The 121,896-nt window shown below is 47.4% G+C and overlaps 2 protein-coding genes and 1 non-coding gene across 3 annotated transcripts; 2 read left to right on the forward strand and 1 right to left on the reverse strand.

The window, feature by feature from the left end:
* Positions 1 to 12,219: 12,219 nt before the first annotated feature.
* On the reverse strand, positions 12,220 to 12,410 carry LOC119929063. The gene has a single exon (XR_005451207.1). It is a non-coding gene; the product is annotated as a U2 spliceosomal RNA (small nuclear RNA).
* A 10,189-nt stretch (positions 12,411 to 22,599) lies between these two features.
* Positions 22,600 to 58,798, forward strand: SLC25A33 (solute carrier family 25 member 33). Its single transcript, XM_038747109.1, has 7 exons — positions 22,600 to 22,774; positions 44,095 to 44,274; positions 51,993 to 52,070; positions 53,230 to 53,330; positions 54,348 to 54,414; positions 55,547 to 55,833; positions 57,842 to 58,798. The coding sequence occupies exons 1-7, from the start codon at positions 22,719 to 22,721 to the stop codon at positions 58,042 to 58,044; spliced, it is 972 nt and encodes a 323-aa protein (XP_038603037.1). The 5' UTR covers positions 22,600 to 22,718; the 3' UTR covers positions 58,045 to 58,798.
* Positions 58,799 to 72,297: 13,499 nt separating this feature from the next.
* TMEM201 (transmembrane protein 201) lies at positions 72,298 to 116,971 on the forward strand. Its single transcript, XM_038746473.1, has 11 exons — positions 72,298 to 72,413; positions 89,955 to 90,075; positions 90,454 to 90,663; positions 96,324 to 96,500; positions 97,305 to 97,669; positions 99,233 to 99,436; positions 105,856 to 106,073; positions 113,224 to 113,295; positions 114,744 to 115,037; positions 115,691 to 115,828; positions 116,798 to 116,971. The coding sequence occupies exons 1-11, from the start codon at positions 72,298 to 72,300 to the stop codon at positions 116,893 to 116,895; spliced, it is 2,013 nt and encodes a 670-aa protein (XP_038602401.1). The 3' UTR covers positions 116,896 to 116,971.
* The last annotated feature ends 4,925 nt before the right edge of the window (positions 116,972 to 121,896 follow it).

The raw sequence follows: 121,896 nt of genomic DNA on the forward strand, positions 1-121,896 counted from the left end.
CCAGTAGCCCCATATCACTTACACACATTTCCCTAAATTTATTTATATTAATATCTCTCTCCCCCTCTAGAATGTAAGCTTGTTGTGGTCAGGGAACATGTCAACCAACTCTGTTTTATTGTACTCTCCCAACCGCTCAGTAGAGTCCTCTGTACACAGTGTTCCGCACATAAATCTCCTCCTGCCTCCTGCCTTCAGGACATCTCCATCTGGATGTCTGCCCGCCATCTAAAACTTAACATGTCCAAGACTGAACTCCTTATCTTCCCCCCCAAACCCTGCCCTCTCCCTGACTTTCCCACCACTGTTGATGGCACTACCATCCTTCCCGTCTCACAAGCCCGCAACCTTGGTGTCATCCTCGACTCTACTCTCTCGTTCACCCCTCACATCCAAGCCGTCACCAAAACCTGCTGGTCTCACCTCCGCAACATTGCCAAGATCCGCCCTTTCCTCTTCATCCAAACCGCTACCCTGCTCGTTCAAGCTCTCATCCTATCCTGTCTGGACTACTGCATCAGCCTTCTCTCTGATCTCCCATCCTCCTGTCTCTCCCCACTTCAATCCATACTTCACACTGCTGCCCAGATCGTCTTTGTGCAGAAACGCTCTGGGCATGCTATTCCCCTCCTCAAAAATCTCCAGTGGCTACCAATCAACCTACGCATCAGGCAAAAACTCCTCACCCTCAGCTTCAAGGCTGTCCATCACCTCGCCCCCTGCTACCTCACTTCCCTTCCTCCTTCTCCAGCCCAGCCCGCACCCTCCACTCCTCTGCCGCTAATCTCCTCACTGTGCCTCGTTCTCGCCTGTCCCGCCGTCGACCCCCGGTCCACATCCTCCCCCTGGCCTGGAATGCCCTCCCTCCGCACATCTGCCAAGCTAGCTCTTTTACTCCCTTCAAAGCCGTACTGAGAGCTCACCTCCTCCAGGAGGCCTTCCGAGACTGAGCCCCCTCCTTCCTCTTCCCCTACTCCCCCTCCTCATCCCCCCCACCTTACCTCCTTCCCCTCCCCACAGCATATGTATATATGTTTGTACATATTTATTACTCTATTTATTTATTTATTTTACTTGTACATATTTATTCTATTTATTTGATTTATATGTTTAGTTTTGTTGTCTGTCTCCCCCTTCTAGACTGTGAGCCCGCTGTTGGGTAGGGACTGTCTCTATATGTTGCAAACTTGTACTTCCCAAGCGCTTAGTACAGTGCACTGCACACAGTAAGCACTCAATAAATATTATTGAATGAATGAATAAATAAATATGATTGACTGATTAAGAGCAGGAGTCTTAGCCACACTGGCTTGGCAAATGAATGAAGTGTAAGGGACAGAGAAGAAAAGGTAACTAATAACCCATTGATACTAAGGGGAAGAATTCTGCCAGCGATGAGGGTTCCAGAATGCTAAATCAGGCAAAACAATCCTGGCACATCTCTTATTACCATCTCTCCTCTCCCTGCCTTGCTTCTCTGGTATCACATTTTAGGTTATTGAGGCCTTCACAAAGAAGTAGGACTCTAAGCTTGTTGTGGGCAGGGAATTCATCTGCTTATTGTTGTATTGTACTCTCCCAATCGCTTAATACAGTGCTCTGCACATAGTAAGTGCTCAATAAATAGGATTGAATGAATGAAGTAGGACACGTAAAAAAACGAAATACAGAATTACCTGGTGGAAAGAGGGTAGGCCTGGGAATTCATTCAATCGCATTTATTGAGCACTTACTGTGTGCAGAGCACTGTACTAAGTGCTTGGAAAGTACAATTCAGCAACAAATAGAGACAATCCCTACCCAACAACGGGCTCACAGTCTCCTCAGCATGGCCCACACAAGAGTTGACTTTCTGTCTCTTTCTGGGCCTTGGGGTGGGGGAATGCCTCAGCCACCTCACTTTTTTTAAAATGGCATTTATTAAGCACTTACTATGTGCCAAACTCTGTTCTGAGCACTGGGGTAAGTACAACTTAATTACGTCGGCACAATCCCTGCCCCACGTGGGACCCGCGGTCTAAGTAGCAAGGAGTCAGGCCTGGGAATTAGGCCTGGGAATCAGGGGACCAGAGTTCTAATCTCAGCTCTCCCACTTGCCAACTGAGTGACCTTGAGCAAGCAAATCATGTAACTTCTCTGTGCCTCAGTTTTCTCATTTATAAAATGAGAATGTAATACCTGCTCTTCTTCCTATGAAGACTGCAAGCTCTCATGCGGGACAGGGATTGTGTGTGACTTAATGATCTTGTCCCCAGCTCCCCACCCCGACCCACCCAGTGATTAGTACAGTGTTTGTCCTGTAGTAAGCACTTAAAAAATATCACTGTTGTTGTTGCTATTATTACTATTAATTAATAACAAGGGTGAGTGACTTTCTTTTGAGTACAGATGTATTTGTACTGATTCCTGTTTTATCCTTATTCTTCCTTCTGTTTTCACTTTCTGCAAATTATTTTTGGTCTGCCTCTTCCATTAGATTGCAAGCTCATTGAGGGCAGAGAATGTGTCTTGATATTACTGTACTCATCCAGGTGCTTATTACAGAGCCTAGCACTCATTAGCTGCTCAATAGATATCACTGCTTGCTGGCTTGATTGATTGATGGAGTTTGTAAGCATTCATTTTGGGCCCGAGCCACTGAGAGAAGATGACTGTCTGAAAGTAAACTATTCCCTCAAATGACATCATCATCATCATCAATCGTATTTATTGAGCACTTACTATGTGCAGAGCACTGTACTAAGCGCTTGGGAAGTACAAATTGGCAACATATAGAGACAGTCCCTACCCAACGGTGGGCTCACAGTCTAAAAGGGGGAAGACATGAATGATTTCTTCTAGGCCATCATTAAGAATTAGGTAAAAGAACTCTTTCTGCTTTCTGAAGGCCATGCTAACTGTCGTTACCCTAGGGTTCTAGCTAAAAAACACTGAATTCAATTGTGCAACTGCAGGGCACTGAATAGTTCTCTGAACAATCAACAGTGGAGCTCTTGCAGGGTTAATGCCTCTTGAAGTGAAAAGACATCTGAGAAAGCCCCTGGAGGTTTAGACAGTTTTTACTGAGCCAGGATGGCAATTTAAGAACTTTGCTCTGTTTAAAAGCCAGGGTCTGTTTGCCATCCAACAGAGTTGCCTTGCAGAAAACTATAGGCTGCTGCTTTTTTATTAGTAGTATTTGTATTAGTATTATCTTAGGCACAATTAGGAGGATGATGTTACTCCAAGAAAAATATGTCATGTTTGCACAGATCTGTAAAAGGCTCTGCTCCCGTTTCTTACACCCTACCCTCACCTGCAACGAGGCAGAAGCTGCAGGAGACCCAGCTGGAATTTCTGATCACATTACAGCCCAACTTTTCTGGCCATTTCTCCAGCTGAAAGTGGATTTAGATTAGCTTTTTGAAGAAACAAAATTAAACAAAACAATTTTGATAGAAGAAAACATTCTCCCTCCATCTTGATTCTAAATGTTTTAATGACTGCATTTTAACACTATTAGGAATAGCTATATTAGCAACAAGAATCATTCATTCAATCAATCGTATTTATTGAGAGCTTACTGTATGCAAAGCACTGTATTAAATGCTTGGGAAGTACGATTCAGCAACAGAGACAATCCCTGCCCACAACAGGCTCACAGTCTAGAAGGGGGGAGACAGACATCAAAACAAGTTAACAGGCATCAGTAGCATCATTATAAATAAATAGAATTATAAATATATACACATAATTAATAAAAATAAATAGAATTATACATATATACACAAGTGCTGTCGGAGCAATGGGGAGGAGAGGGGGAGCAGAGTCTCCTTACCAAGTGGGGTTAAACTTAAAACAGTTATCATCTAGATCATCAGTTTGAATGTGAAGGCAAGGCCACAGAGTACTACATACTACCCGAAAAAGCTACAGTTCCAGCACTCAAGGAATTTACATTGTAAGGAAGGTGATTATGTTCTAAGAAATTACAAGGAACATGTTGTGGGGGCAGGGACTGGGTAGTTACAGAAAAGCTGGTTTCATCCCTTTTGGGCATAATTGACTGTGAAACCCCACAGTGATAAAAAGCTCTTGCTGGAGTCCTGAGTAAACTTGGAGAGGAGAACAACACAGGCCTTCAGCGAGCGGCAGTGAAAACTTGGACTGAATATCCTCATTAGGAACAGAATCCTAAAAAAAGACTATCGGATGCAACATTTGCTAAAGAGAAACAAAATCGGGAAAGGGCTGGCATGCTAAAGAGACGTCCTCTGTGCTGCTATGAACAATAGCTCAACTGCAAGACTCTGCAGACAAACTCATTTGAATAAGGATCTTTACAGCAAGCACTGTGTTGTATTATTTAAGGTGCAGCCCCAGGCTACAGAAACCTACCTTTTAAATCTAAGGAAGCCACCGTGCTCTCCATTTGCCTTTTCCCTCAAATTCATTCATTCATTAATTCATGTGTATTTATTAAGCGCTTACTGTGTGCAGAGCATTGTACTAAGCGCTTGGGAAAGTACAATACAACAATAAACATTGACATTCCCTGCCCACAGCCTGCTACCAGTCTAGAAGGGAGGCGACAGACATTAATACAAATAAATAAAATTACATATATATATATATGTATGCATATATATATGTCTATATATATGAAAGTGCTTTGGGGCTGCGAGGAGGGGAGAGCAAAGCGAGCAAGTCAGGGTGATGCAGAAGGGAATGGGGGATGAGGAAAAGTGGGACTTGTTCTAGGAAGGCCTCTTGGAGGAGATGGCTCTTCAATAAGGCTTTGAAGGCTGGAAGAGTAATTGTCTGGTGGATTTGAAGACTGTGAGCCCGCTGTTGGGTAGGGACCATCTCTCTATATTGCAAACTTGTACTTCCCAAGCGCTTAGTACAGTGCTCTGCACACAGTAAGCGTTCAATAAATACGATTGAATGAATGAATGAATTTGAAGAGGGAGGGCATTCCAGGCCAGAGGCAGGACATGTGCCAGGGGTCAGCAGGAACATTTAAACCCTGAGCATTTGCGTGACCAATTTAATTCCCATGACTTGAATGTGCAGGAAGCTCTTACTGGAGCCTTGCAAAGAAACACTCAATCAATTAATTATTATCATTTTTGTAGTATTTGTTAATAACAATAATAATAATAATTGTATTTGTTAAGCACTTACTATGTGCAAAGCACTGTTCTAAGCGCTGGGGAGGTTACAAGGTGATCAGGTTGTCCCATGGGGGGCTCACAGTTTTAATCCCCATTTTACAGATGAGGTAACTGAGGCACAAAGAAATGACGTGACTTGCTCAAAGTTACACAGCTGACAGTTGGCGGAGCCGGGATTTGAACCCGTGACCTCTGACTACAAAGCCCGTGCTCTTTCCACTGTGTTGAGTGCTTACTATGTGCCAGGCACTGCACTAAGTGCTGGGGGAGATACAGGTTAATCAAGATTGGAAACAATCCCTGTCCCACATAGGGCTCAAGGTCTTAACCCCCATTTTACAGATAATGTAACTGAGGCCCAGAGAAGTTAAGAGACTTGCCCCAGATCACACAGTAGACAAGTGATGGAGTCAGAATTAGAACCCAGGTCCTTCTGACTCCCAGGCCTGTGCTCTATCCACCAGATCATGGTATGTATTGAGCACTTACTATGTGCAGAACACTGTACTAAGTGCTTGGAAGAGCACAATACAATAGAGTAGGTAGAAAAGAAAAGATAAAAACAATTCATTGATTATAGAAGTTTAATAGAGGAAAGAGAGGAAGCAGACAGAAAGAGCAGCCTCATGGAATTTTGTATGCGGTTGGGTGCAAAATTTGGAATCTGCGCATACCGCAAACATTTACATGACCAACATCCAGAGATTCTAATGTGAGTGTTTAGAACACCTGCCTAAGTTACTCAATTATTTCTGCTTTAGCACATGTTTCCATTAATCAATTTGGGAATAATTTGTTTTCCCACAATTCCAACCAGATTTGGGTGTTGCACGATCTTCAAATTGGAGCAAGTAGATTGGTGTGGGAATAAATGGTCGTACACATGAGCGTGGAGTCAGTCAAGGTGCTTTTTTTTTTATTGTACTTGTTAAGTGCTTACTAAATGCCAGGCACTGTAGTAGGCACTGGGGTAGATACAAGATAATCAGGTTGGACACAGTCCCTGTCCCACATGGGGCTCACTATCTTAATCCCCATTTTACAGAAGAGGTAACTGAGGCCCATAGAAGCTAAGTGACTTGCCCAAGGTCACACAGCAGAGAAAGGCAGAGCCAGGATTAGACCGAGGTCCCTCTGACTCCCAGGACCGTGGTCTATCCACTAGGCAAGGCTGCTTCTGTTGGCCTTGCTGTTCGGCAATGTGTAAAGCACTTTGTGTTCGTTTTTGCAATCTCACAGTGAATTGCAAAGGCATAAAGCATACTACAAGAAGTGGACTTAATATCGGAGTTTATATCAAAAAAATGTCAATCATGGTAGAATCTTCAAATGTGGCCTAGTGGAAAGAGACAGGCTCTGCTGGGTGAACTTGGGCAAGTAATTTCACTTTACTATGCCTCATTCCCTCATCTGCAAAATGGGGATTCAATACCTGTTCTCCCTCCTACTTAGACTGTGTGACCCAAATGGGATCTGATTATCTTGTATCTACCTCAGTACTTATTGCAGTGCTTGGCACTGTACAAATATTATTATTACTGAACAAATATTATTATTATTATTATTATTATTGACCCTGACCCACTAATTAACATTGAATGATCACTGTAATGCATTTTTTCCCTTAACATGAAGTTGTTCAAGAGTATAACTAGTCCATTTTAGCAGAAATGATCAGATAAATAGATTATAAAATCTACTGTATAGGTGTGTCTCTGTTTGGTGTAGTTGAACATTTGCCTAAATAGCTACATATTTTACTTGTTACATGAATATATATTTGTCATCTTCTTTTAGATTGCAAACTCCCCGAGGATAGGGACTGTGCTTTTCCATTCTTTATTTACCCTCCTTGAGATGCACCAAGCACAAGGATACAGTATTTGGAAATGAATGAATGGATGACTGAAATTCCTCAGGCCTCTGAGATTTATTCCAAAAAAAAAAAGAATATAAGTAAGTGCTGACCAAGCTGAAAAAAGTTTTGCAGGTGGAGGACAGAATCGGACCTTGAAGGAAGAGTTCCATTTTACCAGTTAAATGTTATGCTTGCTATTTAGATGAAGAAAATGCTCCAAATCTTAAAAAATTTCCTATTATTCCTGGTCTAGAAACTTTGTTTTTATCCTTAAAGGCAAGAACATTGATTTCCTAAACAAAGGAACCCGCCTAATCTCAGCAAAGTGCAGAATACCTATTTTTTTCTTTCATAAATCGTCCCTGAATTTTCACCACTTTCACATGGACTCTGACTTTACAAGTCTATTTTCATTGGGTGCATGTGAGTGAACTAATCTTTTAGTTCCAATTTTGGAAAGGTACAAAGGGTCAAACTTCCAAACACAGCTCAATATGGAGTGCCTGCCACATTTGTAGAAAGGAAGTCAGTCACATGTGCAGAGATACACAGACCTAAAACACTGTGTACACAGTCAACTAGATTTTAAGCCTGGGGAAAAAACTGTATTGACCTTTTTTTAACCTACTCACTAATCTATCTTTTGGGCCTGACATTTTCTAATGGGCAGTTCTCAAGCTTTTACCACTTATGGGAAATTTCAGCTCCTAGATTTAATTTAGAGTAATTGCCTAATTTTGCATTTTGGACACATACACATAGAGAAGCAGTGTGGCCTAGTGGAAAGAGTGCAGGCCTGAGAGTCAGAGGATCTGAGAGTCAGAGGATCTTAGTTCTAATCGCATCTCCCCCACTTGTCTGCTACGTGACCTTGGGCAAGTCACTTAACTTCTTTGTGCCTCAGTTTCCTTATCTGCCCAATGTAGATTAAATCCTATCCCCTCCTACCTAGACTGTGAGCCTCATGTGGGACAGGGACTGTGTCCAAATTGATAACCTTGTATCTATCCCCATGCTTAGAACAGTGATGGGCACATAGGAAGCACCAAACGAATACCATTTTTTAAAATGACAAACTCTGACTCCTAAGATTGTTTTTCATGAATTGCAAAAATAAATAATTCGAATTTGGATTGAATTGCTTCACAGCAGTACACATACAACTCCTTTCAGGTAAGCCAACGTTTGTTCACATGAGACTACTCTCTGGTTGGACTGGACCGTAAATCAATCAATCAATCGATGGTGTTATTTTGTGCTGAGTACTGTAGGATTTACTTGGGAGAGTACAATACAATAGAGTAGGTAGACATGTTCTCTTTTCACAAGGGACTTAGAGTCCGGTGGAGGAGACAGACATTAATATAAATAACTTACAGATACTGACCTAAGTGCTGTGGGACTGAGGGTGGGGTGAATATGTAGTGCTTAAAGGGGACAGATCCAAGTGCAAGGGTGACACAGAAGGGAGAGGAAGTAGGGGAAACGAGGGATTAGTTGGGAAAGGCTTCTTGGAGGAGATGTGTTGGTAAGACTTTGAAGGCAGGGGAGATTGGTGGTCTGTCATATAAGTGGGGGAGGGAGTTCCAGGCCAGGGGGAGGATGGGCAAAATAGATGAGAGTAAGGTTCAGTGACTAGGTTAGTATTAAAGGAGAAAAGTATGCAGGCCATATTGCAGTTCGAAATCAACAAGGTAAAGCCGGGTGGGGAGCTGAGTGGGGAGGACATGGATTGAACATTTTTTTAAAAAAATGATCCGGGCAGCAGAGTGAAAAATAATAATTGTGATATTTGTTAAGCGCTTACTATGTGCCAGGCACCGTACTAAGCACTGGGATAGATACAGGATAATAAATAGGGTTGGACACAGTCCCTGTCCCACATAGGGCTCATAGTCTTAATCCCCATTTTACAGATGAGGAAACTGAGGCTCAGAGAAATGCTCTGGGCATGTTATTCCCCTCCTCAAAAATCTCCAGTGGCTGCCTGTCAACCTACGAATCAAGCAAAAACTCCTCACTCTAAGCTTCAAGGCTCTTCATCATCTTGCCGCCTCCTACCTCACCTCCCTTCTACAGCCCAGCCCGCACCCTCCACTCCTCTGCCACTCACCTCCTCACTGTACCTCGTTCTCGCCTGTCCCGCTGTCGACCCCCGGCCCACTTTCTTCCCCTGGCCTGGAATGCCCTCCCTCCACACATCCGTCAAGCTAGCTCTCTTCCTCCCTTCAAAGCCCTATGGAGAGCTCACCTCCTCCAGGAGACCTTCCCAGACTGAGCCCCCTTTTTCCTCTCCTCCTCCCCATCCCCCCCACCCTACCTCCTTCCCCTCCCCACTGCACTTGTATATATTTGTACAGATTTATTACTCTATTTATTTTACTTATACATATTTACTATTCTGTTAATGATGTACATATAGCTTTAATTCTATTTGTTCTGACGATTTTGACACCTGTATACATGTTTTGTTTTGTTGTCTGTCTCCCCCTTCTAGACTGTGAGCCCACTGTTGGATAGGGACCGTCTCTATATGTTGCCGACTTGTACTTCCCAAGCACTTAGTACAGTGCTCTGCACACAGTAAGCGCTCAATAAATAGGATTGAATGAATGAATGAAATTAAGTGACTTGTCCAAGGTCACACAGCAGGCAAGTGGCAGAGCCAGGATGAGAACCCAGGTCCTCTGACTCCCAGACTCGTGTTCTTTTCACTAGATCATGCTGCTTCCCTATGGACTGTGAAGTAAGGACTGATGTGGGAAGAGACAGGAGACAGGGAGGTTTGTAAGGAGGTTAGTCAAGGCAGAATATGATAAGTGCTTGGATCAGTGTGGTAGCTATTTGGATGGAGAGGAAAGAGGATTTTAAAGATGTTGTGAAGGTAGAACCAACAGGATTTAGTGAAAGATTGAGTATGTGAGGTTAATGAAAAAGATGAGTCAAGATGACTTCCTGTGAAACAGTCAAGATAGCGGTGTTGTCTACAATGATGGGAAAGACAAATCGTTCCAGAAGCAGAATGGCTTATTGGATAGAGCACAGGTCTGGGAGTTAGAAGGACCTGGGTTCTAAACCCAGCTCTGCTACTTGTCTACTGTGTGACCGTAGACAAGTCATTTAACTTCTCCGTGCCTCAGTTAACCTCATCTGTAAAATGGGGATTAAGACTGTGAGTACCACGTGGGACCCCCGCAAAGTCAATCTGTGGGTGGAAGCCCAGCCCATCCCGCACACTCCGCTCCTCTGCCACTCACCTCCTCACTGTGCCTCATTCTTGCCTGTCCCATGGTCAACCCCTGGCCCACGTCCTACCTCTAGCCTGGAATGCCCTCCCTCCTCACATCCACCAAACTAGCTCTTTTCCCCCCTTCAAAGCCCTACTGAGAGCTCACCTCCTCCAGGAGGCCTTCCCAGATTGAGCCCCTCTTTTCCTCTGCTCCTCCTCCCCTCCTCATCACCCCCCACTCCCTCCCTCTGCTCTATCCCCTTCTCCACCCCAAAGCACTTGTGTATATTTGTACATATTTATTATTCTGTTTATTTTATTAATGATATATATATAATCTATAATTCTATTTATCTATTTTGATGTTATTGATGTTATTGTTTTGTTTTGTCTGTCTCCCCCTTCTAGACTGTGAGCCCGTTGTTGGGTAGGGATTGTCTTTATTGCCGAATTGTACTTTCCAAGCGCTTAGAACAGTGCTGTGCACGCAGTAAGCACTCTATAAATACGATTGAATGAATGAATGACATGGACTGTGTCCAGCCTGCTTAGCTAGTATCTACCCCAGTACTTAGGACAGTGCCTGGCACCTAGTAAATGCTTAACAAATACCATTTAAAGAAAAAAAAACCTGCTGGGGTAATGAGAGGAAGAGAAGGAATGTTCTGCACAGTTTCTAGGACATTAAACTTGCTTCATGTATTCAGATGCCAAGGCAATTTTAGTGTCAGCCTCCCCTGCAAGATTGTCAACTCTTTAATGGCAGGGTTCAAATCTGCTGATTAAACTGAACTCTCCTAAGTGCTTGATATAGTGCTCCACACTGATTAGCTGCTTAAAAGTACTGCTGATTGAACAAACATAACTGTCCATCTTAGAAATAGGTAGAGAACTGTTCATGTCGCTTTTATCAGCTACTCTCCCAAGCTCTCAGTACAGTGTTCAAGCACTCAATAAATATGATTGATCAATTGATTCCCCTCTTCACTCTGTTCCCTCTTGGGTTCTGCTGAGGAGCAGGAGGGAAAGCTTAGTTTTCTGTTTTGCACAGGCCACTATAGGCTCTTGTGTGTGAGCGCAGTGGCATGCATACTGGGCCATTTGGTACACACGTGCACCTAGCTCGGCAGTTTTCTCTCTCCAACTGCCAATGTGGCAGACATGCCCAAAATGCCTGTGACAAAAAGCATGAGGAGCTGGAGTTGGAATCGATCAGTCATATTTATTGAGCACTTACTGTATGCTGAGCACTGTGGCAAGCGCTTGGGAGAGCACAACTCACCAGAGTTGGTAGACACTCTCCCTGCCCACAGCGGGTTTACAGTCTAGAGGGAGAGATGAACCTTAATATAAATAAATTGATTTATTTATTTCCCTACGGGTCTGAGGGAAAGGTGAATAAATGCAAAGAATGAAAAGCGTCCCTGGGATTAGATGTTGGAGAACCTTTGGCTGTTGGAACAATATTATTCCCTCAGCATTTCCCCGGCTTGGCCTGTCTGGCTCTCGGCGTTAGGCCGACTCCTGAAAAGGCCTCTGTGGTCCCCGGGCCCCACACAAGCTCGGCACTAACACCGGTGCAGAACCACAGTGCTAAGCGCTTAGTACAGTGCTTCGCCCACACTAAGCACTGAATTACTGTGTGACTTAGTAGAAAGAGCGCGGGCTTGGGAGTCAGAAGCCGTGGGTTCTAATCCCGGCTCCGCCACTTGACTGCTGTGTGACCTGGGGCAAGCCACTTCACTTCTCTGTGCCTCAGTTACTCCATCTGTAAAATGGGGATTAAGACTGCGAGTCCTGATGACCTTGTATCTACCCCCGTGCTTAGAACATTGCTGGGCACATAGTAAGCGCTTAATAAATACCATCATCATCAATTAATGCAGCTGAATAATAATAATGATGGCATTTGTTAAGCGCTTACTATGTGCAAAGCACCATTCTAAGCGCTGAAAAAAAATATCAATTCCCCAACGGGGGAAGGCACCCATCCTGGTAGCACTGCAATACCAAGCCGATGCTTGGAGGGGATAGAGCAAGCTCCCAACCCACCTCCTTACTCCAAAAATCCGCTTAATACAGCATCTTCACATCGAAGACGTATCAGATATTAAACTGATACGGACAGACACAACACTTGATGTTAGCCAAAAGGCCGAGAATGTAGGAGGTAGCGCCACACCTTTGCCTTCGGCCCAGCCCCAAGTCTTGTCCGATTTGCCTCAGGTGTGCTCTCCTCTTCTCCCTCCGTTTCCCCCTCCCTCTTCGCTCCCCCTCTCTCCCCCTTCCTCTTTCCCTTCCCCTCTTTCTCTCTCTCCCCCTTCCTCTGTCCCCCTCCCCTATTTCTCTCTCTCCCCTTCCCCCCCTCCTCTGTCCCCCTCCCCTCTTTCTCTTTTCCCCTTCCTCTGTCCCCCTCCCCTTTCTCTCTCTCTTCCCCTTCCTCTGTCCCTCTCCCCTTTCTCTCTCTCTCCCCCCTCCTCTCTTCCCCTTCCCTTTCCCCTCCCTCCCCCTCCTCTCTCTCTCTTCCCCTTCTTCTGTCCCCCTCCCCTTTCTCTCTCCCCTTCCCCTGTCCCCCTCCCCTCTTTCTCTCTCCCCCTTCCTCTGTCCCCTCCCCTCTTTCTCTCCCCTCTCCCCTCGTCTCTTCCCCTCCCCTCTTTCTTCCCCTTCCTGTCCCCCTCCCCTCTTTCTCTCTCCCTTCCCCTCTCTCTCTTTCCCTTCCTCTGTCCCCCTCCCCCTTTCTCTGTTTCCCTTCCTCTGTCCCCCTCCCCTCTTTCTCTCTCTCCCCTCCTCTCTTCCCCTCTTTCTTCAATCAATCAATCGTGTTTATTGAGCGCTTACTGTGTGCAGACCACTGTACTAAGCGCTTGGGAAGTACAAGTTGACAACACATAGAGACGGTCCCTACCCAACAGTGGGCTCACAGTCTAGAAGGGGGAGATAGAGAACAAAACAAAACATATTAACAAAATAAAATAAATAGAATAGATATGTACAAGTAAACTAAATAAATAAATGGAGTAATAAATACATACAAGTATATATACAGATGCTGTGGGGTAGGGAAGGAGGTAATGTGGGGGGATGGAGGGGGGAGGAGGGGGAGAGGAAGGAGGGGGCTCAGTCTGGGAAGGCCTCCTGGAGGAGGTGAGCTCTCAGTAGGGCCTTGAAGGGAGGAAGAGAGCTAGCTTGGCGGATGTTGGGAGGGAGGGCATTCCAGGCCAGGGGGATGACGTGGGCCGGGGTCGACAGTAGGACAGGGGAGAATGAGGCACGGTGAGGAGATTAGCAGCAGAGGAGCGGAGGGAACGGGCTGGGCTGTAGAAGGAGAGAAGGGAGGTGAGGTAGGAGGGGTCGAGGTGATGGACAGCCTTGAAGCCCAGGGTAAGGAGTTTTTGCCTGATGCGTAGGTCGATTGGTAGCCACTGGAGATTTTTGAGGAGGGGAATAACATGCCCAGAGCGTTTCTGCACAAAGACGATCCAGGCAGCGGTGTGAAGTATGGATTGAAGTGGGGAGAGACAGGAGGATGGGAGATCGGAGAGGAGGCTGTTACAGTAGTCCAGACGGAATAGGATGAGAGCTTGAACAAGCAGGGTAGCGGTTTGGATGGAGAGGAAAGGGTGGATCTTGGCAATGTTGTGGAGCTGAGACTGGCAGGTTTCGGTGGCAGCTTGGATGTGAGGGGTGAACGAGAGAGTGGAGTCGAGGATGACACCAAGGTTGCAGGCTTGTGAGATGGGAAGGATGGTAGTGCCGTTAACAGTGATGGGAAAGTCCGGGAGAGGACAGGGTTTGGGAGGGAAGACAAGGAGTTCAGTCTTGGACATGTTGAGTTTTAGGTGGCAGGCAGACATCCAGATGGAGATGTCCTGAAGGCAGGAGGAGATGCGAGCCTGGAGGGAGGGGGAGAGAGCAGGGGCAGAGTTGTAGATTTGGGTGTCATCAGCATAGAGATAATAGTTGAAGCTGTGGGAGCGAATGAGGTCACCAAGGGAGTGAGTGTAGATCAATAACAGAAGGGGACCAAGAACTGAACCTTGAGGAACCCCACAGTAAGGAGATTGGAGGGGGAGGAGGAGACCACAAAGGAGACTGAGAATGAATGGCTGGAGAGATAAGAGGAGAACCAGGAGAGGACGGAGTCTGTGAAGCCAAGGTTGGAGAGCGTGTTGAGAAGGGGTTGGTCCACAGTGTCGAAGGCAGCTGAGAAGTCGAGGAGGAGTAGGATAGAGTATGAGCCTTTGGATTTGGTAAGCAGGAGGTCATTGGTGACCTTTGAGAGGGCAGTTTCCGTGGAATGTAGGGGATGGAAGCCAGACTGGAGGGGGTCGAGGTGTTGAGGAATTCGAGGCAGCACGTGTAGACGACTCATTCAAGGAGTTTGGAAAGGAATGGTAGGAGGGAGATGGGGTGATAACTAGAAGGTGAGGTGGGGTCAAGAGAGGGTTTCTGTCCCCCTCCCCTCTTTCTCCCTCTCCCCCCTCCTCTTTTCCCCTCCCCTCTTTCTCTCTTCCCCTTCCTCTGTCCCCCTTCTCTCTTTCTCTCTCCTTCTTCTGTCCCCCTCCCCTCTTTCTCTCTCCTCCTTCCTGTCCCCCCCTTCTCTCTCCCTCCCCCTCCTCTCTTTCTCTCTTCCCCTTCCTCTGTCCCCTCCCCTCTTTCTCTCTCTCCCCCTCCCCTCTTTCTCTCTCTCCCCCTCCCCTCTTTCTCTCCCTCAGTGTCTCTCTAGACAGTGGGCTCACAGTCTAGAATACGTTCATTCATTCATTCATTCAATCGTATTTATTGAGCGCTTACTGTGTGCAGAGCACTGTACTAAGCCCTTGGGAAGTACAAGTTGGCAACATATAGAGACGGACCCTACCCAACAGTGGGCTCACAGTCTAGAAAGGGGAGACAGAGAACAAAACAAAACATATTAACAAAATAAAATCAATAGAATCAATATGCACAAATAAAATAGAGTAATAAATACGTACAAACATATATACATTTATACAGGTGCTGTGGGGAGGGGAAGGAGGTAAGGCGGAGGGAATGGGGAGGGGGAGAGGAAGGAGGGGGCTCAGTCTGTATATATGTTTGTACATATTTATTACTCTATTTATTTTACTTGTACATATTTATTTTATTGTGTTAATATGTTTTGTTTTGTTGTCTGTCTCCCCCTTCTAGACGGTGAGCCCACTGCTGGGTAGGGACCGTCTCTCTATGTTGCCAACTCGTACTTCCCAAGCGCTTAGTCCAGCACTCTGCACACAGTAAGCACTCAATACATACGATTGAATGAATGAATGCTTCTTGTAACCTCCCCAGCACTTAGAACAGTGCTTTCCAGCACTTAGAACAGTGCTTTGCACATAGGAAGTGCATAATAAATGTCATTATTATTATTATTTGCACATAGTAAGTGCTTAATAAGTGCCATCACTATTATCATTATTATTATTCCCCATCCCCATCCCCCCCGCCTTATCTCTTTCCCCTCCGCATAGCACCTGTATACGTTTGTCCATATTTATTACTCTATTTATTTTACTTGTACATATTTATTCTATCTATTTTATCTTGTTAATATGTTTTGTTTTGTTGTCTGTCTCCCTCTTCTAGAAGGTGAGCCCGCTGTTGGGTAGGGACCATTTCTCTATGTTGCCAACTCGTACTTCCTAAGCGCTTAGTTCAGCACTCTGCACACAGTAAGCACTCAATAAATACGATTGAATGAATGAATGAATGCTTCTTGTAACCTCCCCAGTGCTTAGAACAATGCTTTGCACAGAGTAAGTGCTTAATAAATGCCATCACTATTATCATTATTATTATTCCCCCTCCCCATCCCCCCCACCTTATCTCTTTCCCCTCCCCACAGCACCTGTATATATGTTTGTACATATTTATTACTCTACTTATTTATTTTACTTGTACATATTTATTCTATTTATTTTTATCTTGTCAATATGTTTTGTTTTGTTTTCTGTCTCCCTTTTCTAGACGGTGAGCCCGCTGTTGGGTAGGGACCATCTCTATAGTCATTCATTCATTCAATCGTGTTGCCAACTCGTACTTTCCAAGCGCCGCACACAGTAAGCGCTCAATAAATACGATTGCATGAATGAATGTTCTCTTCCTCCCTTCAAAGCCCTACTGAGAGCTCACCTCCTCCAGGAGGCCTTCCCAGACTGAGCCCCCTCCTTCCTCTCCCCCTCCTCACCCCCGACCTTACCTCCTTCCCTTCCCCACAGCACCTGTATATGTGTATATACGTTTGTACGTATTTATTAATCCATTTATTTTTTTTACTTGTACATATTCTATTTATTTTATTTTGTTAATATGTTTTGCTTTGTTCTCCGTCTCCCCCTTCTAGACTGTGAGCCAGCTGTTGGGTAGCGACCGTCTCTCTATGTTGCCAACTCATACTTCCCAAGCGCTTAGTCCAGCGCTCTGCACACAGAAAGCGCTCAGTAAATACAATTGAATGAATAGGGACCATCTCTCTATGTTGCCAACTCGTACTTCCCAAGCGCTTAGTCCAGCACTCTGCACACAGTAAGCGCTCAGTGAATATGATTGAATGAATAGGGACCGTCTCTCTATGTTGCCAAGTCGTACTGCCCAAGCGCTTAGTCCAGCGCTCTGCACACAGTAAGCGCTCAATAAATACGATTGGATGAATAGGGGCCATCTCTCTATGTTGCCGACTCATACTTCCCAAGCGCTTAGTCCAATCAATCAATCAATCAATTGTATTTATTGAGCGCTTACTGTGTGCAGAGCACTGTACTAAGCGCTTGGGAAGTACACGTTGGCAACATATAGAGACGGTCCCTACCCAACAGTGGGCTCACAGTCTAGAAGGGGGAGACAGAGAACAAAACAAAACATATTAACAAAATAAAATGAATAGGATAAACATGTACAAACAAAATAGAGTAATAAATACGTACAAACATATATACATATATACAGGTGCTGTGGGGAGGGGAAGGAGGTAAGGCGCGGGGGATGGGGAGTGGGGCTCACAGTCTAGAAAGGGGAGATGGAAAACAAAACGTATTAACAAAATAAAATCAATAGGATAAATATGCACAAATAAAATAGAGTAATTAATTTGTGCAAACATATATAACATATATGTTGCCAACTCGTAACATATAGAGACGGTCCCCACCCAACAGTGGGTTCGCGGTCTAGACTATGTTGCCAACTCGTATTTCCCAAGCGCTTAGTCCAGTGCTCTGCACATGGTAAGCACTCAATAAATACATAAATAAATAATTAGAGAAGCAGTGTGGCTCAGTGGAAAGAGCCCAGGCTTTGGAGTCAGAGGTCATGGGTTCAAATCCCAGCTCCACCAATTGTCAGCTGTGTGACTTCAGGCAAGTCACTTCACTTCTCTGTACCTCAGTTCCCTCATCTGTAAAATGGGGATGAAGACTGTGAGCCCCCCGTGGGACAACCTGATCACCTTGTAACCTCCCCAGTGCTTAGAACAGTGCTTTGCACATAGTAAGCAGTTAATAAATGCCATTATTCCCGCCCTCCCAACATCTGCCAAGCTAGCTCTCTTCCTCCCTTCAAGGCCCTACTGAGAGCTCACCTCCTCCAGGAGGCCTTCCCAGACTGAGCCCCCTCCTTCCTCTCCCCCTCCTCATCCCCCCGCCTTACCTCCTTCCCTTCTCCACAGCACCTGTATATATGTATATATGTTTGTACGTATTTATTACGCTATTTATTTATTTATTTTACTTGTACATATCTATTCTATTTATTTTATTTTGTTAATATGTTTGGTTTTGTTCTCTATCTCCCCCTTCTAGACTGTGAGCCTGCTGTTGGGTAGGGACCATCCCTATATGTTGCCAACTTGTACTTCCCAAGCGCTTAGTCCAGTGCTCTGCACACAGTAAGTGCTCAATAAATACGATTGATGATGACGATGAATAAAAATGAATGAATGAATGAATAAATACGATTGACTGATTCTCTGGGCCTCCGTTCCCTCCTCTGTAAAATGGGGGTGAAGATTGGGAGCCCCGCGTGGGATCAAGCTGGTCATCTTGTAAATCCCCCAGTGCTCAGAACAGTGCTTTGCGCATAGTAAGCGCTTAATAAACGCCATCATGTTTGCACATATTTATTACTCTATTTATTTATTTTACTTGTACATATCTATTCTATTTATTTTATTTTGTTAGTATGTTTTTTTTTTTTCTCTGTCTCCACCTTTTAGACTGTGAGCCCAATGTTGGGTAGGGACTGTCTCTATATGTTGCCAATTTGTACTTCCCAAGCGCTTAGTACAGTGCTCTGCACATAGTAAGCGCTCAATAAATACGATTGATGATGATGATGATGATGTTGGGTAGGGACTGTCTCTATATGTTGCCAATTTGTACTTCCCAAGCGCTTAGTCCAGTGCTCTGCACACAGTAAGGGTTAATAAATAGGATTGATTGATTCCCAAGCGCTTAGTCCAGTGCCCTGCACACAGTAAGCGCTCAATAAATACGATTGACTGATTCTCTGGGCCTCCGTTCCCTCCTCTGTAAAATGGGGGTGAAGATTGGGAGCCCCACGTGGGATCAACCTGGTCACCTTGTAACCTCCCCAGCGCTCAGAACAGTGCTTTGCGCATAGTAAGCGCTTAATAAACGCCATCATCTGTTTGTACATATTTATTACTCTATTTATTTTACTTGTACATATCTATTCTATTTATTTTATTTTGTTAGTATGTTTTTTTTTTCCTCTGTCTCCCCCTTTTAGACTGTGAGCCCAATGTTGGGTAGGGACTGTCTCTATATGTTGCCAATTTGTACTTCCCAGTAAGCGCTCAATAAATACGATTGACCGTTTCTCTGGGCCTCCGTTCCCTCCTCTGTAAAATGGGGGTGAAGATTGGGAGCCCCACGTGGGATCAATCTGGTCACCTTGTAAATCCCCCAGTGCTCAGAACACTGCTTTGCGCATAGTAAGCGCTTAATAAATGCCATCATCTGTTTGTACATATTTATTACTCTATTTATTTATTTATTTTACTTGCACATATCGATTCTATTTATTTTATTTTGTTAGTATGTTTTTTTTTTCTCTGTCTCCCCCTTTCAGACTGTGAGCCCAATGTTGGGTAGGGACTGTCTCTATGTGTTGCCAATTTGTACTTCCCAAGCGCTTAGTACAGTGCTCTGCACATAGTAAGCGCTCAATAAATACGATTGATGATGATGATGAATAAAAATGAATGAATGAATGAATGAATAAATACGATTGACCGCTTCTCTGGGCCTCCGTTCCCTCCTCTGTAAAATGGGGGTGAAGATTGGGAGCCCCACGTGGGATCAACCTGGTCACCTTGTAACCTCCCCAGCGCTCAGAACAGTGCTTTGCGTATAGTAAGCGCTTAATAAACGCCATCATCTGTTTGTACATATTTATTACTCTATTTATTTTACTTGTACATATCTATTCTATTTATTTTATTTTGTTAGTATGTTTTTTTTTTTTCCTCTGTCTCCCCTTTTCAGACTGTGAGCCCAATGTTGGGTAGGGACTGTCTCATGTTGCCAATTTGTACTTCCCAAGCGCTTAGTACAGTGCTCTGCACACAGTAAGCGCTCAATAAATACGATTGATGATGAATAAAAATGAATGAATGAATGAATAAATACGATTGACTGATTCTCTGGGCCTCCGTTCCCTCCTCTGTAAAATGGGGGTGAAGATTGGGAGCCCCACGTGGGATCAACCTGGTCACCTTGTAAGTCCCCCAGCGCTCAGAACAGTGCTTTGCGCATAGTAAGCGCTTAATAAATGCCATCATCTGTTTGTACATATTTATTACTCTATTTATTGTACTTGTACATATCTATTCTATTTATTTTATTTTGTTAGCATGCTTTTTTTTTTCTCTGTCTCCCCCTTTTCGACTGTGAGCCCACTGTTGGGTAGGGACTGTCCCTATACGTTGCCAATTTGTACTTCCCAGTAAGCGCTCAATAAATACGATTGACCGTTTCTCTGGGCCTCCGTTCCCTCCTCTGTAAAATGGGGGTGAAGATTGGGAGCCCCACGTGGGATCAACCTGGTCACCTTGTAAATCCCCCAGCGCTCAGAACAGTGCTTTGCGCATAGTAAGCGCTTAATAAACGCCATCATCTGTTTGTACATATTTATTACTCTATTTATTTATTTATTTTATTTGTACCTATCTATTCTATTTATTTTATTTTGTTAGTATGTTTGGTTTCGTTCTCTGTCTCCCCCTTTTCGACTGTGAGCCCAATGTTGGGTAGGGACTGTCTCTATGTGTTGCCAATTTGTACTTCCCAAGCGCTTAGTACAGTGCTCTGCACATAGTAAGCGCTCAATAAATACGATTGATGATGATGATGAATAAAAATGAATGAATGAATGAATGAATAAATACGATTGACCGCTTCTCTGGGCCTCCGTTCCCTCCTCTGTAAAATGGGGGTGAAGATTGGGAGCCCCACGTGGGATCAACCTGGTCACCTTGTAAATCCCCCAGCGCTCAGAACAGTGCTTTGCGCATAGTAAGCGCTTAATAAACGCCATCATGTTTGCACATATTTATTACTCTATTTATTTATTTTACTTGTACCTATCTATTCTATTTATTTTATTTTGTTAGTATGTTTTTTTTTTTCTCTGTCTCCCCCTTTTAGACTGTGAGCCCACTGTTGGGTAGGGACTGTCTCTAGATGTTGCCAACTTGGACTTCCCAAGCGCTCGGTCCAGTGCTCTGCACATAGTAAGCGCTCAATAAATACGATTGATGATGATGATGATGATGTTGGGTAGGGACTGTCTCTATATGTTGCCAATTTGTACTTCCCAAGCGCTTAGTCCAGTGCTCTGCACACAGTAAGGGTTAATAAATAGGATTGATTGATTCCCAAGCGCTTAGTCCAGTGCCCTGCACACAGTAAGCGCTCAATAAATACGATTGACCGTTTCTCTGGGCCTCCGTTCCCTCCTCTGTAAAATGGGGGTGAAGATTGGGAGCCCCACGTGGGATCAACCTGGTCACCTTGTAAATCCCCCAGCGCTCAGAACAGTGCTTTGCGCACAGTAAGCGCTTAATAAACGCCATCATCTGTTTGTACATATTTATTACTCTATTTATTTATTTATTTTATTTGTACCTATCTATTCTATTTATTTTATTTTGTTAGTATGTTTGGTTTCGTTCTCTGTCTCCCCCTTTCAGACTGTGAGCCCACTGTTGGGTAGGGACTGTCTCTATGTGTTGCCAATTTGTACTTCCCAAGCGCTTAGTACAGTGCTCTGCACATAGTAAGCGCTCAATAAATACGATTGATGATGATGATGAATAAAAATGAATGAATGAATGAATGAATAAATACGATTGACCGCTTCTCTGGGCCTCCGTTCCCTCCTCTGTAAAATGGGGGTGAAGATTGGGAGCCCCACGTGGGATCAACCTGGTCACCTTGTAAATCCCCCAGCGCTCAGAACAGTGCTTTGCGCACAGTAAGCGCTTAATAAACGCCATCATCTGTTTGTACATATTTATTACTCTATTTATTTATTTATTTTATTTGTACCTATCTATTCTATTTATTTTATTTTGTTAGTATGTTTGGTTTCGTTCTCTGTCTCCCCCTTTCAGACTGTGAGCCCACTGTTGGGTAGGGACTGTCTCTATGTGTTGCCAATTTGTACTTCCCAAGCGCTTAGTACAGTGCTCTGCACATAGTAAGCGCTCAATAAATACGATTGATGATGAATAAAAATGAATGAATGAATGAATGAATAAATACGATTGACCGCTTCTCTGGGCCTCCGTTCCCTCCTCTGTAAAATGGGGGTGAAGATTGGGAGCCCCACGTGGGGTCAACCTGGTCACCTTGTAAATCCCCCAGCGCTCAGAACAGTGCTTTGCGCATAGTAAGCGCTTAATAAACGCCATCATGTTTGCACATATTTATTACTCTATTTATTTATTTTACTTGTACCTATCTATTCTATTTATTTTATTTTGTTAGTATGTTTTTTTTTTTCTCTGTCTCCCCCTTTTCGACTGTGAGCCCACTGTTGGGTAGGGACTGTCTCTAGATGTTGCCAACTTGTGCTTCCCAAGCGCTCGGTCCAGTGCTCTGCACATGGTAAGCGCTCAATAAATAGGATTGATTGATTGATCATCATGCTTATTATTAAGAAATAGGATGGAGGGGGTGCAGGATTTTTTGTGGTCCCGCCCCCTTCCCCCGACGTCATGGGGTCCCGGTGGATTCAGTCAATCCACGTGACGGTGGGTGAATTGGGGGGGCCGCGGACGGTCCCCCCCGCTCCCATGGGGCCCGCAACGGCGGCGGCCGAGGCCTGCGCGGGCAGGGCCGCGGCCTGACCCGCGGAAAGACTGACCCGCGGACGGACAGACCCGCGGAAAGACCGCCGACCAAACCGGCCGCGGCCCGGCCCGGCCCAGGCCATGGCGACGGCCGCCCAGCACAAGGAGAACACGCTGCTGCACCTCTTTGCCGGCGGGTGAGCCAGGGGGCCCGGCCCTTCCAATCTATCAATCAATCAATCCTATTTATTGACCCTTACTGTGTGCTGAGCGCTTGGGAATCAATCAGTCAGTCCTATTTGTTGACCCTTACTGTGTGCTGAGCACTGGGCTGAGCCCTTGGGAATCAATCAGTCAGTCCTATTTGTTGACCCTTACTGTGTGCAGAGCACTGGGCTGAGCCCTTGGGAATCAATCAATCCTATTTATTGACCCTTACTGAGCGCTTGGGAATCAGTCAATCAGTCCTATTTATTGACCCTTACTGTGTGCTGAGCGCTTGGGAATCAATCAGTCAGTCCTATTTGTTGACCCTTACTGTGTGCTGAGCACTGGGCTGAGCCCTTGGGAATCAATCAGTCAGTCCTATTTGTTGACCCTTACTGTGTGCAGAGCACTGGGCTGAGCCCTTGGGAATCAATCAATCCTATTTATTGACCCTTACTGAGCGCTTGGGAATCAGTCAATCAGTCCTATTTATTGACCCTTACTGTGTGCTGTGCGCTTGGGAATCAATCAGTCAGTCGTATTTGTTGACCCTTACTGTGTGCAGAGCGGTGGGCTGAGCGCTTGGGAATCAATCAATCCTATTTATTGACCCTTACTGTGTGCAGAGCACTGGGCTGAGCCCTTGGGAATCAATCAATCCTATTTATTGACCCTTACTGTGCGCGGAGCACTCGACTGAGCGCCTGGGAATCAATCAATCAATCCTGTTTATTGACCCTTACTGTGTGCTGAGCGCTTGGGAATCAATCAGTCAGTCCTATTTGTTGACCCTTACTGTGTGCAGAGCACTGGACTGAGCCCTTGGGAATCAATCAATCCTATTTATTGACCCTTACTGTGTGCCGAGCACTGGGCTGAGCCCTTGGGAATCAATCAGTCAGTCCTATTTGTTGACCCTTACTGTGTGCAGAGCACTGGGCTGAGCGCTTGGGAATCAGTCAGTCCTATTTATTGACCCTTACTGTGTGCAGAGCACTGGGCTGAGCGCTTGGGAATCAGTCAATCCTGTTTATTAACCCTTACTGTGTGCAGAGCACTGGGCTGAGCGCTTGGGAATCAATCCTATTTATTGACCCTTACTGTGTGCGGAGCACTCGACTGAGCGCTTGGGAATCAGTCAATCAGTCCTATTTATTTACCCTTACTGTGTGCTGAGCGCTTGGGAATCAATCAGTCAATCCTATTTGTTGACCCTTACTGTGTGCAGAGCGGTGGGCTGAGCGCTTGGGAATCAATCAATCCTATTTATTGACCCTTACTGTGTGCAGAGCACTGGGCTGAGCCCTTGGGAATCAATCAATCCTATTTATTGACCCTTACTGTGCGCGGAGCACTCGACTGAGCGCTTGGGAATCAATCAATCAATCCTGTTTATTGACCCTTACTGTGTGCTGAGCGCTTGGGAATCAATCAGTCAGTCCTATTTGTTGACCCTTACTGTGTGCAGAGCACTGGACTGAGCCCTTGGGAATCAATCAATCCTATTTATTGACCCTTACGGTGTGCAGAGCACTGGACTGAGCGCTTGGGAATCAATCAATCCTATTTATTAACCCTTACTGTGTGCAGAGCACTGGGCTGAGCGCTTGGGAATCAATCCTATTTATTGACCCTTACTGTGTGCAGAGCACTGGGCTGAGCGCTTGGGAATCAGTCAGTCCTATTTATTTACCCTTACTGTGTGCAGAGCACTGGCCTGAGCGCTTGGGAATCAGTCAATCCTATTTATTAACCTTTACTGTGTGCAGAGCACTGGCCTGAGCGCTTGGGAATCAGTCAATCCTATTTATTAACCTTTACTGTGTGCAGAGCACTGGGCTGAGCGCTTGGGAATCAATCAATCAGTTCTATTTATTTACCCTTACTGTGTGCAGAGCACTGGGCTGAGCGCTTGGGAATCAATCAATCAATCCTATTTATTTACCCTTACTGTGTGCAGAGCACTGGACTGAGCGCTTGGGAATCAGTCAATCAATCCTATTTATTTACCCTTACTGTGTGCAGAGCACTGGACTGAGCGCTTGGGAATCAGTCAATCAATCCTATTTATTTACCCTTACTGTGTGCAGAGCACTGGGCTGAGCGCTTGGGAATCAGTCAATCCTATTTATTAACCCTTACTGTGTGCAGAGCACTGGGCTGAGCCCTTGGGAATCAATCCTATTTATTTACCCTTACTGTGTGCAGAGCACTGGGCTGAGCGCTTGGGAATCAATCAATCCTATTTATTAACCCTTACTGTGTGCAGAGCACTGGGCTGAGCCCTTGGGAATCAATCCTATTTATTTACCCTTACTGTGTGCAGAGCACTGGGCTGAACGCTTGGGAATCAATCAGTCCTATTTATTGACCCTTACTGTGTGCGGAGCACTGGGCTGAGCGCTTGGGAATCAATCAATCCTATTTATTTACCCTTACTGTGTGCAGAGCACTGGGCTGAGCGCTTGGGAATCAATCAATCCTATTTATTAACCCTTACTGTGTGCAGAGCACTGGGCTGAGCCCTTGGGAATCAATCCTATTTATTTACCCTTACTGTGCGCAGAGCACTGGGCTGAGCGCTTGGGAATCAATCAGTCCTATTTATTGACCCTTACTGTGTGCAGAGCACTGGGCTGAGCGCTTGGGAATCAATCAATCCTATTTATTGACCCTTACTGTGTGCAGAGCACTGGGCTGAGCGCTTGGGAATCAATCAGTCCTATTTATTAACCCTTACTGTGTGCAGAGCACTGGGCTGAGCGCTTGGGAATCAGTCAATCCTATTTATTAACCCTTACTGTGTGCAGAGCACTGGGCTGAGCGCTTGGGAATCAGTCAGTCAATCCTATTTATTAACCCTTACTGTATGCAGAGCACTGGAGTAAGCGCTTGGGAAGTACAAGTTGGCAACATGGAGAGACGGTCCCTACCCAACAGCGGGCTCACAGTCTAGAAGGGGGAGACAGACAACAAAACAAAACATATTAAAAAAAAATATATATATATATATGTGTGTGTATATATATATATATACATATATGTGTGTGTGTATATATATGCAAAGAAATCAATCAATCAGTCGTATTTATTGAGCGCTTACTGTGTGCAGAGCACTGGACTAAGCGCTTGGGAATCAATCAATCAATCCTATTTATTAACCCTTACTGTGTGCAGAGCACTGGACTAAGCGCTTGGGAAGTACAAGGTGGCAACACATAGAGACGGTCCCTACCCAACAGTGGGCTCACAGTCTAGAAAGGGGAGACAGACAACAAAACAAAACATATTAAATATATATGTACATATATATATGTATATATATATATGTGTGTGTATATATATATATATATATATATATACATATATACACATGTATACGGGACTTCCTCCGCCCCGAGGAGCCCCCTCGGATACTAGACTGCGAGCCCACTGTTGGGTAGGGACCGTCTCCAGAGAATAATGATAAAGCGCTTACTGTGTGCAGAGCACTGGACTAAGCGCTTTAGGAAGCCCGAGTTGGCAACATCTAGAGACGGTCCCTACCCAACAGCGGGCTCACAGCCTAGAAGGGGGAGACAGACAACAAAACATATTAAGTATATATACATATATATATATATATATATGTGTGTGTGTGTGTGTATATATGCAGAGCAATCAATCAGTCGTATTTATTGAGCGCTTACTGTGTGCAGAGCACTGGACTAAGCGCTTGGGAATCAATCAATCAATCGTATTGAGTGCTTACTGTGTGCAGAGCACTGGCCTAAGTGATTGGGAAGTACAAGTTGGCAACATGGAGAGACGGTCCCTACCCAACAGTGGGCTCACAGTCTAGAAGGGGGAGACAGACAACAAACCAAAACATATTAAATATATATGTATATATACACATACATACATATATGTATATATATACATACATACATATGTATATGTATATCCAGAAACGCTCTGGGCATGTTACTCCCCTCCTCAAAAATCTCCAGTGGCTACCAATCAATCTGCGCATCAGGCAGAAACTCCTCACCCTGGGCTTCAAGGCTCTCCATCATCACCTCGCCCCCTCCTACCTCACCTCCCTTCTCTCCTTCTACAGCCCAGCCCGCACCCTCCGCTCCTCCGCCGCTAATCTCCTCACCGTACCTCGTTCTCGCCTGTCCCGCCATCGACACCCAGCCCACGTCATCCCCCGGGCCTGGAATGCCCTCCCTCTGCCCATCCACCAAGCTAGCTCTCTTCCTCCCTTCAAGGCCCTACTGAGAGCCTTCCTCCTCCAGGAGGCCTTCCCAGACTGAGCCCCTTCCTTCCTCTCCCCTTCATCCCCCTCTCCATCCCCCCCGTCTTACCTCCTTCCCTTCCCCACAGCACCTGTATATATGTATATATGTTTGTACGTATTTATTACTCTATTTATTTTACATATCTATTCTATTTATTTTATTTTGTTAATATGTTTGGTTTTGTTCTCTGTCTCCCCCTTCTAGACTGTGAGCCCACTGTTGGGTAGGGACCGTCTCTATATGTTGCCAACTTGGACTTCCCAAGCGCTTAGTACAGTGCTCTACACACAGTAAGCGCTCAATAAATACGATTGATTGATTGATAGTACAGTGCTCTGCACACAGTAAGTGCTCAATAAATACGATTGATTGATGTGCGGGATTCCTTGCCCTCCATGTGGATGCTCCCCTACTTCCGGCCCTTAACCTCTGCCCCCCCCTCCTTTACCTTTCATTCATTCATTCATTCATTCAGTCGTATTTATTGAGCACTTACTGTGTGCAGAGCACTGGACTGAGCGCTTGGGAAGTACAAGTTGGCAACATAGAGAGACGGTCCCTACCCAACAGTGGGCTCACAGTTTATTGAGAGCTTACTGTGTGCAGAGCACTGGACTGAGCTCTTGGGAAGTACAAGTTGGCAACATAGAGAGACGGTCCCTACCCAACAGTGGGCTCACAGTCTAGAAGGGGGAGACAGAGAACAAAACAAAACATATCAACAAAATAAAGTAAATAGAATAAATATGTACAAATAAAATATATAGAGTAAGTAATGCGCACAAACATATACAGGTGCTGTGGGGAGGGGAAGGAGGTAAGGCGGGGGCTCAATTGTATTTATTGAGCGCTTACTGTGTGCAGAGCACTGGGCTAAGCACTTGGGAAGTCCAAGTTAGCAACATATAGAGACGGTCCCTACCCACCAACGGGCTCCACCCCCCGACCTTCAGCCTTTCTCTCCCCACCCCTGACCAGTACCTTTCTTCTGCCCAGCTCCGACCCCCAGTTTCCCGCTGCTCACCTCCGACCCCCAGTTTCCCCCTGCCCACCTCCCACCCCCAGCTTCCCCCTGCCCACCTCCGACCCCCTGTTTCCCTCTGCCCACCTCCGACTCCGTTTCCCTCTGCCCACCTCCGACCCCTAGGTTCCCTCTGCCCACCTCCGACCCCCAGCTTCCCTCTGTCCACCTCCGACCCCCAGCTTCCCTCTGCCCACCTCTGACCCCCAGTTTCCCCCTGCCCACCCCCCGACCCCCAACTTTCCTCTCCCCTTCACCCATTTGTCCCAGACGGTTCCACACCCATGTTCCCTCTTCCCGCACGTGCGGGCCTTGCCTAACCTACCTCCTGCCCCTTTTCCGGCGCCTGGCCCCTTTTCCATCCCATTCATTCATGCAATCGCTTTTATTGAGCTCTTACTGTGTTCAGGGTACTGTACTAAGCGCTTGGGAGAATCCCGGCTCCGCCACTTGTCTGCTCTGAGGCCTTTGGGGAAGTCATTTCTGGCCCTCGGTTACCTCATCTATAAAATGGGGATTGAGACTGCGAGCCACACGTGGGACAGGGAATGCGTCCAACGAATTTGCTTTATCCGCCCCAGCGCTGAGTGCAGTGCTTAGCACAAAATAAGAACTTAACAAATACCACATTTTTTATTATTATTCTCCGGGCCTCAGTTACCTCGTCTGTCAATCGGGGATTGAGACTACAAGCCCCAAGTGGGACAGGGAATGCATCCAACCCAATTTGCTGTATCCGCCCCAGCGCTTAGTGCAGTGCTTAGCACAAAGTAAGCGCTTAACAAATACATTTATCATTATTATTATTATTCTCCGGGCCTCAGTTACCTCGTCTGTCAGTTGGGGATTGAGACTACAAGCCCCCCGTGGGACAGGGAATGTGTCCAACCCAATTTGCTGTATCCGCCCCAGCGCTTAGTACAGTGCCTGGTACATAGTAAGCGCTTAACAAATACCAGAATTATTATTACAACACAACAATAAACAGACACATTCCGGGCCCACAAAGAGCTGACATTTCCATGTCCTCCACCTCAGGCCCAGGTTATGTTTCCATCCCCAATGGTGTGCGTGGGACGCCCCCCCTTTAGTCCCCAGTCCCCTTGACCTTGCTCTTTAATAATAATAATGATAATAATGGCATTTGTTAAGCACTTACTATGTGCCACGAACAGTTCTAAGCACTGGAGGGGGATACAAGGTCATCAGGTTGTCCCACATGGGACTCACAGTCTTAATCCCCATTTTCCAGATGAGGTAACAGGCGCAGAGAAGTCAAGTGACTTGCCCAAAGTCACACAGCTGATAGAGAAGCAGCGTGGCTCAGTGGAAAGAGCCCGGGCTCGGGAGTCAGAGGTCATGGGTTCAAATTCCGGCCCTGCCAATTATCAGCTTTTCCCCTTGGAGTCTGTGCATGATTTGAGGGAATATGCCAAGAAAGGAGTGTAATATCCCTTCTCCCCCTGTCAGTTAGACCCGACTGATGTTTGCCCTCAAAACTTTTTGGTCCAGCTGGTACTGTTGCCTGGCATTGGGTTTTTATGCATCTTGCTCTCAGATCACCACTTTTTTATGGTATGGCGCTTACACCGTGCCAGGCAATGTACTAAGCATAGGTAGATACAAGAGAGTCAGGTTGGGCCCAGTCCATGACCCACATGGGGCTCACAGTCTTAACCCATATTCTGCAGGTGAGATTGAGGCCCAGAGAAGTGAAGCAACTTCCCCGAAGTCACCTAGCACACAAGTGGCAGAACTGGGATTAGAGGCCAACTCCTTCCAACTCCCAGGCCCCGTGCTCCATCCACGAATCCACTCTGCTTCCCGTTCTTGGCTTTCCAGACCGCTCCAGCTCCCCTGTGCTGGGGGATTTTCAGTCCTTCCTGCGATTTGTCACCCTGTATTGGAGTCCCAGAATGGTTATTTTCTTTAGCACTTAATTTGTCCAAGTCTTCTGTGAATGTCAGAGGTTTCTTGCTCTGTGGTAAAAGGACCCAGTAGCCATTCAAAAGGGGGTGGCCTTTAGCAGCTGTGAAAGCTTCAACATCACCACCGACCTCACCATCATGAGCTGAAAATTGAGTAGGCCATTCTTTTTATAAATAGCTGCTAAATAGGTGTGACCGAATGGGTGTGTGTCATGACTGGCATTGATATTTTAGGTAAATTCGAGTTGCTGTGGCTCATCTTCTTTACTGTAAACTGTAAGCTCCTTGTGGGCAGGGATCTTCTGCCAAGTCTGTTGGACTTTTCCAAGTGCTTAGTGCAGTATTGTGCACACAAGTAACACTCAGTAAATACCACTGATTGAGTGAAAGAGACAGCACTACTTTGGATTTGTGTGGGTTACAGGAATGATGATGATGATGGCATTTATTAAGCGCTTACTATGTGTAAAGCACTGGTCTAAGTGCTGGGGACGTTACAAGGTCACTTCCTCCAAGAGGCCTTCCCAGACTGAGCCCCCTTTTTCCTCTCCTCCTCCCCATCCCCCCGGCCCTACCTCCTTCCCCATCCCACAGCACTTGCATATATATTTGTACAGATTTATTACTCTATTTATTTTACTTGTACATATTTACTGTTCTATTTATTTTGTTAATGATGTGCACATAGCTTTAATTCTATTTGTTCTGACCACTTTGACACCTGTCTGCATGTTTTGTTTTGTTGTCTGTCTCTCCCTTCTAGACTGTGAGCCCGTTGTGGGTAGGGACCATCTCTATATGTTGCCAACTTGTACTTCCCAAGCGCTTAGTACAGTGCTCTGCACACAGTAAGTGCTCAATAAATACGATTGAATGAATGAAAAGGTGATTAGGTTGTACCACGGGGGGCTCACAGTCTTAATCCCCATTTTACAGATGAGGGAACTGAGGCCCAGAGAAGTGAAGTGACTTGCCCAAAGTCACACAGCTGACAATTGCTGGAGATGGGATTTGAACCCATGACCTCTGACTCCATAGCCCGGGCTCTTCCCACTGAGCTACACTGTTTCTCTTACAGGAATGTTCTGGGTCCCGACTGTTTTTACTGGGGCTATGCGTCTTGAGAGAAGTCTTTAATTTTTATGTGAATTCCTATCAGAGTCTTGCTTTTTTGTAACCTCATTCACTGTGGTTCCCCTGATTCAGTACTTGCAAAGTGACTCGAAGCAGCACCACCGTGTTAAGTGTCGACAGGAAGATAATTTACCGAGGCTTGTAAATTGGGACCATTATGAGAAGTAGCATGGCCTAGTGGAAAGAGCACGGGTTTGGGAGTCAGAGGTCATGGGTTCTAATCCCAGTTTCGCCACTTGTCAGCTGTGTGAGTTTGTGCAAGTCACTTCTCTGTGCCTTAGTTACCTCGTCTGTAAAATCGGGATTAAGATTATGAGCCCTACGTGAGACAACCTGATAACTGTGTATTTACCGCAGCGCTTCCAACAGGGCTTGGCACATAGTAAGCGCTTAGTACGGTGCTTTGCACACAGTAAGTGCCCAATAAATACAATTGAATGAGTGAATAGTAAGTGAATAGTAAGCGCTTAACAATTATTATTATTATTACAGTGCTAAAGCTTTTAAATATAATAAACCAAAAACATCTCACTGTGATCATTCAGGATTTCCTTTCCCTTATCTGCACCCTCCAAAAAAAGGATCCTCAAACACGTGACTTGCTACTTGTACCCTCCTAAGCGCTAAGTTCAGTGCCCAGCAGCCTGGTATTGAAGAAATGCCAGTGATTGATATGCTGATTCTGGCTTTGGGAGTTGTGCACCCCCAAGCACTTACTACAGTGCCTGGCCCACAGTAAGCCATCAATAAATAACACTGACTGATTAAAGTGGTGATTCTTCAGCCTTGTTCATCCCAGATAGTGGAACTGGGAGATTTGGACAGTTTGGGAGATGCGGAGTCACATTTAAAAACAAAGCTTCCCTCCACTGGTCTGTAGGAATTTGCTGTACTGTGACTGTTTACTAATTATGGTAGTCAGTAAATGTTTACTATATACTAAGCATTAAGGTAGATGGTGATGGACTTCCCTGTCATGAGCAGCAAATGAGGAATTGATTATTGTGATAGGGGGCATGGAATAGTTACAAGATCATTAGATCAGACATAGTCCCTGTCCCAGGATGCTCCACAATCTGGTAGGGAGACTGTGGTTGAGCACTTGCTGTATTTTGTACACCTCTTATCCTACGTTTACTCCCCAATGACCTTGAAATTTTACAGAAAGAGGATTACCTTCTGATTACGATTAGCAATAATGGAAACTAAATGGTGGCAGTTTCCACAGCAGTGCTTTAATCCAATCTGCAAAATAGGATATCCCCTTTTAGAAATAAGTCTAAAGCTTGCTTTGACACTATTCAATCATTTATGTGCATATTGAAAACAATTTGAATTTTTTTAAGTTTGATTAAAACTTGACATTATCGATATAAGTAGAAATTTAACAAATGAAGCAATAGCTCTTTTGATACATTTGAATATAAAGAAAAAAATCAAGTCTTTGAAACCACTTAATATTTCTAGTATGAAAATCAGGTGCTAAAGCAGGTTATGTAACTGACTGCAATAATAACCACCGGTAAATCTGAGGAAGTATTCCTTTACAGTGCCCTCTAGGTGCTGCTTTTTCTTTTAGGACACAACTCTTATTTTTGTTACAAAAAGCACCTTAGGTGTGTATAAATTGTTGAAATTTAAGAATTGCAGTTTAGGATAGAAAAAATACTTGAAAAATTTAATATGTTTATAGCTTACTGATCTCAGCTTATTGCCGGATACCCAAGTTACACATTCTGATTGTTAGGATTCTCAGCCAAAAATCAGTGGTGCCAAGCTTTGAAGGGCATTCGCGGTCAAAATGATTCACTCTGGTGCATCTCTCCAGGTCAAAGTTGGGACCATGAGGATAAATTTACAACGTTCTGTATTTTATATATACACAGAGCTTGAGTCTCCACTGTTGTCCATCTGGTATCTTTCCAAGGAACTAAAATTCACATGATTTACATAGCTAAAAGAAACTGAGCCACAGCATTTTAAAGATGCTTATCACATATGTCTTAAGTTTGAGGAATCTCTACTTTTGAACAGTTGTCTTTCTAGGTGATCTTCAGCATTGTGATCAATCACTTAGGAAGTATATTATGTTCAGGGCTTACAAGGTATCATGGTGTCTGCCACTCTAAGAGTTTAGGAGAGGAGGTAAAACACAGAAGTTAACTTGGAATAAAGTGGTAAGCTTAGAAGAATACAGTAATAAGTGAAGAAACTTGAAAATAGTGCTAAGGTACAACTGTTGAATTCAAGATTCAGCCTAGGGTACTTCTGAATGAAAATCTGTACATGATAAAGAGCTTCACCAGTGAACTCTCCCTGGGAGTTTTGGGGATTCAAAAAGAGGTTGATTCAAAAAGAGATGGATTGATTGATAATAATTACGGTATTTGTTAAGCCCTTACTATGTGCAGAGCACTGTCCTAAGAGATTGGGAGAGTACAATACAACAAGAAGCAGCGTGGCTTAGTGGAAAGAGCATGGGTTTGGGAGTCGGAGGTCATGGGTTCTAATCCCAGCTCCACCACTTGTCAGCTGTGTGGCTTTGGGTAAATCACTTAACTTCTCTGTGCCTCAGTTACCTCATCTATAAAATATTTGTACATATTTATTACTCTATTTTATTTGTACATATTTATTACTCTATTTTATTTGTACATATTTATTACTCTATTTTATTTGTACATATTTATTACTCTATTTTATTTGTACATATTTATTACTCTGTTTTATTAATGATGTGTATATAGCTATAATTCTATTTATTCTGATGGTATTGACACCTGTCTACTTGTTTTGTTGTCTGTCTCCCTCTTCTAGACTGTGAGCCTGTTATTGGGTAGGGACCATCTCTATAAGTTGCCTATTTGTACTTCCATGCGCTTAGTACAGTGTTCTGCACACAGTAAGTGCTCAATAAATACAATTGAATGAATGAATGAATAAAATGGGGATTAAGACTGAGCCCTATGTGGGACCATCTGATCACCTTGTATCCCCCCCAGTTAATAGAACAGTGCTTTGCACATAGTAAGTGCTTAAAAAATACCATCATTATTAACAAGCTTACAGTCTAGCGGGAAGAAGGAGGGAGAGGGAGCCCCAGGCACCATTGTTTATTTCTGATTAAATTGGTAGCGCAAATAAGGTGAAAGCTAAAGAAAGTTAGCAGTTATTATAGTAGGAGTAGTGATCGTTGTTGCCTCTATTGGCCAAACACTTGGGAAGTACAGACTGTGTAAGTGACAGGTTCTTTACCCACAAGGAGTTTACACTGTGAACAAGAGATAGCGGCATACAAATAGTTTCATTGAGAATGGTTAAAATTGAACAGGTATGGGGACATGAGTACTACATAGAGTGTAAATAAGCTCATAAATGTTAGGGTTGGTTGAAAGGGAAGATATATTTCAGGATGCTGGAAAATTAACGAGGCAAACAAACTTGTGGGAGGAGGTGGGATTTAAGAAAAGTGATAATTATAATAATGGCATTTATTAAGCACTTACTATGTGCAAAGCTCTGTTCTAAGCGCTGGGGAGGTTATAAGGTGATCAGGTTGTCCCACGGGGGCGCTTACAGAAGTAGCTTGGTCTAGTGGATAGAGCATGAGCCCAGGAGTTAGAAGGACCTGGGTTCTGTTTCTGGCTCCACCACTTATCTGCTGTGGGAACTTGGGCAAATCCCTTAATTTCTCTGTGCCTGTTACGTCATCTGAAAAATGGGGGTTAAGAGTGAGGTCTATGTGGGACATGGACTGTATCGATCAATTGTATTTATTGAGTGCTTACTCATTCATTCAGTTGTATTTATTGAGCACTTACTGTGTACAAAACACTGTACTAAGTGCTTGGGAGAGTTCAACAGATACATTCCCTGCCCACAATGAGCTCACAGTCTAGAGGGGGAGACACATTAATATACATACATACATAAATTACAGGTGTATACATGTGCTGTGGGGCTGGAAGGGAGGACTGTGAGCCCACTGTTGGGTAGGGACCATCTCTATATGTTGCCAACTTGTACTTCCCAAGTGCTTAGTACAGTGCTCTGCACACAGTAAGCACTCAATAAATACAATTGATTGATTGATGAATGAAGGGAGCAAGTCGGTGATGCAGAAGTGAGTGGGAGGAGAGGAGGGTTTAGGGAAGGCTTCTTAGAGGAGGTGTGCCTTCAATGAGGCTTTAAAGTGGGGGAGACCAATTATCTGTCTATGAGGAGGGAGGGCGTTCCAAGCCAGAGGAGGGATGTGGGCCCCACGTGGGACAACCTGATCGCCTTGTATGCCCCCAAGCGCTTAGAACAGTGCTTTGCACATAGTAAGCACTTAACAAATGCCATCATTATTATTATTATGTGGGCGAGAGGTCCGCGATGAGAGCAGTATATTAAGCGCTTGGGAGAGTACAATATAACAGAGTTGGAAAACGTGTTCTTTGCCCACAATAAGTTTACAGTCTGTAAACTGTAAACTGTGTGCAGTGTACAACCTGTGTATACAGTGTATACAACCTGATTAGCTTGTATCTATCCCAGCACTTAGTACAGTACCTGGTGCATAGTAAGTACTTAGTTAATAGAGAGAGAGACAGTGCATGTGCATGCATTTGCCAGTGGTCTGTTTGATGTGGAAAGGGAGTTCCAAGCCAGGGAGACCAGCAGAACAGTTGAGTGAAATTCAAGAGGGTAAAATATGAATTCTTCACAAGTATTTTCAGTTAGTAAGAACCTTGGAAATACATAGTTTTCTGAAACTGATCTCAGAACACCCAAATATTTCTGTTTTGTAAATTTATATGCTCCTTTCAAAGTGCCAAACTTCAGTTAGCTGATCATTATCATCATCATTACCATTAAATATCATCAGTTACCATTAAATATCATCAATGGTTTTTAATCAGAATTTACAATCTAGCAAAGCAGATGGACACTCAAATTACAGCTACAATGAACTAATAGAGTATAAAGATATGAACATAAGTCCTATGGGGTTGTGGGGCCTGAGGTGAGGCAGAAATGCTGAAGAGGCAGTTAGGGGGAAAGTAAAGAGGGGAGATTAGTAGACTAGGAATCAGTTGGGAAGATCTCCTGGGGGAGATGTAGTTTCAGAGGGTTTTTGAAGATGTAGAGATGATCTGATGAGCTAGAAACAGGAGGGGTTCTGGGCAGGAAGGAGGTATGTTGCCTATAGAGGGGAAATGCCTTGTTTAGGAGTCAACCATTACCTGGGTGGAATTTCGAAATTTTTTTTTTTTGGTAGTAGTCAACTTCTAAATGTCTCAAATTACTTAGAAATTCTTGACACGCAAAACTGAAAGTAGGGTGTGAACCTAAATTTTATTTTTGAGGAGTTTTTAACTTTCACTCATAGTTATCTTCGTAATGACTGGGGGATGTTTGGTGATATATATTCCTATAAACTACTCCTACCTCCTAACTAGTTTTCATATAGTGAATTCTCATGAGCACTTCCAAGCCACTTAAAATAGTAGTTTTTTTGTTTGTTTTTATGGTATTTGTTAAGCGTTTACTACACATCAAAAACTGTTCTAAGTGCTAGGGGGGTAGGTACAAGCCAGTTACATTGGACACAGTCCCTGTCCCTCATGGAGCTCACAAGAAGGAGCAGGTAGGATGGAGAACGGGTATTTAATCCCCATTTTACAGTTGAGGAAACTGAGGCACAGAGAAGGTAACTTGTCCAAGATCGCACAGCCATTAATTGTCAGAGCCAGGATTAGAACCTAGGTCCTCTGAGTCCCAGGCCCGTGCTCTTTCCACCAGGCCATGCTGCATCTGTTGATCCAAACATGAGCACTGCTGTAATTAACTGACTTTATCTGAAGCCGGTGAAAGACAAAAGCAGTCTTAATATTGTAAAATCAGAAAAACGGAGAGAGAAATAACTTGGATAAACTTCCGATTGGGATAGTGTTTAGCTTCTTGTGCATCTAGATTGGTTTTAGGATTGTTATAGTTACTCAGATTCACTGTGGGAAAATAAATAACTGCGTAAAATGCTATTGTTTTAGTACACACAACATTTGCTAAGTGATTCTTATTTTAACACTTTCTTTCGTCATTTGTTTTAAAAAGGTCAATTCTGACCAGTGTCCCCTGTGTGTTACTGTTGTGGCATGTGACTTGATGTAGAAAAACAACTTGAAACTTTCCATTGCAAATTAAACTTGGTCATTCCGGGTGTACAGGCAGTAACCACTGTTTTTTGAGATATGTTTTATATATCCTTTCCCAAGGAATGACTTTATGATGCCAGTGACAAGGGAGGGCTTGACTAAATGATAAATAGCATTCCCTGTTGATACACATTGTAGTCAGTTATTTCATTCATCTAACGGTATCAGATTTTAAGTTTGTGGGGTTTTTTTAAATCACTGAAAGGAAAGAGGCCTTATCCAAATGTTCCCAAGTTATTCCATATTAAAAGTCATTCTTTGGATTTTTTTACATCAGGAATGCTTCAAAATGGCTAGCCTGAAGAAGTGAAGGTTTAGAGGTAACAATTATGTCTTCAAGTATATTAAAGGTATTTATGAAAGCCAGTTCATTTCCAGGAAGGGCTTAAAATTTAGTTGTGCAAAATAAAAGCCACTTAACTCTGAAATCCCCCTAATCTGTCAGACCAATGCTTTCCCCACTTTCAAAGCTTTAATGTCTCCCCTCCCCCAACAAACCTTCCCCTATGAAACCTCAACACCCCAAATCATATCAACTCATCAGCCAACTCTATCACTTATTTATTAATACCATCCCTTATTACTTATGTATAGAAGTATTCTCAATTGTACAGTCAATGTATTTTGAACATCCTATTTGTAATTTGACTTTTATGTCTGTCTTTAACATTAGAGTGTAGATTCCTTGTGGGCAGGGATCATGTCTCCTGCTTTTGTCGTACTTTCCCAAGCACTCAGTGTAGTGCATTGCACCCAGGGAGTGCTCAGTAAATTCATTTACTACCACTACTAGAATAAACCACCAAGGAAAGTAGTAGAGTGTCTGTCCCTGGAGAGCTTTAATAAAAGAATAGTCAATCACCTGTCAATCAAGTGCATAAGTAATGCAGAAGGAAGGGGTAATAAAGTGGGAAAATGAGAGGTTCAAAGTCAAATTATAAATAGGATGTTGAGAATAAATTGACTGTACAATTGAGTATACATAAATAAGTGAAAAGGAGGGATGGCTGATGAGTTGATGTGATTTGGTGTGTTGGGATTTAATGGGGGAAGACAAGTATATATTAGGAGAAGCAGAGTGTCTTAGTGGAAAGAGCCCGGGCTTGGGAGTCAGAGGTCATGGGTTCTAATGCCCACTCTGCCACTTGTCTGCTGTGTGCCCTTGGGCAACCCACTTCACTTCTGTGTCTCAGTTGTCTCACTGTAAAAAGGAGGTTAAGACTGTGAGCCCTATGTGAGACAGGGACTGTGTCCAACCTGATTATCTTGTATCTGCCCCAGTACTTAATACAGTGCCTGGCACATAGTAAGCACTTAACAAATAGCAATTATAGGAACACTGCAACTGCGTCTGACAGACATGATTCAATTCCTCCACCCTTTAAGGTATTTGGCAATTTCTTCCTTCCCTTTCTTTTGCTGTCTTTATTACCCTGAAAAGACTACTGCACGTAAATTATCACCTTTTCAACTTTATTACTATTAATGTGCCATCAAGTCGTTTCCAATTCATAGTGACTTTCTCCAGAACGTCCTGTCCTCTGCCATAATCCTCAACCTTTCTAATGGTTCTTCCATTATCGTTGTTATAATTTCTATCCATCTAGCTGCTGGTCTGCCTCTTCCACGTTTTCCCTGGACTTTTCCTAGCATTAGTGTCTTCTCCAGAGAATTAGTCCTCCTAATTATGTGTCCAAAATATGCTAATCCAAGTCGAGCCATTTGGCCTTCCAAAGACCACTTTGGTTTAATTTGCTCCAAAATCCATTTGTTTGCTTTTTGGGCAGACTGCGGTATTCGCAAAAGCCTTTCCAACACCACATTTCGAAAGAATCAATTTTCTTTCTATCCTTTTTTTTTCCACTGTCCAGCTTTCTGATTCATACATTGTCACTGGAAACACCAGAGTTGACTATTTGTATTTTTGTGGCAATTGTTACATCAGCACATTTCATGAGTTTTTCCAGGCTTTTCATAGCACTTTACTTTTCTCAATTTTACTGGTCTTTTAAACCTCCACCTCAGTTCTGCATCCAAGAAACTAATTTTTCAAAAGAAATTTTAGATGGTCAGCCCATTAATTCTTCAATTTTGGGGGTTATGTTCCTGTTGAACCCTGGGTTAAGGAAAACTCAGATTACTAGTACCAGTGACTATAGGCACAACTATTTTTTTCTGACACTACATCATGTTCTCTCCACATTGGCACAGGTTGGGAGAGCATTCCCCAATTGTGCATTCTGTCTAAAATGTGTAGTGAAAACATACCCTAAATTAGAACTCCCTCTAGTAAATACATTTTAACATTAATTCATGCAAATGTTGCCAGACATTTATTGTTTGAAGTGAGACAGATGTTTTCATGGGTCAAGCAATTCTGTCCTTAACTACAACCCAAACACTAAATTAAAGCAATCGTACATTACATCCCGTTGAATCTGCTCATTTTCTTCCAGATGACACTTCCTGTGCCTTATCTCACTTGGGAATAGAGATGAAAATAGCTCACTGAATAAAGAAAATACTTTGCAGAACTCCCAGACCATTAAGAGAAGCAGCATCTGGGAAATAAAGGCAACTACACTTAGGAACATTAAAAAAAAAAAAACTATCAAGAGTCGAGGGCTTTGGAACATGTTTATCTGCTAGTTGGTATTCTGGAGGAAGGTTATTGTTTATGAAAATTAATTCAAGTACTAATGAAAAATGAAATTATTTTGTTATATGGAATTATGGAATACCTGGAAAACATGGATTACTACAGGTGACACCATAATAGGAGAACTTATAAAATTTCATAAGGTACTTGTTATAACAAGGTCTTTATAGCAAAGATAGGCACTGTTGTGATATTAGGGTATATAACTATTTCCTCTCAGTATGTAATACCAATTGAATTGAGGTTTCACCTAATATCTTAAATTTATATAAAGTATATTTTATGAGAAAAATGTTTATGTGGGATTAAAGGAAGAGATGGCCGGAGACATTAAATTATGTCTAAGATGGTTCAGTTGTAATTGTCCTCATTCCTTGGCAGGCAGACAAAAAGAAAAATGTTGATCATTGTTGGCTTTTTTGAATTATTAATAGAACCAGAGCTCACTGTGATGCAGTCTTTCATGTCTCTTGAATACATTTGATATTTCAGCCTCAAAGTGTGGTTTATTCTAATATTGGATTTATACAGAGTCCAAAACCCTGTTTGTTTTCCTAGTGAAGAGAAAAGAAAGTCTATTTCATCTGACCTAATGTACAGAAGAGAAGAAAATCTAATCATGACCATATTAATGTGCGTTAGCAAAAAGGTGGGAGAAGTAAAATGGAATATAATACTAATAACAGTTGTGTGATTTAAGAGCTTTCTGTGTGCCAAGCCCAGTAATAGGGCTGGGATAGATTTAGGATAATCAAGTTGGACACAGTTTAAGTAGGAGGGAAAATGGGCATTTAATTCCCATTTTGCAGATGAGAAAACTGAGGCACAGAGAAGTGAAGTGATTTGCCCAAGGATACAAGCAGTCAATCAGTCAATCGTATTTATTGAGCTCTAACTGTGTGCAGAGCACTGTACTAAGTACTTGGGAAGGACAAGTTGGCAACATATAGAGACAGTCCCTACCCAACAGTGGGCTCACAGTCTAAAAGGGGGAGACAGAGAACAAAACCAAACATACTAACAAAATAAAATAAATAGAATAGATATGTACAAGTAAAATAAATAAATAAATAAAGTAATAAATATGCACAAACATATATACATATATACAGTCAAGTGACAGAGCCGGGATTAGAACCCAGGTGTTCTTTCCCTTATACATCACCTTTGCTCTAGGATGTATACCCTTTATTCCCACCACTATCAGCCCCGTACTACTTACATACATATCTGTAATTTATTTTATGTTTCTCCCCCTCTAGACCATACGCTCTTTGTCTGCTCCTCCTTCCCTCCCCATCACCCCTACTCCCTCCCTCTGCTCTACCCCTCTCCCTGCCCCACAGCACTTGTGTATATATGTACATATTTATTATTCTATTTAGTTAATGATATGTATATATGTATGATTCTGTTTATATTGATGCAATTGATGCCTGTCCACTTGCTTTGTTTTGTTGTCTGTCTCCCCCCTTATAGACTGTGAGCCCATTGGATAGGGATTGTCTCTATTTGTTGCCAAATTGTACGTTCCAAGTGCTTAGTACAGTGCTCTGCACAAAGTAAGCACTCAGTAAATACAATTGAAAGAATGAATGAATAGGGAACGTGTCTACCAAATGTTGTACTCTCATAGGCTTAGTACAGTGATCTGTACACAACGCTCAATAAATATGATTGATTGGTTGCTTGTATTTGTAAAGTTGTTTGACTCAGAATAAGCAATTTGTAACTATTTTGTTAGTTGCCCCTACAAATGTGGAACTACTAGAAGTATTGAGCATTGACTGCTCAAGAAATTCTTCCATAAGAATAAAATTTTAAGTTATTTTAATAGTATTTATGTTGTAGTAGATCACTTGGTAATTTTGTTAGTTGCCCCGACAAATGTGGAACTGCTAGAATTTTTTTCTTTCTGAAAAAGTTTTCCCAATTTCATGGTGCTACCTTTTTATTCATGGTACATACCATAATAACCAAAATTTTTCCAGTGAAGAATAAAATCTCTCCCCACTTCAGTCTATACTTCACTCTGCTGCCCCGATTATCTTTCTGCAGAAACGCTTGGGCGTGTCACCCCCCCTCTTCAAAAATCTCCAGTGGTTGCCTATCAACCTTAGTATCATGTAAAAACTCCTCACTGTTGGCTTCAAAGCTCTCCATCACCTTGGCCCCTCTTACTTCACCTCCCTTCTCTCCTTCTAAAACCCAGCCCGCACCCTCCGCTCCTCTGCCGCTAACCTCCTCACTGTGCCTTGTTCTTGCCTTTCCTGCCATCAGTCCCTGGCCCAAGTCCTACCTCTGGCCTGGAAAGCCCTCCCTCCTGACATCCGCCAAACTAGCACACTTCCCCCACCTCAAAGCCTTGCTTAAGGCTAGCTCACCTCCTCCTGGAGGCCTTCCCAGACTGAGCCCACCCTTTTCTTCTGCTCCTCCTCCCTTCCCCATTGCCCCTACTCCCTCCCTCTGCTCTACTCCCCTCCCTGCCCCATAACACTTGTGTATATATGTACATATTCTATTTATTTCATTAATGATGTGTATATATAATTCTATTTATTTATATTGATGCTGTTGATGCCTGTCTACTTGTTTTGTTGTCTGTCTCCCCCTTTCCAGACTGTGGCCCGTTGTTGGGTCGGGACTGTCTCTGTTGCCGAATTGTACTTTCCAAGCGCTTAGTACAGTGTTCTGCACACAGTAAGCGCTCAATAAATATGATTGAATGAAAGTCATCAGGCGTTATCTTTAATTGGACAGCTGGGTCTCTGAAATTCTAAATTTCACCTCATGGCATAATTTACTATCTAGGTTAGTCATTCAGGGCTCAACAGTAAATCAATCAATCGTATTTATTGAGCACTTACTGTGTGCAGAGCACTTTACTAAGCGCTTGGGAAGTACAAGTTGGCAACATATAGAGACAGTCCCTACCCAACAGTGGGCTCACAGTCTAAAAGGGGGAGACAGAGAACAAAACGAAACATACTAACAAAATAAAATAAATAGAATAGATATGTACAAGTAAAATAAATAGAGTAATAAATATGTACAAACATATATACATATATACAGGTGCTGTCATTAAGTGCAGGGCAGTCCAGTAAAGTGCAGTAGTTCAGTGCTATGGAGATTACAAAGGAAATGGCAGACACGGTTAGATAAGGCATGATTGAGTCGACAAGAAAATTGATTTGTAATTGACCAAAAGCTACTTCTCTTATAATCTTTGAATAATGTAGTTAGAAATTGATTAACAAAGTTATCCTTAAAGGGAAACCTAGGTTGCCCCATTATCTGTTTTCCTTCTTTTGCCAAGTAATTATTTCAGTGATGATGTCTTGCAGTTCGATTATCTGCAACATATAGTCTAGCGATTTAAGTCATAATTGGGGAATTCTGTTCTCTGCTGCTTGAACCTGGCTTATAGAGGGACATTTCATGTTTCCTGGTGCTTGAACCTGATTTAAAGGGGGGACATTTCATGTTTTCTTTCTGATACACCGAGCTAATTAATTATTTTAGACTAAGGATAAAATTAGTATAAAACCCGAAGTCTTCTTTCTAGTGAAAATTTTGTCCTGAAATTTGAAAACTCAGTAACAAAATCCAGTTCTGAGTAGGATCCTTTTGTTGGTTCTGTATATATCAACACAGAGAGTGGAATATAGGAAAATAATGCATTCATTTAGTACTAGAACACTTACGTGTAGGTCTGTAATTTATTTATATTCAGTCCGTCTCTCCTTCAACGTGGGCATGGAATGTGTCTACCTACTCTGATATACTGTACTCTCCCAAGCGCCTAGTACAATGCTCTACACCTAGTAAGCACTCAATAAATACCACTAATGATAATGATGAGTGATTGACCAGTGCTTAGTACAGTTCTGTGCCCGCAGTAAGGGCTCAATAAGGAATTTCCTATTTTTCCAGAGCTTTTGGAGCAGATGCCAATCTATAACCTGTAAACCTATGAGGAAAATGCCCCACAACACAGCCATGCTTTTGAGGAATGTGGCTGTAATGTGCAGTTGGTCTGTATTGCATTTTTTCTAATATTGTTGAATTTTGCCTTACAGGTGTGGGGGCACCGTGGGTGCTATTTTCACCTGTCCTCTAGAAGTCATTAAGACAAGGCTTCAGTCCTCAAGATTAGCCCTCCGAACTGTCTACTACCCTCAAGTCCAACTAGGGACCATCAGTGGAGCAGGAATGGTCAGACCAACATCTGTAACACCTGGACTTTTACAAGTTCTGAAGTGAGTACAGATATTTTATTCTTCTTTGTGGTTCAGAGAGTCTCTAAAGCAATAAAATGAAATTTGGGGCTTGGGTGGTTTTGATCCAACATTCAGTATAAGCGTTTTAACACTGCCATCTCAGTCCTTGATCAGAATACAACATAGTCACTTCTAGGAAGTGAGTAAGCAGCAGAAAGTCAGGAAAGATGAAATATAGTTGAATAAGGGAAGAATTATCTGAATGTTTGTGAACCAGAAATTGTAGGAAAAATATTTTAAATGTATTCATGTAAAGCTTCTCAGCCCAGTTCTTTTGGTGCCTAAAGTTACTTTCTCTAAATTGGATACTTTGGGAAGAAACTCTTTCAAGCCATTGATAGATTTGGAGCGTGAGTCGGCCAATTAAGATAAAAAATTTAGAAGGCAAACAAAACTATACATAGGTGAAATTAATAGTTAATCGAATTTGAGTTCTTTCTGTGCGCAGAGCACTGTTTTAAGCATTTAATAGAGCACTGTAAAGTACAAACGATCCCTACCCTCAGGTAATTTATAATATGGTGGGAGAGACAGACATTAAAATAAATTATCTTTCGTCAACCAAGTATAAAGATATATATGAAAGTGCCGTGGCAGAGTTGGGGGTAAGTATATTTGCATGGAGGTAGGGACTTAAGTGCCTAGGTAATAATAATAATAATTGTAGTACTTGTTAAGCCCTTACTATGTGTTAAGCACTCTACTAAGGGTTGGGATAGATATAAGATATCCAGGTTGGGCACAGTCCCTATCCCACATAGTACTCACAGTCCAAACAGGAGGGAGAACAGATAATGAATCCCCATTTTACAGATGAGGAAACTGAGGCACAGAAAAGTTAAAGTGACTTTCTCAAGGTCATATAGCAGGCCAGTGACAGAGTTGGTTAGACTTCTAACTCTCCGGCATATGTTCTTACCACAGTGAAGGGAAAATAGTGTACAAAGAAGTCAGGGAAGGCTTCCTGGGGGAGATATCATTTTAGCAGGGCTTTGACAATGGGGAGAGGGGCACTCGAATATGAAGGGGGATGCTGGAAGGAGGTCGTGAACAAGGGATCGATGGTGAGGGAGACGAGAGTGAGGCACCGTTGGTATTAGAGGAGCCGAGTGTTGTAGGGAGAGAGAGCAGAATTAAAAAGGTGGATTTTTAGAAAAGACAGATAAATCAGACCAACTGCTTAGATAAAACTTGTGTTAAATTTATGAGGAGGGCTGGGAAAACAGTAGGGTTACCGAAAAGTATTACTTCATTAAAATCCACCTTTGGAAGGATTTGTTTACATTTTAGCTAAAGCCGATTTAACTGGAAAATACTTTGGTTTTGTTGATGGCTTTTCACTATAGAAAAGGCTGGTACTTTTTAATTGTCGTTTTAGTTTACTCCAGAATTCTAGAACCGGCAATTTGGATTTGCCTTTCCACAAATCCAGATTACAATTGTGTGAGATTTAGCGTTCAGAGTTCCAGGTAAACAAGGCTGTCAGGCCACTGCTGCTTTCCTACATTATAAGAGAAGCAATGTAGGGGAGGGGCCTGGGAGCCAAAAGGAACTGGGTTCTAATCCTGGATCTGCCCCTTTTCTGCTGTGGAACCTTGGGCATGTTACTTGACTTCTGTGCCTCAGTTACCTTATCTGTAAAATGAGGATTAAAACTGTGAGCCCTATGGGGGACAGGGACTGTGTCCAACCCAACAACCTATATCTACCCCAGTGCTTAGTACAGTGCCTGGCACATGATAAGCACTTAGCAAATATCATAAAAAAATTACAAATGAGCAGTAAAAGTGACTTGGCCGACTACTGGCTACTTGGTGCAGGCAAGGATTCCTGTTTTGTGCTGTCCCTGATTAGGGAATCTGTTCACCGCCAACTTTTATCTCATATAAATAAAGGATAACCCAAGGGTGTCTTGTCCTGGGTAGGTACAGAAGTACGTGAATTTGGTAGGCTGTGACAGTAATTATGTTGCAGCTACTTCTTCTTTTGAGAGCTTTTAAAGGGGCAATACCTTTTAGGATAGAAAAGCAACCTTCCTCCGCCCCTTCCTTATTCTTCATTTGAGAGCGGTTTTGGCTTTGGGTAACAATTGCATACACTGCTGCTTCCCAATATTTAATATTTAATGCCTTTTTGAAATGTGCTAGGATAGTGAAGTAATAGAACCTATCCCCAAATGGGCAGTTTGCTGTGTCCCATTTCTTGCCATGCAACATCCTTGACTGTGTTCTCTGGGTATAGTGAAGACAACCCATTGTCCCACTAAGCAGGGAACAAAATTGAGCTCAGTAATAATATTGCAAATTTATAAATAAGAGCCCAAAACACTTTTTAGAGCTTGAAAACCGAAAGAGATGATTCCAATTTAACATTCAAAGCAGGCTTCCCCTTGTTTAGTTTGTCAAATAATGCATGACTAGCACATTCATGTTTTCCATACCTGGGGAGCTGTCTCCATGAAATGGTTGACGGAAAGAGACTCTCTCTCTCTCTTGTAATGTTAGCCTAATCTGTGTAAGTTGGAATAACCAATTCTTTTGATTAATGGGAAGTCTTCGTCAGCAAAATTTTTAAAACTTTCAACAGTAGATGTTTATCCTGTTCAAATCAAATTCTTTCAGGTTCTACTCCTTAGCCAAGGAAACTGGGGAAGAAATTTAGAAAGTTAGAAATTTCCATTTGAGACCTAGGCTATAATTTGCATTTTCAGTAAAATTTATGGTATCTTACCTGTCAAAGCCCTCCTCACTGAACAAAGGGAAAGCAGATACCTGTTTGAGGCAAATTCGTAGTGTATGTTGTTTGAGAGATATATATTAAGACCAGTATTTTGCCAGGTTTACTTTTATGGTATTTGTTAAAGCGCTTAGTGTGTTCTAGGCACTGTACTGAGTGCTGGAGTAGACACAAGCCAATCAGGTTGGACACAGTCCCTTACCTCACATGGGGCTCACAGTCTTAATCCCCATTTTTACAGATGAGGTAACTGAGGCACGGTGAAGTGACTTGGCCCCAAGGCCACACAGCAGACAAGTGGCAGAGCTGGCATTAGCACCCAGGTCCTTCTGACTCTCAGGTTCATTCTCTTTCCAGTAGGCCAGCTGCTTCTCATTAAAACAAAGGACTGGGCCTTTTAAACAAAGGACTGATTTAAGACATGCCAGCAGTATTGAGCTTTCTCTCACTTTAAACTCTTAACTCTGAAGGCTATTTACTGGTCTTTTAAAGTACCCCTCTTCATGAAGTCATGATACATTGATTTTTTTTTTTAACAAAATCAGTTAAAAGCTAGAAGCATTGCTTTTTAGTTAAGATTTATTTGACCCTTTTGATAACCTTATTTGATGCTAAAGTAAAGTTTGGGTCTCGTTTTACTAGAGAAGTTTATGAAAACAGCCAGATTGGTTAAAAGTTTGGATTGTGTCATAGACCTGTTTGGCTGTTTGCCTGTTGTTCATATGACTAACTAGCCAATAGCTACCAGTTCCTCCGGAGACGTGAGTGGTCTGAGTCACTTGAGGACTCTGCTCTCTACTGCATTATAGATTAGAGGTTATTGATTATCCTGAAGCCAAGGAGTCTTTTAAACCGTGTTTTCAGTGAATCATGCCTTCAGTCTCAGAAGTTTTTGTCTTTTATACATTTCTGGTTACAAATGTCATTGTTGTTTAAAGTACAGATAGGCTTGCTGGCTGAAGTGTGGAGGTTTTCCACAATATATTGCGACACTGCTGATTTTGATGGGCCAGAGCCAGAAAGATAATTACGGCAAATTATAGGAAAGGAGGATTGGTAGTAATAATAGTAATAATAATTACATATTTGTTAAGCATGTACTCTATGCTTAACACTGTTCTAAGCACTGGGATAGGTACATGGCTATCATTTTGGACCCAGGATTGGTAAAGTGGTGTGGGAGTTTGCCTACCCTACAGTAGAATTAGTAGACAGTAACGTGGCTCAGTGGAAAGAGTCCGGGCTTGGGAGTCAGAGTACTTGGTACTTCCAAATACAAAATACCCCTTAGGTAGGAAGGCAAATGAGGCCGTTTATTACTAACCGGAAGTAACTCAATTTTCTTTACTTTGCGGTCACATTAAAGTGAACAGTACCGTGTAAAACAGACCTGTGTTGACACGTTTAGATTTACCTAACACACCATCCTCTGTGTTTTTGTGGGAGGGGGAGGGTAAACTGGGTGCATAATTCCGTCATTTGCTGCAGGCTTACTAGAAGGACTGATCCTGAAAAGCTCCGGGGCCACTGACTTGCAACATGGGGTCACAATTTGCCGTTTCCAAAACTGATGTGTTCCCCATTCTCCTTCCCCACATTACCCTGCCCTTCACTCTCTGGGCGGGCCTGATGCTCCAGTGCTTTCCCCATCTACTGCTGCTGATAAATCTCGGAGAAGTAAACTGCACATACTGTAATTCTTACATGACATTTTCATTCGGGCGTTTTCATTAGGGAAAATAACAATTAGAAAGCTTTTAACGAATGCAAGAGTTAAAGTATACTTTCACTGCAGTGCGGGATGAGAGAGCAAACAGGGCTAATGTAAACTACCCACACCATTTGGAATGATGTACTTGACTTCGGTAAATGCAGTTCAGTATGGCCTAATTCAGAGAATATGACTGAGCCATTTAAAGGAACATCTCTTGAGAATCGTAGCTTTGGAGACGGTAGGATGCTAAAAGGGTTAATTGGCAATATTTAACGAGCTTCTCCTGGGGTGCGGAGCACTGAACCTAGCACTTGGGAGAGTACAGTAGGATTAGTAGACAGTAGTGTGGGTCAGTGGAAAGAGCCCAGGCTTGGGAGTCAGAGGATGTGGGTTCTAATCCTGGCCGTGCCACTTGCCTGCTGTGTGACCTTAGGCAAGTCACTTAACTTCTCTGAGTCTGTTACCTTATCTGTAAAAAGGGGATTAAAAGTGCGAGCCCCACGTGGGACAACCTGATTACCTTGTATCTCCCCCAGCGCTTTACAGCTGTGCTTGGCACATAATAAGTGCTTAAGGAATGCCATAATTATTATTATTATTAATTATTATTATACAGTTAGGAGGAAGTAAAATAATATAAGATGCGTCCAAAGTATCATCGTCATCAATCGTATTTATTGAGCACTTACTATGTGCAGAACACTGTACTAAGCGCTTGGGAAGTACAAATTGGCAACATATAGAGACAGTCCCTACCCAACAGTGGGCTCACAGTCTAAAAGGGGCTCACAGTCACACATAAAAGTATGTGAAATAACACTGAACGATCATTTGGGAAGGATTCCTGGGAGAGAGATGATTTCTGAAAAGCTTTTGAAGATGGGAGAACAACAGTCTGTCGACAAGATATGAGGGGTGAAGGAGTCCCAGGCAGGAGGGGGAGAGTATGAGCACGAGTCAGTGGCAGGAGAGACAAAAACAAAGCCCCAGGAGTAGGTTAGCTTGATAGGAACAAAATATATCAGCAGGGGTATATTAGAAGAAAAGTGTAAGTAGGAGAAGAAGATCTGATTGACTGCCTCAAAGCCTATTGTCAAGAGTTTCTACTAGATGCAGAGGGGAAGGGACAATCAATGGAGGTTGTTGAGGAGTGGGGAGTGTGTGAATTAGGCTTCACAAAAATCAGTCAGCAGAGTGCAGTATGATTTGGAGCAGGGAGTGATTAGAGGCAGAGAGATCAGCAAGGAGGTTGATGGCCGAAGTCACACTGCGATGTGTGACAATTTCCTGGACCAGTGTACTAACCAATTGGATGGAAGAGAAGGGAAGGATTCTGAAAATATAGGGTTAGAGATGACATTAGTTGGCAACCCCCTAAGTGTGAGGGTTGAAAGTGGAAAAAGTCCAGGATGATGCCAGGGCTGTGGGCTTTAGAGATGGGGAGGATGATGGTGGTGTCCACTGTGAGGAGAAAGTTAGGTTGGAGAAGGGATTTGGAAGGGAAGTCAGACGGTTCACTTTTGAACACATTGAGCCCCAAGTGACCATGTATTACGTTACATGGTATTGAATGTAGTATGGTAGAGATTTACCCAGGTGTAATTAAATCCCTGCAAGAGATGAGAGGGCACCCTGAGTTAGTTCCAAGGTGAATTGGAGGTGGGGTTTCCAAGGGCAAGGCCACTCAACCTTCAAAGCACCTCCTGGAGAGCCTGGAATGTGTGCAATGCCCCTTAGGGTCAGCCCACAGCTTGGGGCTGGAAAGGGTTAAAAAGTCCCCAAATGGTCAGCGGAGGGGGAAGGGAAAAATTATGGCCTGCCAAACGACCCCAGAAAGCTACCAGCTTTGCCCCTGCAACCCAAATTCTGCTGGGCTAGTAGGCCTTATAGCCGCCTCCCTTCCTTCCAAGTCAGAGCCTGTGCCAAGGAGTGCAGTATGATAGTTTAAAATCTGACTAACAGTAATGACAATGGATATTCTAGAAAGAACAGATTCAACCAGCTTTCAGAAGCACTGTGCTAAAATGGAAAATACTCCCCAAAGGACTGGCCGTGCATAAGCCTTTTAAGGTGGTGATGAGTCAGTATAGCTGGAAACCGCATTCGTGACTTAAGTGAAGAATAAGCGGCCATTGTATCAGGCTTGTAGTCTCCTTGGAGACATGTGGCCTCCATTGAATCAGTGCACGCACCTACATTGTGGGGGTGAATTTCAGGAGAGTCTGCAAATTTTTGCCACCTAATGGCCACGATTTTAACTCTGCTGAATGCGATGGGAGTGATTAAGTACCTAGAAGTTAAACTAGGAGGTAGAAGAATCAGGCAAAACACAAAATAAATTCCCATAACTTTATAATCCCCCAAATGAGCTGTTGGACTGTTTTCTCACATGGGAAAGTAAGGAGAGGGGAGAGAGTAACGGTTTATCTAGATAGACTTGGCAGTCACTGGTTTGTATTGAGCAATAACTGTGCAGAGCACTGAGCGAAACGCTTGGGAAAATACAATAGAGTGGGTAGACAAAATCTCTGCCCTTAAGGAGTTTATAGTTGCAAGATGCCATCTCCAGCATTTTGCTTTGATACCAACAACATTGCTTTCCCTCTGCTTATAACTTATTTCACCGTCTTTCTCCCCTACTAGATTGCAAAATCTTTGAGGGCAGGCGTCAGGTCTGCTAACTCTGTTATACTCTCCCAAGCATTTAGTAGTATTTTCCAGAGTAAGTGCCCAATAAATGCTATTGATTGATATGATCCTTTTGTGAGGAAAGGCTTTAATAATAATACTTATTTTGGTATTTAAGTGCTTACTATGTGCAAAGCACTGTTCTAAGCCCTGGGGAGGATACAAGGTGATCAGGTTGTCCCATGTGGGGCTCACAGTCTTAATCCCCATTTTACAGATGAGGTAACTGAGGCACAGAGAAGTTAAGTGACTTGCCCAAAGTCACACAGCTGACAAGCAGCGGAGCTGGGATTTGAACCCATGATTTCTGACTCCCAAGCCCATGCTTTTTCCACTGAGCCACATGGCTTTCTTCAGAAATATCCAAACTACTGCTATTTAAGCAGTTTTGACTGTGGTTGATGGAGCTGTTGCCTTAATGAAACAGAATAGCCTGGAGTTTGGGGTGCATCAAAGTGGTTGTGCATCTTTGCTAAGGAGTTAATGAACAGATTCACTTTTATTCCTTGGTCTGCCTATCCTAATGACTTTGATTTTTGCTTTTTAAACTTTTTTTCAGGTCAATCCTGGAGAAGGAGGGACCACGGTCGCTCTTTCGGGGCTTGGGGCCAAACTTGGTTGGAGTTGCACCATCAAGGTAGGACCCTGAAAATGTTCAGGAAGTTTACTTCATGCATGTTTGTGCTTCATAATAGATAGGTGATTGTGCTGCAGGACAAATTCCTTGCTATAAGGTTGAGTCTGAACATGGAGTGCTTATGTTGAGGTAAACTTGATACTGCATGGTTTTGTTGTGTAGTGGTAAGTACGTAGAACAGGAGTTTGTGGAAGATACTACAATTGGATTAATGAAGTTTTAACGACATTTTAAGCAGCGTGGCCTTGGGAGTCAGAGGACTTGCGTTCTAATCCTGGTTTCACCACTTGCCTGCTCTGTGATCCTGGGCCTTCTCTGCACTTCAGTTTTTCTCATCAGTAAAATGGGGGCTCCATGCCTACTCTTCCTCTTACTTAGACTGTGAGTCCATTGTGGCATAGAGACTGTGCCCAACTTGCATCTGTCCTGTTGCTTGGCTCATAATAAGCCCTGAACAAATATTATTATTATTACCATTGATAAAGCAGTCGTATTTTCCTACATGTTATTTTCAGGCCAGGCTGCCTACTCTCCTCCAACCCAGCATATTGGTAATGGGAAGGGACAGGTCAGCAGTGGTTTCCCTTTCCCCCAAGTCAGAGGGGTAGCTTTCAGCAGCGAGAGCCCGGAAGATCTTATGACTCTGTTATGAAGCCACTCTTGGTGGCTCTGGAAAAAGAATCTTGGTTGTAGTAGTTGAGCCTGATGAACGGTTTGCATTTGTCTCTCAATTGTTGGGAAGCAATATATTTTTCAAATTGTGAGCTCAGGCATGGCCCATCACTGAGAGAAAGCAGAGCCAAAAGGGGGTATGTTCAAACTGGGCAGTGACTGCCGGGAGGTCAGGGCCTGGAGTCACAGAGCTGCAGGTTGGACTTTCTCCCCAAGGTGTGGGTTGGTCATTTGCAAGATCTCTTGAGCGAAAATAGCTGGTTTTCCCTGGTGCCAGTGGATTAATAGTATTATTCCAATCACAAGAAGTTTAAAATAGGACAAATAATTTGGTTTAAATTCATGGGTTAGTACATGCTTAAAGGCATTGCATTTATTTTTCTTCCTTAGTTCCTGGTTTGGGAATATTTACTCTGTGTTACTGAATTTGAGCTGGATTAAACAGGGCAGTAAAAATTTCATAACAGAAGTCTCTTTGTCCCAACAGGGCTGTCTACTTTGCATGTTATTCCAAAGCCAAGGAGCAATTTAATGGCATTTTTGTGCCTAATAGCAATATTGTGCACATTTTCTCAGCTGGCTCTGCAGGTATGTAGGTTTATTTTTTGAACACATAGTGGGAAAAATCCAAGTGTTTCTTCCAGGACATGAAAGTTGTTAATATGGGCAGTCAAGTGGGTGAACTTTTTAGTAGTAGAAGTCCTATTTGAAAGGATGCAATGATTCATTTACTGGGGCGCTAATGAACCAACACCACAACCTAAATAAAAGGTGAGTACTGACTTAAGAATTATTTTAGGCCAGATGTTTTGATAGATTAAAAACCTGAGGAAAAATACCTTAAATTTAAATGAAGTAGTGACTATAGGTACATAAAGGAATAGTACTAAATAGCTGGTTTATTAAAAATAAGACTTTTAAAGAAGCAGGGTTGCCTAGTGGATAGAGCACAGGTCTGGGATTCAGAGGACCTGGGTTCTAATCCCAGCTCTGCCACTTGCCTGCTGTGTAGCCTTGGGCAAGTCACTTAACTTCTCTGGGCCTCAGTTACCTCATCTTTAAAATGGAGATAAAATATTTGGTCAACCTTCTTCTTAGACTCTGACCCCCAAGTGGGATAGGGACTACTTCCAATGTGCTTAAATTGTATCAACCCCAGCACCAACTTCAGTGCTTTGCACATAGAAAGCACCTAACAAATACTAGAGTTATTAAGTGCTGATTTTTCTAGCCAGAGATAGAGCTGTAGCTGGTTCCTTTTGCCTGTTATGTGCTTAAACCACTTTACTTGTACATATTTATTCTGTTTATTTTATTTTGTTAATATGTTTTGTTTTGTCATCTGTCTCCCCCTTCTAGACTGTGAGCCCACTGTTGGGTAGGGACCGTCTCTATATGTTGCCAACTTGTACTTCCCAAGCGCTTAGTACAGTGCTCTGTACACAGTAAGTGCTCAATAAATACGATTGAATGAATGAATGAATGAACTAGGCTGGACTCCAACTCACTATGCAAGCAGGCAGTTAGACAATGTGTGCTTTGTACCCTTTCAGTGATCATTCTAAGGGCCTCTGACAACTGTGTTTTTTCTTTTTTCCGATCTAGCCTTCATCACAAATTCCCTAATGAACCCGATATGGATGGTTAAAACCAGGATGCAGTTGGAACGGAGGTAAACAGTTAATGAAATAAATCCAAAAAAAAAAAAATGCTGGGTTATCAAGCCAAAGAGAACATCTCGCAGTCGTGGTTACTTGCTACAAATGCCTTAAACTTTTTCCACCTTTGTTGCATTTGGGTTAAAAGGTGTTTTTTTTATAATGACTCCATGGGGAAAAGATTAGTACTGAGGGAGAATCCAGGATAGGTGGTGTTGCTACAAACACAGGACCATTTCACCTCTAGGTGCACTTTAACCAGCACTTTAACTCAGTAATTTTTTTGAAAACAGTAATTTAAACTTCACATGGGCCACTAGGTGTCGCTAATTCCACAAGGGTAATACCAGCTTTTTAATATAATATTCTCTTGCACTTGTTTCTAGACAAAATCTCTTTGTGGATTTTTAAAAATCTTACCTTTTCCCCAACTTGCCCACATTTATTCTGTTTGCCCTCTTTGTGTACCACATCCTTCAATCTGACTATTCTAAGTTTCATTTTGCCTGGCTCAGTGGAAAGAGCACGGGCTTTGGAGTCAGAGGTCATGGGTTCAAATTCCATCCCTGCCAATCGTCAGCTGTGTGACTTTGGGCAAGTCACTTCACTTCTCTGTGCCTCAGTTCCCTCATCTGTAAAATGGGGATTAAGACTATGAGCCCCCCGTGGGACAACTTGATCACCTTGTAACCTCCCCAGGGTTTAGAACAGTGCTTTGCACATAGTAAGCGCTTAATAAATGCCACCATTATTTTTATTACTATTATTAACTGAGGTATTTAAACTTTAAACGGTATGGAAGCTGGCAAAATTATTTTATTGTAAAGTCAAGATAATATACAGTGTATGATGGTGTGCTAAAAATAACAAAGAGCAGTGCAGCAGGTCTTATTAGCTCACCTGGTAGGAAAAGCTGACATTTTGGCTTTAAGGAATCAAGTTCTCGTTGCCAGTAGCATTGGGAGGAAAATATTCAGATGTCACTTCCTGCAAAGATATATCGCAGAAGTTACAATGCTTCAGCACTTACCTTCCTCTATATCCCTCAGCAGTCGTTCTCGTTTCCATTTTAATACATAGGTTTGCAGTTGTTAAGACTTAAGCATGCTTTGTGTTCTAACTGCTCTTTAATTTCCTCCTTTGTAGAGTAAGGGGTTCAAAGCAGATGAATACGCTGCAATGTGCACGCTATGTTTACCAGACAGAAGGCATTCGTGGATTTTATAGAGGTCTAACTGCCTCATATGCTGGAATTTCCGAAACCATAATCTGTTTTGCTATTTATGAGAGTTTAAAGAAGTACCTGAAAAATGTCCAGTTGACTCCTGCAACAAATGGGACCGAAAGAAATCGAAACTCCACAAATTTTTTTGGACTTATGGCTGCTGCTGCTATTTCCAAGGGATGTGCCTCCTGCATTGCTTATCCACATGGTATGTCATCCTCTTTTTTCACCTCTTACCAAGTGTAATGCCAGAAATGGGGGAGGGACTTAGTCTAGTAACCCACCACGAACAGCTGTGGAAAGCCCGAAGGGAATTTGAAACCTTGATCACGGGTCCACACACTGTTTTAAATCGCAGTTCTGGTGGTCTCAGAGACGGCTATTTCCGTGATTTCATCTGATGAGGAATAAAAGAACTTCTGATTCCAGGATCTGATTTCTACATGGCAGGTTCAGGTGAAAAACACAAAGAGTGGCATGAACTTCACTTGTGTCCCTTACAAAAGCATTATGAGTCCTTGCTCCGGACCAGTACCGGTGACTCTGAAAGAAGTCCAACGCTACTCTGTTGTCAGATATGTCCTAGACACTGCTGACCTTTGTTTTCATTTGGATAAAATTAAGAGAATCCACATAGCCTAGTGGAAAGAGCTTAGGACCTTGGTTCTAGTCCTGGTGCCGCCCCTTGTCTGCTGTTTGGGCAAATCACTTGTCTTTGCCTCAATTCCCTCATCTATAAAATGGGGATTAAGACTGTGAGCCCCATGCGGGATATGGACTGTGTCCAACCTGATTAGCTTGTTTCTACCCCAGCACTTAATACAGTGCCAGGCACATAGTAAGCACTTAACAGGTACCATTTCAAAACAAATTTAAATACAGATGTTCTCCCAGGTGTCAGTAATGTATGCAATTTCCATGCTGCCAAAAGCTGAAGTCTTGTGATCTACTCTCCAATTTAGCTGATGGGACGTTACTAGTAAACGTTGCATCAGGCCACTGATAATTAGGATTTGACTAAGAAATCTTGTGTCAGGAGTTTTCTTTCTTTAAGAAACAGCTAAAGAATGATTATAGATTCTGGCTCAGTTTACATCTGGTGGGCCCCATGTGGGACCTGCTTATCTTGTATCTACCCCAGTACTTAGTACAGTATACAGCGCTTAACAAATACTATTGTTACTAGTAGCAATAGTAGTAGTAATGATAATAAACGGCTCTGAGCCAGCCACAAATGTAGCAGCAAACTCCTAGCATGCTGTGTCCCTGATAATAGCGGTAGGTGGGGATTAATAAAAGTCCATAAAAGGTTCTTACGCCAAAATAATCGCCCATGCCTTGCTTACATAGTCCTGGGTGGGGTTGTGGAAAGCGCACAGACCCCTTGAAGGGGCTTCTTACAGGAGCAGGCAAAATTCAGTTCCTGGTGAGTGGTTGGTTTTTTTTTAGGCACTGAGTATTAGGATTTATTGGTCAATCTAAATGATGTCAGGCTTCCTTCAAATATCCAGTTTACAGAATCTTCCTCTCCTCTTATACCTCATTTTTTTTTATAGTATTTAAGCACTGGGCTAATCAGGTTGCACACCTTCCATGTCTCACATGGCGCTCACAGTCTTGATCTCTTTTACAGATGAGGCAATTAGGCACAGAGAAGTTAAGTGATTTGCCAAAGGTCACACAGCAGGCAAGTGGCAGGTGGAGCTGGGATTAGAACCCAAGTCATTCTTACTCCTAGTCCCGTGCGCTATCCATTAGACCACACTGCTTCTCCATTCATCCTGTCCCTCTTGGGTTTTCGGTTGAGGGATGCCTATTTTCTGAATATTTTGAATGATTGAATATTTGATGCTGCCCAACTACATGATGATGACATTAAGTAGCAAAAAGTGTTCCTTAGTCAAAATTGCTATCCAATCCAGGTTTAGTAGTAAAGGAATAATTGCTATACCAGTTTCTCTAAAGGTTTCTTCTACTTTACTAGAAACACATTAGTGAATCAGAACGTAATGCACAAGACAGTGGGTTGGTTGAGTAAGGCACCCATTACTAGTGTAAGAGACTATTAAAATTTGCGGTGGTCACTTTGAGTTATTTCTCTGGCAAACTCCTTAACATGACCAAGTAACGCGATCAATGTAAATGACCACTGGCCTGTCAGACACACAAATAAGAGGCGTGTTTGCAATAGTGAACTTGTATTTTGTCTGTTGCAGAGGTCATAAGGACACGACTGCGTGAGGAAGGCACTAAGTACAAGGCTTTCATTCAGACAGCCCGCCTGGTGGCTCGTGAAGAAGGTTATCTTGCCTTCTATCGAGGACTCTTCGCCCAGCTCATCAGGCAGATACCAAACACTGCCATCGTGTTGTCCACGTATGAGCTCATCGTGTACCTGTTAGAAGATCACGCTAAGTAACAGGCCAAGGAGGGTACTCTAGAAAAATGAAATGAAAACTCTGGCAGAGAAATTTCTTCATTGACGATTAGACTGTTGCAGGAAGGGCCCTCCCGTCTGTGGCCCTTCTCACCTGCTGGACATTTCCTTTTGGATTCATGCTTTCTGGAAGGTTTCAATTCATTAACGTTAATAGTTAATTATCTTTTTTTAACTTAAAAAGACTTCAGAATTAAGCAGCTACTAAATTAAATCATGCTATTTAATTTAAGGATAAACTCGTTCTGTGTCCTCTTTGTGTTCACTGTACTGTCAACGTTAATAATATTTAGTCAGGGAACTTGAGTACTTTCCTAAAATGTGTCTCAGAGATATTCATTAAAATGGTAAGGCTAATGGAAAACTGACTTTTGCTCTTGACTAGATAGAGCCTTGGGCTCCTGGTGTCAAAAACATCACTTTCCAGTTGTGGTGGCCCCCAACAGGCGTGTTGTTGTTTTTTCTCCACAGTACTGTATAAATGCTTCTAACTTCTGAGCACAAAAGGTGTAGCTTTCTGGTCGTATAATTCAGAGTATACACAGACATTCTTGGAAATGGTTGTACTCTTCTGTCACCTCCAATTAAAAAAAAATATGAAGCTTCCTGGCTGCTAGTCCATTTAAAGTCTCCTTAGACTCCCTCTGACCTCTTCCCCCCCAACATAGACACATACACACTGGTGACCCACTGGCTGTGAAGTATCATTGAAATAAATAAAATACCATTAAGGCAACCTCCTGTCTAGGCTCTCATTGTATGATTCAAAGTCATGATCAACATCCATCTAGTGTTGTAGCAGTTTGCTGGGTTCCATTATCTGGTGTGATACTGCATTTGGAAGAAAATAGGACCTCTCTAGACATTCCCCTTCCACACCATTCATTTAATCGTATTTATTGAGCGTTTACTGTGTGCAGAGCACTGTAATAAGCGCTTGGGAAGTACAAATCAGGATCTCTCTCGTACCTATCCAACATTTTGCTGCTGTTTGGAGCATCTTGGAGTGCAAGGGGAGGAAATCCGTCTCTAATGAGGGAGGTCCTGGAAAAGGCACACCAACAAGTTGAATCACCTCAGTGTACATCTTTCTTTACCAAAATCAGAAAATAGTTATACTTAAATAGTAAATAAGGTTTTGGTCATGTGAAATTATTAGCTGCCTTTTTTTAACCCCTTCCTTGGGATTAGATGGTTTTCATATTGAAGTTTGTTAATGAAATGACTAGAAGGGCTGGGAATGTGGTTCCGGTGCCTGCTATATCCAGATGTGATCTGTTCAAATTCACTTTCCTGCAGGCAAATGGGGAGAGGGCTATTTTTTTCCCATTGCACTGAAGAGATTAATCTTGGCTTGACTTTTAACGCAGTTGGCATTCTCTGCTAACTTGCCTCAGCAGCTGTGACACATGCTAGAGACCAGAAAATATTGGTGCCAGACTTTCCTGCTGTTGAAATGAACAATAAAGGCAGTCATGATCTCAGCAGGTGTCTTTAGCTTTTTGTGCCGATCTCTGCCCAAGAAATAAACACAGCAGCGAGCAGTGTTTCTCTGTTTAATCAAAGGCTCAGTAGCAATCCGTTCTCCCTTTAGGAGCATTGATGGTAAAACATGAGTCTTTTTTAAAACGAATGCCTAACCTGATACGATTCAATCTGAAAGTTTAGAAATTGAATGGCTTGGTTACTATCTTTATTCTATTGTATAGTATTTGTTGTATTCTCCCAAGCGCGTAGTACAGTCCTCTGCACAAAGTAAGCCCTCAAATACCATTGACTTGACTATTTTCTGGGTTTAATGGCTCTGCACACTTCTTAGCAACTGGGTTCGTGGCTAGAGAAGCAGTGTGGCGTAGTGGATTGAGCATGGTCTTGGGAGCCAGGCTGTGGGTTCTAGTGCTGACTCTGCCACTTGTCATTTAACTTCTCTGGGTATCAGTTACCTCATCTGTAAAATGGGGATTAAGGCTCTGAGCCCCATGTGGGACGACTTGATTACCTTCCATCTACCCCAACGCTTAGAACAGTGCTTGGCACGTGGTAAGCACTTAACAAATACTATCATTATTATTATTAAATGGAACAAGAAGAGATGCAAAGACACAGCAAAGACTCAAAGTTTACTTTCATTTATATGTGCATGAAGTGGGGAATTTGTGTCACTGAATGGCTTGGAGAAAACTAATCCAGGGATAGCCAGCATGTACCTCCAGAAGGTTGAGATCAACAAGGGTCCAAGGGTGGGGGTTGATGGGAATCTTAATTTGCATCAGCCTCATCTCCTGGACATCTCAGCTAAAGTTTGTAGGTTTTTTATTATTATTATTGCTACCTGTTCACCCTCCTACTTAGACTGTGAGCCTCATGTGGGAAGTGATTATCTTGTATCTAACCTGGTGTTTAGCACAGTGCCTGGTACATAGTAAGCACTTAACAAATGTCTTCCCAGATATTAATGGGGAACAAAACAGATCGGATGGGGGATCAGTCATCCCTTCTGTCTCTTAATTTGTTGCATTTCAGTCAGATGGGCAAAGAACTATAGTCAGAGCTCACCAAATGATTAGTTTTCCAGTCAAATGAAAATACCACTCAATATAGCAAGTATATTTGTATGCACCTGCAAAAGAGGGCAGCCTTTAAAATGGGCCTATGGCAGCAGAAACAGTACTTCCTTGCCTAAACTAAGAATAAAGTGAAATCCAGTTTAGCAACCTTAGTTAGGTTGCCTTAGAGAACAGTAAAATCCATAATCCTGTTCCCATTAAGATCTGCTTTATGTCAGACTCAGCCTCTTTTCCTAGTGGATTCACCTCACCAATAATGTCATGTAACTGGTAGAGCAAGTTGGCCTATAATTTTATTCTCTGTCCCTCTGGGCCAAATTCAGTGGGCAAAGGGCAGCAGCAATTAGAAAAATCTAATAGGTGGGCAGTTGTATGCCACAATTTTTTTTAAAATTATGCTGAAGTCACTGAACGTTTCAATCCAATAGCAAAAAAACCAGGAGGATTTATTTTGGCTTCTGAAAGGGAATTCTCAAAGATTCTGTTTCACTGAAAGTTAGCTTCAGAGGGCTTCGCAGAAGCTCGAGCCTTTCCTGGGTCCCAAGCCTCCACGTTGATGCCGGTCGGATTTGGCTCAAGTTTAGCTTCCTCTGCCCCCAGTCACACCTCTTTATTTTGAATGAAGGATGAGTACAGGTGGAACCTGGTTTTTGGCATTGGAAGGTTCTGCCAACAGCATCACATTGTAAAAATCTTCCAGGGCAAAGGAAAAGTGCTGCTAAAGAGCATTTGAAAAAGGTGTGAAATTTGGGCGACTAATTCACCATTTTGAATGTTTCAGTCCCCACCCTTCTGTTTCCCCTAGTTGGAGAGGAAAGCTAGGTTAGCACTAGGGTCTCAAGTAAAGGAAGGAATAGGTTAAAATCAGCAGAGCTGTACAAGTGGTCTATCTCCTCCATGTTTGCCACCTTTGAATTAAATGAAGCAATATTGGAATTTCTGCTAGAGTGGAAAATACAAGAGGAAACAACAATCTCATATTTATAAAGCACTCTATCACCTTGCCTCCTCTTACCTCACCTGGCTTCTCTCCTACAACCCAGCCCGCGTAATCTGCTCCTTTGGTGCTAACCTTCTCACTGTGTCTCAACCTCGCCTGTCTTGCTGCCCACCACTGGCCCACGTCCTGCCTGGAATGCTCTCCCTCCTCAAATCCGCCAATTACTCTCCCTTTCTTCAAAGCCTTACTGAAGGCACCTCTCCTCCAAGAGGCCTTCCCAGACTAAGCCCCACTTTTCCTCATCTCTCACTCCCTTCTGAGTCACCTTCAATCAATCAATCGTATTTATTGAGCGCTTACTGTGTGCCGAGCACTGTACTAAGCGCTTGGGAAGTACAAGTTGGCAACATATAGAGACAGTCCCTACCCAACAGTGGGCTCACAGTCTAGAAGGGGGAGACAGAGAACAAAACCAAACATATTAACAAAAGCACCTTGACTTGCTCCCTTTGCTCTTCCCCCCTCCCAGCCCCACAGCACTTATGTATATATCTGTATAATTTTATTTATTTGTATTGATGTCTGTCTCCCCGCGGCCCCCAAGACCGTGAGCTCCTTGTGAGCAGGAAATGTCACTGTTTATTGTTGGATTTTCCCAAGCGCTTAGTACTGTGCTCTGCACACAGTAAGTGCTTAATAAATACGACTGAATCAGTGTGCAGAGCATTGTACTAAACACTTAGGAATATTTATACAGTACAACAGAATTAGTGGACACGTTCCCTACTTATAATAATAATGGCATTTGTTAAGCGCTTACTATGTGCCAAGCACTGTTCTAAGCGGTGATAACAAGCTTACAGTATAGACGAAGACTTATGATTACTCCTTTGAAATTACCTTATAGGATAAAAAACCCCGATGATATGAGCCATGTTTCCCTTTTCTTCTACCCACAACGTTAAGCTATATGTTATGCTGCCAACTTGTACTTCCCAAGCGCTTAGTACAGTGCTCTGCACACAGTAAGCGCTCAATAAATACGATTGAATATGTAATATTTCTAAAAAAAAATTACTGAGTTCATTCAAGCTGACTGGGAGTATTTAGTTCACTTTGCAATGAATAAGTTAATTTCTCCTGGATTTGTCACAAAGAAAGTGTCAGTTCAAACACTGAATAATGATTTAAATTCCAGTTCTTTTCTTACCCTTTGTCCAAATGTCTTTTCCCTCTTGTGGGTTTAGTGACCTTGAAAGTATTTGGATTTCACCCTTTAGCCAATTATGCTAGCCCAGGCAAGGTATCTTCTTCCACCCCATAATTCACTAACAGCTTTCTCCTCTGTAAACTTTAAGTTCCTCAAGAGTACAGAAACGTCTAACAACTTTATTGCATTGTAATCATAATTACGGTACTTATTAAGTGCTTAATATGTGCTAAGCACTGTTCTAAACTCTGGGGTAGATACAAGCTAATCAGGTCGGATGCTGTCCCTGTCTCACATGGGGCTCACACTCTCAGCCCCATTTTACAGATCAAGTGAAGTGACTTGGCCAAGGTCACACAGCAGACATGTGGCAGAGTCTGGATTAGAACCCAGGTCCTTTTGATTCTCAGGCCCGTGCTCTATCCACTTGGCTACACTGGTTCTCAGCATCTCCACTTCTCTTGTGCTTAGTACAGTGCCCTGCACCCAATTAGGCTTTATCATCATCAATTGTATTTATTGAGCGCTTACTGTGTGCAGAGCAGTGTACTAAGCGCTTGGGAAGTACAAGTTGGCAACAACTTCAGTATATACAACAGTGCTTGGCACATAGTAAGCGCTTAAATACCAATATTATTAATTATTATCTTCTTTCACTGAGTTTTTCCACCTCTGGTCCACTTCTCCACCCAACCTTAGAGGAGTTACATTAAGGGAGGAATGTAGGGAGATGCAACTTTGTCTTTTCTACAATTCCAGTGCTTTGGAATTACTAATCGCTGCCTACCTTAGTCCCCTCTCAAAATGATTCATTTAATAGTCTGTCTACTTGTTTTGTTTTGTCTGTTACCCCTCTTCTAGACTGTGAGCCCATTGTTGGGAAGGGAATGCTCTCTATTTGTTATCGAATTGTACTTTCCAAGCGCTTAGTACAGTGCTCTGCACAGAGTTAAGCGCTCAATAAATACAACTGAATGAACGAGTAAGACATTGTACTCTCTTCGTTGTACTGTACTCTCCAAAGCGCTTAATACAGTGCTTTGCACACAGTAATAGCTCAGTCAATACGATTGATTAGTTCTGCCTTGGTGATTGAACAAGCCCTCCCTTTCCTGCCCTTGATCTTATTTACCTACCTGACTTTCTATTGGAATTGGGAAGATGAGGGAAAAGTAGACAGTAAACTCCTTGAGGACAGGGATCAAGTCTACCAAGGCTATTGTATAGTACTCTCTCTCTCTATATATATATATACATGCTTATTTATATATATATATATATAGAAGCAGCATGACCTAATGGATAAAGCTTGGGCCTGGGAGCTGGAGGACCTGGGTTCTAATCCCAACTTCGCCACTTACCTGCTGCGTGACTCTGGAAAAGTCATTTCACTTTTCTGTTCTCCCTCCTACTTAATGTGAGCCCCATGTGGACCTGAATATCTTGTATCAATTTGTATTTATAATAATAATGATGGCATTTATTAAGTGCTTATTATGTGCAAAGCACTGTTCTAAGCGCTGGGGAGGTTACAAGGTGATCAGGTTGTCCCTCGGGAGGCTCACAGTCTTAACCCCCATTTTACAGATGAGGTAACTGAGGCACAGAGAAGTTAAATGACTTGCCCAACCTAGTAGGTGTAAAGAACCTACTCCTGGTTCTGTCACTTGTCTGCTGTGTGACCTTTGGCAAGTCATTACATTTTTCTCTGCCTCAGTTACCTCATCTGAAAAATGGGGTTCACAGTCTTCATAAGCGCTGAGTACAGTGCTCTGCACACAGTAAGCGCTCAATAAATACGATTGATTGATTGATTCATCCCCATTGTCCAGATGAGGAAACTGAGGCCTAGAGAAGTTAAGGGACTTGCCCAAAGTCACATAGCTGACAATTGAGCCCACTGTTGGGTAGGGACTGTCTCTATATGTTGCCAACTTGTACTTCCCAAGCGCTTAGTACAGTGCTCTGCACACAGTAAGCGCTCAATAAATACGATTGATGATGATGATGATGAATTGGCGGAGCCGGGATTTGAACCCATGACCTCTGACTCCAAAGCCCGGGCTCTTTTCCACCGAGTCACGCTGCTTCTACTGTGTGCAGTGCACTGTACTAAGTACTTGGGAGAGTACAATAATAAAATAACAGACTTGGTAGACAAATATCCTGCTCACATGCTTACAGCCTAGAGCAGGAGACAGCCATTAATATGAATTATGGATATTCATTCATTCATTCAATCGTATTTATTGAGCGCTTACTGTGTGCAGAGCACTGTACTAAGCGCTTGGGAACTACAAGTTGGCAACATATGTACAAAAGTGCTGTGGGGCTGAGGTGCAGGGGGTGAATGAAAGGAGCAAATCAGGGTGACACAAAAGCGAGTGGGAGAGTAGCATTTGGCACATAGTTTAAGCTCCCCCTCGTCCCCCTCTCCATCCCCCCATCTTACCTCCTTCCCTTCCCCACAGCACCTGTATATATGTATATATGGTTGTACATATTTATTACTCTATTTATTTATTTATTTATTTATTTTACTTGTACATTTCTATCCTATTTATCTTATTTTGTTGGTATGTTTGGTTCTGTTCTCTGTTTCCCCCTTTTAGACTGTGAGCCCACTGTTGGTTAGGGACTGTCTCTATGTGTTGCCAATTTGTACTTCCCAAGCGCTTAGTACAGTGCTCTGCACATAGTAAGCGCTCAATAAATACCATTGAATGATTGATTGATTGATTGATTTAAGCTCTTAACACGCCACACTTTTATTTTGCAGGGGGTGAATGAAAGGAGCAAATCAGGATGACACAAAAGCAAGTGGGAGAATAGCATTTGGCACATCGTTTAAGCTCTTAACACACCACACTTTTATTTTGCTCTGCAAACAATAAACACTCAATAAACACCTTCGATTGCTTGCCCCCAGCCCTAAAACGGTTGACAAGCCACATTCTGTCTCCCCCTTTTAGACTGTGAGCCCACTGTTGGGTAGGGGCCGTCTCTATATGTTGCCAATTTGTACTTCCCAAGCGCTTAGTCCAGTGCTCTGCACATAGTAAGCGCTCAATAAATACGATTGATGATGATGATGATTCTTCGACAAGCTCTAAAACCTAAACTGATCAGGGTTGAAGCTTAGTGGATTAATCCCCACTGAAGGCAGGGTGGAGCGGCTGAAGTGAAGTGGACAGTGGGGACAGTTTAGAATCAATCAATCGTATTTATTGAGCGCTTACTGTGTGCAGAGCACTGCACTAAGCACTTGAAGAGTTTAGAATCAATCAATCAATCATATTTATTGAGCGCTCACTGTGTGCAGTGCACTGTACTAAGCACTTGGGAAGTACAAGTTGGCAACATCTAGAGACAGTCCCTACCCAACAGTGGGCTCACAGTCTAAAAGGGGGAGACAGAGAACAAAACCAAACATACTAACAAAATAAAATAAATAGAATAAATGTGTACAGGTAAAATAGAGTAATAAATATGTACAAACTTATATACATATATACAGATGCCGTGGGGAAGGGAAGGAGGTAAGATGTAAGAGGTAAGGGGTTCAAATCTCAGCTCTGCCAATTGTCAGCTGTGTGACTTTGGGCAAGTCACTTCACTTCTCTGGGCCTCAGTTACCTCATCTATAAAATGGGGATTAAGACTATGAGCCCCCCGTGGGACAACCTGATGACCTTGTAACCTCCCCAGTGCTTAGAACACAGTTTAGAACAGTGCCCAGCACTTAGAACGGTACTTTGCACGTAGTAAGCGTTTAATAAATGCCATCATCATTACTATTATCTCCCCAGAAGCAGGATGGCCTAGTGTAAAGAGCATTGGGAGTCAGAGGACCTAGGTTCTAATTCTGACTCGGCCCGGTACCTGCTGTGTGACCTTGAGCGAGTCACTTCAGTTCTCTGTGCCAAAGTTCCCTCATCTGCAAAATAGGGATTCAATATCCGTGTTCCTTCCTTCTTACAATGTGGGACCTGATGATTTTGTATCTACTCCGGCTCTTAGCATAGTGCTCGTCACATAGTAAGCGCTTAACAAATGCCACAATTATTATTAATAATGATATTTGTTAAGTGCTTGGCACATCGTAAGCGCTTTGCACCTGTATATACGTTTGTACATATTTATTACTCTATTTATTTATTTTACTTGTACATATCTATTCTATTTATTTTATTTTGTTAGTATGTTTGGTTTTGTTCTCTGTCTCCCCCTGTTAGACTGTGAGCCCACTGTTGGGTAGGGACTGTCTCTATATGTTGCCAACTTGGACTTCCCAAGCGCTTAGTACAGTGCTCTGCACACAGTAAGCGCTCAATAAATACGATTGATTGATTGATTGATTGATTTACATATACCATAATTATTATTAAGTGCTAACTATGTGTCCTAAACAGCTCGGGTAGTTAACAAGCTAATCAGGTTGGACAAAACCCCTGTCCCTGAATCCACAAAGGACTTGCAATCTCCATCCCCATTTTACTGGATGAGGTAACTGGGGCACAGATAAGTGACATAACAATAATAATTTTAATAATTGTGGTTTTTGTCAAGCCGTTACTATGTGCCAGGCACTGTACTAAGCGCTGGGGTAGATACAAGCAAATCGGGTTGGACACAGTCTCTGTCCCATGGGGGGCTCAAAGTCTCAACCCTCAGTTTACAGATGAGGTAACTGAGGCACAGAGAAGTAAAGTGACATGCCCAAGGTCACCCAGCAGACAAATGACAGAGCTGGGATTAGAATCCATGTCCTCGGACTCCCAAGCCCATGTTCCTTCTACTAGGCCATGCCGCTTCTCCACCATGCCTCGCTGCTATTATTCTCTCTCCAATAATAATAATAATAATGGCATTTATTAAGCGCTTATTATGTGCAGGGCACTGTTCTAAGCGCTGGGGAATTTACAAGGTGATCAGGTTGTCCCACGTGGGGCTCACAGTCTTCATCCCCATTTCACAGATGAGGGAACTGAGGCTCAGAGAAGTGAAGTGACTTGCCCAAAGTCACACAGCTGACGTGGTGGAGCTGGGATTTGAACCCATGACCTCTGACTCCAAAGCCCGGGCTTTTTCCACTGAGCCACGCTGCTTCTCCAAGGCAGGGGTTTGCTGGGCCCAAGGGAGTCAGAGGGTCATGGGTTCCAATTCCGCCGCCGCCACATGTCACCTGTCTACATGTTTTGTTTTGCTGTCTGTCTCCCCTTCTAGACCGTGAGCCCGCTGTTGGGTAGGGACCGTCTCTATATGTTGCCGACTTGTACTTCCCAAGCGCTTAGTACAGTGCTCTGCACACAGTAAGCGCTCAATAAATACGACTGAATGAATGAATGCTGGGTGTGACCTTGGGCAAGTCACTTCACTTCGCTGTGCCTCCGTGACTTCATCATCTATCAAATGGGGATTGAGACTGGGCGCCCCACTTGGGACAGGGACTGTGTCATCCCAATTGGCTTGTAATAATAATAATAATGAAGGCATCTGTTAAGCGCTTACTATGTGCCAAGCACTGTTCTAAGCGCTGGGGGGGATGCAAGGTGATCAGGTTTTCCCACGTGGGGCTCACAGTCTTCATCCTCATTTCACAGATGAGGGAACTGAGGCCCAGGGACATTAAGTGACTTGCCTAAAGTCACACAGCCCGTTGTTGGGTAGGGACCGTCTCTATATGTTGCCAACCTGTACTTCCCAAGCGCTTAGTACAGTGCTCTGCACACAGTAAGCGCTCAATAAATACGATTGAACGAATGAATGAAGCGGCAGAGCTGGGATTCGAACCCATGACCTCCGACTCCTAAGCCCATGCTCTTGCCACTAAGCCACGATGCTTCCCTAGCCCTGCTGCTTCCCTTGTACCTACCCCAGCGCTTAGTACAGTGCCTGGCACATAGTAAGCGTTTAGGGACCGTCTCTATATGTTGCCAACTTGTACTTGCCAAGCGCTTAGTAATAATAATAATAATCATGATGGCATTTATTAAGCACTTGCTATGTGCAAAGCACTGTTCTAAGCGCTGGGGAAGTTACAAGGTGATCAGGTTGTCCCACGGGGGGCTCACAGTCTTAATCCCCATTTTCCAGATGAGGGAACTGAAGCACAGGGAAGTTACGTGACTTGTCCAAAGTCATACAGCTGACAAGTGGTGGAGTCAGGACTTGAACCCATGACCTCTAACTCCAAGACCCGTGCTCTTTCCACTGAGCCATGCTGCTTCTCTAGCGCTTACTGTATGCAGAGCAGTGTACTAAGCGCTTGGGAAGTACAAGCTGGCAACATATAGAGACGGCCCCTACCCAACAACGGGCTCACAGTCTAGAAGCGGGAGACAGACAACTAAACAAAAAGATGTACTGCTGTTGGGTAGGGACCGTCTCTATATGTTGCCGATTTGTACTTCCCAAGCGCTTAGTCCAGTGCTCTGCACACAGTAAGCGCTCAATAAATACGATTGAATGAATGTACTTCTCTGTGCTCTGCACACAGTAAGTGCTCAATAAATACGATTGAATGAATGAATGTACTTCTCTGTGCTCTGCACACAAAGCGCTCAATAAATACGGTTGAATGAATGAATGTACTTCCCTGTGCTCTGCACACAGTAAGCGCTCAATAAATACGATTGAATGAATGAATAAATGTACTTCTCTGTGCTCTGCGCAGTGCTCTGTGCAGTCCAGTGCTCTGCACACAGTAAGCGCTCAATAAATACGATTGAATGAATGAATGAATGAATGTACTTCTCTGTGCTCTGCACGGTGTGCTCTGTGCAGTCCAGTGCTCTGCACACAGTAACTGCTCAATAAATACAATTGATGAATGAATGAATGAACTTCTCTGTGCTCTGCACAGTGCTCTGTGCAGTCCAGTGCTCTGCACACAGTAAGCACTCAATAAATACGATTGAATGAATGAATGTACTTCTCTGTGCTCTGCAGTGCTCTGTGCAGTCCAGTGCTCTGCACACAGTAAGCGCTCAATAAATACGATTGAATGAATGCATGAATGAACTTCTCTGTGCTCTGCACACAGTAAGCGCTCAATAAATACTATTGAATGAATGAATAAATGTACTTCTCTGTGCTCTGCAGTGCTCTGTGCAGTCCAGTGCTCTGCACACAGTAAGCGCTCAATAAATACGATTGAATGAATGAACTTCTCTGTCCTCTGCACAGTGCTCTCTGCAGTCCAGTGCTCTGCACACAGTAAGCGCTCAATAAATACGATTGAATGAATGTACTTCTCTGTGCTCTGCACGGTGTGCTCTGTGCAGTCCAGTGCTCTGCACACAGTAAGCGCTCAATAAATACTTTTGAATGAATGAATAAATGTACTTCTCAGTGCTCTGTGCAGTCCACTGCTCTGCACACAGTAAGTGCTCAATAAATACGATTGAATGAATGAATGAATGTACTTCTCTGTGCTCTGCAGTGCTCTGTGCAGTCCACTGCTCTGCACACAGTAAGCGCTCAATAAATACGATTGAATGAATGAACTTCTCTGTCTTCTGCACAGTGCTCTGTGCAGTCCAGTGCTCTGTACACAGTAAGCGCTCAATAAATACGATCCAATGAATGAATGAATGTACATCTCTGTGCTCTGCACGGTGTGCTCTGTGCAGTCCAGTGCTCTGCACACAGTAAGCGCTCAATACGATTGAATGAACTGCTCTGTGCAGTCCAGTGCTCTGCACACAGTAAGCACTCAATAAATACGATTAAATGAATGAATGAATGTACTTCTCTGTGCTCTGCACGATGTGCTCTGTGCAGTCCAGTGCTCTGCACACAGTAAGCGCTCAATAAATACGATTGAATGAATGAATGAATGTACTTCTCTGTGCTCTGCAGTGCTCTGTGCAGTCCAGTGCTCTGCACACAGTAAGCGCTCAATACGATTGAATGAATGAATGTACTCTGTGCTCTGCACAGTGCTCTGTGCAGTCCAGTGCTCTGCACACAGTCAGCACTCAATACGATTGAATGAATGAATGTACTCTGTGCTCTGCACAGTGCTCTGCGCAGTCCAGTGCTCTGCACACAGTAAGCGCTCAATAAATACGATTGAATGAATGAACTTCTCTGTCCTCTGCACAGTGCTCTGTGCAGTCCAGTGCTCTGTACACAGTAAGCGCTCAATAAATACGATTGAATGAATGAACGAATGTACCTCTCTGTGCTCTGCACAGTGCTCTGCGCAGTCCAGTGCTCTGCACACAGTAAGCGCTCAATAAATACGATTGAATGAATGAATGAATGTACTTCTCTGTGCTCTGCACACAGTAAGCGCTCAATAAATACGATTGATTGAATGAATGAATGAATGAACTTCTCTGTGCTCTGCAGTGTTCTGTCCAGTGGTCTGCACACGGCAAGCGCTCAATAAATACGACTGGATGAATGAGGGATTGAATAAATACCATGATCATTATTCATTCATTCAATCGTGTTTATCGATGTATTATTCCTTCGCCTTGGGGAATTTATTTGATGGGCGGGAGAGCGGCGGGTTACGCCCCCCCGCCCTTTCCCGGGTCCGGGAGGCACGATCGGCCTGACTCACCGGCGAGCACGACCCCGTCCTTTCACGCGGCCGCCCCCACCCACGCCCCGCACTTCCCGGGAAGCCGGGGAGCGGGAAGCGGGAGCCGGGAAGAGGGGGGCGGGAAGCGGGAGGTGGGAGCGCCGCTCTGAGTCATCCCGGGCCACGCCCCCTCCCCGTCCCTGCCTCCCCATTGGCCGCGCGGCGCCCCCCCTTCCCAGCCCTGGCTCCTCATTGGCCGCGCGGCGCCCCCTCCGTCCCCGTCCCTGGCTCCTGATTGGCCGCGCGGCGGCCCCCCTCCCGATCCCGTCCCTGGCTCCTTATTGGCCGTGCGGCGCCCCCCCGTCCCCGTCCCTGGCTCCTGATTGGCCGCGCGGAGCTCCCCCACCCCGTCCCCATCCCTGGCTCCCGGCCCCCTCCCGACCCCATCCCTGGCTCCTGATTGGCCGCGCGGCGCCCCCCCCCGTCCCCATCCCTGGCTCCTGATTGGCCGCGCGGCGCCCCTCCCGTCCCCGTCCCTGGCTCCCGATTGGCCGCACGGCGGCCCCTCTCCCGTCCCCGTCCCTGGCTCCCGATCGGACGCGCGGCGGCCCCCCCCAGTCCCCGTCCCTGGTTCCTGATTGGCCGCGCGGCGGCCCCCCCCCCGTCCCAGTCCCTGGCTCCTGATTGGCCTCGCGGCGGCCCCCTCCCGACCCCATCCCTGGTTCCTGATTGGCCGCGCGGCGGTCCCCCCCCCCTCCTGTCCCCGTCCCTAGCTCCTGATTGGCCGCGCGGCGTCCCTCCCGACCCCAGCCCCGGCTCCTGATTGGCCTCGCGGCGGCCCCCCCCGACCCGGTCCCCGGCTCCTGATTGGCCGCGCGGCGGGAGCGCGCCCGCGGAGGGGGTGGGCCCCCGGCGCCGCTTACAAAGCGCGGAGGAGAAGGTGACCGCGGGAGGCGTGCGCGGCGGCCCGCCGTCGGGGAGCATGGAGGGGGTGAGCGCGCTGCTGGCGGGCGGCCCCTCGGCGGGCCTGGCCGGGGGGCTCGGGGTGGCCGCGGGCGCCGCCGCCGCCGGCCTGCTCTTCTACAGGATCGCGCGCAGGTAAGCGGGGGCGCGCCGCGGGGGGCGCGGGGGCGCGCCGCGGGGGGCGCGGGGGCGCGCAGGCCCTCCACCACCGCCACCTCCGGGGCGGCAGGGGTCGCCCTCTCTCCACGGCTCCTTCCCCGGAGCAGCGGCGTGGCCCGGTGGAAAAGAGCGCGGGCTCGGGAGGCCGAGGTCCTGGGTTCGAATCCCGCCCCCGCCGAGTGTCAGCCGTGTGACTTTGACTTCACCTCTCTGGGCCTCAGTTCTCTCATCTGTAAAATGGGGGTGAAGGCTGGGAGCCCCGTGGGGGACAACCTGATTACCCTGGGATCTGTCCCAGATCTGCCAGTTGTCAGCTGTGTGACCTTGGGCAAGTCACTTCACCTCTCTGGGCCTCAGTTCCCTCATCTGGAAAATGGGGATGAAGACTGGGAGCCCCCTGTGGGCACGTAGTAAGCGCTTAATAAATGCCATTATTATTATTATTATTATTATTATTATTATCTGTAAAATGGGGATGAAGACTGGGAGCCCCATGGGGGACAACCTGATTACCCTGGGATCTATCCCAGATCCGCCAGTTGTCAGCCGTGTGACCTTGGGCAAGTCACGTCACTTCTCTGGGCCTCAGTTCCCTCATCTGTAAAATGGGGATGAAGACTGGGAGCCCCCTGTGGGCACATGGTAAGCGCTTAATAAATGCCATTATTATTATTATTATTATTATTATCTGTAAAATGGGGATGAAGACTGGGAGCCCCATGGGGGACAACCTGATTACCCTGGTATCTATCCCAGTTCTGCCAATTGTCAGCCGTGTGACCTTGGGCAAGTCACTTCACCTCTCTGGGCCTCAGTTCCCTCATCTGTAAAATGGGGATGAAGACTGGGAGCCCCATGGGGGACAACCTGATTACCCTGGGATCTGTCCCAGTTCCACCAATTGGCAGCCATGTGACCTTGGGCAAGTCACTTCACTTCTCTGGGCCTCAGTTCTCTCATCTGTAAAATGGGGATGAAGACTGGAAGCCCCATGTGTAAAATGGGGATGAAGACTGGGAGCCCCCCGTGGGACAACCTGATTACCCTGGGATCTGTCCCAGCTCTGCCAATTGTCAGCCGTGTGACCTTGGGCAAGTCACTTCACCTCTCTGGGCCTCAGTTCCCTCATCTGGAAAATGGGGATGAAGACTGGGAGCCCCCTGTGGGCACATGGTAAGCGCTTAATAAATGCCATTATTATTATTATTATTATCTGTAAAATGGGGATGAAGACTGGGAGCCCCATGTGGGACAACCTGATTACCCTAGTATCTATCCCAGATCCGCCAATTGTCAGCCGTGTGACCTTGGGTAAGTCACTTCACTTCTCTGGGCCTCAGTTCCCTCATCTGTAAAATGGGGATGAAGACTGGGAGCCCCATGGGGGACAACCTGATTACCCTGGGATCTATCCCAGATCCGCCAATTGTCAGCCGTGTGACCTTGGGCAAGTCACTTCACCTCTCTGGGCCTCAGTTCCCTCATCTGGAAAATGGGGATGAAGACTGGGAGCCCCCTGTGGGCACATGGTAAGCGCTTAATAAATGCCATTATTATTATTATTATCTGTAAAATGGGGGTGAAGACTGGGAGCCCCATGTGGGACAACCTGATTACCCTGGTATCTGTCCCAGCTCCGCCAACTGTCAGCCGTGTGACCTTGGGCAAGTCACTTCACTTCTCTGGGCCTCAGTTCCCTCATCTGTAAAATGGGGGTGAAGACTGGGAGCCCCATGGGGGACAGCCTGATTACCCTGGTCTCTGTCCCAGCTCCGCCAATTAATAATAATGGTATTTGTTAAGCGCTTACTATGTGCAAAGCACTGTTCTAAGCGCTGATTGTCTGCTGTGTGACCTTGGGCAATTCACTTCACTTCTCTGGGCCTCAGTTCCCTCATCTGTAAAATGGGGATTAAGACTGTGAGCCCCCGTGGGACAACTTTATCACCTTGTAACCTCCCCAGCGCTTAGAACGGTGCTTTGCACATAGTAAGCACTTAATAAATGCCATTATTATTATTATCATCTGTAAAATGGGGATGAAGACTGGGAGCCCCATGTGGGACAACCTGATTACCCTGGTATCTGTCCCAGATCCGCCAGTTGTCAGCCGTGTGACCTTGGGCAAGTCACTTCACCTCTCTGGGCCTCAGTTCCCTCATCTGTAAAATGGGGATGAAGACTGGGAGCCCCATGGGGGACAACCTGATTACCCTAGTATCTATCCCAGATCCGCCAGTTGTCAGCCGTGTGACCTTGGGCAAGTCACTTCACTTCTCTGGGCCTCAGTGCCCTCCTCTGTAAAATGGGGATGAAGACTGGGAGCCCCATGGGGGACAACCTGATTACCCTGGTCTCTGTCCCAGCTCCGCCAATTAATAATAATGGTATTTGTTAAGCGCTTACTATGTGCAAAGCACTGTTCTAAGCGCTGATTGTCAGCTGTGTGACCTTGGGCAAGTCACTTCACTTCTCTGGGCCTCAGTTACCTCATCTGTAAAATGGGGGTGAAGACTGGGAGCCCCCTGTGGGACAACTTTATCACCTTGTAACCTCCCCCAGCGCTTAGAACAGTGCTTTGCACATAGTAAGCGCTTAATAAATGCCGTTATTATTATTATCTGTAAAATGGGGATGAAGACTGGGAGCCCCATGTGGGACAACCTGATTACCCTGGTATCTGTCCCAGCTCCGCCAATTGTCAGCCGTGTGACCTTGGGCAAGTCACTTCACTTCTCTGGGCCTCAGTTCCCTCATCTGTAAAATGGGGATGAAGACTGGGAGCCCCATGGGGGACAACCTGATTACCCTGGTATCTATCCCCCATCTCACCTCCTTCCCTTCCCCACAGCACCTGTATATATATTTGTACGTATTTATTATTTTATTTATTTTACTTGTACATATTTATTCTATTTATTTTATTTTGTTAATATGTTTTGTTGTCTGTCTCCCCCTTCTAGACTGCAAGCCCGCTGTTGGGTAGGGACCGTCTCTCTATGTTGCCAACTTGTACTTCCCAAGTGCTTAGTCCAGTGCTCTGCCCACAGTCAGCGCTCAATAAATACGAATGAATAAATGAATTCAATCGTATTTGAGCGCTGACTGTGTGCAGAGCACTGGACTGAGCGCTTGGGAGAGTGCAGATCGGCAACATAATATCGTAGTATTTTCTTTACGGTCTTTATTAAGCGCTTACTCTTTGCCAAGCACTAAGCTCGAGGGCGGATACAAGGTCAGCAGGCTGCCCTCCGTGGGGCTCACAGGCTTCATCCCCATTTTACAGACGAGGTAAGTAATGATGGTATTTGTTAAGCGCTTAGTATGTGCCAAGCACTGTTCGAAGAGCTGGGGGAGATAAAAGGTCATCAGGTTGTCCCCCGTGGGGCTCACAGTCTTCATCCCCGTTTTTCAGGCGAGGTAAGTAATGATGCCATTTAAGCGCTTACTGTGTGTCAGGCACTGTTCTAAACACTAGACTGTGAGCCCACTGTTGGGTAGGGACTGTCTCTATATATTGCCAATTTGTACTTCCCAAGCGCTTAGTACAGTGCTCTGCACATAGTGAGCGCTCAATAAATACAATTGATGATGATGATGAGGCAAAGTAATCAGGTTGCCCCACTTGGGGCTCACAGTTTTGCTCCCCATTTTACAGATGAGGGAACTGAGGCACAGAGAAGTGAAGTGACTTGCCCAAAGTCACACAGCTGACAGGTGGCAGAGCCGGGAGTAGAAGTCACGATCTCTGACTCCCAAGCCCGGGCTCTTTCCACTAAGCCGCGCTGCTTTTCTGCAGGGCACTGGACTAAGCGCTTGGGAAGTACAAATCGGCAACATAAGATTGTAGTATTTTCTCTCCAGTCTTTATTAAGCGCTTACTCTTTGCCAAGCACTAAGCTCTAGGGCGGATGGGGCTCACAGTCTTCATCCCCGTTTTACAGACGAGGTAAGTAATGGTATTTGTTATTTGTTAAGCGCTTACTATGTGCAGAGCAATCAATCAATCAATCAATCGTATTTATTGAGCGCTTACTATGTGCAGAGCACTGTACTAAGCGCTTGGGAAGTACAAATTGGCATCACATAGAGACGGTCCCTACCCAACAGTGGGCTCACAGTCTAAAAGGGGGAGACAGAGAACAGAACCAAACATACCAACAAAATAAAATAAGTAGGATAGAAATGTACAAGTAAAATAAATAAATAAATAAATAGAGTAATAAATATGTACAACCATATATACATATATACAGGTGCTGTGGGGAAGGGAAGGAGGTAAGACGGGGGGATGGAGAGGGGGACGGGGAGAGGAAAGAAGGGGCTCAGTCTGGGAAGGCCTCCTGGAGGAGGTGAGCTCTCAGCAGGGCCTTGAAGGGAGGAAGAGAGCTAGCTTGGCGGATGGGCAGAGGGAGGGCATTCCAGGCCCGGGGGATGACGTGGGCCGGGGGTCGATGGCGGGACAGGCGAGAGCGAGGTACAGTGAGGAGATTAGTGGTGGAGGAGCGGAGGGTGCGGGCTGGGCAGTAGAAGGAGAGAAGGGAGGTGAGGTAGGAGGGGGCGAGGTGATGGACAGCCTTGAAGCCCAGGGTGAGGAGTTTCTGCCTGATGCGCAGATTGATCGGTAGCCATTGGAGGTTTTTGAGGAGGGGAGTAATATGTCCAGAGCGTTTCTGGACAAAGATAATCCGGGCAGCAGCATGAAGTATGGATTGAAGTGGAGAGAGACAGGAGGATGGGAGATCAGAGAGAAGGCTAGTGCAGTAGTCCAGACGGGATAGGATGAGAGCTTGAATGAGCAGGGTAGCGGTTGGGATGGAGAGGAAAGGGCGGATCTTGGCAATGTTGCGGAGCTGAGACCGGCAGGTTTTGGTGACGGCTTGGATGTGAGGGGTGAATGAGAGAGCGGAGTCGAGGATGACACCAAGGTTGCGGGCTTGTGAGACGGGAAGGATGGTAGTGCCGTCAACAGAGATGGGCAAGTCAGGGAGAGGACAAGGTTTGGGAGGGAAGACAAGGAGCTCAGTCTTCGACATGTTGAGCTTTAGGTGGCGGGCGGACATCCAGAGCACCGTTCTAAGCGCTGGGGAGGTTACAAGGCGATCAGGTTGTCCCACAGGGGGCTCACAGTTTTAATCCCCATTATATAGATGAGGTAACTGAGGCACAGAGAAGTTAAGTACAGCTGATAGTTGGCGGACCCAGGATTTGAACCCATGACATCTGGCTCCATTTGGGCAGTTCCAGTCCCCATTTTCCAGATGAGGTAGGCACAGAGAAGCCAAGTGACTTGCCCAAGGTCACACACAGCAGACCAGACTGCAAGCTTGTCGTGGGCCAGGCATGTGAGCCCACTGTTGGGTAGGGACTGTCTCTATATGTTGCCAACTTGTACTTCCCAAGCGCTTAGTCCAGTGCCCTGCACACAGTAAGTGCTCAATAAATACGATTGATGATGATGATGATGTAATGATGGCTTTTGTTAAGCGCTTGCTATGTGCCAAGCGCTGTTTGAAGCATCGGAGTGGGGGTGATACAAGGTCATCAGGTTGTCCCATGTGGGGCTCACAGTCTTAACCCCCATTTGACAGATGAGGTAACTGAGGCCCAGAGAAGTTAAATGGTTTGCCCAAGCTCACACTGCAGGCAAGTGGTAGAGGCAGGATTAGAACCCATGGCCTCTGACTCCCAAGCCTGAATTTTTGTCACTAGGCCCCGCTACTTCTACTTTGCCAAGCGCTTGGTACAGGACTGTCCCTCCTCAAATCTGGCTGACAATCACTCTTCCCTTCCCCCCCTTTAAAGTCCTACTGAAGGCACACCTCAATCAATCAATCAATCAATCGTATTTATTGAGCGCTTACTGTGTGCAGACCTCCTCCAAGAGGCCTTCCCAGAATAAGCCCCCTTTTCCTCAGCTCCCCCCTCTTCCGTGTCACCACAACTTGCTCCCTTTACTCTTCCCCCCCATCCCTGCCCCACAGCATTTATTTATATATCTATAATTCTGTTTGTTTATTTTGATGCCTGTTTACTTGTTTTGATGTCCGTTTCCTTCCCCCTCTAGACTGTAAACCCATTGTGGGCAGGGATTGTCTTTATTGCTTTATCATTATTATTATTATTGTTACGTGCCTTCGAGTTGTTTCTGATTCATAGCGATTCCATGGATCTACTTTCTCCAGAACGTCCGGTCCTCTGCCATAATCCGCAACCTTTTTACTGTTTTTTTTCCTTTTTTGTTGTTATGGTCTCTATCCATCTAGCTGCTAATAGTAATAGTGTTTGAGCGCTTACTGTCATCATCATCAATCGTATTTATTGAGCGCTTACTGTGCTTACTATGTACCAAGCATTGTTCTAAGTCCTGGGGGAATCTGGTAATAATAATAAGATAATAATAATAATAATAAGAAGATAAACAGGTTGTCCCACGTGGGGCTCACAGTCTTAATCTCCATTTGACAGATGAGGTAATTGAGGCACAGAGAATTTAAGTGACTTGCCCAAGGTCACACAGCAGGCAAGTGGCGGAGCGGGGATTAGAACCCACAGTCTCTGACTCCCAAGCCCATACTCCCGCCACTAAGCAACGCTTTACTTTCCAAGCATTTAGTACAGTGCTCTGCACACAGTAAGTGCTCAATAAATACGACTGAATGAATGAATGCTCTGCACACGTTAAGTGCTCAATAATTATGATTGATTGATTGGCTGGGCCCTGTGTGGAAAGCCCTGAGGTCGGGCTCAGGCAGCAGGCAACTTGTACTTCTCAAGCGCTTAGTACAGTGCTCTGAACACAGTAAGCGCTCAATAAATACGATTGAATGAATGATGGACTGAGCTCTCTAGTAATGATGGTCGGCTCTGAGGGGGCACCCCACACCATCCCAGCCTCAGCCCATCAACCAATCAACGGTGTTTATGGAGCACCTACCGTGTGCAGAGCACTGTGCTAAGCGCTGGGGAGAATACACTAGAAGAGCGTCGGCAGGCACCCCGGCTCGTGGGGGACAGGAAAAGTATTTGGGATCCCGGTGCCTGGCTCTGGTCCCCTTCCCTCCTCCATCCTGCCACAAGGACATTTCTGCAAAGGCCCCGTGGTGGGAAAGCAAAGCAAGTTCCTTTTCTCCCACTGACTCTGGAATGTATTACCTTCATAACATTCATTCATTCATTCGATCGTATTTATTGAGCGCTTACTGTGTGCAGAGCACTGTACTAAGCGCTTGGGAAGTACAAGTTGGCAACAGAGATGGTCCCTACCCAACAGCGGGCTCACTAAGTCAATCATGCTTACTCTTTTTTTATGGCATTTCTTAAGTGTTTACCATGCGCCAGGCAAAATAATTATGGTACTTGTTAAGCGCTTACTGTGTGCCAAGCGCCATTCTAAGTACTGGGGTAGATACAGGTTCGTCAGGTTGGGCACAGCCCCTGTCCCACATGGAGCTCACACACTTATCCCCATTTTAGAGACCAGGTAACTGAGGCTCAGAGAAGTGACTTACCCAAGGTCCAGCAGAAGGCTTGTGGTGGAGCTGGGATTAGAACCCAGGTCCTTCTGACTTTCAGGCCCGTGTTCTATCCACTAAACGCTGAGGGAGATACAAACTAATCAGGTTGGACACAACCCCTGTCCCATATGGGGTGCACAGTCTTAATCCCCATTTTTTTTTTTACAGATGACAGAACTGAGGCACAGAGAAGTTAGGTGATTTGTCCAAGGTCACACAGCAGACGAGTGGTGGAGCAAGGTTTAGAGCCCAGGTCCTTCCAACTCCCAAGCCCGTGCCGTATCCACAAGGCCACCTTCCTATGTGCAGAGCTGTGTACTAAGCATTTGGGAGAATACAGTAAAACAGAGTTTTGACTCATCAGGGGGGCTCCTTCCTGCCCTTTTTCATTGTCCATTTGCATCTCTAATTCAACCCCAAAAAACCAGGCAGTGGTTTGCACGCCGAGGGTACGCAGGAGGAATTGGAGGAATTTTCCCATCCGCATCAGACAGTTGGCTAGCAGGCAGGCATTGGAGAGTCTCACAGAGAAACTCCACACCTTGGAGAAAATAGAAGCCCCATAGAAGAGCATCATCACAGTCTCCCAGTCACCGGGTTCCCTTTTTCTCCACCCTATTTGTGGAATATTTTTGAGACTGATACAAACCCGTGAGGATTTTTTTTTGGCCTCGTTTTCAGCCATTTGTTCCCGGTCCAGTGTGTTCACCCCAGCTATTGCTATGTACGAAAGGAGAGTCTGAAAATATCTAAAGTACCGTTAGAGGAAGGGGGCAGGATAAGTTATATGGAAAGCCCCTCTAGACTGTTAGCTCGTTGTGGACAGGGCAATGTGTCTACCAACTCTGGAACATTGTAGTCTCCCAAGTGTACAGTGCTGGTGTGCATGGAGTAAGCGCTCAGTAAATACGATTGAAAATCAGACAGCTGGGTCTGGAGCTAGTACTCAGCCCTGTAAAGTAATAATTGTAGTATTAAGTGCTTGTTACGAGCCAGAAACTGGGGTAGACACAAGATATTCAATCGATCGAATTTATTGAGCGTTTACTGTATGAACAGCACTGTCCTAAGCGCTTGATTCCGACACCGCCCCCGTCCCACAGGGAGCTCACAGTTTAAGGGGGAGAACAGGTGATTTTACAAATGAGGAAACTGAGGCATTAAGAAATTAAGTGACTTGCCCAGGGTCGTAGAGCAGGCAAGTAGTGGAATTTGCATTAGAACCCAGGTCCCTGACACGCTGTATTGAAATTGTCATTCATTCATTCAATCGTATTTATTGAGCACTTACTGTGTGCAGAGCACTGTACTAAGCGCTTGGGAAGTACAAGTTGGCAACATATAGAGACGGTCCCTACCCAACAACGGGCTCACAGTCTGTTATAGTTCAAATGCTTTTTAAAATTCTTGCTTAAAAATTCTTTATAAAAATCAGCCATTTCCTCTGCACTTAGTGTTATTTTCTGGCCCGTTTCATCCCTCAGGTCCTAACCTTTAGCTTTCAATCTTCTAAAGATGAATTCTTCTTTTTCCTTCCGGAAGGCCAGATTCCGACTGGCCCAAAATCGCTGGTTCCATTCTTGGGTTTCCTTGGCGTAATTTTCGCGGCTGCTGTGCCAGCGGAGATTCGTTCTCGGGGACGTAGAATTTCATGGGCCGCAGGTTTGAGTATCTATCCGGGGGTCCGAGACAATCTCCGCGAGAGTGTCTGGGTGGGCAGAACCTTGAAACTGGGGCGTCCCTGCCTTGTACGCTGGGCAGGGGTACGGCTGTGGCCCCGAACGGCCTCCGTGGCCGCTTCCCTCACGTCCTCAATTGTCCTTCAGAATCAGCTTGAAGAAAGGTAGGCCTTTCTCTGAGCTTCTTGGTTTCAGTGGTTTCGTGGCCTCTGGGCTACCCTGATGCCGATGCCCTTGACATCACCCGATCACCCTGTAGGAGCCTGTGAAGGGAGGGTGAATAGTGAGCGTGACCGCAGAGGTACCAGGGTCTTCTGAAATTCTGAAGGTTCCCGAGGGATGTGGATGGGGATGAAGACTGTGAGCCCCCCGTGGGACAACCTGATCACCTTGTAACCTCCCCAAGCGCTTAGAACAGTGCTTTGCACATAGCGCTTAATAAATGCCATCATTATTATTATGTGGCTGGCTCTGTCCGGTAGCAAAGTTTGGTGGGAGGTGGTGAAGTAAAGTGCGATCTTGGGGACACCTTAATGCAATCTAGCCTGCTCTTTTTCCCAGATTTCTCATCTCCTTTTTCCCCTCAGTCCACTTCTCCGGGGAAATTCAGGTCCTCTTGCTGGGAGTTGTTACCTGATAATGAGGTGGAGCCCGAAGGGAATGGGTTCTGGAATGACAGCCCTTTGAAGTCACAGCAGATTCTATTCTTCCCAAATGGGGTCTTGGTGGGAAGGATGCTTGGGTTTCACAAGGGAACCCCTGGGAAACTTGGCCTCTGGATTGCCCAGGGGCATTTGATGTATGCAAAACACTGTTCTAGAGTTGGTGGGATCCTTGCCCACAAGGAGCTTGTTGTTTAAAAGGGGAGACAGGCATTAAAATAAATTAGACTGGGGAAATGGCAGGGTATAAGGATACATACCTAAGTGCTGTGGGGTTTGGGGTGGAGTGAGTATCAAGTGCTTAATGGGTACAGATCTAAGTGCATAGGTGATGCAGAGCGGAAAGCAATTAGAGGAAACTAGGACTTAAGTGGGAAGTAGAGGTACCTAGGCCTCTTCCTGCAATTTCCCAACTCCTCCTGCCTCCAGGGCATCTCTACCGGGTTGTCTTAAAGAACCAGCATGATTTAGTGGAAAGAACACGGGACTGGGGATCAGGAGACCTGGGTTCTAATTCCAGCTTTGCCATTTCTTTCATTCAGGTGTATTTATTGAGTGCTTAGTGTGTGCAGAGCACTATACTAAGTGCTTGGGAGAGTACAATACAGCAATAAACAGTCACATTTCCTGCCCACAATGAGCTTACCCGATGTGTGATCTGGTCACTTAATTTCTCTGCCCCTCAGTTTCCTCCTCTGTAAAATGGGGATTAAATACCTGTTCTCCCTTAGGCACTGGCTAGCTACAAGATAATCAGGTCAAAAACAGTCTCTGTTCATGTGGGTCTCACAATCTCAGGCTTCAAGGTGAGGAAATTGAGGCCCAGAGAAATGAAGTGACTTTCCCAAGATCACCCAACAGCAGGCATGTGGCAGAACTGGGAATAGAACCGGATCCTCTGACTCGCAAGTGTGGCCTAATGGATAGAGCGCAGGGCTGGGAGTCAGAAGGACCTGGGTTCTAATCCTGGCTCTGCCACTTGTCTGCTGTGTGACCCCGAGGTAGTCACTTAACTTTTCTGTGCCTCAGCTGTAAAATGAAGATTAAAATTATGACTCCCATGTGGGACAGGGATAGTGTCCAACTTGATTTGCTTGTATCCATCACAGTGCTTAGTATAGTGCCTGGCATGTAGTAAGGGCCTAACAGACAAATAGTCTTCTAGACTGTGAGCCCGTTGTTGGGTAGGGATTGTCCCTGTTGCTGAATTGTACTTTCCAAGTGCTTAGAACAGTGCTCTGCACACAGTAAGGGCTCAATAAATACGATTGACTGAATGAAGGAATGAACGAATGCCACAATTATAAAAATATCTACAAATAGAGTGATCAGAATAAACAAGTGAATACAGAAGTTAATACAAACACACAAATAGCAATATGTTAGCTTGGGACGTGGTCAGTCGGTGGCATTTGTTAGCGCTTCCTGTGTGCAGAGCAGTGTACTAAGCGGTTCGGAGAGTACAGTCCAACAGACTTGGTTGACATGTTTGCTGACCACAAGGAGCTTACAGTCTTGGAGCATTGACCCAGGTAGGTCCTGCTGGGACCGAATAGGGGGAGCAAAGTTGTTCCACCCCCAGGTAATCCAGTGCTCGTGTCCAGGGTTCACAACACCGAGCTTTAGATTGAGAGCTTCGTGTGGTACTGGGATTGTGTCAGACCTGATTATCTTTGATCTACCCTGGCACTTAGTACAGTGCTTGGCCCATAGTAAGCGCTTAACAAGTGTGATTATTGTTTTATTATTTTGAAAAATATCAGTGACCCCTCACCATGTGTGGGTTCTGAATATTAAGGGCTTGATTAGGTCCCTGTGAAGCATTACTCTTTTACCAAAAAGGAATCAACCCTTCTTCCATAGATCAACCCAGCAGCTGGACCTTTCCTGCCAAAATTACGGTTGATTTAATATTGCAGTTCATGTCTCCAGTGGCTCAGGCGTGAGAGTGAGCCCCCCTCAGGGGAAGATTCATTGTTCAGGCTGAAGGCGGGGATGCTGACAAAGTTGGTTAGCTTAACTCGGAATAGCGGGCTCTCACATTTATTTTTATTTTTCTCCTCCGAGCATTGAGATCCCCTACTCTCATCATCTCTATTCCCTCTCCCTTCTGCATCACCTATGCACTTGGATTTGAACCCTTTAAGCACTTGATATTCACCCCACCCACAGCACTTTTGTACATATCCACAGTTTATTTTTATATCTGTCTCGCCCTCTGGACTGTAATCTCCCTTTGGGCAAGAGGTGGCTCTGCCCTTATTGTTGTTTTGTACTCTCCCCTGCACTTAGTGCAGTGTTCTGCACACAATAAGTGTTCAATAAATATCGTTGATTGATTGTCCCCCCAACACACACTTGAAGGGCCCTTAGCATCTGGTGGTGGAGGTGGGTTTTGGGGGCTGGCCTCCCCTCCTCAGTCGCCTTTGCTGTGCAGTGAGTGAGATTGGGGGGTGCGTTTGAACGCCTTAAAATCTCATCCCTGCACTTGGGGCTGATGCGAGGGTATCCGTTCCCCAGAGCAAATACGCAAGGCTGTGGGTTTGCCCCTGGCCTACGTTTGGTCTTCCATCCTGGCAGTCTCTGCCTGTGCTCCTCGGCACCTGCTCTGCCCTCCAGGCTTGGGGCCCAAACTCTGCCTGGCAGGCAGTTGGCAGGGTGGTAAACTGGCTTCCTCTCCTGTGTTCGTGCCCCTTCAGGCCTGCCCTTGGCGGCTAACTGGACTGGCAGATTAGACCATTTGTGCAGCCCCAGGTAGACCTACAGTTGGCAATCCCAGAGACCCTCCGTGGTGTATTTCAGGGGGCCTGGAACCAGGAAGGGCCAGGGCAGAAGGGTCATGACCGCTTCCATCTTCCAGGGTGACGGTTTTCATCTTTACAGGTTTGTTCTTTCATTGCCTTGATTCCCGTCTTGCCCTGTGGAGCAGCAGGGATGGGAGCCGGGCTGGCCTCCAGGGCTGCTGATGACAACTTGAGTGCTTTGGCACTCAACCCTGCTGGGGGCTGTAGCCTGGTGCTGAGCGTCGCCCTGGATGGGGGAAGGGTCAGAGACGGGAACGGACGGACGAATGGACGGGCGGGTGGTCGGGGAAGCAAGCACGGCCACAGCTGTGAAGTGGCTGGCTTGCAGGGCAAAGGTCCCTGGGTTTGGGGGGCTAGGGGAAAGGGGAGAGGGTCCAGAGCTGGGACCCTCCCCTGCCATCCCAGTTCATGACTCATGGTCCCGCCCCCAGAATCCCAAGATCATGGAATTCCGGCAGGTTCCCTAGACCCTGCCTGCAGGTAGTTGTTTGTTTTCTCTCTGCACGTTGTCTGGTTGCCCTAATAGGGCTCCTGGCCCTTGTTCCCCTTCGGCCTCCCCTTTTTTCCCCAGGAGATTAGTAGAGTGGAGAAACGGAAATCCCATCTCTTCCCCCACTGCTCTTCCAGTATTCCTTCTCAAGCGAACATTGGTCACCCTCCTCGGCCTCCTTCCCGTCTGCCCGGCCCAGGAACTGGATTGTTCTACGAAATTTGTAGGCATTTCCCTAGCAACAGATTATGAGGTTAAGAGCGGAAGTTTATGACTTCCTCTCAGGCACTAGGAACAGGAGAAATTCCCCGGACTAGGGGAGGGAGGACGGATGCCTGCCCTGGAAGCAGAGGGGCCTTTGGGGAAGGGGAAAGGGGTTCCTGCTGACCTCCTGCACTCCTGGGAGCTCATTCTTTGTCAGCCCTGGGACGGCCCCTGGGCTGAGGGGAGCCTGATTTCTAACATCCCAGATGGTCTTCCTTTCCTCCCAGTCACTCCAGGGACTTGGGGTGGGGAGGAGCTAGGAGCCAGCAGACACTGGTCAATCAATCAATCATATTTACCAAGTACTTACTGTTTGCAAAGCACTGTACTAAGTACTTGGACGTTGACAGTACCATAATATACCAGGCACATTCCCTGCCCTCAGTGACCTTACAGTCTAGAGGGGGAGACAGACATTAATATAAATAAATAAATTTGGGATATGTACCTAAGTGCTGTGGGGCTGGGGGCAGGAAGAATAAAGGGAGCAAATCAGGATGCAGAAGGGGGTAGGAGAAAAGGAAATGAGGACTTAGGGAATCAATCAATCAATCGTATTTATTGAGCGCTTACTGTGTGCAGAGCACTGTACTAAGCGCTTGGGAAGTACAAGTTGGTAACATATAGAGACAGTCCCTACCCAGCAGTGGGCTCACAGTCTAAAAGGGGGAGACAGAGAACAAAACCAAACATACTAACAAAATAAAATAGACTAGATATGTACAAGTAAAATAAATAAATAGAGTAATAAATATGTACAAACATATATACAGGTGCTGTGGGGAAGGGAAGGAGGTAAGATGGGGGGATGGAGAGGGGGAGAGGAAGGAAGGGGCTTCCCAGGTGCTTAGTCCAGTACTCTGCACACAGCGCTCAATCAATACGATTGATTGATTGATATGGCAGGCCGCCCGGCTCCCTTACCTGCTCCGTGTCCCTCTCGGAGGGAAGACCTCTTGCAGGAGATGTGCCTTGAAATAAAGCTTTGAAAGATGGGGAAGAGTAATTGTTTATGGGATATAAAGAGGGTGAGCGTTGCTGGCCAGAGGTAGGACGTGGACGAGAGGTTGGCAGTGAAATAAATGAGATCGAGGTACAGTGAGTAAGTTGGCATTAGTGGAGCAAAGTGTGTGGGCTGGGCAAATCCATGTGCTTTTCTTGTTTATGTAATGTTTCCCGTGTAAGAGAGCAGCGAGATGAGGTAGGAGGGGGCAAGGTATCGTGTGCGCTAGAGCCCATGGTAAGGAGTTTCTGTTTGATATGGGGGTGGACGGACAACCACTGGAGGTTCTTGAGGAGTGGAGAAACATGGCCTGAGCATTTTTGTAGAAAAATGATCCAGGCAGCAGAGTGAAATATGAACTGGAGTGAGGAGAGACAGGGGTCAGGAAGGTCAGTCAATCATATTATTGAGCTCTTACTGAGTGCAGAGCACTGTACTAAGCACTTAAAAGAGTACAATAGAACAATAAACAGACACATTCCCTGCCCAGTTCAGCAAAGAGGCCGATACAGTAATCAAGGGGAGATAAGATAAATACTTGGTTGAAACTAGTAGCGGTTTGGAGAGGGAAAGGGCAGATTTTAGTGATGTGGTAAAGGTTGAACTGATAAGATTTAGTGATAGATTAAATATGTGGATCTCAACGCTAACGAAAGAGGGGGTGCCCACAGAAAGCAAGGCCTTCCATGACTAAGACCTCACCTTTCATGACTAAGGCCTCACTTCCCCTACTCATCCTCCTTCCTGCATTGCTCATGCACATGAATGAATGAGCCCGCTGTTGGGTAGGGACCGTCTCTATATGTTGCCAACTTGGACTTCCCAAGTGCTTAGTACAGTGCTCTACACACAGTAAGCACTCAATAAATACGATTGAATGAATGAATGAGCCCACTATTGGGTATGACCGTATCTATATGTTAACAACTTGTACTTCCCAAGCGCTTAGTACAGTGCTCTGCACACAGTAAGCACTCAATAAATACAATTGAATGAATGAATGCACTTGGGTCTGTAACCCTTAAGCACTTTGGTACCCATCCCAACCCCAGCACTTTGTACATATCCATCTAAAATCCTTTTTTTTTTTTTTTAATCTGTCTTCCTCCCCTTCTAGACTGTAAGCTCTTTGTGGACAATGATCCTTTCTACTTACACAATTGTACTATGCTCTTCCAAGTGCTCAGTCCAGGGCTCTGCACTCAGTAAGTGCTCAATAAATACCACTGATTGATGGCATGCTGTGGGTGGCAGGGGAAGTGAAGTGAGGTACTCAGGCAGTGCAGGTGGGGCAGGGTAGGTGCCCTGGGGGCAATGAGTTCACTACGAGATCTCCAAGCACCAGTTTTTTCTCACTCACCCTGAGTGACACAGCTCCACAAATGGAGAGTAGAACTGTCCAGCCCATCTGTCTTCCCCACAATGCCCATTGTCCTTCGTGCCCCCCAGCTGTAGCCTGTGCTAAGAGGGCTCTTGGGTGGTCAGCTCAGGTTATTTAGGACTGGACAGAGAGGCTGAGGGGCTGCAAGAGATGGGGTGGGGGTGAGGTTCTCCCCCTGCACCCCCAGTGATCTCCCTCCGTCAGCAGCTATGACCACCCGGAGCTCAACAGGACGTTGCCCTGCCGGGGTGGCTGGGCACCTGTGGCCTCATCCTTGACTCGCACTCCCTGAGCAGGTCAGGGCAAGGAGCTAGGTCAGCCTGGGGGTCAGCAGCCTTTTCCCAGAGCCCCTCCTTAGCTCTGGAGGGGAGAACATAAAGCACGAGGGGCAGCCGGCCAGAGAGGCCCTGGGACTCGGCAGCTGGGCCACTTTGGTTGGGTTGGGGGCCTATCCATACAGATACTCCTGCTCCTCCCCACCCTGGCCCCCGCTCAGCATGTCCCTGGGTCTGACCTCAGATTATCCTGCTGTCTCAGCCCCTGGCCGGTGCCCACCTGTCACATGGGTGTCTTCCCCGCAGCTCTGCCAGGCCACCTCCAGCCACTGAGGTGGCACCTTTGCCCTCTGTGGCTTGACCGGTCTTTGGGGATTGGTCGGCCTCTGGCCCTTCAGGGCCTGGACAGCTGCTGGATGGCTGGCAGAGCTGGTTGGCTGGTTGTTGGGGCAGCTGTCTCTGTTTATCCCCTCCCTTCATAGTGGCTGGTCTTGGGAGGTATTTGTAGCTTCCAGCAGCTGAATTTTCCTCCTTGCCCAGCTTCAGGGAGACTCCTCCAAGGCAAGCTTCCGGAGGCGGGAAGCCGGGAGTCAGCTGGCCAGAGGGCGTGGAGAGACCTGGGTCCCTTCTCTACCCCTCCACCACTCCTGCCCGGTTCCACCCCCATGCTCTAGGGGAGGAGATTGCAAAGTGATGCCCAGGTTCCAGGACTTGGGTTTCTGATGGCCTTGGGGAGACTCCCCCTCCCCATCCCCCCCCACCATACCTCCTTCCCCTCCCCACAGCACCTGTATATATGTATATGTTTGTACGTATTTATTACTCTATTTTATTTGTACATATTCTATTTATTTTATTTTGTTAATATGTTTTGTTTTGTTCTCTATCTCCCCCTTCTAGACTGTGAGCCCGCTGTTGGGTAGGGACTGTCTCTATATGTTGGCAACTTGTACTTCCCAAGCACTTAGTACAGTGCTCTGCACTCTGTAAGCGCTCAATAAATACGACTGAACGAACGAATGACTCCTGATGGAGACTGAGCATGGGTTCTGGCGGAGGGTGGGGTTGGGTTGGGGGGACACAATCAGTCTCCTGGGGAGGGAGCCAGGCCGTGCTTCCAGAGGGGTTTCTGGCAGTTAGGTGTTGCCTGGGCTCATGGGTGCCTGTTTCCTCACTGGCCTCCCTACTGGGTGCTTGAGCAGGGAGACTGCACCCTTCCTTTCTCTCCCCACTGCCCCTCATTTTGTCACCCTCTTCTCCACCCCTACCCCAAACCCTTGCTATGGCACAGTGCAGGCAGAAGCTAAGAGTTGGGGATCAGGTGGGCCATTTTGATTCGCCCCGTTCTGCAGGGATGGAACAGGGAACAGGTGTGGCGGGCCTTGGGTCTCTCTGGTGACTCTCCATGTTCTCTCTCTTCTTCTCTCCCCTCGTGCCTCCAGGAAGAAACCGACGCATATGACCGTCAACTGCTGGTTCTGCAACCAGGACACGGTGGTGCCCTATGGGAACCGCAACTGTTGGGACTGTCCCAACTGCGAGCAGTACAACGGCTTCCAGGAGGTGCGGGGCGGTGGGCCTGGGCCGGTGGAGCTAAGGGGGAAGGGCTGCTGGACCTACTGGCCTGGCCCACAGCAGGGAGCCGTGGGGCCGGCCACCCTCCAGTCATTGGCCTTGCCTGCATACATGGGAGCCAGGGACATTATGCCCCCTTGGCTTCCCTGGGTGGGGCTGGAGAGGACGGGAAGGAGCCAGGGGACAGTAGGCAGCCTGTCTGCCCACCCTCTCCCTCTCGACCCAAAACCCTGTGGCATCTGCCTTCTGGGTGGTTCCAGTGGGTGAAGAGTAGAGGGCGGGAATCTTGGGAGAGGGGCTTTCCTCCCACTTAGCTTGGCTTTGTGTCTGCCCTTGCCCCTACCCGGTCCGCCTGCCCTGCTCCAGAACGGTGACTACAACAAGCCCATCCCGGCCCAATACATGGAGCACCTGAACCACATAGTCAGCAGCAGCAGCAGCAGCAGCAGCCCCAGCTTCAGTGACGCCTCCCGGCCCCAGCAGTGGGTCAGCAGCCAGGTCCTCCTGTGTAGAAAGTGCAACAACCACCAGACCACCAAGATCAAGCAGCTGGCGTCTTTCTCCCCCCGAGTGGAGGTGAGGCTCTCCAGAGGGAGGGCTGGGACGGAGGACACTGCAGGCGGGTGGGCCAGAGGAGAGGGGGTGGCGGGCACATCCAGAGCTTGGTCTGCCACCAGCCGGGAAGCAAGTCCTTGTTCTGCCTTGGAAGAGCCCGAGAGGCTGTGTGGAGATGGAAATCCAAAGGGTTCTGCATTCCAATTTCCTCAAACACCACCCCCCCCCCGCCTGCACACATACCAGGCCCTGGATTGGCAGGGCTTTGACCAGTCCCAGCTGACACCACATTCCTGAGTGGGATAGTGTCCTTTGCCACCCACCCCCCAAAACACACATGTGTGCGTGCATCCCTCGGGTAACTAGTCTCTGCTGGCTCATCTGGTCTGTCCCTCTCCCCCGCCCCTCCCTGCTAAGGGTTGCTGCGGCAACTAGGGAGTCGGGCTTTCCCCAATCCCTGAAGGCATCAGAGGGTTTTGTCCCTGGGCTCCTGAAGAATGTGAACTCCTGTCCTCTGCCAGTGAAGTGCTGGACAGGTGTCCCAGCCAAAAGGCCTTGGGGCTGGACACTAGGCAGGGTACTCTGCATGACCCCCTCCCCCCAGAAATGCAGGCCACCCTTTTTGGAGTACTGCTTGAGCCTAGGAGCCTTGAGCCCTGCCCCCCAGTCCCTTCAGTTCTTCCCCAACAAGGTAGAAGGTTCAGACCCTCAGCTGCACCTGGGGATAAGTGGTCCGGGGGAACCTGGATCCTGTCTGGGCAGGCTAGGGGCGGACCCCTATCCCTCGTGGCTGCCTTCCTTCCCACTGCTTATTCTCTTGTTCCGTCCCCACTGGGGGACCAAACTCCTACCAGACAGTAAGCTCCTCAAGGGCAGGGGTCGTGTCAACCATATCTGGCTATTGAACTTTCCCAATCGCTTCATGCAGTGCTTGGCATATTCATTCATTCATTCAATCGTATTTATTGAGCGCTTACTGTGTGCAGAGCACTGTACTAAGCACTTGGGAAGTACAAGTTGGCAACATATAGAGACGATCCCTACCCAACAACGGGCTCACAGTCTAGAAGGGGGAGATGGACACCAAAACAAAGCATGTGGACAGGTGTCAAGTCATCAAAATAAATAGAAGAAAAGCTAGATGCACATCATTAACAAAAAAGAGTAGTAAATATGTACAAGTAAAATAAACAGAGTAATAAATCTGTACAAACATATATACAGGTCCTGTGGGGAGGGGAAGGAGGTAGGGCAGGGGGGGATGGTGGGGAGGGGGAGAGGAAAGAGGGGGGCTTGGTGGCAAGTAGGGTTCTAAACCCTGGTGTAGATACAAGTTAATCAGATTGGACACAGTCCCCTGCTTGAGCCTCACAGTCTCTTCCCAAAATCCCAGTATCTTCCCAATGGGAATATCTCTTCCCAATTCTTCTAGACTGTGAGCCCGCTGTTGGGTAGGGACCATCTCTATATGTTGCCAGCTTGCACTTCCCAAGCATCCAGCACAGTGCTCTGCACACAGCAAACGCTCAACAAATACGATTGAATCATTGAACTTTCCCATTCGCTTCATGTAGTGCTTGGCATATTCATTCATTCAGTCGTATTTATTGAGCGCTTACTGTGTGCAGAGCACTGTACTAAGCGCTTGGGAAGTACAAGTTGGCAACATATAGAGACGGTCCCTACCCAGCAATGGGCTCACAGTCTAGAAGGGGGAGACAGGCAACAAAACAAAACATGTGGTCAGGTGTCAAGTCATCAGAATAAATAGAAGTAAAGCTAGATGCACATCATTGACAAAATAAATAGAATAGTAAATATGTACAAGTAAATTAAATAGAGTAATAAGTCTGTACAAACATACATACAAGTGCTGTGGGGAGGGGAAAGAGGTAGGGTGGAGTAATGGGGAGGGGGAGAGGGAAAAGGGCTCAGTCTGGGAAGGCCGCTTGGAGGAGGTGAGCTCTCAGTAGGGCTTTGAAGGGAGGAAGAGAGCTAGCTTGGCGGTTGTGTGGAGGGAGGGCATTCCAGGCCAGGGGGAGGACGTGGGCCGGGGGTCGACGGCGGGACAGGCGAGAATGAGGCACAGCAAGGAGGTTAGTGGCAGAGGAGTGGAGGGTGCGGGCTGGGCTGTAGAAGGAGAGAAGGGAGGTGAGGTAGGAGGGGACGAGGTGATGGACAGCCTTGAAGCCGAGAGTGAGGAGTTTTTGCCTGATGCGTAGGTTGACTGGTAGCCACTGGAGATTTTTGAGGAGGGGAGTAACATGCCCAGAGCGTTTCTGCACAAAGATGATCCGGGCAGCAGCGTGAAGTATAGACTGAAGTGGAGAGAGAGGAGGATGGGAGATCGGAGTGGAGGCTGATGCAGTAATCCAGTCGGGGTAGGATGAGAGATTGAACCAGCAGGGTAGCGGCTTGGATGGAGAGGAAAGGGCGGATCTTGGCGATCTTGCAGAGGTGAGAACGTCAGGTTTTGGTGATGGATTGGATGTGAGGGGTGAACGAGAGAGCAGAGTCGAGGATGACACCAAGGTTGCAGGCTTGTGAGACGGGAAGGATGGTAGTGCCGTCATCAGTGATGGGAAAGTCAGGGAGAGGGCAGGTTTTGGGAGGGAAGATAAGGGCACAGAGTTAATGCTTCATGCGTCAATGATTGATTGAAGCTGTACCCTCCCCTCTTGCTCTCTCCCAAGCCGTTTCCGGGATGGCCAGCAAAGGGAGCCCGGACCCCGGTCAGGGGACCATTGGGCTGCTGGCTGCTGCTGAAGGGTAAGGGCTACTGCTTTCCAGGAGTGGAGATCACAAGCTCTGCAGCCGGAGCCCCTCTGGGTCCTCTATGAGCCGCCCAGCTCGTCGGCTCTCCACTTCTAACCGGCGGGTTTCCAGCAGCAAAGGTGCCTGCTTGGCAACCCGCAACATTGCCAAGATCCGCCCTTTCCTCTCCATCCATACCACTACCCTGCTCGTTCAAGCTCTCATCCTATCCCGTCTGGACTACTGCATCAGCCTTCTCTCTGATCTCCCATCCTTGTGTCTCTCCCCACTTCAAACCATACTTCATGCTGCTGCCCGGATTGTCTTTGTCCAGAAACGCTCTGGGCATGTTACTCCCCTCCTCAAAAATCTCCAGTGGCTACCAATCAGTCTGCGCATCAGGCAGAAACTTCTCACCCTCGGCTTCAAGGCTCTCCATCACCTCGCCCCCTCCTACTTCACCTCCCTTCTCTCCTTCTACAGCCCACCCCGCGCCCTCCGCTCCTCTGCCGCTAATCTCCTCACCATGCCTCGTTCTCGCCTGTCCCGCCATCGACCCCCGGCCCACATCATCCCCCGGGCCTGGAATGCCCTCCCTCTGCCCATTCGCCAACCTAGCTCTCTTCCTCCCTTCAAGGCCCTACTGAGAGCTCACCTCCTCTAGGAGGCCTTCCCAGACTGAGCCCCTTCCTTCCTCTCACCCTCTCCATCCCCCTATCTTACCTCCTTCCCATCCCCACAGCACCTGTATATATGTATATATGTTTGTACATATTTATTACTCTTTGTTTATTAATTTTACTTGTACATATCTAGTCTATTTTATTTTGTTAGTATGTTTGGTTTTGTTCTCTCTCTCCCCCTTTTAGAGTGTGAGCCCACTGTTGGGTAGGGACTGTCTCTATATGTTGCCAACTTGTACTTCCCAAGCGCTTAGTACAGTGCTCTGCACACAGTAAGCGCTCAATAAATATGATTGATTGATCTGCCGGGCACAGGGCCAAAGGCAGTGGTGCTACATTAGCGCCATACCAGGGCTTGTCCAGACTCCCTACTCTGTGGCCCTCTGGGAAACGGGCCCTGAGGTTGCACCTGGCATTCGGTGTCCATGCCTCCAGCGATGAGGGAGCCCAGTGTTCCTGTACCAGGTGCTTCTCTAGGCACCTGGCAAGCTTTCCTGAGAAGACACACTGACAGATATGGCCCCTGCCCTCAGGAGTTTGCAGTCTGGGAGTCAGAAGGACCTGGATTCTAGTCCCAGCTCTGCCACTTGTCTGCTGGGAGCAAGTCGCTTCACTTCTCTGTGCTTGAGTTACTTAATGGGGACTAAGACTGTGAGTCCCGTGTGGGACATGGACTTTGTCCAAACTGATTAGCTTGTATCTACCGCAGCACTTGGAAAAAACAAAAAACCGGGGAGACTGAAGATGTCTGACTGGAATGCATATGGTAGTTTTTTTTTTTGTTTTGTTTACTCATTTGTTTTTTCTGTAGCTTTTAATAGTGTTTTTTAAGCACTTACTATGTTCTCACCTGTCCCGCCATTGACCCCCGGCCCATGTCATCCCTCGGGCCTGGAATGCCCTCCCTCTGCCCATCCGCCAAGCTCACTCTCTTCCTCCCTTCAAGGCCCTACTGAGAGCTCACCTCCTCCAGGAGGCCTTCCCAGACTGAGCCCCTTCCTTCCTCTCCCCCTCGTCCCCCCTCCATCCCCCTCATCTTACCTCCCTCCCTTCCCCACAGCACCTATATTTATGTTTGTACGTATTTATTACTCTATGTATTTTACTTGTACATATCTGTTCTATTTATTTTATTTTGTTAGTATGTTTGGTTTTGTTCTCTGTCTCCCCCTTTTAGACTGTGAGCCCACTGTTGGGTAGGGACTGTCTCTATATGTTGCCAACTTGTACTTCCCAAGCGCTTAATACAGTGCTCTGCACACAGTAAGTGCTCAATAAATACGATTGATTGATTGATTGCCAGGCACTCTACTTAAGCACTGGGGTAGATACGAGCTAATCGGGTTGGACATGATCAAAAAAAAGAGTGACTAGACATGAACGATAGACATGGGTAAATAATTCCTAGTGACGAATGAGCAGGTGCCTGAAGGAACTGAGGAACGGTACATCAGGTAGGTGGCTGCTTTGTCAGGGAATGCCTTATGGAAGAGGGGATCCAGAGGGGGCTTCAGGAGGAGTGGGAGAGAGATATCATTTGACAGAGCTGAGTAGGGCAGGCTGCCGAATGGGAGGAAAGGCCCGAGTAATGGGTTGGACAGGGGAATAATGAGGAGGAGCGGCTCAAGGGATCGGCCTGAGAAGCAAGAAGAACGTAAGTGAGGAGGGGCGGGAGAGGAGAGTGGCTTGATGAAAGGGAGCAGCAGTTAGTGGAGACTCTGGGTGAAGATTCGCCCAGGCCGAGGAGTCAGGGGACTTGGGAGTTCCTGAGGCCAGGGAAGCCGTCAGCTGGCCCCAGAGACGGGAGCCATTCTGAGTCTGCAGGAAGGGGGAGATGCAGCTTTGGCGGCCAGAGTGGCTTTTCCAGTACTGTGGGGCCCCCCACTGCGGACAGGAGATTAGAGAATGCGATTTCTCCGACAGCATGGTCACGGTGGTTCGGGTTCCCTGTTGCCATGAAATCTGTCCAGGGGCTGTGTTTGGGGAGCAGATCTAGAGGGCACTTCCCTCCAAGAGGGCATTCCCTCCGAGCCCGACTTCATGAACCCAACCCCTCCCTCTGTGTCCGCCCACAACCCCAAGCCAACCTGGGGCAAAAGCTGGGTGCATAAAGCAGCAGAACCCTATCTCCTGGGTGGAGTTATTTACTGAGCAGGCACCTGGTACTTCTAAGCCACCACCCTTTGGGTCATGGAGTTTTGGGGTGCGGCAACCCCCTGCCCATCCGCCGCTCCTCTTTTCCAGGGCAAATACGACGAGGAGATTGAGGTGTACAAACACCACCTGGAGCAGATGTACAAGCTGTGCCGGCCCTGCCAGGCGGCAGTGGAGTACTACATCAAGCACCAGAACCGGCAGCTGCGGGCACTGCTGCTCAGCCACCAGTTCAAGCGCCGAGAGACGGATAAGACCTACATGCAGGTATGTGGGCACGGCTAGTGCAGGTGCACGGGTGGCCCTGAAGGCTCCCCTTACCCCAGGCCTCGGGAGAGTAGAGGGCAGGGGTCCAGAGCTTCTGCCCAGCTCAGGTCACCCAGCAGCTTTCTGTCTTGTCCCTTGCCAATCAGGAGTAACTGCCCAGGATTGATTGTCAAATAGATTTTGGTGCTGCAGGGACAGAGTGAAGCTCCCGAGGCACCCCCGTCCCGCCTTGGCTGTCCTAAGCTGGGTTCACAAACCTCCCCAGCAGTGTAGGAGTGTTATTTACTGTGTTATTCCCAAGTGCTTAGTACAGTGCTTTGCACACAGTAGGTGCTCAAGAAGTACGACTGAATGAATTTACTGAGAGCCCATTGGGTGCAATGGTAGGTGCTAGGTACTTGGGAAGTACCAAAGTAGTGCCACGTTCCCTGGCCACAATGAGTTTACAGTCTAACAGGGAAGACCAACTACTGTAAGCTTGTTGTGGGCAGGGACTATGCCTGTTTATTTTTATATTGTGCTCTCCCAAGTACTTAGTACAGTGCTCTGCACACAGCAAGCACTCAAAACATGATTGAATGAAGAAAAATGGGAGTTTGGAGCTCCCTCAGGTCTGTCCTTTGCTACCCCTGATCCTCCATTCAGCCTCTACCCAGTCACGCCCTCACCATTCAGCCTCAGGCTCCGAATTCCTCCCCACTCGGATCGAGTGCCCCTCGCCCCCGGCCCCCTTCTTCCTCCCCTACCCCCAACCACCGGGTTCTTCCACTCCTCATTGCCCGGTCGTTTCTCCTTCTCCTGCAGAGCTTCTGTTCATCTCCAGTGACCACACCTGCCCAGGTCATCCTCCTGCGCTTCCTAGCCTTCCTGAGCTGTGCCTTCCTGCTGGCTATGGCCCTGCTGGGCACTAGTGACCCTCTTGCCCCCACCACGCCCCCTCCGCCCATCCTGCCCGCTGGGGGCAACGACTCATCTGCCGAGGCCTCGGCCCCCGGCCACACATCCCCCCCGGGGGCTGGGGGCTGGCGGCGGCTACTGCGCCTCCTGCCTGAGCCTTCAATGGAGAAGCTGCGTGATGCCTGGGGCTTTGGCCGGAGTCATCAGATGGGCCTAGTGGCGCTGGGCCTGCTGACCTGCCTGCTGGCCATGATGCTAGCCGGACGGATCAGGTGGGTGAGGGCTGCAGGATGGGGGGGTGGCGGCGACCCTTGGGGGCAGCCTCAACCGTGTATCCCTGATAGCATCTTCCCAGGCTGAGAGTTGTAGCCATGCCTCGGACCAAGTGAGCTGGAAAGAGGGAATGAGGGGCCTCCGTGACTCGCTTGCCAAAAATAGCAGTAGGAATAGCATGTGTGGAGTACCCACTGGGTGCAGTGCACTATGCTGAGCACTTCAGAATTTCAAAACAAGCAAGCGACACATTGCCTGCCCCCAAGGAGCTTCCACTGAAACAGCCTCCTGGAAGAATAGATCTCTGCAAGTGTGCATTTCCCTGGTTGACCCCCAGCCTTGGGAAGGGGCTAGGAGGAGCAAATGGAAGAGAGTCTGCACTGTCCTGTGAGGAGTGGAGGGCCTGGCAAGTCCATCAATGGACCGTCAGGAGAATGCGGCCAGGGGTGCCGAGGCTGCTAGCTGATTTCCACAGTCCTCGGCATCTCTGGGCCATCAAGGGCTTCTTGGACCCCTGTCACCCACCAACTCTCAGGACAATGGCCAGGGCCAGACCCAACCCTTCCCATCTTGTAGCCTAGTGGATAGAGCACAGGCTTGGGAGTCAGAAGGACCTGGGTTCTATCCTGGCTCTGCCATTTATCTGCTGTGTGACCTTAGGCAAGTTATTTAACTTCAGTTACCTCATCACTAAAATGGTAATTGGGGTCAGGGGCTGTGACTAACCTAATTACCTTGTAACTATCCCCATGCTTAGAACAGTGCATGGTACATAGTAAGCAGTTAAATACTAGTGTTGTCATTATTATTATTATTAGCTAGACAGATAATAATGAAGTGTGGCTCAATGGAAGAGCACGGGCTTGCGAGTCAGATCATGGGTTCAAATCCCTGCTCCGCCAATTGTCAGCTGTGTGAATTTGGGCAAGTCACTTAACTTCTCTGTGCCTCAGTTACCTCATCTGTAAAATGGGGATTAAGACTGTGAGCCCCTTGAGGGACAACCTGATCACCTTGTATACTCCCCAGCGCTTAGAACAGTGCTTTGCACAAAGTAAGCGCTTAACAAATGCCATCATTATTATTATTATTATTAATAAACTCTTACTATGTGCAAAGCACTGTTCTAAGTGCTGCGGAGGTTACAAGGTGATCAGGTTGTCCCATGGGGGGCTCACAGTCTTAATCCCCATTTTACAGATGAGGTAACTGGCACAGAGAAGTTAAGTGACTTGCGCAAAGTCACACAGCTGACAATTGGCGGAGCTGGGATTTGAACCCATGACTTCTGACTCCAAAGCCTGTGCTCTTTCTACTGAGACACACTGCTTCTCCGAGTGATCTGAGTGGTTGGGGGGCAGTCTCTTCCACTATGGGGTGGGTGGGAGAAGACCAGGGAAGAAGCAGGCATGGAGGAGAAGTGAAAGACTGATATTGGTGGGTGAACGCAGGACCCTGCGAGGAATGGTGTGGTAGTTGGGGGCTGAGTGGGTCGGCGGGGGCAAGGGAATATGTGGAAAAAGCCCATCAGGAGGCCTCACCATTCCCTCGGCCACGTCCAGGCTCCGGAGAATTGATGCCTTCGCCTCGTTCCTGTGGTTCCTGGTATTGGGGCTGCACCTGATGGAGCGATACCTGCAGATGGATGCCCCCAGCTGGCTGGACACCTTCAAGCTCAGTGCCACGTCCCTTTGCTGCCTGGTCTCCCTCACTGCGGCCGTGGCCACGCGGAAAGCAACGGGCCAGCGGAGGTACCGGCCCCGAAGGTCAGAGCCCCAGCAGTGAAGGACTGGGAGGGAGGAAAAGCTTGGCCCGACTCCACGTGATTGGTGCTTCTGTCGTCCTTCCTTCCTTCCTTCTTTCCTAGCCCCCGCCACTCTCCGCCTGTCCACCCCTTTCTTCTTCTTTTGTAGGGACCGCGAAGACCCTTCCTACGCCTCCCTGCTCGCTTCTACCCTGCCCCTCTAGGGAGGAAGCCAGCACCCTCCCCCCCCCCCCCCCGTTCTTGGTCACCAGAATCCACCCTAGAGCCACTGCACTGTATTCTCCATGCTGAGCACCCCCTCACTCTCCTCCCCAAGAGGGGTTTTGGTCCCAAAGCCATTTGAGGTCTCTTACGGTAACTCGCACTTCGGATCCCCTGGCTTCGGGGGTATTGTGGGCAGGCCGGGGGTGCCGCCTACCACGAGGCTGGTCTGCCTTGCCCTATCTGCGCTCCGTCTGGTCCCGGGGATGGCTGGGGATGGCTGACGCCAAGCCTGGGGAACCCTGCTGCAGGGGTCCGGTAGGGGATCCCAGCTGAGCTTCCCCATCCAGGGGTTTGTGGCTTGGTGGTGGTCTACTCACCACCCACAGCTTTCCTCTGCCTTCAGGGCGGAGGACTGTGCAGCCTGTTTGCAATCATCTGAGAATGTTCTGTGAGTTAACTGTAGGAGGATTCTGTGCTCTCACCAGCAAGCTGGTCTTCCGCCATCTCTCCCCAGACTGAGCCATTGGGGGCTCCTGCTTGCCATCCCTGAGCACTGTCTCCTTACCACCCCCATGCCCCCCTCCGGTTCATATTATTTGTTGCTCTGTACTGTCTGTATCCCAACTGCCCTCCGCTGGAACAGATCATCAAGAGTAGACTTTGCCCTATAGTTGGAATTCCTCTTTTCAACTCCCCGAAGAGGGTTCTTCCTGGACTTTAGACTCATGCCCCTCCCTCTCTGATCACTGGCAAATCCCTCTGCTTCACCTTGCAAGGATCAAGTGTCAAGGAGGAGCAGAAGGACAAGAGCCTTTGGATCTCTCTTCCCTTGGTCCCTGAGGTGGTGGTGCCTGTCGGCTATGCTCACTGAACCCTTCTTCAGGGTTAACTCCAGCCACTACCCCTGTCAGGGCTCTGAGCCACCAGCTCTGCCACACCTCTGCTTCCCTTCCTCCTTCCTTCTTCCTCCCTCCCCAGACTGCCCTGGGTTCGCCCCTTGGAGGGTGCTTATCTAAAATGACCCCTCTAGCCTGCTTTTTTCCACCCAGAGACTCCGGGGTCCGTGGTGAGCCTCATCCTGGGCCCCAGAGCCCATGGCAAGTGGGTGAGGAGGGCTTGGGAAGAGGGTAGGGCGTGGGCTTGGTCTCAAGGTCGGGCTCTCCGCCACTTGGCTGGGGGCTTTTGAGAGCCAGGAAGCTTGGACTTTCGTCCTCCTGAGAGTTCACCTTCCCCTGGGCCCTAACTTTTAAGTTAGCATTGTCAGAGCACTTCCTATTGCAGAACACCTGCTCTCAGATTTGGCTGGAGCCTGCCGAACTGGGTTGGAAGCCCCCCCAGGCCCTCCTCCCAGCCCCCCCTCCACCGGCTGCAGTCTTGGTGTCCCAGCTTGGTGCAGTGTGATGCAGTTACCCAGTCTTTGGTGCTGTGAGCCTGGGCCTGTGGAGAGCTTTCTCGCTGGTGCAGGCAGGAAGGGCAATCCCAGGAGAGAGACAGAGTCCTTTTCAGAGAGTTCCCTTCCCATGGGCAGGATATCCCTCACCCTTTGGCCACTGCCAAGTCCTGTCCAGCCCCTGAGAGTGTGGCCTTTGCTGGGGGCTTCTTTATTGAGGTTCCCACCCCTGTCCAGGGCCCTGCCGCTCCTCCTGGGAAGAGGTGGTGCTGTCAGAGCAGCATGGCCCCGTTCACCATCCACGGGGACAATTACCTCCCCTTGAGGGGGGCCTGTTTGACTCGGGCAGGCAAACCATGGTGTGGAGTTCTTGTCCAAAGGCTTTCGGGTGCTGGTGACTCTGCCTGAAACAGCCAACCGGCACTGATTGACCCTCCCCATCCCCATCTTGGCTGGGTCTCCAAAATGCTTTCCACACTGAGCTCGCCTGGGCAGAGGGTGGATAGGCCACCCTACTAGGGGAAGTGCAGGTTTGAGGAGTGAGGGGAGACAGTCCCATTGGCAGGGAGGGGCAGCCCCCTCATCTTGGGGGTTCCGGTTTGCCCGGAGTAGAGGCTCATTCAGGGGCTGGAATTGAGGAGGCCCATCAGGCCCCAGCCCATCCTCTCTCCCCTCGGCCCAAGCTAGTTTGGGACCCAAGTCCAAATTTGTCCTCCTGGTCTCCCCCAGCTCTGGGCACCGATCCCTCTGGCCGGCTCATTAGTGGCATGCAGGTCAGTTACCTGAGGGGTGAGGAGGCAGGAGCTCAGGTGTCCAGGGAGGGAGAAATGCTCCAGAAAAGGGGAAATGCCTCCTCCACTTTAGCTTGCCGGGAAGCAAGGGACAGGAGGTGCCCTGGCGGCTTTGAGGGTTGTTGGTGAAATCTGTCAGCAGCAAGCCCACTGGAACAAGATGCCCATCTATTGGGATGGTGAGGTGGCCTTCTCAACCATCTTGGGGGGTGTCCTTATGTGAAATCACCTGCCTTTGGTACTTTAGAAATCGTAGCCGCTGCTCCCTCAATTCCCTCCTCCCACTTAACCCTTTCTCCCCAGGTCTGGAGAGTACATTGGGCTGGCCAAGGCGGTGGCAGGCGGAGGGGGTCATTGGTGGTCGTTTTGCTGTGCTTGTTTTCCTTTGGATCCCATTGGGTTATAGTGTAGACTGACATTGGTGTGAAGTGAATCGTTTTTCTGTGTGTGTGTGTGTGTGTGTGTTTGTTGTATTTATGAGGAATTATTTATGGTTATTGAGCAATCCCTTTGTCAGGGAGCAGCCAGGCTTGTTGGAACGTGGGACAGAGGCCGGACCATTCTGGGGCCGCCGGCCAACCAGAATGCCCAGCCCTCAGCCAGCCGCTCCATCCTGTGGTGTTGAATGGGGCTTAGCGATTAGCAAGGGCTCAGGGGTCCTCACCCACCCCACCCCCACTGCTGCTTTCCATATCCTCTCAGGTCCAGGAATCAAGCAGGAAGGGGTCTGTTGGTCTCGGGGCTCCAGAGGCTGCTTGCGGGGGCCGTGAGTCAAGCTGCTGACCTAGGTGGCCGGGGACAGATCGAACTCCCCTCTCTGGGGATATCGCGCCCCCTTAAATCCCCCCAACCACCCTTCCTCCCCCTCCCCCAGGGATGTGGTCCTCACCCAGCCTGGCTCAGCCCTGTGTCTTGTGACCTGTTCCATTTTCTGAGTAGCCAGTCGTGGAGTGGAACTCTACCCGCTTGTCTAGTGGCCCTCTGATCGCTGTAAACACCGCCCCTGTAGACGCTTTCCTGTTCACCTTACCAAATCTGAAATAAATGCCTCCACGGCCCTGAGTCTTTCCAACCGTTCGACTCTACGTCCCATCTTTTGTCCCGCGCTTTCACGCCGAGGGTTGGGGGCGTTGGCTCCGGGGGGAGCAGGTTACGGTGCCCGAATCCTGTCCTCATCCCCTCCCTGCCGCGCAGCCCTGCTCTCTTCCCTGGCCTCTTCCTCACCCTTCACCACACAGTAAGCTGCTGTTCAGAACCCCGTTTCTGTCTCCCGCCTGCCTCGAGTGCAAAGGGATCCTGTCTGCGGAGAATGGTCAAAGTTGGCTTGCTCTACCTCCTTTCCTTGCCTGCCACCCCATTGCTCTTTCATCCCATCGACCTGTTTCTCACCCGAGGCTGCCATATGAACGGGCTGCAGTGGGGTCTGCTGGAAGGAGTCTCATGGCCAGGAGGGAAACTTGGTCCCCTTGCCAAGACCCTAAGGAAGCCCCCCGCGCCCTATCCCTTGGCTTCTCTCCTTTCTACCACCGCCACGAGGGACGGCTGCCTGGCCGGGAGTCCTCCAGGGTAGAGATCCTTTCGCTTGGCCTCTGATTGACCTCAAAGGAAGGAGGGCAACTCTTTCCTCCTCCTACCCTGGATCTGCAGCTGAGCTGATCTCTTGCTTGGGGAGTGGTCTTTCCCTTTGGGGGGATGGGAGGGGAGCAGATTGAAGTTCCCCAGGTGGAGCGACTCTGACCTGAGTCTCGTCGTGGCCCCCAGGCTCAAACCGCAGAGTAGCGAGGAGTGGGGTGAGAGAGCAGGCGGCAGGCCATCTGCCTCTTCCTGGAGACGGCTTTGGCTCAGAGCCTCCCCCAGCCCCCTCTTCCCCACCCTGCCAGGGCAAGAGGGCAGAGAAACGTGGTACTAGCAGGGCCCCTTCTCTTTCCTCTTGCTATGCCTTGTCAAAGTCTCTGGTCTCCTCACTGTACCTTTCCAAGGGTGGGTGAGTCACATAGGAACCCAGTCCGGGTGGGGGCGGGCAGAGTAGAGGGGCTGGAGGGACTGGGGAGGGGGCTTGAACAACAAAGAGTCTGTGTCTGGATGGATTCTTGAACACTGCCTGGAGGAAGAGCCCAGGGGCCAACAGGGAACCAGGCTGGGCCTTTACCCTTGGTGCAGCAACGGCCCCTGGTCAGGAGGGAGTAGATGTGTGCTCAAGCAGACTCTTCTCCAGCTGCTGGAGTTCCTTCGTGAACTCTCGTCCTTGTTTTTGGAGACGGGCACCCCCAAATTGCAGTGCCCTTCACCTCCGTATTCCCATTTCCAATGAGATCAAAGCTCCGTTTTGGTCCCCAGGAATGCCCCCCACCTTCCCGGTCCCAGCGCTGATGCCACTGGTAATTTGTCTTCCAAGGTGGCTTCCGCCTAAGCAGAGCCCGAGCAGCCCCCACCCCAAAAACCAAAAGGAGTCTGACAGGGTACACAAGGGCTTGGCGCTTGATCTCCCTTCCTAGCCAGGCCCTCCAGGGCATCTGGAAAAACTCCCAGGGCACCCAGAGCCCCTCTTCTATGCTTCAGAGTGAACGCTTTCCTTTTTAAAAACTTTTTCTTTTAAATATTTCAATCCCACGAGCACGTGTGAGTGGAAACTGTAGCACTGACCTGAGGCAGCCCAAACGCAGGCCGGGGCACCCTCCTTCCCAAGCAGGCCCGTCCCGACCCGCCCAGGGCCGGGGCTGCCCACATGACCACAGCCTGAGCCTCGCTCTGTGGCCTGGACAAACGTCCACCCCGGGGGCTGAGTTCAGAGTCTCAGCAGCCTCACTTGTCCCGTGGGACCAGAGGTAAGGTTTGACCCTCTACTACCCCCCCGCAACTCCCCCAGCGGAGCAGACTAATCACGTATTAATCTCCCGGGTCTCTCTTCCCCGCCCCGGCCTCTCGTAACCAAGTCGCCTTAATCAGCGCATGGTTGGAACTGTGGCTTGTGGGACTTCTGGAGTCCCCCTGTGTGGTTTGTCCTGCTCTCAAATTAAAGCGACACTGTCACCCAGGGCCCAGAGTTCGCTTTGGGAAGCTGGGGCCGACCTAAGCCTTGGAGGAAGCCAGCCCAAGGCCCGAGAGGCTCATCAATCAATCCATCAGCTGTGTTCATTGAGTGCTTCCTGTGTGCAGAGCACTGTATTAAGCGCTTGGGAGAGTACAACGCAGCAGAGTCGGTAGACAAGTTCCCTGCCAACAGTGAGCTGACAGGGAACGGAGGGTGGTAATCCCTGAGTGGGCTTCGTGAGGGGCTGGTCTTGAACTCTGAGGGAGCCGTGTGGAATCGGGCCAGCACTGGAACGCCCTTGGAAAATGGCGGGGTAGGGCAAATTGACCTTCTGCCCCGGCCACCAATAAGGCCCCGTGGCCCCGTCCACAGCCTCCTGCAGAGAGCCGGTCAGCACTGGTCCCAGCTGAGTTCACCCCAGAGACCCCGCGGTCCCAGTGAACAGACCCGGAGAGGGGGACCGGGGAATGGTGCCTGCTCCTCTGAGAATGGGGCAGAGTTAGAGAGGACATGGGGACGTGTTGGGGAGGCTCTTGGCCATCCCACGCACTTAATACAGTGCTGTGCACAGAGTAAGCACTCAAATGCCATTGAAGATGGTGGTCATCTCTGGGGCGGTGAGGTGGGAGGACTCAGGAAGGAAGGTCGGTGGTGGTGACAGTGTCACTTTAAAATCGAGACCTGTGTGGCCGTAGCAAACGTAGTCTGCCTGGCACCAGCAGGGAGGCCTCGTGTGAGCGAGTCCCCTGGGAGGGGAGGGTGTGGGGGGAGCGAGGTTCACCCAGCCCTTCCCAGCCACCCGCTCCTAACGGTGTGAATGTGGACAGGGCTGCACCCTGCTTCAACTAACTCGCACCTGCTCCCGCGAGCACCCATCCAGGGGCCGGCCCGTCACTCCCACCACACACCAGTGCCCCGAGGGAGGGGGATGCTACTTCGGTGCTTTGGGGGCCAGGAGGGGCCCGGCCGGGCTGACCCCCTCGGGCCACGCGTCTCGTTGGCAGGTACCTCTCCGGCGACTCCAAGGTGCTCTTCCCTAGCGGCAACGGGCTCGGCTGCCCCGTCCCGTCACCTTCTCTGTTCGTCCCGGCTCCTCCCAGCTTCCTCCAGCTGTCCAGCCAGCAGTTCTTCCGATCCCCACGCCGAGCGTCCTCGTCCTCGCTCCCGGGACGCCTCAACCGGGCCCTCTCGCTGGGCACCATCCCCTCCCTGACGCGCACAGGTAAGGCCAGAGGGAACACCGCACTGGCTGCGGGGTCTCGGGGTGGGTGGGGGAAGCTGGAGAGACCCAGGAGAGGGGGCTCCCTCTTGGTCGTTCGAATCTGGGAGGCTGGGTAGTGCTGTGGTGAACTTGGGCCCGGAGGTGGGTTTGGGGATCAGGCAGGCTCTGGGCTTCTTGAGTCAGTCAATTGAATTTATTGAGTGCTTACTATATGCAGAGCACTGTGCTAAGCGCTTGGAAGAATACAATGTAACAGACATATTCCCTGCCCTAAACAAGCTTACGGTCTAGAGGGGGAGACAGACATTAAATAAATGACAGATATGTATATAACTATTGTGGAGCTGGGTCGGGAGATTTGTTCATTCAGTCGTATTTATTGAGCGCTTACTGTGTGCAGATTACTTTACTACTACTACTACTAATAATAATAATGGCATTTATTAAGCGCTTACTATGTGCAAAGCACTGTTCTAAGCGCTGGAGAGATTACAAGGTGATCAGGTTGTCCCATGGGGGGCTCACAGTCTTAATCCTCATTTTACAGATGAGGTAACTGAGGCACAGAGAAGTTAAGTGACTTGCCCAAAGTCACACAGCTGACAATTGGCAGAGCTGGGATTTGAACCCATGACCTCTGACTCCAAAGCCCAAGCTCTTCCCACTGAGCTATGCTGCTTCTCTAAAATTAATAATAATAATAATGGCATTTATTAAGCGCTTACTATATGCAAAGCACTGTTCTAAGCGCTGGGGAGGTTATAAGGTGATTAGGCTGTCCCATGGGGGATTCACAGTCTTAATCCCCATTTTCCAGATGAGGTCACTGAGGCCCAGAGAAGTGAAGTGACTTGCCCAAAGTCACACAGCTGACAAGTGGCGGAGCCGGGATTTGAACCCATGACCTCTGACTCCCAAGCCTGGGCTTTTCCCACTGAGCCACGCTACTAAGCGCTTGGGAAGTACAAGTTGGCAACATATAGAGATGGTCCCTACCCAACAGTGGGCTCACAGTCTAGAAGGGGGAGACAGACAACTAAACCAAACATATTAACTAGATAGAATAAATATGTACAAGTAAAATAAAGTAATAAATATGTACAAACATATATCGTATATACAGGAGATGACTAAAGGGAGCAAGTCAAGGCAACACGGAGGGAGTGGGAGAAGAGGAAAGGAGGGCTTAGGACCTTTTGGAGGAGATGTTCCTTCTTCAGTAAGGCTTTGAAAGTGGGGAGAGTAATTGTCGGATATGAATAGGGAGGGCCAGAGGCAGAAGGTGGGCGAGAGGTCAGCAGCCTGATTGAGATCGAGGTACAGTGAGGAGGGTGGCATTAGAAGAGTGAAGTATACAGGCTGGGTTGTAGTAGGAGAATAGTCAGGTGAGGTAGGAGTGGGCGAGGTGATTGAGTGCTTTAAAATCGATGTTAAGGAGTTTCTGTTTGATGCAGAGGTGGATAGGCAACCACCAGAGGTTCTTGAGGAATGGGGAAATGTGGCCTGAACATTCTTGTAGAAAAATGATCCAGGCAGCAGAGTGAAGTAGGCCTTCCCAGACTGAGCCCCCTCCTTCCTTTCCCCCTCCTCCCCCTCTCCATCCCCCCCCACCTTACCTCCTTCCCCTCCCCACAGCACCTGTATATATGTTTGTACATATTTATTATTCTATTTTACTTGTACATATTTATTCTATTTTGTTAATATGTTTTGTTGTCTGTCTCCCCCTTCTAGACTGTGAGCCTGCTGTTGGGTAGGGACCGTCTCTTTATGTTGCCAACTTGTACTTCCCAAGCGCTTAGTACAGTGCTCTGTAATCAATCAATCGTATTTATTGAGCGCTTACTGTGTGCAGAGCACTGTACTAAGTAAGCGCTGCACACAGTAAGCTCTCAGCGTGGCTCAGTGGAAAGAGCCCGGGCTTTGGAGTCAAAGGCCAGGGGTTCAAATCCTGGCTCCGCCAATTGTCAGCTGTGTGACTTTGGGCAAGTCACTTAACTTCTCTGTGCCTCAGTTACCTCATCTGTAAAATGGAGATTAAGACTGTGAGCCCCTGTGGGACAACCTGATCACCTTGTAACCTCCCCAGTGCTTAGAACAGTGTTTTGCACATAGTAAGTACTTAATAAATGCCATTATTATTAATAAATACGATTGAATGAATGAATGAAGTACAGACTGGAGTGGGGAGAGACAGGAGGCAGGGAGGTCAGCACAGAGGCTGATTCAAGTGGGATAGGATAAATGCTTGGATTAGTGTAGTAGCAGTTTGGATGGAGAGGAAAGGATGGATTTTTAGTGATGTTGTGAAAATCAAACCAGTAGGATTTAGTGATAGATTGAATATATGGTTTGAATGAGAGAGGAAGAGAAAGGAAGAGAAGCAGCATGGCTTAGTGGATAGGGCACAGGCCTGGGAGTTAGAAGAACTTAGATTCTAATCCTGGCTCTGCCACATGTATGTTCTGTGACCTTGGGCAAGTCACTTAACTTCTCTGGGCCTTGGTTACCTCATCTATAAAATACAGATTAAAAGTGTGAGCCTCATGTGGGATGGGGACTGTGTCCAACCAGATTAGCTTTTCTCTACCCCAGCACTTACATCAGTGCTTGGCACATAGTAAGCTGTTATCAAGTACCATAATTATTAAACAGCGCTTTGCATGTAGTAAGTGCTTAACAAATATCGTTGTTATTATTGTTATTAAGGATAACACCAAGGTTACAGGCTTGTGCCCCCTTTTTCCAAGGATCCTCCTCCCCATCCCCCCCCGCCCTACCTCCTTCCCCTCCCCACAGCACCGTATATATATATGTACAGATTTATTACTCTATTTTACTTGTACATATTTTCTATTTTATTTATTTTGTTAATGATGTGCATATAGCTTTATTTCTGTTTATTCTGATGACTTGACACCTGTCCACATGTTTTGTTGTCTGTCTCCCCCTTCTAGACTGTGAGCCCGTTGTTGGGTAGGAACCATCTCTATATATTGCCAACTTGTACTTCCCAAGCGCGTAGTACAGTGCTCTGCACACAGTAAGCGCTCAATAAATACGATTGAATGAATGAATGGACCTTTACTGGGAGCTTCAGCTGGCACCCTGTTCTCCATCCCTCTTTTCTGTGGCAGTTCTTAGGGTGGAAGGTGTGCTCAGGCTGGCATGAGGATTAGGGTGGTTCAGGCTTTTGATCATTGGTATTTATTGAGCTCCTTCTGGGTGGAGAGCACTGTGTTAAGTACGTGGGAGAGTACAGTAGAGATAAAGGTACAATCCCTGCACTCACAGTGTAATAATAGTATTTATTGAGCTCCACTGAATGCCCTGCATTGTATTAAGTCCTTGGGAAAGTCCAGCAGAAGCAAGAGATCCGTTGCCAACCCACTTACATCAGAACGAATCTTTACAAATTGAGTGATCAGGAGAAATAAGCGAACTTGCAATTGAATAAACAGGTATACAAGTGGATCTTACAGTCTAAGCAAGGAGGTAGGCACAAAATCATTTGCAGGTAGAAAGGAAAAGAATGGAAGGATGGATGAGTAAATAAGTGCTCAGATTCGATCTGCCCGCCCATATGTTGTGGGAGCTGGGAATGCCTGAGTGCCGAGATGATAATTATGGAGGTTGTAACTAGAGAAGAAAAACTCATTGGGAAAGGAAAGCCTCTGGGAGGAGGTGGGGTTTCAAAAGAGGATTTTTGTTTAATGGTATTAAGTGCTTACTATGTGCCAGGCATTGTTCTAGGAGCTGGGGCAGATACAAAGTAATCAGGTTGGACACAGTCCATGTCCCACATGGGGCTCACAGTCTTAATCCCTATTTTACAAGTGAGGGAACTGAGGCACAGGGAAATTAAGTAACTTGCCCAAGATCGTGCAGCAGACAAGTGGTGGAGCTGGAATTAGACCTCATGTCCTCCTGACTCTCATGCCTGTGCTCTATACACTAAGCCATGCTGATGGAGAGAGCTGTCATCCAGTGGATTTGAGTGGTGGGGGAGAAGGGGCACGTGAGCAAGAAGTCACCAGAGGGAGAGACCAGAATGAGGCCCAGTGAATAGGTTGGCCTGAGACGACCATTTAAGCACTTGGTTACTCACCCCAGCACCCTACCACGTATGTGCATGTCCTAATACTCTGCCTTTCCCTTATCTGTTGCTTATTGTAATATCTGTCTCTCCCTCTAAACTTTAAGTTCCTTGTGAGCAAGAATCAGGTCTACCACCTGTCTTGTATTATGCTCTTTCAAGCGCTTATTGCTGTGCTCTGCATTTCTACCCGAAATGTTCAGTCCATGTTTCCCCACTCCTCTGTAACCTCTAGTGGTTACCCATCCTCCTCCACATCAAACAAACTTCTTACCGTTGGCTTTAAAGCACTCAATAACCTTGCCCCTTCCCACCTCACCTCGCTACTCTCCTACTACAACCCAGCCCACACACTTGGCGCTCCTCTAACGCCAGTATACTCACTGTATCTCCCTCTAATCTATCTCGCCGCCAAACTCTCACCCACATCCTGCTTCGGGCCTGGAATGCCCTCCCTTTTCAGATCCAGCAGACAATTACTCTCCCCTGCTTCAAAGCCATATTGAAGAAGGCACAACTCCTGCAAGAGGCCTTCCCTGACTAAGCCCTAATTTCCTCTTTTCCCACTCCCCTCTGCATCACCCTGACTTGCTCTCTTTATTCACCACCTCCAGTCCCACAGCGCTTCTGTACATATCCATAACTTATATTAAAGTCTGTCTCCCCCTCTAGACTGTAAGGTCATTGAGGGCAGGGAGTGTGTCCATTATATTGTTGCTTGTACTCTCCCAAGCGTTTAGTAAAGTTCCCTGCACACAGTAAGCACTCAATAAATATGATTGGTAGGTGATCAATAAATACCACTGATGAGCAAAAAGCGCAAGTTGAAGTGACGTGAGACAAGAGAAAGGATAAGTAAGAGGAAGAGATTCAGAACTGGATTTCGATCCAGGGGCAGAGTGGCCAGGATCTCGGATGGGAGCAGAGATGTTGGGGGCGTCTAGCAGAATCCGAGGCCCCGGCCCCGACTTCCCCCAGGTCCCTGCAGCTGGAGGTGAGGAGGCAGACTTTGGTGGCAAGAGCAGCTGGAGGGATTTCTGCTCACTGCTTTTTTTTTCTTCTCCTCCTCCTTTTCGGTGCAGCATAATTACCCTTTGCAGGATGAAAGAGTGGGTCTTAACTTCAGAGAGAGAACAATTCCTGCTCCTAATCTTTCATTGGAAACCCAAGCTTTGGTTTGTGCGGAGAATAAAGGCGAAGCCAGAATAAAGGCGAACCGCAAGTCTTAAGGTGGCTCGTCCCCAGGCCTCAGGGTTTCCTTCACATCCTTCCCCTCTGGTCTCGGCCTGAAAAGCAAATCCCCTGGGGTGGCCTCAGACCCACCAGCTCTCCGTTCCTGGTTGGCTTCTAATGGACTGCCCTTTGGGGATTGAGCCCTCCTCTCCCCATGGGGAAACTGAGGCAAGGAGAAGTAATATAGGCAGGCTGTGGAGGCTCTCTGGGGGCCCTGGGTTCCTCTTATCAGGCCACCAGGCCCACTAGAGATGTGCTCAGACTGGCTCTGGTCATGGCTGAGAGTCAGGGAGATGCTGCAGCTGGGGCAGGGGAAAGAGAGGTGCTGGGCCTGACCTAAAGTGGAGAGACCAGTTTTGTCCTCCTCTTCCCCTTCCCCTCCTTCTCCCCGTCCTTGTCCCAGCAGGAGTAGGGAGGGAGTCCCAGGCTAGGAAGGTGTCACCCTGAAACAAGGGCCCTGTTGGCTCTCTGTCTTAGGCTCCCCAGGCTGGAGGAGAGGACAGTTGGCAGCAGAGGAGTGGAGTGTGCAGGCTGGGATGTAGAAGGAGAGAAGGGAGGTGAAATAAAAGGGGGCAAGGGGATGGAAAGCTTTGAAGGCAATAGTGAGGAGTTTTTGCCTGATACGAAGGTTGTTAGGAAACCACTGGAAATTTCTGATGGTGCGGGGAGGGGGGTGGGTGGTGACATGCCCAGGGCGCTTCTGTAGAAAGATAATCTGGGCATCAGAGTGAAGTATAGACTGAAGTGGGGAGAGACAGGAAGGTTGGGAGATCAGAAAAGATGCTGAGACAGTTATCCAATCAGGATACGATGAATGACTGTACTAACGTGGCTGCGGTTTGGATGGAGAGGGAAGGGCAGATCTCGGCTACTACCTTCTTCCCCCATCTCCTCCCCTGCTACCCCTACCTCCTTCCCTGTCCTTCTTCCCCAGTCTCCTCCTCCCGACTGCCCCTAGCCGTTTTCCCCCACTTCCACCTTCCCCATCTTTTAGACTGTGAGCCCACTGTTGGGTAGGGACTGTCTCTATATGTTGCCATCTTGTACTTCCCAAGCGCTCAGTACAGTGCTCTGCACACAGTAAGCGCTCAATAAATATGATTGATTGATTGATCCCTGGTGGAGGTCACCAAGGCCACTCCCTGACCTCCACACAGTCTGGCCTGTTCTCCCCTGCGCCTCCCCACCACCACCCAGCTCTCCTTCAGCAGCCAGCTCTTGCCCAGTGGACAGGTGACAGAAGCATCAGGGAAAGTATCTGCTAATTCTGTTGTATTGTACTCTCCCAAGCACTTAGTACAGTTCTCTTGTGCATAGTAAGCATTCAGTAAATACTATTAATTGGTTGGTGGTGATTGGAAGGGGTTGACAGTTGTCGCCTCCTATCAATCAATCAGTGGTGTTCATTGAGTGCTTACTGTGTGCAGAGAACCATACTAAGCCCTTGGGAGAGTACTGTATCATAGAGTTGGCAGGCACAATTCCTTCCCCTCAAGGAGCTTACAGTAGTCTCATCCCCTGTTCAAGATGAGACCATCACTTCTCCATGTGTGAAGAACCCGCTACAACTGGCATTCGTAGTGCTGTTCCCAATTCCGCAGGGGCAGCTGACTCTGGGGCCCTGGCCCCCACCCCTCCACCCCAGAGTCATCAGGCGCATCCTGCACTGGGCTGGCCCTGATGACTGTAAACTCACTGTGGGCAGGGAATGTGTTATTGTTTTATTGTACTCTCCCAAGTGCTCTGCACACAGTAAGTGCTCAGTAAATACAGTTGAATGAATGCGTGAATGATCTTTTTGCTTCTTCCTCTGCCCTTCAGACTCTGGGTATCTGTTCAGTGGAAGCCGCCCACCCTCCCAGGCATCCCAGACCAGAGAGGCCCCTGGGTCAGGTATGTGGTGTCTTGGGGGAGGTGGAGGGAGAAGGGGCAGGGAACCCAAAAGTGGCAGGCAGAGAAGCCGCTGCTTAGGCATTCCCTAAGCACTTTCCGTTGCCTTCCTGGGGAAGGTGGCTCTTTCCCTGTGGCAGCCTGGTGAAACAGACACAGAGAGGCAAAACCATTTGCTACAGCTGGCCAGCGGCGAGCCGGGCCTTCCTTTCCATTTCTAGGGTCCCCAAGCATCAGCTCTCCGCTCCTGGGCAGGCTGAGGTCTGGCTGGGTGGACAGAGACTCACACTCACAACCCTGCTCTGACTTTCCCATTGCATTGGCATTCATTCTGGTTCAGAGTCTGGTTTTTCCTTTCAGCCCTGAGTTCTTTTCTTCCGGGCTGCTTAGCCCTCCTCCCCCTTGCTGCAACCCCAGGTCCACCGTGCATACAGCCCCACGGCCGTCCCTTGTAAAGTTCTGTCACAGTCCATCCAGACAGATAAGCTTTGTTGGAAGAGCATTCCCAGTTTCCCAAATGTGTAGTCAAGGTGCAGGGTCTAGCAGAATCAGGGGTACAGTGTGCATTTTAACAGCTCCAGAGGTGGAACTTAGGTGGGTGGTGGTATCATCACCACCAGGCACACCCTCTGTCCTGGAGCAGGTTGGGGTCTGCAGCTGTGTTGCAGTGTTGGCAGATAGGGCAGACTTCCTAAGGTGGCGAGCACACTTTGTATTCGGGCTGTTCTGTGCTCTATTCCCAGAGGGCCATCCAGCCGCTACTCAGAAAATCTGAATCTGCGCCTCCCTCTCATCCAGTGGGTTGGGGCTGGGGTTACACTCCCCACCCCTCACCCCAGGCTTGCAGCTGGACCAACAATCTGGCTAGGGCCCTGTGATCTCCAGGAGGGGATGGAGATCAGATGAGTCAAGGGGATCTAATGTTAGCATGCTGCACACCTTGTGCAGTACCTTAGGCACCTGCCCGCCAACTCTGCACAGGAAAGACCTGATGTCAGGTAGGAACAATTTTGCAGAATCCACAAGCTTCCCTGAGCACTCTATATGCAGGTCTCAACAGTGCATTGGCTCGAGGCAGCCACCAGGTCCTGAGCTTGGGAGCCACGCATCCCAAACAAACCCTCTGCTCTAGGGCCATGACACAGCAACAGGAATGCTGGGACTTTTCACCCTCAAGGAATTCTACACAATACCACCCTTCTCCTCCCGCCAGACTCAAGGCCTGGATCTGATCCCTGTCTCCAGGAATTCCTTGGGAGCCAGGTAGGGCTGGACAGACAGGGATTCTCAGCCCAGGCTGGACTTTCCCAGAACGCTGCTCCCGGTTAGCCCTCCAGATCCTTCTTCACGGTCCACCTCTGCTCCCTTTGACCTGACCTTCTCCTGCAGGTCTCCCACCCCTTCCTCCCAACCCGTCCACCCAGCTAAGCACCCCCTCTTTTCCTCACCAGATTACTTCTCTCTGCTGTCAGGGAGCTGTGCGCCCTCTCCGCTACCGTCCCCGGCCCCCTCCGTGGCCGGCTCTGTGGCTTCCAGCTCCGGCTCCCTGCGCTTCCGCCGGCCCCTCATCAGCCCCGCCCGCCTCAACCTGAAGGGACAGAAGCTGCTGCTGTTCCCATCCCCCGGGGAGGCTTCCCTCACCCCAAGCAGCTCAGACGAACCCGCCCATCCCGACGGCAGCATGTTCACCGTGGAGCTGGCCCGGAGCTCCACCAAAGGCCGGCCAGAGCAGGGTCTCCCCCCAGGTACGTCTCTCCCCAAGACCTCCCTGCCCCACCACAAAAGGGCCTCATTCCTCCTGGGGCTGGGACCCCTCTAGGTTTAGCAGGCCAAGCAGTCCTGGAGGGAAATGGGAGGTAGGTGGGTGGGAGGTCCCTGTCTGAGCCTGGGTGCTCTCAGCTCCATGCTTTAGTAGGGCTGCCCACCTACCCAATTCCCCAGCCCTAGCCTAGTTCCCCAGACTGATTTCCCAGGGAAAAATAGTGAGCTTATAGCCATGGAACAGGAATAGGAGAGTAGCTACACCCCACACTGCCTCAGAAATCCAGCTGCCTTTCACTCCCCCCTCTCCCCAGCAGGCCTTTTCCTTAGGAACTATTCTCTCTGCGCGACTTGAGGGGAAGAGGTAAGGGTGCAGGGGCCTTTCTACAGTTTTCAGTAGCCCGTAAAGCTCCTCTCTGTTCCCTGCTGATTAGCTGTCATGAGCAGCTGTTGCATCCCACTCAGGTAGTAGCTGCAAGGCAGTTGGTTGAGAGGGTGAGATGGATTTGGCATAAGTTGTGAAAGGGGGGAACCCAGTGGCTGGGACCTGGTGACTTGGGCTGGCCAGCTCTCCTCTGGCACTGGTGGTGGTCACTGATCCGGAGTGCCTACTGAGGGTCTCTCTGTGCCTTCCCAGACATGAAGTCTTTCATGGAGGGTGGCAGCGTCTGCAGCAACCACTCGGGCAAGAAAGAAGACAGCTCATCGCACTCATCAGCCTGTGTGGTGGACACCACCACCAAAGGCTGCCCAGAGGAGGTGGGCAGCTGGAGAGGTGAGGCTTCCGGCCCTGGGAGGCCAGCTGTACTCGGAATGTACCCGGAGTGGAACTGGGCACAGCTACTCTGACTAGGTTGAGTTTCAGGGTACAGACCGGGGGAGTCTAGTTCCCAGAAAATAAGCGTCTGGGGATTCAGGAAGGAAGAGATGGGGCTGAGCCCCTGCTCTGGGATCTGTTCAGTCCCCCCAGCTCCCAGGGAAGACCGAGGAAGACCCCTCCCTCCCAGCTGGACCAGCAACCTGGATGGGTCCCTGTGGCCTCCTGCAGAGAGGCCAGAGATCAAGGGCACCTAAAATTTTACTATGTCATGCTCCTTTTGCAACACCTTCTGCCCCCAACTTCCAGGTCTGCACAGGTGGAAACTATTTTGCACAAAGTGAAATCTTATTTTGCACTAAGTGAGGCAGGGTCTTGAGGGGAATCTTTCTCTGGAGGAGTGGCTCTCTTGCCTCCCGCTGGCCTTCTGGGGGCTTCTTCCCTGGCTTCCTGTGCTGGGAGACATGGATCAGGCGTTGGGGCTGGAGGGAGAGCGGCTGCCACTCTGGGGAGATACTTCCAGATCGCTGGAAGCAGAGAAGAGTTAGGCTGAGGTTGTCTAGATTAAGATTGTCCTTGAGCCAGTTGGGCTCCTGATTGGCTGCTGCCTGAGGTGCCCTTGGCTCTGAGCTGCTCCCCTCACCTCCCTGCCAGCCTGCCTGAGTTCCCTGTCTTGCCCCCAGTTGCAAGATGAGAGGTCAGGAATGGGGGCTACAAGAACTCACATGTCCCTGTCAGACAAGCAGCAGACCCAAGCGAGGGCTCTCTGTCCCTCCGTCCATCCCATAACCCCCATATGCTAATCTGACCACGTGAAGCAAGGACTGGGAAGCAGGAATAGGAAGACTGGAGGGAGGGATGCAGATGGGGCTGGGTGGGAATGTCGGATTTGCCCTCCTTAACCACTTCCCTTTCTCGCCCCCTAAGGTCGCCTTGGCAGCTCTCTCCTCAGAGGTCTCCTGGCCGTCAGCTTGGCCGCCAACGCTCTCTTCACCTCAGCTTACCTGTACCAGAGTCTGCGCTAACTCAGCCCTTCATCCTGCAGTCGTTCCTCACCCCACCCCACCCCACCCCCAGGGACCCTCAAGCCAGAGGAGCCGGGCTGTGTGGGCTTCACGGCTCCACGCCGGGGTCCGAGCTGCTACTGCTGCTTTCACCGTTGCTCCTGGTTCCTGCTGAGGGCAGTGGGCAGTTGGGGAGGACCCTCAGCATGGAGGCAGGGTCTTGGGGGGTGGAGGAGTGGCTCTCTTGCCTCCCGCTAGCCTCCTGGGGGTTTCTGCCCTGGCTTCCTGAGCTGGGGAAAATGGGTCAGCCGTTGGGGCTGGAGGGGAAGCAAGTCAGCTTGCACCAGCTCCAGTGACTTGGTGTGGGGGTGTGAGCCCCGGACAGTGCACGTTGTCTTGCCTGTGAGTTACCGAGGGGTCTTTCTCTCTTGTGGATCGGGGCTATAGTCCTCTGGCTCCCTTACACCAGGATTCCCCAGGCATTTGGAGACTTTGCCACTCATCTGGATGAACCTCAGCCTTTCCTCCCCACTGGAAGGCCCCCTCCAGTGCCCATTGTGGGTGGGAAGGTGCCCACCTTTCTTTGGGCTTGTGACTGCTGTGACCCTGCTGGTGGATCAGCTTTGGGGCTCAGGGGACAGGTGATGACCTGCTTCCTCTGCATGTGATAACCCCCCCCTTCCTCCCCCCCCCCCCCCCCCCCCAACCTGCTGGCCCACCACTGCCAGGGCATTGGGTCTGTAGTTTGGGGGAGTGGGGTGGGACATTGCCAGGAGCAGGGGTCTGGGAATAACAGTTCTACTGTGACATCAGCACCTGTTACAGGAGGTGCCAGGCCAGGGAGTGCACTGAATGCCCATTATTTCCCTCCTTTTTCCCCTCACTGCCCTGCCAGTGTGTGGGTGGATGTACACACACACACTGCCACTGCCACCCATCCTGGGCCTTGCCAGTCTCCCTCTACTCAAATCCCATTGATGTGGGACAACTCCTGGATTGCTTGCATGCACGCACACACACACACACACACACATACACACACACTCTCTCTCTCTCTCTCTCTCTCTCTCTCTCTCTCTCTCTCTCTCCCTCTCCCCCCCCACCCCCAACCAAGACTTTGATAAAGGGCCCCTTTCCCATACCCACACACTCTGCCCCTCTCCCCTCCATGCCAGCAAGGAGCCCGCATGAGCCCACCGCTCCCCCAGTGATCACATGCTCTGCTGGGCCTGAACTAAACATGGTGCTGCTTCCAAGGCCCCTTCCCCTGACCTCCCAGCTGGCCATCATCATCATCGTCAATCATCATCAATCGTATTTATTGAGCACTTACTGTGTGCAGAGCACTGTACTAAGCGCTTGGGCAGTACAAGTTGGCAACATAGTCCCTCCACTTCCTTTTCCTTCTCCTTCAGCCGGCCAGGGGTGAGAGTGGTCCACCCCCTTTCTCTCCCCACTTTTCTCCCAGCATGAGGGACAGGAGGATTGGGGCCCTGCCCGAGGCCTGTTTTCACAGAGCGTAAGAGCCCTTAAAATCCATGCTGGGCCAGGGCATGAGGCAGGGACTGACTGATGCTGAACTGTCTGTGTGTTTGTCTGGGTTTGCCTGTGTGTCCGTGGACAGAGCAAGATTGACTTTTTGCCTCATTTCCTGGAGTTGGGTTTGGAGGAGACCAAGCCCCCACCTTAAATTATGGATGGGTTTAGGGGAATGGTGGAGATAGGGACTGGTCTTCATACACTTGTTTAGGAAAGAGACTTTATTTTTGTGAAGGTTTCTGCTCTGTAGGTCATTTGATGGTGAAGTGTCCCTTTCAGTGCGACGGCAGGGTTTAGGTTAGGGCTGTTTTAATTTTGTGTGTGTGTCATGGGGGAGAGAGGGTTGGATTATGAGAGATTCCTCAGCTATATGAGTGCGCCTCCTTCCAAAACCGTACCTTAGCATTACATGTCCTGTCCCCAACTCCCTGTTCTCTTGAAGCTTACTACTGTGCACTGTGACATCGCTGGGGGATGGTGTATGTGGCTTCAAGGAGAAGTCACCACATTCCAAAACCATTACCTGTTCCTGGACATGTGCCGTAGGCTAAAGGTTACAGTTGAAGCTGGGATCACCGTGTCTCAGTCCCACTATAAAGAACTTTTTCGGGCTGAAGGTAGCTCCACACTAGAGACCCTCCCCTTCCCCCTGACAGAAAGCAGAGCCTGCAGCTGGCCAGTGGAGGTTACCTCCCTCTCCCGTCCACTTTACCCCTTCGCTTACTCCCCCCAAACACAAGGCTTGACTCTGATGCAGGGACCCTCTCCCAGCTCTCCTGGACTTGGCCTCTGGATGCCCCAAGCTTTCTGGAGAGGCTGGGAGCTGTGGGCCTGCCCCATTCAGTCGCTTGGGCCAGGGTGCCCTCTCTGGTGTAAGTGCTAAACGGTGTCTCTTTGATGGGCGCTCGGTGGGTATCACCGGTGGCCCCGCGGTTTTTAGTTTATTCCATGTTTCGAGCAAAAATGACTTATTTTTCTTTAAAAAAAAAACAAAGAAAACTAAAAAAAAAATATTTTGAAACAAACCACTCCCATGTTGATCTTTATTCACATGTGGCAGGTCCCAGAAATTTGGGGTACAGTGTGAGGAGAGGGGTTCAGAACTGAGCAAAGTAAAGCGGAGGATCCAGGAGGGATGTGGGGGCAGGGTGTGGTACTGATCCAAGCACTTAGCCCTCATACACCCCTTTGGCATGTGGCACCTATCTTTATACTCTCACTTCCTAGAGAAGCAACGTGGCTTGGTGAAAAAAAGGATGGGCTTGGGAGTCAGAGGTCATGGGTTCTAATCCTGACTCCGCCACTTGTCAGCTGTGTGACTTTGGGCATGTCACTTAACTTCTCTGTGCCTGTTACCTCATCTGCAAAATGGGGATTAAGACTGTGAGCCCCACGTGGGACAACCTGATTACCTTGTATCCGCAACTTTCCCCCCCAGAGCTTAGAACAGTGCTAGGCACATAGTAAAGCCCTTAACAAATATCACTACTATTATTAGTCTAGATATTTCTTTTCATGTCTGTCTTCCCCAGACTAGGTGATAAGCTCTTCAAGGGCAGAGATTCTGTCTATTAGTTGTACTTTCCCAAGCGCTTAGCACAGTGCCCGGCACACAGTAGGTGCTCAGTAAATACCAGTGATTGAATGGAGGACAGGAGGTGAAGTTGGCCCCCGGCAATGGAGGGATGAATGATGCTGGGTAGGGCAGAGGGATGAAGAGTGGAGCCTAGAGGGGTTGGGGTCATTCCAAACCTCTAAGAGAAGGGTGAAGGCTGGCCAGGGCAATTAGTCCCTTTGCAAGGCAGACCCGGCTCTGGTGAGGTCAAGCATGGGGAAATGGACTTAAGGGACGGGAAGAAAGCCATTCCCTGTGTCTCCTTCACTGCAGTGGATGATGAAACAGGATGTTAGGCTATGGAGGAGAGCCCTCTTTGGAGGTATTTTGAAAACTAAAAATAATAATAATGGTATTTGTTAAGCACTTACTGTGTGCCATGCACTGTTCTAAAACACTGGGGTGGGTACAATCAAATTGGGTTGGGTAGAGTCCCTGTCCCACCTGGGGCTCACAGTCTCAATCCCCATTTGACAGATGGGGTAACTGAGGTCTAGTGAAGTGAAGTGACTTGCCCAAGGTCACACAGCGGACATTTGGTGGAGCCTGGATTAGAACCCAGGACCACGCCCTATCCACTACACCATGCTGTTGCTCAGGTCTCCATCTGTCCATCCCGTCCCAGGCCTCCATCTGTCGTGGATGATTTAGTCATACAGGGGGCTGGGAGTGGTGGCCTGATTTAGGATTCTTGCCAGCAAAGAACCCAACATCTTCCAGTGAGGGACGTGACCCCCCCCCCCCCGCCCATAGCTGGTGTAACCTCTCCATCTCCATTCCTCCTGCTCAAAGGCAAAACAAAACCCAGGGTGCTTGGTGCAGATTGGGGTTCTGCTGGGCCCTGGGCAGGTGGCAACCCCCCTACTCAGGTCAAAGGTCACTCGCCATTCTTCCCAAGTCTACAGGTGTCCCTCCAACACTGCAGCAGAGGCAGGGAGGAAGTCAGGGGTGCTTCAGGGGGTGGTGGCTGTGAGACCTGGTTGAACAGCTGTGTCTAGAAGGGCTACCTCACCGGCGGGGCCAGGAGCCACCAGAGCTGGGGAGCCGGACCTCCTCAGGGGGCCTCAGCCAGGGAGCCAAGTGAGCCTGGCGGAGCCAGACTGGGAGAAGCTGCTTCCGTTGCAGCTCCCCCCTACCCCGGTGCCTGTTTACTGGGGCTCAGCACAGCTTATTCCCCACTGTCTTTACTTCAGAATCCGCCCCTAACTGTGGAAAATCAGGTGCGAGCTGGAACCATCCCCTGGGAGCCAGGAAGGAAGGGGAGAGGTTTGCGCTGGGTTGGGTGCTCTCCAAGCAGACCCAGCTCCTTATGAGCCATCCTGATGCAGAGCGAGTTCCTCCCACCTGAGGAGGAAGGAGGTGAGCTGAGAGACCCTGGCTCAGGAGGTAGTGAGGGGGGCGGGGAGCACTGTCCCTATCCCACAGGGAGTCCTCTGTGGGATTTGCCTCTGTGAAGCAGCTTTTTCGTTCTACCATCTACAAACACCTCGAACTGCTTTTGGGCCCTGTTTCTCCCATCCGGCTGAGACCTGGGGAGAAGAGGGCTATTTATCAATCAGTGATATTTAGAGAACTGTACTAAGTGCTTGGGAACATACAACAGAGTTGGTAGATACAGGTCCCTGCCCAAAGGGAACTTTGAAGTCAAGGGTTATGGGTTCTGAGTGGTTACTGGGGGTTTTAGCCCTCAAATACGTACAAGACACCAAGCCTTCAAAGCAAATCTTAAATTCTCAATAAGTGTTTTATTGAGACCCTTCTGTGTGCAGAACACTGTATTAAGTTCCTGAGAGCGGGCATACTTAGGACATCATGGCTCCTAAAAAGTGTTTTCTAAAAATGGGAGCTGTGGGCCAGGAGGAACCTGG

Source organism: Tachyglossus aculeatus, chromosome 5 (genome assembly GCF_015852505.1).
Source record: "Tachyglossus aculeatus isolate mTacAcu1 chromosome 5, mTacAcu1.pri, whole genome shotgun sequence".
Taxonomy (NCBI): domain Eukaryota; kingdom Metazoa; phylum Chordata; class Mammalia; order Monotremata; family Tachyglossidae; genus Tachyglossus; species Tachyglossus aculeatus.

Excerpts from the sequence above, each read along its gene's own strand:
- TMEM201 (XM_038746473.1), top strand. The coding sequence starts at position 72,298 with ATGGAGGGGGTGAGCGCGCTGCTGGCGGGCGGCCCCTCGGCGGGCCTG. Across the intron at positions 72,414-89,954 it reads TTCTACAGGATCGCGCGCAG|GAAGAAACCGACGCATATGA; the intron begins GTAAGCGGGGGC and ends TCGTGCCTCCAG. Across the intron at positions 106,074-113,223 it reads CCCCTCCCTGACGCGCACAG|ACTCTGGGTATCTGTTCAGT; the intron begins GTAAGGCCAGAG and ends TCTGCCCTTCAG.
- SLC25A33 (XM_038747109.1), top strand. The coding sequence starts at position 22,719 with ATGGCGACGGCCGCCCAGCACAAGGAGAACACGCTGCTGCACCTCTTT. Across the intron at positions 22,775-44,094 it reads CTGCACCTCTTTGCCGGCGG|GTGTGGGGGCACCGTGGGTG; the intron begins GTGAGCCAGGGG and ends TTTGCCTTACAG. Across the intron at positions 44,275-51,992 it reads GGACTTTTACAAGTTCTGAA|GTCAATCCTGGAGAAGGAGG; the intron begins GTGAGTACAGAT and ends ACTTTTTTTCAG.